The following is a 144,179-nucleotide window of genomic DNA, read 5'->3' as shown; positions in this document are numbered from 1 at the left end:
CAGTAAAGTACTTTGGTGTTGAAAGGCGGCTCTCTTGGGCGCAATATAAATTCATTAATAGGTTGAAAAGAATAGCGGCGATAATACGTAATACTTATCTCTTTTTTCTTTTAATAGGCAGTGTTATTGTAGATCAGATATTTACAGTATTATTGAGCACCAACATGTTTGTGGCAGGTTTATTGGCATTTTTCTTAGATAACACAATTCCAGGTTAATACATTGAACCTTTTTTTTTCTCGTTCGGGATTGAGGGTACCCTCTAATTGCACACCCACTTCATTTTCAAAAATAAAATAAAATATAAAATAAAAATTGTAAACGTGTTTTTTCCCAAATATGTGCCCAAATCCACCGAATCAATTCTATTTTTCAAAACTTTTCTTAAAGAGACTGCGCGAAGCTTGCACCAAAGATGCTTTCGCAGAACTGACGAATTTCCTCACCCCAATTTAGTCAGTCTGCCCTTGTACCTCCAGTTTCGGAAGGCTGGTGACGCCACTGCTTACTGGAATCTTCCCCCTGAATTTAAATAACATGGTTATATAGTTGACAGGTCGTGACCTAAGCGTACTTCTCGTAAATTTGAATGACCCAACACAAATACCGACTCGCAATGCAATCATTATCGATATTATTTCTTTTTCCAGGGTCAGAAGAAGAAAGAGGAATAAAAGCTTGGCGGGAAAAAGACAAAAATGCATCTGACGACGGAAGTTCATCACATGTTTATGATATACCATTTATACAAAAATATCTAGACAAATTAGCATGCTCAAAATATGTTCCTATCTTACCCAATTTCAAGGGAGATAAATCTGAATCGACCGGAACCGGGTGTTGTAAGAAAAGTCGATCAGCAAGCATTACACAACCGGAAGTGTACGTTAATCCAACAATAAAGGACATAGAAAATGATACCATGGAGAAAAATCACAAAGATTCACCTCTTTGATACTAATTCTGTTAGGGCTTAACATAGAGCTGCTCTTGGTGGATTTCTCGTGCTGTGACTAAGGTCAAGTTTAACACAACGATTTACTAATTGGATTTTAACTGCCAGGCCTCTGTAAACTTGGTGCTAATTTTTAATGAATAGGCCTGTCGTTAAACGTAAACTTTGTCATTGTGGGTATCAACCTACATGCCTAGAGTAGGTGCGGAAAAATTGCTATGCCCCATGAACTTGTTAAATACATTTTTACTGTTTTTAAATTATACAGAAATGGCTTTTTACTAATTCTATTTTTAATATTTATTATGCTTATCTTTTTTTAGTAAATTTAATATTTTATTTTTACACTCTGCAATAATTTTTAATGAAAAAATTTGAATTGGTAGTGAGGCTCACTATAATAAGGTGCTGGGTTAAATCTCTGTGAAGGTCGAGATATACTTCAGAATTTTTCAAACCGGTTTTACCTCTGCCATCTGATACAGGTTTGAGGGACTGAGAAGGAAAAAAGCGTCTAGCCATTCGGAATCATACTTAATTTCAAGGGAAATAAATCTGAATCGACAGTTGTCTGTGTTAAAGATTCCCCGACAGATGGATTAAAAGTGTAAACGAGTAAAGATGTGTTCCTGATTACATTCAGCATGGCGATGCCTGTCTTCATTAACATTAATTCCGAACGAAGCATGTAATTCTGTATTTTTTGAAGTTGCATTTACATGGGACTCCTTTGTCGTGTTTTGATCCGAGCTCGTTCTCCACAGCAGGTTAGCACAACAAGATTTTATCGAAGTCATAAAACAATGCACAGGCATCCTTAATGACAAGTTTATTCTTCTATGCCGTTTACACGATTCTCTTCACGGAAACAGCAATGAAAAGTATTTACACCATCAGGTGACTGCGATTGAAAGGGATTGCAGGAACCGAAAACTCTTTATGTGAGACTGCAAAAAAGCTTATCATTACATGGGACGTACTTTGCAGAACTGTGGGAGATAACTCATGTCTGAACCAATACAAAGGCAGGTAAAAAGCCCGACAATCTCTTGTGGCAAATTAATAAATAATACCCAGGAGAGTCTCAACTTGATGAGTGTGGGTCCGTATTCTGCATTCTGAGACCCCTTTGTAAGTCAATTCAATACCTATTAATGGTAGATTTTCAGTCTATTTATATATTGCTGGTTGCCTAATTAGATTATGGAATAATTTGGTACATTTTCTTTAATGTTGATGGGCTCCTCACCATGGATTTGGTGGAAGTTGAGTCAGTGGTACTCAGTTCGTGTTGATCAAAAACAGTGAACTAGATGAATGGGTTTCCTCCCCAAGGAATTTTAGGTTCACATATATGCTCTCCTACATTCTGCAAGTCAATTTAATGCCAGTTAATGGAAGATTCCAAGATTTTCAATCTGTAGTTCATGATATTTCTGTGGTGTGGACCCGCCGTGAATTTTAGTGGTAGTTGAGCCACCGATAAAGGATTCTCCCAGATGGCACCAATGATGATTGCAGCAGTTTAATACAGTTGCCGTGGCAATGGCCGTCACAAGGTTGAACATTCGCCTCTACTCCAAAGCCTGGTGGTGCAATCATCGGCGATAGAAAAAACCTTTAGTAATCCAACATACATATAGTCCCAGTCTACTTCGGATTATAGAGAGTACACTGTAGATTGAAGTATTGAGGGTTTTTCGAATGCCCGAATAAAATTCTCCTCTGTTGTGAAGAAGGTATTTTCGTGGAGGTCGAACTATTTTTGTTGAAAATTTGTGACCCCGATACTAATGTGATCTGTATCGACCTGCATTGTCATTTTGACAGGCGGATGTTAAAGCGTGTAGTGAAAGGTAACGAGACAGATTAACTTTCTTAACATTAATGGTCAGGGCAGTTGGTGGTAAACAAAAACAATATCAACTGGAGACAAGACTGTAACTTTGAGACCGAATGTAAATTACATATGCAAATGTTCTTCCCTTTTACTTTCTTCGCTAATTTTCCTTTAATTTGTTCTGTATCAGTCTCAATTAAAAGACTACATCCCGGATTCCCCTTTAAATCGCCTATGATATACACTATGATAACAGAAGAAAACCCATCTTGAAAGTACCTTTAGGAGCTATTCCGAGATGTTTGGTCTTGGAACAATTAGAAAACAAACAAAAATATCAAACTATCATATTTCAAATACAAATGATAACAATAAACGTCAACTTATTGTGTAAGTTTCTGTTAAAAATGCAGCTAATAAGTAAATATATATTCTTATCTTTAGGTTTTATTTCGGTCAAACAACTGTTAAGGGGGGCATTGAACGCTCAAAAATATTTACATGTATAGGGATTTGGGTTTGGGCTCTTCAATCCATTTTATATCGTATTTCGTCCATTGTAATATCGAATTGTTTTTGAAAAAGTTAAAACCAATTAACGACCACCTTAAGGACTCTCGTTGATTAACCTTTCACCTTCCTTACGTTCATAGTCTTTTACATCAAGACACCATTTTTCTTAATTGGTCCTTTATTGATTGCCCTTTTCTTCGCTGCTACGAGAAGGTTCCCGAGAACTTGATTACAATTTCGTAATTTTTTTCAAATATTCAGTTACTATGAATGTTTGCGTATTTCTAAAACAAAATGCCCCCCACGAGCAAAATGCAAATGAGAAGACATTTGTAAAAATAAAAAGACCAACAGGACATTTTTTTATTGAATATTGCATAAAGGACAACGCGTTGGCGAGTGTAAAAACAACAATTTGAAGTGTAGTGTTTGAATATGACAAAATGATCATAAAGAAAACAAACCAGTAAAATGGATTAAGAAATTACGCTACGACGACTTGATTTGAGTGAGTGCACACCTTAAAAAATGCTCTATTTCAAGTAGCCCTCCCAATTAGATTTGATGTCGGTAGTATTCGGTCATAGACATAAGCTTTATATATTTCTATTAAACAATCTCTCAGAAAAATTCCTGTGTGATACACATGTATTACAGCGCATCTAATAAGTGATTTTTCGTGATGAGTTTTTACTATATTATGTGATGTCAACTTCAATACAACAATGTTGTTATTCTTGATTTAAAAAAGAAAAACATTTGTACCTATTTACGTTTACCTCTCAAATTGCAAACAAGTCAAGGCCAAATTTCTTATCTTATGACGATTAAACGTATCTGAAAGATTTAACAAATAACCATCAGTACAACGTTCATTTAGTGAAAAAAAAGTGCGAAATGGATTGTCCATTTGGTAAAAGGGATTGTGAAGAGGTTTTTCTAAATTTTGTATGGGTATCGGGGTCAATGATTGCCCCAATTTGCGCAATTCCAATTTTCAATCAGACGTCTGTGGTTCTAGCAATTCTAATGAAGCTAAGTGTTTTATGACGTCACCCGACAGAGGTTTTATGTGACACAAGCAAATTTTGCGGGGGTGACGTGATCAAACACTTAGTTATAGTGGAAATGCAGGAACCACAGACGTCTGATTGAAATTTGGAATGGTACAAATTGATGCTATTAGTGTCTCCGATAAGCATAACAAATTTACAAATCCTCTTTATAATCCTTTTAAGACTTCTGTGTACTTTCATACTGATCTGATATTATCAAACCATTAATTTAGCTGACACCTTTCCTTTAAAAACATGGTCTTGTCCTTCCAGCGATTTGAATAATAGGTAGGATTGTCTCTTCACACCTAGTTTGACTCCAACCTGCATTCTTGATGCAATTCTTTACATTCATAAAACAGTAAAACATGTTCAGTGGCAAACATATAGCTATTAAGCACACTTCAAAGTGTGCGGTTAGGGGGTTAAATGTTTGCTATTGTTGATGTACGTGAGTCACATAGGGTTAACAGTAATTTGTTAACTTAGTGTACAACAGTAATGCTATTTTGGGGAGCAAATATAATATGTTTCAATTTTTAAACTCCATGTAGAGATCGACCTTCGTTTTGATACAGTATCTTATCCGATTTGGATTTGAGAATTTTAAGACTTTCTTTGATATTTTTTGTGATAAAAACCAGTAATTGTCTTTTGTTTAAAGGTTACAAGTTGAGAAAGTTGAAATAACTAACGGGTTTCTTTTATTCAAATGTATTTGATTTTCTTGACACGGCATAATGTGTTTTTATTTACGGAAACAACAGTTAAAATATTTAAGTTGATGCAGTAAAAAATGCATATTTGTAGAGGTATTTACCATGGTTCTCTTAGTACAGTGACATGATACAATTTTAATTACCGTTAAGAATGATAATAACATAGAGATTTATTATAATGAAGGTTGTTTAAGTGGGGTGCATTTTAGTCTGGTTTTGTTTTCGTTTTATGTCTTTTCTTTATTTTTTGCATTAACGACCGAAAACAATATTCCGAGTTTACGCTTGATATTGTCTGATTTTGTCCACTTATTGGGCATGCTGTACAACCTCTAGACCAAGTCCAGACCATTCTTTCCAGGGTTTGGGATTCAACTTATGTGATAAGTAAAAGCACACGAAATGAAATAATAATTAAACTTGGACTAGAAGGGGATCGTGACACCATAAAGGTGTCCTTACTGCGTTGTTGTCGCAACCAACAACTGGCTCAGAGAGTCCTCTTTAGAACAGAGATGCACTCATTTAGACTCTTTCTGCCCCTACGACCAAACAACGCACGAGGAACCGTCTCCACCGTGTCTTTTTCATGTACTTGCGGGTACTTAACGTCCCTGACTTCCAACCCTTCGCCATGCTGCATTGGTTGGGATTCAATAGGGCCAAAAAAGGACTGGCAGAGATTCAGGCGAGATGCGGGCCGATCCTAAAAGTTCCTCCCATGGTTACAGAAGTATGAGAATATAGTGTAATATAAGAGCTAACTCATCACGTCGTGTGCACTACACGGCGTTCTATTATGGACAACTTTTCTGATAAAAATCTTAAGATTTAATATATGATAAGTTATCTTAATTTATGACTCTTTTTTCATTGCATACATTTCTTTTATTTTAGGATATTATCAAATTCTAATCTTTGAACCCCGTATACACCGCCTCTTACATTATAATTTATAATGTTTTTGATGTGTTCATACAAAAACTCGGAATAAAAGACTTTTTCACTCATTGATATATGAAGAAGTGAAGTGTACGTTGAAATATCTCTTTGATTTGATTACTGTTTTGATGAATTATGTAGCCCAAGATTTTAAATCAATATCGTCATTTAGTGAACAAATAAACCATAAAAAATTAAGAATGGACCAAGTAATTGGGAAAGTTAAACCAACCTTATGTTATAAGAACGCAGGAATATTATGTTTACTAAATTAAACGTCTTCTACGATTGGTTAAAAGTTATGTTTAAAGAGTTAGTTTAAAGTTCTAAAAGTCATTATTGTAAGACGTCCGAGGCAAATATATGTGCTTAGAAGTTTGACAATTCGATTGGACAATTTTATGAAAGACATTGTGTATGTGTTCACTTGCTCTAAGATTTAAAAGACAATATAGATGCCTATGGTGAAAACTAAATGTTACTTCAGGATTTTTAGTTTTCGTTGATATTCTCCACAATGGTAAGTAAATTTTCAAAATTGCGAAACTGCAATACATATATGAGATCTAAACGTATAAATCAATAACCCGCAGCTTGAAACTGACTTCACTAACCAACACATTCGGAGTATGTGTCCAGTCAACTAGAATGGAATTTCTACCATGCACAACAAATTAACGTAAATTTTAGTTTTTGCACAGAAATCTGGAACTGAAAGCAATCGGTTGATCAAACCAACTTACAATGACAGAGTCGAGAGTGACCGTATGTCCACTTGATCGAGATGCACTGCGTAATAGAGGAAGAGATCTGGCTGTTTGTTTTAATGTATTAGATTACCAAAGTTATCTCAGAAATCTACTTGATTATCACACCATAATCCACTTGGTTTGCTTACTATAATTGTATTCAGTTAAGTTCAACCAGTATAAATCAGGATTTATCGGTACCTGATATTTTACAGATAATATTAAGATGTGGCATTAGGTTTCGCCATTGTTGAAACAAACAACAAATTCATTTTCTAGTCTTCAGTGAACTACGAGGTATTCGATGGCATCTCTTTACACCATTTCGAATTTCTGTGCGACTTTTTTGGTTGCTGCAAATTCCAACAAACTTGATCAGATAATAAAGTCATTATAGAATAGGTCTCAGTAAAACAGAAACAGAATGATTGTAGACTAGGTCTCAGTTAAATAGAAACAGAGTGATTGTAGAATAGGTCTCAGTTAAATAGAAACAGAATGATTGTAGAATAGGTCTCAGTTAAATAGAAACAGAATGATTGTAGAATAGGTCTCAGTTAAATAGAAACAGAGTGATTGTAGAATAGGTATCAATTAAATAGAAACAGAATGATTGTAGAATAGGTCTCAGTTAAATAGAAACAGAATGATTGTAGAATATGTCTCAGTTAAATAGAAACAGAATGGTTGTAGAATAGGTATCAGTTAAATAGAAACAGAATGATTGTAGAATAGGTCTCAGTTAAACAGAAACAGAATGGTTGTAGAATAGGTCTCAGTTAAATAGAAACAGAGTGATTGTAGAATAGGTATCAATTAAATAGAAACAGAATGATTGTAGAATAGGTCTCAGTTACATAGAAACAGAATGATTGTAGAATAGGTCTCAGTAAAATAGAAACAAAATGATTGTGGAATAGGTCTCAGTTAAAAAGAAACAGAATGATCGTAGAATATGTCTCAGTTAAATAGAAACAGAGTGATTGTAGAATAGGTCTCAGTTAAATAGAAACAGAGTGATTGTAGAATAGGTATCAATTAAATAGAAACAGAATGATTGTAGAATATGTCTCAGTTAAATAGAAACAGAATGATTGTAGAATAGGTCTCAGTTAAATAGAAACAGAGTGATTGTAGAATAGGTATCAATTAAATAGAAACAGAATGATTGTAGAATAGGTCTCAGTTAAATAGAAAGAGAATGATTGTAGAATAGGTCTCAGTAAAATAGAAAAAAATGATTGTAGAATAGGTCTCAGTTAAAAAGAAACAGAATGATCGTAGAATAGGTCTCAGTTAAATAGAAACAGAATGATTGTAGAATAGGTCTCAGTAAATTAGAAACAGAATGATTGTAGAATAGGTCTCAGTTAAAAAGAAACAGAATGATCGTAGAATATGTCTCAGTTAAATAGAAACAGTGATTGTAGAATAGGCCTCAGTTAAAAAGAAACAATAATTGTAGAATAGGTCTCAGTTAAATAGAAACAAATGATTGTAGAATAGGTCTCAGTTAAATAGAAACAGAATGATTGTAGAATAAGTCTCAGTTAAATAAAAACATAATGATTGCAGAATAGGTCCCAGTTAAATAGAAACAGAATAATTGTAGAATAGGTATGAATTAAATAGAAACAGAATGATTGTAGAATAGGCCTTAGTTAAATAAGGGAAGAATGATTGTAGAATAGGTATCAGTTAAATAGAAACAGAATAATTGTATAATAGGCCTCAGTTATATAAGGGAAGAATGATTGTAGAATAGGTCTCAGTTAAATAGAAACAGAATGGTTGTAGATAAGGTCCCAGATTTAAAGGGGAAGAATGGTTGCATAATTTGTCTCAATTAAGTAGAAACATAATGGTTGTAGAATAGGTCTCAGTTAAATAGAGACAGAATAGTCGATGCAATGCGGGAAGTATTGCCAGAACAGTGGCATTAGCCTGCCTTAAATAGAAACAGAATGATTGTAGAATAGGTCTCAGTAAATTAGAAACAGAATGATTGTAGAATAGGTCTCAGTTAAAAAGAAACAGAATGATCGTAGAATATGTCTCAGTAAAATAGAAACAGTGATTGTAGAATAGGCCTCAGTTAAAAAGAAACAATAATTGTAGAATAGGTCTCAGTTAAATAGAAACAAATGATTGTAGAATAGGTATCAATTAAATAGAAACAGAATGATTGTAGAATAGGCCTCAGTTATATAAGGGAAGAATGATTGTAGAATAGGTATCAGTTAAATAGAAACAGAATAATTGTATAATAGGCCTCAGTTATATAAGGGAAGAATGATTGTAGAATAGGTATCAGTTAAATAGAAACAGAATAATTGTATAATAGGCCTCAGTTATATAAGGGAAGAATGATTGTAGAATAGGTCTCAGTTAAATAGAAACAGAATGGTTGTAGATAAGGTCCCAGATTTAAAGGGGAAGAATGGTTGCATAATTTGTCTCAATTAAGTAGAAACATAATGGTTGTGGAATAGGTCTCAGTTAAATAGAGACAGAATAGTCGATGCAATGCGGGAAGTATTGCCAGAACAGTGGCATTAGCCTGCCTTTTTTCGATTTCCAACTATCGAGGGATCTTTAACGTGCACAGATTGTAGCACATGGGGCCTCGGTTTATTGTCCCATCCGAACGACTAGACGCTTTTACCATGTCAGCACGTCTCACCTGCATCACTGACAACCGGGTTGAAAAATTCGAAGGTAGACTTGTAGTATAGATTTAGTTCAATAGAGAGACATATTACTTGTAGAGTAGATATAATGATTGTAGAATAGCTGCTCTCGGTTCAAAAACGAGACATAAGGAAAAAGGGAAGGAAAAAGGTAGGCCAATAGTATGCAACATATTTTCTCTCCCACGTAAAAATAGAACTTGGTTTAAAAATATACATTATACAATTAAATATATATTATTTTTTCGATTTCTGTATCTTTACCTCATTTTAATTACGGAAGTTTAAATTGGATCCCCATTATTAACCAATTATTTGCTACGTAGGAGATATTTGCAAAATACTCTAGGCATGAGGACATTTACACTATTATCTTTGTCGACAGTGTAAAATTATATTTAATGCTTCTAGTGGTTTCACATATCTGCATAATTATCCCAGTAAAATACAGTAATGTAAGTAGGCTACCTCAGGATGTAAACATTATCAAACTCTTTGGTGTAATGAAACTTAAAGCTATTCGATCAATGATTTAAAGGCCCGTTTCATATACATTATACCATTTCAACAGAGATTTTAACAGAGTATGTCTTAGATATTGCACCAATTGTATGGACAATGACAACATCTTTCTTCTGAGTTTCCAACCACCCAGAAATCCTACAATAGGCGCTTTTTCACATAAACCTCCTGAATCATTTACAGAGAAAACTGAGTTTGAAAAAAATCTAGATACTTTGCGTATTTCGACCAGTGCCAAGATATAACCCAAAATCAAGGTTACTGAGCGATACAATATCGATACTTAAAATTTTACATTTGATAGGCTTATTCGAACCATTTTTTTCAAAACGTGAGATGGAATCAAAATTCTTATTTCACTTAGACCTACTATGAGAAATGTCACCGACTTTTTTTCAATTTGTTGCAATGAGTGTGAAAATTTACCAAAGTAAATATTACTATCTGAAAACTGATAAAGAATGAAAAATTATCTTATGATCGTCCACATTTGATTAGTGTTTATTAGATAATGTCTCTTTTTGATGTCTACATCTCAAATGATTTAGGCTGTAAAGAGATCTAACATATCCTTGCCCGCTTTACAGTTCCAATATAAGTGCAGCTCTTACAGGATCGTGCCAACTGCAACCAAATTATCAAATTGTTTAAACAATTTACTAATTCTAGTTTTCTAATAGGACGATGAGACAACCACTTTTCATATTTTTCTGCAATTATGGTGACAATAAAGTCACAATTGTTCAGGATAGCTTCCTTGATGCTGGAGTTCAGTGGTAACGGTATGATTGTAGGCAGTCTCTCTTTAACCGAATGGTATACGTATTACGGAAAATCAGAAATGTTTCTAGAATGCTTTTAGTTTCGTTTTTGATTTTGATTTTGACTATTCGCTCACATAAACGTTTATGAAAATCAGACCATTTGAACCGGGAAGTTACAAAAAATAGTGTATGGGCAAAGAACAATATCTAATGGGTCACAATCACATGCACTTAAGTCTCAGAAAGAAAATTATTAAGCAGTAATACTGATTATAGCTTACCATCGAAGTTTTAGGCTTCTTATTCATGTCCATATCAATTATTATCCGCGTTACATTGACGACTCGCCTTATTAAGACCTCACCAAGTACAATTACTGTACAGTTCATCACTTTAAGTTGTAAGATCATTTTATTTAGAGAAAGTGAACACCATAATGCCCGTTAACTGGTCGATACAGTATTCGGACAGGTAAGAAACCAGTGAAGATAGAAATGGAAAGTCAAATTTCTAGTTTGAGATATTTTTGAAGGGATAAGAAGATTTTCGTACAATAGTTCTGGAAACCATTCAAAATTATTGTATATATCCTGAATATTGTGAGTGCCCCTTGGCCGAATTTCGGTTAATATATTTTCTAAATGGAAGAGCCCATTTAGTTATTTAATCACCGACTTAAATCTGAACAACTGTTAGAAATAAACAACAAAATCAACCTTGAATACCTGGATCAAAATACATCGTTTTGTTTGAACGTAATATAATATAATTCCTCGTGTTAGGTAATTTAAAGAGGTGCAAAGTGAGTTCGCCCAAGCCTTTTACTATTAAATGCAATAAAAATTAGACTACAGAATTAGTTCTATTAATAAAGATCAGATACGGTACTTGATGTTTCGGAAGAAATTGCCGTTTAGCAGATGTTTTCTTTATCCAGTTATTTGCTGATCTTTTTGTATTCATTGCATTTACGGATTAATTTCAGTTGATCTGTCCCTTTAATTAAATTGCACCTCTCAATGAAAAAAACCTGACAAAAGAAACAATTTTATATGCATAAAGTCCTTAAAAAAGTGCATCGTTTGCATTTTATAAATATACATGAGTCAGCTAAAAAAAATTGAAACTCGAAATATTGCTTAACGACTGAATTTTCAGTTGGAGGCTATTTATATACGAGAGTTGAATAGATACTTATATAATAAATTTGTAATCATCATGGAAGATAGCTAGGGGGTTAACAGGGACGACTTTTGGAAGAACATACCGTGGCAGAATTTTCGTACTTAGTGTGTAGGATTGAATCCCATGGCACCTAATCGCCTTGCAAAAGACAATCCAACTAGTTACCGATTGAGCCATTCCTCTGCTGTTGGATGGTGTTTTTTTTTTTTTTTACCTTTCTTCTTTTCTTTGATTCTGTAAGTTTAAATAAAATTAATCCAACCCGATGTGATTTGTGACACACACTTTTTGCACTCCCCTATTGTTTGAAAAATGGCGCGAAAAATCCCATGGCATAAAATGCCCGAGCGCAAAAGCATAAACATACTGTTTGACCTTTACATAGCCTTGCACGTTATAATATTAAAACCACGAATGCTAAGATTCAACTATTTACAATAGTATCACGTCTGCCATTGACTAATTTATAAGCATTGTTAATGCACAATACCACTTTCATATTCTCGCTGGTGGCCTTCTTAATGGCTTCTGTAAAACCACAGGGGACCTTTAATGCATGGTTAAGAGAATATAAAAATGCATTGGTACTGCGATGCATGGACCCACAGTGTGTTGAACTTGACCTCGAATTACTCACTGCTAAAAATATATTTACGTTTTACTAACCGAGTTTTGTTATTAAACGATTGGTCGAATTTGAAGCATTATAAAAGGGGAAGAAACGCCTTTGATTAGACATTACAGACAATTTTAGTAGAATTGACCTGGAGCACTATGACACTGAGATACTGCACTTTGGCAGTTTTTTTGTGGATTTAGTCGCTACACATGATTAAAATCATACACATCATTGCCAAAATCGGGCTTTGAAGTAAATTAATGTCCAGTTGCAGGTTAATTTAAAGTTGTTCCACTACGTTGATACTGCCTCATTGGGTTGCCGATAAATTGAAACGTAAAATTACATTTAAGACTGATTTGTTCCCTTTTCTTACTCACGGGGACTGTACAAACCGCGCAACAACGTTCAGACAGCAGTTCTAGGTGATGACGTCAATTCCAGTGTAATGCAAAAAATATTTTCCGGATTAGAAATTAACGAGTGTCAATCTCTACTTATCTTTAATTACAACTGTTAATGTTAACGATGTTTTTTGCTGATAAAACTAGATCAGCAAGTGACACTACAACATTTAAAAACTATTCTAACTACTTGATAAATGAAATGAACCTATATGGTAAAGGTACGGGAATGACATCACCATCTCATCTCGTGGTGTTTGAGAACCGATACGTTTGTTGTACCACTCTGCCACCACTGGTTGGATGACATTCGACGGTACTCGGTGGAATTTACAAGGCGGATGTTCGTCAAGATGACTTTTCTATCGTTCTGAGAGCCTCCTTATCTTTGTTTACACCAAGATGATCTGTTGAAGTTTCACAAGCCGTTAATAAAATGTGAATCATCTGTGTGTTGGTGGATGTTTGACCTAGTTTGAAAAATTCAAAACCAATAATAAACAACTGTGTTTTGTTCTTTGTTCCAACAAATGAAATGGTGTTTTACGTCTTGCACCTATGCTTATGAAGACGGGGGATGCCAGATAGTGTACAATGAGGGAGAACCTTTTTAGGGCAGCAACATTAGCCTACTCTTTTTGTTATTTCAAATTGTCACGGGGTATATAACGTTCTTTCAAGAAAATTCTCAAATGTAGTTGAGACTGTCATCTCTTATTATCTTTGGTGCCATACCGATGTAATGATGTTATATGCCTCAAGTTGGCAAACCTTTACGTTACGTTTGCTGTTATCTTAAAGATAAATTAAAGAAGAGTAGAAATAACCCCACTTGACATGGGCGAATTCGTATTTTAGCAGGTGGCAGAATATCAATAGGTCACTCTTTGTCCAAATGATTCCTTTGCCACAAAGAAATACTCAGAACAGATATCATCTGGTCAAAGGTTAAAACACTGCCATTGATTATGGCTCATGCTCCACATGTGCACATATGTGCACACAAGCATATGGCTATAATGATAGAAGGTAGGTTTTCAACCACAGGGACATGTCCCAAGGTGGGGACATTTGCACTTTTCTTTGGGGACATTTGATGTGTCACAGCCAGTCACATGCTGTGAAAAATAAAAACCTTCTAACTACAATATATACAACATATGATGACTGCACTATAACATTGTCTAGGAGTTCTCTGAAAATATTACTATCACTTTATTTTATTTGAATGCTGATTTGATTTGGAGACAAATAAAAAACAGGTTGAAAACCACTGTATTAGAACAATAGATGAAACACGAATCATGTCAGAATTGATTTATTTTAATGTTGCTATTTCAAAAATCTAGAATGAGCAAAGATATGTTTTGACCCATTTTAGATCAAATGTACACTGTCTCTGAAATATTCCCATGTGTTATATTTCTTTTGGTTCAATGGGTTAAGGAATTGAGGTCTAACTGCACTCGTGATGCATATCATATCGTACTAAAATAAAACAAAACACTGGTCATAATTATCATATCTTATATCACCATCTGACATCAGCTTTGTCCGATTTTTACGCGTCACTTCCTCATTTTTGCAATTTATTAACCGTGATAAGTGAATATTTATGATATACATGTTGTTTTCGTCACATGGACGATTTATATTTGGTGATGCATGTTCTGAAGACGTTTAAGGCGTTGCGTACTATACTAGAATTAGAGTTTTTGTGAAACAATGGCCGTAAAGGGATCTATCGTTGAAATGGTAAGACATAATGCTATTTTGTGGTTTCGATTAATTGAGAGGTAGGGACAAGGCATTCATAATAATATCTTATTTCCTCTAAGTATTTTTCCATCAATTTCGCATTCTGAACACCAGTGTGCTTTGTACATCTTGGAATTGGAATTTCAATTGTATTTTTTTTAGCCATGATGTCCGAGTAATCATGTTGTTTTTCATGAACTTATTTAAACGATTTAGAAATATTCAATTATGATTATTCAACATGTACCAACATATTCTCATACTTGACCGCAGAATTATTTTCCATTGCAGAAGTTTTTCCTCTATACCAATTCTCTGGGCAAGTTTCCATTCCATTTCTATTATTAATATGCGCAATATTATTTTAATATTTTTCTTTATTTCAAAATCTCGTGGGATGAAGAAATCTTTGTTTAAAATGTGGGTTTCAAATTTGTGAGTGTATCTTTAGTCCGTTAAGGTCTTAAAAGTATTGTAGAAACAATTTGTTTGAAAGTGTATTATAGTTAACTACTGTCCTTCAGTACAAACAATAAACAAGAAAGATAAATAATAAACATCACTAAATAACTGTGATAATAAACATTCTAAATAGATTACTAAAATTGACTTAAACTGAATGAAGACTTTAAGCTAAGATTTGGTAGTCGGTACTCAATGGTCACTAAGACATACGTCTACCTATATCCACATCTTCAAAAGAAATATCCACGTAATGACACGAGCTGCTTAATTAAAGTACATTATTAAACGAGTTCTTTGTTGATCTTTGTAGAGTTTTTAGGAGATGTTTTAAAGTGATCGTAAAGAGATCTTCTAAAAAAAAGGTATCTGTATCGGAAACACTGATAGCATCAATCGTCTGATTACGACAGATTGTCAGACCCCGATACATATGAAAATTTTATTAAACCTCTTTGCAGAAATCACATAAATTCAGGTTGGTTTTACAATTTCAACAGGTCAGCAAAATGATATTGTAGTTAGATACAGAGTTGTTATAGGTCTACTTCAAATTTGATTAATCTCGATTTTTAAATTATTATTTCTATTATTACTAAGTAAAAATCTTATTCACTACATTGTTATCTGCTAATGACTTGTTATCTACAAGAAGTGATTCGTTATCTGTAAAATTTTCCCCGAATTTTCCCAAATGTACGTCTACTGGATTCCGAGATTAGATACTGTTGTTCTGCAACTCTGTTATCTGAAAGATGTGATGATAACAGATAGTGAAAGTGATAAAGGAACATCAAATACCAGTAAATATCGTTAATATATCGTAACAAGTCCATATTGGTGTTCTTGGCATATCACATGACCTACACCCACTCGTAAATTTAAAATGTTTACACACAAAAAAACATTATCTGTTTTCTAATTTATACATGTAACAATGATATTGCAGTGATTTTTTTGAATGCTAATAATTTATGTAGCATATAGGTTTATATGTTATCAGATCTCTGAATACAGACAGATGTCATAGCATAAACCCCGTCTCATTGACTCAGAAGGCTTTGACCTTAAGAACATCTCCTCACTTAGCAGTTAATATCCTTACAAAATGTTCAGAAATAAATACACTAAATGAATGAACCTTGTAGATGTGTTACGAATGTTAGAAATGGTCGACATTTTGACAAAGACACTCCTATCATTTCTGAAAGTATGTTTTGTTATTATGAGAAATTCTTGACGTTGACAGCATTCTATCATTCAACCCGATGTTTGATCTGGTACAAAATGATTACTACATTTAAACTTTTAATTCCTTTATTTACAAAACTAATTAAACGAATTTCACACCTTCTGTACTACTTGTTTTACACTTGTATTGTGTATGAATGAGTCTAAATTCAGGAAAATATTATTTCCAATGTCTAAAAACATTAAATTTTAAGAAAGCTCTGCGTGAATTTTTATGTTTGTTATTTAACTAGAGGTTAACCGTAGTTTGTGAAATTACACAAAAACTAATGACCTCACTATCGCAAATACGTCATAATGTGGTCAAGTTTGTGTGCAATAATTAGTCTATAAGGACTGTAATCGGACGGAACATCAGAATGGTTCAAATGAAAGATTCAAGTGTCCCCGATACACATTCGAAGGCAAGATCTTTAATTTCTGAAAAAAGCTAACTTAATTTAGGAAAATCAGAATTTTTCAAATTACAGCTAAACGATCCTCGAAACTAACTCGCTGTCTTCTCAGTGTCTAGAAAGCTTCACTATTGAATATCTAATCTATACGAAGTCATTATTTTCTCACTTCAGAAAAATATAAAGAACGGTACGAATGGTCACAGTTATTACTTCGACCAACAGATACAGGAAGTCCACCCAACAGAAGATACCAATTGTTGTGGTAAAGTAAAGAAAATCGCTAAAGATCATTGTACAGTTACTACCTTAAAGAACAGATTACCAATTTTAAAATGGCTCCCAACGTACGGGTGAGTGTCAAGTTTGATATTGCACCTCATTGTGCTAAGATGATATACAATGACGCCTGACTGGAAATTGAGACTATATCCCTTACACATTTGACTCAATTTGTTTGAAACATCTCTTGTTTCTCTTACAGAATTACAGATATTCAGAGTGATGTTATAGCTGGATTAACAGTAGGGCTGACTGTTATACCTCAAGGTTTAGCTTATGCTAAAGTTGCTGGTCTGCCGCCGCAGGTAAGAATACTTATTTGATATCCCCATATTAGTGGTTTAGATTCTAATATCTAAAGATTCCCTAAATGTTGCCAGCGATTTGCATCGACTTAACATGTTTGAAACAAAATCAAAACTCCTTTCTGCTTCAACAATTGGCTGTTTGCATTGGTATGTATGCAATTACCAAACGAACAGTATTAGCCTTTTGGACTCCCTGAAAGGAAAGTTCGTTTGACAAACCAGCAGTCTGTACCTCTTCGGATCTCTTTAGCATCGCCTGCTCACTAATTGGTTCCAGATTGACCTTTATTAGCATACTGTTTTCCCTTGGCCGAGACATTATCCTTACCTATTCAGTGAAAATGATTACTTCATCTGTGCTTTTGAGACTGTATGGTATATGTATATTTCAGTATGGGTTATATTCGGCGTTTATGGGATGTTTTGTGTACTGTTTTCTGGGAACCAGTAAAGATATAACACTAGGACCAACAGCTATTATGTCTTTAATGACTGGAACATTTGCACATTCTCAAGTAGAAGGAGATGCAACGTATGCTATTATACTGACTTTAATGTGTGGTGTTGTTCAATTAGTTATGGGAATGTTGAATTTAGGTAAGATAAATGAAAAAGACATCTCTCTCGACATGCTTATCAGTGAATTGAGTTCGGCTGCATATAATAAAAGAAACCTCATATTGCTTTAAAATGACGAAACATTAGGTTTTGGAGCACCTTTGAACTGTTTGGACATCCGTCTACACTTAGATGTGCTTGGTTCCCTTCACCAACCATATATGAGATGCTAGTCATCAAAAGGTCTTGAATTGTTCGCTAGGTTGACAGTGTTCTGAATCCAACACAGATATCATGATACACAAGTTTGCTGATACTCCGAAGCTGTTCTTCTCGGATGATCCTGTTTAGCCTCTAGTCCTTATCCTCTTGTGTGAAGTTGATGCGAGCAATTAGCTACTTCATTATAGCTGTTCTAAGAAGCCTGAAATTGTTTTTCTGGAGATCTGATTTGACATCCTCTCTGTATTTTATTCTAGGTATAATCGTTAATTTTATTTCTTATCCCGTCATCAACGCCTTCACATCCGCAGCTGCCATCACCATTGCATTTAGCCAAGTCAAGGTATGCTTCAATGATTCATTTACATTTTAAAACAGTTTGGGTGGATGCTCACGCGAATTACATTCCAAGTGGCTTTATTTTACCATTTCTAATGAGCCGATTCCTAACATGGAAAATATAAATTTTGTGATCTCTATATATTAGCATAAATTGAGGCCTGACACAAAAGAAGATCTCCCTGTTTTGTCGAATACATTGACGTGAACATGAAAATTAAACATTCATTAGTATTATTTGATTTTTCAGCATGTTCTCGGCTTACGGCATATTCCTCGAGAATTTCTAGAAATGGTTTATGAAATATTTGCCAAAATAGAAGAAACAAGGTAACTGTCGTCTTATTTTATTAACAGAAAGCAGATATCTTTCACTGGCTATTTAAAGGATGCATGGAAAGATTAGAAAGTACTTGCCAAGTTAACTTCCGCTTCCGGTTTCTGCATTTCCACAATGTCAAGCTTTTACGAACTTTATTGCAATATCTGCAATATCCACTTCTCGTGTGGAATGAAACGATTTGACAGGATTGTACGCCAGCGAATACAGCCAATCAAAGCCCCCAACAGAAACGCTGTTGTGACTTTTTGCTCACAGACTTTCTTTCGAGGCCTCTGATGTGATGTATTCGCTAGCTTCATTTACAAACATTTACGATACAAGGAGGTAACATTTTCAGTCAATGTCTAAGTAAATTCTCAATAGCTTGACTTTGTGAAAATAGGTTAACTGATATACCTATATGTAGTTGTTGGTAGTCGTGGTGGTTGGTAGTAGAATCTGGACCAATTTGTTAGTGCTCACTAAGTTCTTCCATTTTAAACTAAAATCAATTATTTCAGGCTCTGGGATATGACTTTAGGATTAACCTGCATCGTTCTTCTTTTTCTTATTAAAGTAAGTGATTGTATTTTTCACCTTTACCGTACGTTTATCAGCAGTGGGGGTCGATATTAATTTTAGATCGTCGTTTATGAAGTTGTTGACGTCGAAATGTCCCTATCTACATAGCCAAAGATGTTTCAGAAAAATATCACCCCATTATTGGCTGATTGTAACCTTTGACCATAATATTCTTAAAGATTGTAAGTTTTCTTTTCTGAAACTTTAATATTTATGTTTAAGAGTTTTACAATGTATTAATTTGTAGAAATTACGGACTATCAAATGGAAAGAATTGCGACCAGAAGAATTAAAGTTATATATTAAAATATGGCGAAAGTTTATTTGGCTTTTTGCAACAGGTACGTTATAAATAAAATTACCTATATGTCAACGGTACATCAAAGATTCTAAGCGCCCATATCTTTAATTGAACACAACTTTATTTAATTTCTTCAATCATTATCATTATCAGTCCACTTCCTGATAACAATGATGATGATGATGATTGTGATTCTACTGATTTAAGTACTGTATGTTGGAACAATACCATAATCATGTAAGTCTGTTAAAAGATGAACAAAATAATCAAGAACAGGTTTTATATAAGATTGGTAGTGATTCTTACCAAAGTTTTCGGGAGCATAGATAAGGGAACGGGATACATTTCTTCGTAACAAAAATGTGATAGATGGTTACGTTTTTTTCCAGGAGCGAATGCAGTAATAGTGATATCATCAGCTGGAGTAGCAGCAATTTTAATTCATTTTGGTGTCAAAGATAAACTCACATTAACAGGAGAATTAAAAGCTGGGTTACCTCCCTTTAGAGTTCCAGATTTTACTCTGAACGTTGGTAATGTTACCGAATCTACTTCCACAATATTTGCAGTAAGTTTTCTTGATATTTTGCCTTAGATGTCTTTCACCAAACAACATTTAGTGTCGACTGTCTCCCTTATACGATGTATTTCGACAAAGCAGATAATGAAGTTTGATTTGGTGTAACCTTATTGCAAATGTCTCATAACGCATTGTTTTTTTTTTTATTGATAGAATATAGGAGCTGGTTTTGGTATCGTACCATTATTAGGTTTAATAGAAACAATTGCAATTGGTAAAGCATTCGGTGAGTTGCCCCCCTTTACTTGTTATTAATTACTAATGATTACTGTAATGCAAGAAAGAGGCTGTTTTTAGAAATTCATGTAATAACGTGAACTTAATTGCGCTTGAAAATACAAATACATTCATATTTCACTCATAACAATTTTACCTGTAAAATGAATTTCTGTGCAACAATTATGAATTTAAAATTGAAAAACCGAAGTTGTGAATAGACAAAGTTAACTCAGTCAAAGGAAAACGTAAATGTTATTTATTGTTACATTTTATTCCTCTTTAAGCTCGCCAGAATAACTACAGAATCAACCCAACACAAGAACTTATTGCAATCGGTATGTACAATTACATCAAAACGAAATAAATAATAGTAACATTATGGAATATTTGACATGTTTGAATTGCGTTAAATAAAGAAATATAACAATAAGAAGTAAAACCTATCGTTTTAACCTATATGTATTATTACGACCATTATTTCAGGAGTTGCCAATATTATAAGTTGTTTCTGTTCCTCATATCCAGTTACTGGCAGTTTCTCCAGGTAATTATCAATCAATTAAAGCATTCTTCTAAGTTTCACCAATATTAGATAATATTTCAGCTATGCAAATTTTAAAAATGAAAGAAACCTTTCGAAATTGGACATCACCAAAGCTGTCTTTGGGAAATGAATTGGCATGTATCCATGTGCAGAAAAACATATATCGGGCTTTACTTAATATGCTGAATAACACCAAAACTTTCCACTTTTTCAGAACTGCGGTAAATTCACAAAGTGGTGTTCGTACTCCAGCCTCAGGGATTGTTACAGGTATGCTGTTTTAATAGCAGTCTGGAATAAAGAGTTTCAATGGAACTTCCCCCATAATGTATTCAAGAACACTTTGACAGTGTCTCGAACTAAAATGTCTTATCCGCCTGAATGGCTTATCTTAAGTGATGGCGACACTAAATTTCTATCTTGTTTAAATGTGTTTTTCAGGTGGTTTGGTATTGTTATCTCTGTATGTCTTAACCCCATTATTTTACTATATACCAAACGCTGCATTGGCAGCTGTTATCATATCAGCTGTCTTACAGATGATAGATTATAAAATAATACTTATATTGTGGAGGGCCAATAGTAAGTGTTAATCTTATCAAATGAATTCTTAATACTCGAATATTCTACATGTACATACATATACAATAAAATATATACCTTATATTAGATTTGTGTAAAACTATATACTGTTTTGTATCAATGAATTAGATATCGCGATATTTCATAGAGCTCCATTTTATTAAAATCGTCAACTTTCAAACTACTGATATACTTGTTTTATCACAGACCGTGTTTTGTTCTATTTCAGAATTAGATTTAGCTATTCTCATAATCACATTTTTGTCATCACTGGGAATTGGCATAGAGGTAAATGAAGTATTAATTATTTTGATATTTCAGAAGTAGTTTATTTCGTAGTTGTTATATTTTTCTGTAATAAATTTGTTCCAAATTAGATATGTTTCTAAATTCATAAGGGAAATTCGTTTTTAATTAGATTTTTCTTTTTTCAGTATGGTATATTAGTTGGCGTTGGTATTTCAGTATTATCTGTTTTATATCCATTGGCCAGACCACGGGTTGCTGTAAGTTTTAAACTTAATCTTACTCTGTAGTGTGAAAAGTGAATTTGCCCCAAATGGAGCTAAATATAATTTTATCCATATACCGTAATAACAAGTTTTATATATTTGCATACATAAAAGCTTCTTGATTTAATCGCCTTTTCATCTGTTGGAAATGTACGTTAACTTGTCAGCTACCATTTCCACCGACTTTTTACAGAAAGTAAATTTACCCAGAAGGTCAATACATCAGTACATTATTATGACTTATTATCTAATTGTTTTTCAGTTTACATCCCAGGATGGTTTCATCATTTGTACACCAGATCAAGGCATGAAATTTCCCTCAGCAGAATATATCAGTGAAAAAATTGTAGACAGGGCACATTCTGGTGTGTATTAAGTTATTTGAAACTAATGGTATATTTTAAGTCATACCTAAAAATACTACATAAAAATATTTACAACTGATAACTTTGCTTAGGCTCCATCAAAAATCTCTATTTCTACAGACCAAGTAAAAAGCTGTATCGCAAAGAACTAGAAAAGTGGGTCTTTTCGATTTATTGTGATTTTAAAGGTTGCGGTGGTAGTTTGTTTTCTTTAAAGACATGAAGATATATTCATAAAGATAAAATGTTTTTGTTTCAGGCACCAACAACAGATCTGTTATATTTGATTTTCGTCATATATCTAGTATAGATTATAGTGCTGTTATGGTGAGTTCCTTTTCTAATCGTGGGATACCGTTTATTCGTTTATTCTAAATAAGCCTTACAAGCTATAAGGGCTACTTGAATAAGATGTTGATTTGCCAAACCCAGTTATAGGGTAAGTTTACAATCCGTGTCGCAGAATGAAATTCGTTTTGAACAGTGTTCCAACAAAAACTTGTTTTTTTCATTTCAGAGTTTAAGAGAGTTAATCAGCGATTTAAAAAGATTTAACTTGAAAGTAGCCATTAGTAATGTCCAGGTAAGTTAACTGTATGTTTATTTAGAAAATGACTACTTGTCTCATATTCCATAGATTTCATTTTTACTATCATATGTTTCTGAATTTAAATTAAGTTGAGTTTTTCTCTCTACTGTTTTATACCTAAACCTTTTTGGGGTTATTGCAGACGCCAATCATTGCTTGTAATAGCGAGTTCAACTGTATGATGTGCTTTAAGTCACATGTTGAATCATAATCTGTGACCTAAGTGGGGGCATCCCTTTAATTTAGTGTTATGTTTGGTTTGAATGTACCATGTACTATCTGCAGTATGAAGCTCAACAACAACTATTGTTCTCGGTATAGACTAACTTGTTTACTTTTGCCCTTGGCAATCTCAATTACTTAATATAAAAGAAATACTTAAATTAGCTTTTTTAATTAAAAATGAGACTTAATTGATTCCATACACTGAAAAATTAATTACGACTTTTTTATGAAATGGTCAAGGATATTTTTCAAGTATATGTCAACAATAAATAAAGATATTAAAAAAAAACATATTGTTTAAATCTAAATATTAAACCAATTTTCGCAGCCTATTCAAATATATTTCATATTGGCATTATCGAGTTATTCTGTTGAAACAATGATGATATGAGAATAACTGTTGGAATTGATTAGAAATATCTGTCTTAAAATTATATAACGATCACTCGGTGTAATTGCTAATACAGTAATTCTCAACTGGTGGCGCGCACTATTTGTGGCGCATCAGTGCATGCAAAATGGCTGCACGCGCGCTATTTGTGGCGCATGAGCGCATGCAAAATGGAGAGCAACAGAATTAAAAAAAAAAACAATTTTCGCCACATTGATATTCCTGTACGGAGAGTTAAGAATCAGGAGTTTCAGGGAACGCCAACCATAACAAGGACTTTTCACGGTCAACATTGTATGAGCACGAGCATAGCTTCCAGCTTTTTTCCGCAAGTTTTCCTTTTCCTAACGAGCATGTTGCATCACATTTATTAATAAGGTTCGGCGCCAATACTTTTGTATGTTTTTAATTAGTGGTCCAAGTTTCTGTATTTATGTATTTTCTGTAGTAAAAATAAACTAAAAACTGTTCAACTTGAATCTAGAGTTATTCAAAACCAAAACCATTTAGCTTGTGGGGATGAGGTTGGGCGCTTTAGCAATCCCAAACAATGAAAGTGGCACTTCAGCTTATTTACTTGAGGAACCTTGTGCTAATATATTTTAAACTGGTCTCCACAAAATCAAGACGCCCCTGCTTTACTGTCATACCATGATAGCTCTGATCACAAAACATATCAACAGTGCTCAAAAAATCGAACGTAGATGTTAAAATAGTGCTCAATACATGAAAGAGCGATATAGATTTCTACCTCGCAACCAAACCATAAATACATATTAAAGGTATTCATGTACTAAGTATGTCTATAAAGCTGATCAATTTCGTTCCTTTTGTTCATACAATTTCATATCATCTTCTATCGCAGTCCTGTTCTATTATTGGCGTGTCAAGAAAGACTCGTAGGACTCGTTTCTTGATAACGTTGACGAGATGTGGTTATAGCGAAATCCAATAGAGCCTCTTTGTGTTTCGCTCTCTCGTCATCGTTATAAATTCTTATTATTATTCTCCTCTTACACTTTTCAGCCTAAGGTTTCCCGTGACTTTGATAAAGCAGCAATAGAAGAATTCCAGATTTTTTCAAATATTGATATAGCTTCACAAAAATTGAGTTTTAAAGAAAAAGGTAAGACGTCATACATCTGGTATAATACAATTTACCAAAATTTGACAAATCTAAGAAATCCGATGATTATCTATGACCATTGTGACCAATGACCATATCGGTATAAGGTCTAAAGGTAATGGTATCAAAATTCAAATACCTACCTTCAAAATCATTTGCAAGACGACTTTAAATGTATTTTTAGCAATCACATTTTATTTCAGAAAAGGAAACAGAATTAGAATTAAAAGATATATCAGTTATTCATCTGTGAGTTTTTATAAACGACTTAATTAATAATGGTTACCAAAAATATTTGGAGGTGACTCCACAAAACCATGTGTTAAGTTGAACAACATAGTGAAAGAAGATTGTTCATGATTATCACTATATAAATGATCTGAAATACGCGCCTTTTGATTTGATCGGTATTTATAAAACGTGTTCCAAGATTAATTTGTAGAGCAAGTATTATTAGAGTACTAAAAGTCCTATTGGATATGATTATATTATGATACTGTTACTAAGTAACAATATCCTGATTATGCAAGGGATTAAAAGGAGACGATCACAATTTTGATATAATATGTTATCAGTTTGTTTAACATACGATGTATATCGATAAGTTATATTCTTATTCTGTAGTTAGTTTAGAGTCATATATATTAAAAACCTAATCTATAAGGTAACATAAATCAAAAACGAATGTCACTCGCAAAGACAACAAGGCCAAAAAAAGAGGATAAAACGACACATCCGAATTCGAAGGGGATGCTACTTATGCCTCGTTGATTTGATATCCACAAAGAAGTTCTGTTTAATGTCAAACACGGAATTCACACAAGTTAAAAAGTCAATTTAGAATTTAAAATCATAAAATTTGATGTCAAGCCAAGTTAATTGTTGGTCTCATTGGATTTAGTGGAATTTGCGCACAATTCATTTTCCATTAGCGACTCTTTTAATATAGTTAGATTTATAAGCCAAACCATGAAATGCTTTTCTTTCTTGAAGTATTGAATAACATATTCAACGACTAATTATCAAAAACCATAGAATGATACACTATTGTATTGCAAAGTAGTTTATATCTATGCATTATGCCAAGCTGAGAGCCTTGAGCCCGATATAATTAACTCTATGAAAGGAGATATTCAAATGTATTTCATTACAAAGTCATTGCCGAGTGCACTAGACACAACCTTAATAACAAAGTAATTATATCAGACACAACCCAATTCCAATGGGGATTTAGTAGTATTTTTTTCATGAACAATAACAAAGTCATTACATTACTTTTGGACTTGTAAATTTCCCCCAAAGTGGTTTCAACAGCTATGCTGATGTATTTTGCTAGTTTATGGCCTCTTAAGACCTTGTCGAGATGGTTGATCTACCATTACATTTTCGGTTTATTACGACCTTAAAGGTTCAAGATTGTTGTTTGCCTCTGAGAAAGAGTCGTTCTTAAATTCCAACCAACAAATCGAAAGTAAACGATGGCACGAAATTTACATTACAATATTGCTATTTTTAGCTCCATATTGACGTTATTTTCAGTTGCTCGGTTAGTAAGATGTGATGAGACAATTTAAGGATTCTTGTGGGGCAATCTAGTAATGTTCTGCTTCTGACAGGAAGTGTGATTTGGCGCGAAAATTTACATTACTAATATTAGTAGAACCAATTGAATGAGTATGAATATATTTTTCAATATATGATTAAACTGAAAGTGATCGACCAGTAGATGGTAATCACATACATTTGAAAATAAGATTTAGTTATAGTTTAAAATTGACCACTAACAGAAGTAATGGGAAAAGAAATATTTAGAGCTGTATTATGATATTTTGTTTAAATCTAAAATTCAGCATAATGAATGATTTTTTGTACATTAGATTTGTATGATATTTTTTTTGTATTATATTGTATGTTATTACTTATTAGTAATATCATAATTTTTGTAACAAATAAATATTTTAATTCAAAGAGTTTTACACATTTCTTTATTAGATCAATGAGATAGAAAGTAATTTGACGTTAAACTTATCTTAGTGTTATCTATGTATAAATGTCATGCAGGTGATAGAAGCCAGCAGTACTTAATCATCTTGCTCAGGCTAGATTCTATAGAGACTGAGCTAGAAAGCGGAACCAGGTTTACTTCCGACGGGGGCGAAATACCTCAGGTTGGCCGAATTTGTAACCTAGTTTTGATATTTTTGCCCGAAAAACATGCCTTCGGGGCTGCGAGGGGGGCGGGTAGCCCCTCTGCCACCCCCCTTTTGTGTCTTCTCAATCATCAGTGTGCTTAGCTACATCAATTAACTCCAGTAATAAGATTGCTAGCAATTGTTTAATATCCAGTTGCCCACAGACTATGCCATTCGGTAGGTGAGCTATAAGCAGGTAAACAGTAAATTATCTCAGATAAGAATCATCCCACGTTTTTTCTACAGAGGCTTTACTGACATCACAAAACAACGGCCGACCACACAATTTCGAATTATCATCCTATTATTCAATTATTATTGACAAAACCCTACAATATTTGTTCATTCTACATTGTGGTTTCGTAAACATCACACGCCCATAACTCACAATACAAGGAAGTTATAAATACTAATTTTGGAGTCCATTACTGTTAAATTAATTGTCTTGCACTCTATCATTAATAACAATAATAACAAGCTTTTAGTAATATTAGTTTGATATATGTACTGTATGATATATAGATCCTAAAACCCTTAATGCATACGTGATACGTCATTAATCACGAGTGAATGTATAACAGACTAATGGGTCTTTAGAATTGTCTGACAATGCATGTACTGATGATCTAGGTAATGAAAGGTTTGACACCAATTGATATTAGATAACCAGTTTATTGAATGAGTTTTAAAATGTTATTTGTTAAGCAACGAAGTATATCATATAGATATTAAAAAGAGTAATGGCTCAATAATGTAAAGCAATGGTATGAATCACAACTCAATTACTATCAGGGCAACTTAATGAGTAAATTTGATTAATGCATAGCATTTGATTTTTGTTCGCTAGATTTCAATACAGGATGCTAAAACGTTTCGGATCTTCGTCACTAGCATCTCGAATAACATAATTAAAGTTAAAAAAAAGGATGCCAAATTACGCCACGAAACGCCATAAAAAACATAAGCTTTGTAGAAATTAATAGAAGAAAAACTCATGTGTCAATCAAGATCGCAGATTGGTACCAGGTGTTTGAAAAAGCACCTGTGGATGGTTGCAGTGCATTGCATTGCATTGTAGTTTTTCAGGCACTTCAGTCCCTCTCGGACAAACGTCGTCGAACTGATATCGCAGCACATACACAAGGTATATCTGAATGTTTTTACACAACGCTTTGTTCTAATTACAGCTTACATTTAAACTCTGTGAAAAAAAAATCGATATGCCAATATAGCTTTTGGTTTTACGACCAATTATGACAATATATTAAGTAAATAAAATCTTAATGTTGTGTTTTGGTTAGATTGTGTGTTATTCAAGTGAATTGAAAACATTACCGATAATGTGTTTTATTTTTTAATATCAGTAATGATACCAATGGTGCTCATTGGTTAATTTCTGTTATTTAATACTGATTTGGATGTGAGAACAATTGAATTGTATCATGCCATGAAAAGCTACAAGGAATAAAGCAGTTGTTCCATGTTCAGGACTATCTGTCTGAAGATCCTGCTTCCCACATTCTGCCTTGGACACTGTGTGTGTTGCTCTCGTTTGTCATGTTTTTCCAGGAACTATAAGCCAAAAGCGCCTATTTTATACAGTTTTGGATGTGACGAGTAATGATTTCTTTTAACTTGGTGCGTTTCACAATGTATTCTTATTTGCTTATATTGTTTTGGTTGCTGATACCGTATTGCTCGGCTGCAAGTTCTAAAGAAGTTGAAAAACTTTACGAAGACAAGATCTTCCCGATAAATCCAATGATATTGCCAGTGAAAAATCAGTCTCATGTTGTGGAAGTGAAATTTAAGGTCCATATCGGGGCTATCATTGACTTTGATGAGCTGATTCAGAAGATCTCGGTAACGATGTGGTTGGAGGTGTATTGGCATGATGAGCAAATTTCCTGGAATGAAACTGATTATGGTGGAGTCACGAAGATTTATCCACACCCTGATGATGTATGGAGACCCAATTTGGCATACAGTAACAGCTTTTCCGGGACTCGAACGATAGGCAATGAATTTGTGATGCTGATAGCAGAGAGTAGTGGAAAGGTTATTTGGTCCCCTAGTTCTAAGATGGAAACATTTTGCAAAGTGGATATTGAATTGTACCCGTTCGATACTCAATATTGTGAGTTTGATTTCTTCAACTGGGGAACAGTTTATGGCGAGCTGGCCCTCTCAACCTTTGATGAAGGAATGGTACTGGATTCCTACACAGCAAATGGCGAATGGGATCTGATTGGCTTTAGCGTTCGAGATTACGTTCGGTCTTACAGTAATGGATCGATCTTAAAACCTCATGCGGCAATCACCATCAGCATAAAGAGACGTGCCTCTGTTGTCGTATTGACAGTGCTGCTTCCAGTACTTCTACTAGCTTTCCTGAACATCTTCACTTTCGTGATCCCAGCAGAGAGTGGGGAGAAGTTGTCTTTTGGTGTCACCATCTTGTTGTCCTTAGCTGTGTTCCTGAGTTACATCAATTCTATGATGCCGCAGACGTCTGAGAGTATTTCCTATCTCTCAGTGTATATCTCGGTTCAGTTGATTATCAGCTCTTTAATTGTCGTCTTCTCTTGCATCAGCCTGTCTATTTACCACCGAGTTGAACCAGACGACAGAATGGGCAGATTCTACAGATGTTTGGCGCCAAAGGAGGAGGGGAAGGTTAACGTTTATCAATACATCAGTCGTCGATTTGATAAGATCTGCTTCAATGTATGTGTTATGATGACAATTCTATCTGCTATCATCTTCGCTGTTGGAATATCAGGAATATTTTAAAACTACAGGTAGATTAGCGGAACTTGCAGATTAGAAGGGAACACAGGATTGCTTCATTCTCAAAGAAACGCTGCAAAAACTTGACATTTTCCTGTAAAACAGAAAAGATGTATCGTATGAATTGAAAATAAAATTTGTATTCTTGAATTCAACCGTTCTACACCAATACAGTGTCTTCATTCCATATATCTCGTAAACATTGTATGGTTGAAAGTTTTTAATCGATGTTTGCATGTGTATATGATACTAAAATGGAGGTTGAAGTCAAAATGTACTGCTTTAAAAATAAGAAAGGATTATCGCCCTTGATCTCCAATATAGAAAGTGCTAAAGTTCTATAAATTCACAAATCTTTGAATTAAAAGAAAAATTAAATTTAGTAATGCTTACAGGTGTTGGTTGCTCAATGGTATATATACCCCTACATCACATCATTTTATTTTCATCATTATCAAGAAGTATAATTATACGCTACCCAATCCTTCTGTGATCCTACTTTTATCACAAATTATTTTTCTTAATCATACAAAGAATTGAAAATTTATAAATTACGACATGGGGTAGGTTAACGTAAAGAATAGAGTACACCCCTCACCCGGTCCATTATTTTCAGTTAAATGATATCCCATCGAAAGTAACTTAAATGTGGTCAAAACAAGTCATTGAGTGATTATATGAGTTTAAAATAAGACAACTGAAAATTCAAAAATGACTAATAATAAAATAAAAAAACGCTTACTATCCCTGGCAATACTAAATATTTATATCTAATCATGCGTTAAATATGGTATTTCAAGTGGAGTTATTTTCACATATTTTATTGGATGTTATGTACTCACTTTTATTTTTATTTTTTTTATAATATCTCTATCCGTGAAGAAGGTCTACGCTTTCTGGACATAGAAATTCTTGCTCTCTGGTAGCCAGCTCAATTGACAAAATGTGTAGGTACGAGTTGCACCCCTTTGCCAGAAATCCAATTTTCTTTCGAAAGTTTTGGGGGCATGATCGTTAGTCCGGTCACTTCCACCTGCAAATTGCGTTTTGTTTTACCTTTTGTATCTTCAGGACCAACGCCATGAGTTTTCTGGGCCTCTGTTGTATTCGCTTATCGCTACACTAACAGTGTGAAGCTTAAAATGGAATGAGGGACAAGTTGAAAGAAACAACAAAATAAATCGAGAATGCCGAAGTTCAACATAGTAAGTAGAAAGTCGAGCTCACTGATCTTCGCAGCACGAGTTGCACCCCTTATTTCGATTTTTGTATTGTTTTTCAAAACACAGTTAATAGAATTAATCCGCAGATTAACTGAAAGATGAGTTGCAATGACCTTTAAAAATTAAGATAAACCCAACTCCAACGATTGACTAAATTCTCCCAGATACCGCCAGTATATATATAACAACAATATCATCTTAAACACTTTAATAGAACAACATTAATATGGTTTAATTTAATTGCGTGAATTTGGGTCCTTGGGGGATGTCTTCTTCGGCATGGGCCTAAAAAATTATGAGGTGGGGTTATTCTTCCCTGAGAAAAGTTCAATCAGTATTATATTATTGTACAATGATAAGATTTTGATAAGTGATTGGTACAGTGGTGTGCTAAACTCGCTAATTACATTATGAGCATTTCGTTTAAAGAGGCATTTTGATTTGTTAAAATTCGTCGCATAATACGATGTCATATGGATAGATCGAAACATCCTGTCTTTCAATGCCGTCGGCAGAGAGTCAGAAGATCATCCATGAATAAATCTTGAAATATCGCAACCAATTTGAGCCCCAGAAACAACTTTCTTGAGGTCAACTCCATACCATCTTATTTTTTTCGACAGAATAAAGCACTAATTGTTTTCTCTAATCTAAATTAAAATATTCAAGCGTGGAGCTATTTAGAAGATGGTCGCCATATATGACTTACTGCATTGAAAATTTGAGCCAATCAAAAGTCATGAATTTCATTGTGTCAACAAATTTTATAAAGACGGCGTCGAAGTTTGAAAATTCGGCTAATGGACAGTTATCTAATTTGTAAATAATGTCAGGTCGTGGTGAGCTACATCATATACCATTATTATCTCATACTTTACAAAATAAACTGTTTTCAAAGGTCTAAATCAAGTATTACAAAAATGCATGATATTTATCTACTTGGTGGTCTGTCACTAAAATTTAGAGTCGATTAGTCGGTCTAGGGTTGCATTAGGAAGGTGTATCTGAAATTTTGTGATGTTCATCACAACGAACTCTGTTCACTGACAAAGGCCTCTCGATTGAAAAACAAATTCTACATACAGAGACTGTTGAAAATGAAGGTTGTTGTCATGAATGTCACGATCAGAAAAAACACCAAGAAGCATACTCGGTCGACTCTATGACTGACTTCATTACCACTAGCAGTCCAGTCATTGAACGCATTCTTTTTGTCAGCCCCATCTGTAAAGGGTTGGACGGAATTGTTCGTATTTAAGCAAATTGCTTTCAGGAACCAAGACGGAAGTGGCCTTCGTTTAGTATCGCGGTGATACAGACGGAGAATCCAGCAAGTAAGAAGAACATAAAGGGTGCTCAAAACCAGCTGTGTTGCGATGTAAATTGACAATCCGGAGATGGAGTCGGATGTTTGGGGCATCATTGAAGAAATGAAGCTGAGAAACACGGCTTGGGAAAGCAGAACCGTTACGGCAAAGGAGAGTTTTTCACCTGATTCGGTAGGCAGAAGGAACACAAAGACGTTCAAGAATGCAAGTAAGATCACGGGTAGCAAGATGCTGAGTACCAAACTGGTGGATTTTCTTTTCATCGTCAGGTGAACTCTAACCTTATCGTGATTAGTCTTGTCATCTTTATTCTCATACCACCTATCTGAAATTAAATGAAATTAAATACGTTTTACGTCTTTTTTTTAATTATATATTTTTTGTATCTTGTATGGCTGAAAAAGACTGACGTACAATGCAATTCAGTCTGTAGTGATTGAAGACATTGTAATTACTTCTGTTATAATTTATTGATTTAATTGTTGACCATCGACAAGGCGAATTCATATTCGGAATAGTGTTAAAGGATGCAATCAAGAGAGTAACTCACCAATAATCTCCCACTCAGAATTAGGATGTAAGGCTTTCACAGAGGTCATCTGTGGTACTGAAGAGTGATACAGAGTAGACTCCTCAAGAGTGCCACCCCAATTAAAGAATTCAATAAAACAGTGTTGGGTATCAAACGGAAACTTGCTGACGTCAATACTACACAGGAACTCGATCTTCTGGCCTGGCATCCAGATGGTGGAGCCATCATGGAATACCTTCATTATAACAAAGTCGATACCAATTGGATTGAGCTCATCGTAGCCGTTAGAGATAGCCAGGTCTGGTCGCCACATGGTATCGGGATTAGGGTAGACAACTTCTAAATCCCCATAATCTGTTTTGTTCCACATTATCAATTCATTCTGCCATTGTACCTAAAATCACGAAAATTATAAAGCTATTGGTAAATACCAAATTAAAAGTTTTGTGTTTTACCAGCTTACAACGTGACTCTCGGTAGTCATTATCTTTTAAGGAGTGCAAAGGATATGTGCCCAATCTTGTTCTTTCATATTGTCCGAAAATTATCAGTGCCTCTTAATCATGTTGTCGTTTGCTGTCCGAGAACCAACTAATTTACAAATTTACAGGCCAAACCATTTCATCAAAATTCTACTTTGGGCCAGAAGCCTCATTCTGTGAAATCATTGACTTTAATTCTAAGATACATTTTCTTATGAATATTAATATGTTTTCCAAACGATGCCTCGGTAAGACATTGATTAACTCTGGTAGATATACACCTATTTTTAATAACGTGGAAGCATCCATGAATATGTATGCTCTTCTGTTCCCAGTTTCCCATAGGACACGATGGGGCCCTGGGCTGAAGAGGCTAAAATAATTGTATTAGACATCTAAATTATCTTTCGGTCGGGGTTGGCACCAGAATATGTGTATAAGTAGCCCAAGCCTTTCCTCTTCCAAAGTTGAAACCTACTTGTGCTTCGAAAATATACTAGTAATTCAGATTGTATGCTCACATGATGCCCTTTGGGAATTGCTAGTGGAAAGCTTTAATGTTTTATTTTTGATATTGTTAGGTTTTAATCGTGACTACATATTGGGAATAATAGATTTAGATAAGGTTCACAATAATAGAATAATACAACTATTACTAAGGTCCATTAACTAGAAACCAAAATCAAACATGAATTCTCGATTGAATTTGTATATTATATTATAACAATATCATTGTAAAAATAATGCTCAATGCATCGATTGTAGAGCGCTTTAGAGATAAATTTCAGGTTATATTTTAATATTTCTACTTTAATTTATGAAATATTTGCACAATATAATGGTGATATAGGCGTGGTAGCATACACCCACGACGGTTCTTGAATTTTAACGCCAGGGGATATTATATTATTTTAAGCAATGGACGTTTTCGGCACACTGAAATTGATTCAACTGACAAAAATTAATTTTAGATCGACATTAGTAAGCACACTTCCTTCCAAAATCGGCAATTAATAAGACGACTTTGCCGTACAGAATGTTTTGTCATATCTTATGTCTACAATACTCGTCATGGCTTTCATACTTATCCTTACTTCGACTATGTTAAAACATTTTTTTTAATTTTTATCTTCAACTTTGGACAGATTGTGATAAGCATTAGAAGTTACGTAAAGCGATATCGACAGACGATGTTAAGAAGGTTTCGGAATAGTTTACTTACCGACAGCCAAACAGTTGCTTCAACTTTCTGCTGTATTTCATTCAAATCTGTCATAGCCACAATATATATTTCAAATGAAATGTTCACAGCTCTACTTTGATTCCAGACTGGACGAATTTTAGGATTACTTTTACTGAGTTTATCTTGAAACAGACGTTCAACATCTTCAGCTGTAGCACTTTCAGAATACTTGATACAAATAAACAGGACCAATATCAATAGCAATGCTCCTTTCATCTCGTTCTCAATTTTAGTAACTTTTTTTCCGATGTTATTGTAATCCAATAATTGTGTTCAGTTGTTTTTTTTTAACTCTTGCCTCCTCCGAAACGGCACATTTCCATTAGAAATAAGATTTCTATAAAAACTTCAATTTTTAGAACAAAATTAAGTAACAGGTTGTTGTTTTAGATTTTGAACTTTGACTTCCTTCAAAACGGCGCATATAAAATTGGTATGAACTTGTCTTTTACAATACAAATTTCATCTATCAGTCAAAACTTTCGTTTTTCAACTCTGGATTCCTTCCAAACGGTTTATATTGAATTGTTATGAGCTTGTCTTGATCGTCGTGCGTTTTTGTCTTTTATGTCCGCTCGTCTACTTCACTTTTAATTTATATTAGACTGGCTCCCGAAGCCTTTATGGTGCCTTTATCATGAAAAGTCGAACATTTTTTCCACTTAATATGTTTGTGTGGAATGGTTAACAGGACGCCTGTTAACAGAAAAAAACATTAATGTTCTGATAAAGAACCACTTTGGCTACTAGAAGTGAAAAATAAACATCTATTACACACGAATTAAATTTTGTTTTCTGTTATAAATAACCGTATAATTATATTATGTTTATTTTTCTTTTCTCCTCCTGAAATTGATTTTTACTTGGAGTATCAGAGTGATCAATACAATAATTACTGATAAATATTTGCTGTTGTTTAAATATTTTATGTATCATTGAGTCATGATTGCTTTTATAAGTGATATGGCGTATGTATCAATTATAAGCTTACCCCAACATCATATCCATCGATCATGATAGCAGAGCGCGTAGCTGGACAGAACGTCATCATTATTAAGAAAGGGCAAATAATTTTAAAACGGAATCGTTTCCGTAGAGGCTAAACATATTTTAACATCATAAAATACAGTTCTTTACTGTACAATATTTTTTAAAATAATAACCAGAGCCATGCCTTGTACTACTGTTCAAAACTGCTTTAGATCCAGTAAAATAAAGCGGATTTAAGAAGTGCGCGCGAAATAAAGGAATGGGTTACATTTGCCTCCTGGTGCTCTTCGCACTACTATATACAAACACATGTAGTGCATGGAATCACCAGTCATGTCACGATACGATACATAAGCAAATGGGGATAAGGTTTTTTTTTATAATTTTTTACAACTTTATTTGATCTTAGTCTTATGATCGCCCTGGCTTAAAATCACCTAGCAAAGATTTACTATAAAACAAATTGCAAGTTAAAACATCAAAAAATAGATGTGTTAATTATTAATGATCATTTCTATGGCATCATCACTGAAATAAAGGAAAATCACACTGCGTCATTGTAAGCTTATGATCCAAATTAACGTTAAAGAACCATTGAATAATTCTAATGCATGTAGTTCCCATAGAAATATGACCACAATCAATACCATCTTTACAATGTCAAGATATTAAGGACTTTTACTCATACTTTAACTGCTATAATATACACTATTCTTGTATCACGAAATGCAGCGATTTGATTGGATTGTACGTCAGCGAATACAGCCAATCATAGCTCTAAACAGAATCGCTGAAAACATTATGACTTTCTGTCGAACCTCTGCAATGCCACATCGACTAGTTGAACCATGCCCATAGGTCCCCTCCCCTTGATACCAGAAAGGCGTCTATTGTAGTCAAGATATAAGTAGCCTACCAAGTTCATAATAGCTCGACATTATGAAGATGAATCAGTACATGCATACTCTTTAAGATGTAATGGGTATAATTTTATCATTCTCTTTAATATTCCATTTTGTTTTGGGGAAAAACAGATATATTTTTTTTACTTTCTATTATAAAGTTTTACAAATTTAATAAATGAGAGCTGAAGCTGACCTGAGCAGATCTGCTCACACGATTTTGTGACGTTAACATGCTGGAAATAATAAAATGTTTGCCTCAAGTTGGCATTGTTGTTTTTGTTACACAGAGCACCAAATAAATTGAACCATCACATTGAATAGTTCAATCGGCATGGCCACACAAGAACCCTTATTGAAATGATCATCGTGTTTACACTTGTGTTTACACGATCTGACTGTTAGCATTCATGGACAGTCCCGTTAAATTTCATGAGATCAAACACCACAAGTACTATGTTTTATCTTGACATCCGGTGTTGATTATGTATGGTATTGCCAAGTATGTAAGGAATCTATACGAGACCACGTAATATGAATTGAGTGAATCGGGAGCCCAATCCCGCATTTAGTTTCTAAAATGCCTTCACTCATATTTACCATTGGACTTGTCATTACCCTTGGACCAAATTCTGTCTACAATTTTTTTTTATTCTCAAAATTAAAAACAAGACTTAACATTTCGAAGTTATAATGAGATATCGTTTTCCGTTTATAAAACATTTTTTGAATAATAAATCTATAAAGTCTGGTTTTGAGTCGCCCAGGCCGATAAGTTTGATATAAAGTTCTTATCAACTATCAATAAATCGCATATATGTAGCTGAATCAAAGTAAAAAATCTTTCAAATTAAATGCATAGGACTTGGGCCTGTACTGTTCTTTCGCAGACAAGTAAGTTCAATGAAAACGTAACATGGACAAGTAAGTTCAAAGAAAACGTAACGCATTCGGCAAAAGAACAGCTCTTGTATAACAGAAAAAGGGGCAGCAAGATTGAACATGCACTTAATTTAGGCAAAAGTCCTTTGTATATTGAATGTGTCGTTTTCTTCTCCCTAATATGACATCTGCGAGTCAATAATGTTTTTTTTTTCATTTTTAAGTGAGTGTTTAAATTAGAAACTGGGAGTGAGTTTGTGTATTGGTAATGGTAGTCTAGGCTACTATTAGAGTTTAGTTCACACTTTCAACCCTTCGAATACATACAAGGCTGTCATAAACGCCACCACCACAAAGAAAAGCCAGAAGCAAACCTTATCAATTCTCTGACTGACTTCACGACCAGTAGCGACACAGTCAACGAACGCTTCCGTCGTTTTCTCATCCTGATCACCGAAGGGTTTGACGACATTTCTCATGTTAAAACATACCACCTTCAAGAACCAAGACGGAAGTGGTCTCCGTTTAGTATCGCGATGATACAGGCGGAGAATCCAACAAGATATAAGAACGTAAAGGGTGCTCAAAACCAGTTGCGCTGCGATGTAAATTGACAAGCCGGAGATGGAGTCGGAGGTTTGGGGCATCATTGAAGAAATGAAGCTGAGAAACACGGCTTGGGAAAGCAGAACCGTTACGGCAAAGGACAGTTTTTCGCCTGATTCGGTGGGCAGAAGGAACACAAAGACGTTGAGAAATGCAAGTAAGAAGACAGGTAACAGGACTGTAAGTATTAGACTAATAGACTTTCTCTGCATGGTGAAGCGAACTCGAACTGTGTCGTGACCAACTTGGTGTATTTTCTCGTATTTCCTTTCTGAAATGAAAATAAGGATGATGGTTAATATTTTTAATATAACCACAGAGGTTACAATCAAGGTTGAATAACTGTTCTGATTTTGAAACACAAATATGATAATCAATTGAGATATTGAGGTGTAATATTGGATAAAACATACGCAGAAAATCAACTATTATCTGCATTGTGGTTATCTGGAAAACTTTCATCAAGTTTCTTCTGGTCAAAATCAATGTGAGATGATTAGAATTAGTCAGTGTTGGTGGTAGATAATGTTATAGCTAAATGAGTCAGATTTCAAAACCAAATTTTTATCTCATTTGGCTCCCATATCGTGAACCTTGGTCGGAGCTTATCAATGCGAAAATATTGTAAAATATGTTCCATCTTCTTCAAAATTGGAATGTCTTGAAAACGTAAATATAAGCTATAAACTGTTACCCTATGGCGGTTATGGTCGTATATCTAGACAATACAAAACAAAGAAAAGACAAAGGTTGGCTGGAGAATTGAATAAATGCGCGTTAGCGCAGCGTTGTATTGATATATCCGCCACAGGGTAACAGCTTATTACTTAAGTATACTGGACAATAGTGGAAATTAGAAAACTGACATGGGAGAAGATAAAACTATCAAAATTTTCGACCTTATGAAAAGGATTCGGGAACAGGCTGGGCCTATATTAGCCCTCTCCGATCGTTTATATGTAACTTATATATAAATTATATGTTAAATTTGAAAAAGATAGAAACTTATAATACAAACATATTTACATTATGTACAACTTGCTACACGGGATTTATGCTTGTAATGATAATAAATTTTCTTTTCAAAAAGGTGATATATTGAGAAAGAACTTGGAAAGAATTTGCACGAAATTTGGAAGGCTCATCAGAATCTTTTTGAAAGTTCCAAGAAGGTTTGGACTGTACGGAAAATATCAGTAGAAAGACGACGGAAGGAGAGAAATAGGGCGGTTTCGTGCATCTAAATGTAGTGGGCAATAGATCAAATAATGCTCTGAATCTTCAAATCGATGACCACAAATGCAAGCAGCATTCGACCTTGATTACTAAGCACAACGTTACTTTTCTGTGGTGAGAATGGAAGTAGCTCACCAGTTATTTCCCATTCAGAATTGGCATGGTGGACATCAGTGTCATAAGCATGGTTTACGGACGGTGTCAAAGTTGAACTTTCACTTATTGCTCTCCAGTCAATAAAATCCATGAAACAATTTTGCTTGTCAAACGGAAACTTGGTGACATCAATTTTACACAGGAACTCAACTTTCTGACCAGGTATCCAGACACTGGTGCCATCGTGGTATAAACTCAACAGTACAAAATCCAGGCCAATTGGATTCAATTCATTATAACCATTGGAGAGGGCAATATTGGGTCGCCATGTTGTTTCTGGAGCGGGTTCAACAACTTCTAAATCTCCATATTCAGTTGCATTCCATGTTAACAGCTCATTTTTCCATTTGACCTGAAATGAAAAATGTCATCTAAGCGTTTCTGGGAGAAAAAAAGTTTTGTGATAGGTACATTTGTAGTTAAATACAGTTTGCCTCACATGTCCATAATTAATCTGCAAAGGTAACTGTTATGTTTGATTTACATGAAATAATCGAAATTAACGATTATCACAACAAAGTATTCAGGCATTGAATATATAAATGTGTCACTATATATCACAATCGTTTTAGTGAAGTCATTAAGACAAACAGTATCTATCATAGAAAATTCCATTAATTGTACACAGACGTAAACAAAAAGCTAATATTAGACATAAAATAGTACCCAGTAATAAGAAAACGTGATGGAAGTATATTTGCTATTAATTATTGTATATTGACTGAAAATAAAACCACTCAATATTAATTGATCGGTTTGATTGATATTCAAGGGGATGTAGTATTTTGAATTCTGATAAATTCGAATAACATGGTGAAAGACTGTGTCAGAAAGAGTTTTAGCCACATCCTTGTCTCTACTAAACAAATTGAAATAAAGGGGCAATCTGATTGTTCAAATGAGTTGGGAAAGTGCTTATTATTTAATAAAATAAATAGTAATAAAAATATAGATATCGGGGAAGGGAGGGTTTGAATCTCCCAAATGTACGGGCCTAGGGTGGAGCAGACACTTTATTTAGAAATTATAGGATTAAGGGTTTTGATATTGGGTTTTCTTCTGTTCTAATTCTGATCTGAAATCAGAAAGAATAACTCGCCCAATGGGCGAGAAGTATAGTATCTGTTATGTATACTGATTGTTTTTAGTTTACTATGAACAATATTATCATTTAAGTTCTTATTTTTTGAATATGCAATTATCATTTTCTGCTTATAGACATGGGGGAATTTCTCTTGAAGGCTTTTATAGTGGGCATTAACTATCTTGCTTGCTCGATTGCTGGTTGTATTGAACGGGATAACAAAGGGTGCTATGCCTACATTATGGTGAATATTTAGTCCTATAGGTCTTGCTGTATTCAACGTCTCAATCCAATGGGCTTCCCTAGATTGACGGAATTTGGTAGTTTCATCTTCGGGCAAGTCAATTTCTATGCGCTCAATTGGGATTAGGTTGAGATCGTCTATTAAATGGTTGTCGAGGTTGAAATGATTAGAAACAGACTTGTCTTTCTTTAATTTGATATCCGACCTATGAGCATTAAAACGAGTTCGTAAATTATTCTTAGTTTCACCTACATATTGTTTGGGGCATTTCTTGCATGAAATTAAATATGTTACATTCGAATGTTCACATGTTAGATGTTCCTGGATCGGGTACCTTTTATTCGTAGAGTTGCAAAATAATGAGTTTCTGAAAAAAATATGTGCAGCTAAGATTTCGTTGAAGATAATTTAAGTTGGCTATCTTCTGTGTCGGAATAAACTTAAGTCCACGGTCTAAGATTGAATGCTGAAGGGGTGAGAGAATTTTGCGGCTCAAGTTAACTACAGTTTGGCCCAGCGGTGGCCTCTCAGTATTTTTATCCCCAGTAATTAGTTTAAAGACTTACTCGATGCTTGAAGCTGGTGTATCCAAAACAAATAAATACTGTTTGCTGTTTCTGGAGACAAATGAGGATTATCAACTGGTTCGAATTCTTCTTCGTAGGGTGTTAAGATTATTGCGCTGTTGATATTGGACTCCATCATTATGTTGTTGAAAGTGCTGAGGTTCTGTTGTGCTTTCTTCGAGATTTTATTTGAGATGGGTAAACATGTGAAGAGGATCTTGGAGTTTGGGAAGGTTTTGTTGGCTGTAGCGATTTATTTCTGGGCTTGGTTAAAGGAGGTCTTTGGTTGCTGATCACGGTTGTTGTGGCCTACATGAAGAATAACGGTTGTAGGTTTGGGATCATGGTCGTATGATTCCAGGATTGACTGTATGTGATGGATTTGGGCACCAGGGTAAGAATTGTCTGAACTGGTTTGGTAATTCGTTTCAGGTTAGATGATCCAATAATTAAGGTAGATTTCTTCACAGCAGGTAGATTCCACAATGAGTTGTCCTTGGTTTGGTAGCGGATATAATGGTTGTCGACGTAGTGATTGGTACTGGTTTGGTAGCTGTTATAATTGTAGCATTGGGTACGGACTTGGATCTGGTTCGATTTGGATGGAGACTGAGGGGTCGTTTGCTGGTCCAAAAACGCACAGATGGAATAAAGGTTGGCGGATCCTGGATCACGCGATGAAGATTCAGATGGCGTGGAAGTACTATCTTTAACATATCAAGCCTTATATAAATCTGCGCCGTCATACCTACAGAACCTCGTATCAGCTTATGTACCACCAAGATGTTTGCGATCTCAAGATCAATGCCGACTCGATGTTCCAATTTTTAATTTGAAAACCATCGGTGGTCGATCCTTTCAATACTTATCTGCTATATTATGGAATCGTCTCCCTTACGAACTTAAAATATCACCATCATTACAAACTTTCAAATCTAGATTAAAGACTCATCTATTTCAACTTGTTGTATAACTCATAATAATTGTACATGCTGATCCTAAGCGCTTTGAGCATGTCCCAGGCGCTCTACAAATGTTTATTTATTATATTATTATTATTATTATTATTATGAAGGGGAAGACGAGTCTGAAAGTGAGAAGAGAAGGGGAGTGCCCTCTCTATGAGAGCGTTTACCTATGTCTGCTGGACTAGGAGTAGGTGAACTTCGGGCTCGTTTAGGGGTTTGGTTAGGTAACGTGGTGACTCGTGGTGCAGGTGTAGAGTCGATTTCAGTTGATAGAGATATGGTTACTCTGGTTTTGGTTTCGTTGATTGTCTGGTAGAATTTGGTGATAACAGCTTGAGTGAGACGTTTCCCATAGGAGCGACGGGCCCAGGATAGGCATGAGAAACGCTGCGGTCGATGGCAGGTGATGATAAAGACTTGGTACGAATGGTGGTCAGCTTCTCTTGAAGTGTGGTTTGGTAATGGTCGATCAGGAACTGCGTAACCTTAGAGAGCCATGTCCGAAGGAAAACGCTGGTTGACCTTGCTGTTGAAGGGCAAGGATTGTCAAATGATGGAGGCAGTGCAAAACTTGGAAGAGCATCTTCACAAAGGGTTCTTCCTCCTTATGAGTGGGGACTGGTTGGCGTTAGTGGGCTGGAAGTCGTTTCTGTTGTTGGTCAGGTCGGTGGTTACCTCTGGATTGGTAGGCTGTGTTGTAGGTAGGTCGGCGATGGGTTGGGATGTAACTGGATGGGTTGGTTGGTGGTCGGTGATTGGTAGGTGGTAGAGGGTGATGGAAGACAGGGCCATTGTAGGGTACGTGATGTTGGTTTGGTTGACGATTAGTGTTTCTATGTCTGGCTTCTTGCCAGTGGTTGGGGAGTTGGGGAGCATAATGAAAATAACTTGAGGTTAGAAAGGGAATGTACAGCAGATGTAACAGGAGGAAACTGTATATGCTAGCGTGAAAATGTGGGGATCAAATTATGCAAATAAGTCAAACTGGGTTTGGGGATATATAAAGAAAGATGAAAGTTATGATGAAAAATGCAAAAATATATATTTAGGTGATAAATAACGATAAAAATGATGTGAAAAATTATAACAAGTAAAACAAAAACTTACGCAATTGAAACGAACCGGTTTTCGAAGTATTATCCTTTTTTAAGTGTCAAAGAATGGTTATGTTACGAAAATCTTTAAAAATAGCTATGTTTTTGGTACGGATTTAAGCAAAGTAAACACAAAATGTATTGTAGAGAAATTTGTCTCTACTTATTCTGAAAGTTTCAAAACCAACACCAAATCTTAAACCAGTTTAAACTGCTTTATTGACAAATCACACACTTTCTTTTACAAATTTGAATTCAGGTTGATCAAGTAGATACATATAAATAGATTGATTTTTGAACAGGGATCTCCAATTAAGTTTCAAGTCAAGGGGTTCAACTGCCTCGTGGCGCCCGTAACCGCACCTTGCTGCTGGTGCCCCTTTCTATCTTTGTGTTTAATGGTGCTGGTGACGAATGCAGAAATTTGAACAGATTATCATTAAAATAACTTGACTTACCAACAGCCAAACAGTTGCCTCAACTTTCTGTTGAATTTCATTCAAATCCGTCATAGCCACAATATACACTTCTATTGTGATATCCACTGGTTTACTTTGATTTAAAACTGGACGAATGTTAGGATTACTTTTACTGAGTTTATCTTGAAACAGACGTTCAACATCTTCAGCTGTAGCACTTTCAGAATACTTGATACAAATACAGAATACAAATACTACTAGAATCTTCGTTACTTTCATATTGGTACTTATTTAAATAACAAATATGTTACTAATAAACCGACAGTGGAAAAATATGTACAGACTGACTGAGAGCTATAAAGTAATTATTTACACGACGTAATGACTTGCATTGTTTTCGAGTTTGTTTAGTTGAGGGCCGTCTATTGTTGTATCTAATCTCTATTGGCCAGTAAACGTATTAAAATGTATCAATCAATACGATAGTTTACTATGATTAATATTTTATTTCATTTCTATGAGATTCAAATTATTTGACATTCAATAGGGATTTGTATTGTATTAAGGGCGTAGGTGTTTGGTGGGACTGTGGGGAATAATAGCCGCAAAAAAGACGATCGTCTTCTAGGATTGTTTCTTCAACGCGTCCGGAACACCTGACACATTTCTACTGTGCTTCACTGTAACAGGTAAAGCCCCGTATTAATGACCTAGGCCTATTTTGACCTTCTTGTTCTTGACCTAGGTAATAAAAATTCACGATGTCACGTGATTTACAAACCGACCAATCAACAGTAAATATGAACATGCACGAATTGAATAAATTTCACAGCCTTATATGAAGCTATTTGGATTAACCATGGTCTCTAAAGGTTGTGGTTTAAACAATGGTCACATCCACATTCTCTCCCCATCGTGATAACCAACATTCCGTGAGCTCAAGATGTCCTTACTTGCAATCTTGAATTAAACGAAAAGTTCTAAGCGCATGCCACTCACCAATATAAGACTACATGATATCTTCCAAGGTTGCGAGTGGAAATTGGAAATGGCCCACGATGGTTTACCGATTCCATTTTGTACTGTACCCTATTTATAAGTGGTTGTCATACTTAAATGTAACCGCCAATCTTTGGCGGATGATCATTACCATTAACTATGCAATTAGCGAATATTCATAACAGACTTGCAAATTGATCACCACCATAAAAATAGGTATCAGCCCTTCATTATCACCGAGATTCTATAGTTTATTATCATCAGAATACATTCTATTGTATATCTATAAAAAGCTTAGGCTACTATTATCATAAAATATCGGAATTATTTGTTACTTGTTGTTTGTTGTTTTTATCATAAGTCAATGTTTTGCATGGATGACTTTCTCTCTCAGGTCAGATTTGATAATATGAAGACTTGTTCATGGGAGGTAATCCCTGTAACATTATGTGATATTGCAGACAGCAGTAAGTTAGTCCCAACGCGTTTTCATTACTCTTGAATAATATAGCCTATTTATTCTTGTCTTTGTATAATGTTGACTAAAATATATGATATATATATTGACATCAGAATTGCGATATATTGATAACAAAGACCAATTGGCCTAGACATAGCAATTGAATGATCCATTTCTGGCGTTTGTGATAAGGCTTTCATCCTTGGCTTGAACCTTGTAAATGATTCTTGAGTGAAATAAAACAGTTGATTTAAGCATGGCTAAACTAAACAGTGGAAGCATTGGAAATAAATCTAGGCATAGCCTGTCTTGTCTCATTTCAGACCATTTCAAAGAGGTACTCAGTTGCTATTAGAAAGTTGTATTTTTGAAATTTGATGCCACCATTTTTGATCATTAGCTAGCTGCCAGATGATATTTTCAAAGATTTTTTTTTATGAAGTTGAAATTGTGTTTAAGATATCAAAATTCTTGATAAAAATACATTTTTTCGGGCGAAATTGCCTCAATAACCGCTCCCTTGTTAACTACGTCATCAAACTTTGCCAAGATGGCTGACTTTTATTTTGCTGAAGGCGAAGAAGACTGTCAAATGTGATTATAATCGTTTTACTATAACGTGGTAAGTAGTAGGAAGTTATTGTTAAGTGTGAGATCAAGAGGGAGTATTAGTCTGTCCATAAATTAATAGCAGTGATAACTTCAAGACGTAAATATTATAATTTACGACAATTTGTGGAGGAAGTAATCGAAATATTGGAAGGCTTTGTAAAAAAAAAGACAGTCTCAGTTCAGTGCTCTTACCTGGCCAACCAGTCATGCTTTACTTTTATAACTGAAACTTGTTATAAAATTTCTTATATCTATACATCTATAAGCTTCTCTCTGACCACAAATTTGTTGTCTAAACTAGGCCTATTACCTGTAGGCCTACAGCTTTATAGTGTAGAGTGGCTATGTCCCAGGCTTCCTTACATTGTCTTATACATTTTGATATTCAGTCCAGAATTAGGGTCATTATCATGCAATTCCGTAGAATATAGTGTGAGGACATTTTAGGACAAATGGCTTAGTACATTTTTTTTATGTTTTATTCATTTTAGAATTGGAGAAATGAGAAAGTTCTTATCTTAATAATCACTGTTACTGTTTTCATTTCCTTTTTATGATAGAAATTGTGAATTATCATATAAAGTTCAATTATGAAATTTGTCTGACATCAAGAGAGCTCCAAAGGCTTAAATTCTCAATTTGTGTTTATTCCAGAAATTGAATTCAACACGTGCAAGGATTAATTCTTATCTGTGATAAAATATTTTCTTAAAGTTGGCCTATTGGTATTAAAAATCTGATGCACAATGGAAGATCTGGGTAAGTGGGCTTAGCTTAAGTAGTAAAACAATACTGTATTTTTATTGCAAAATTATGTTACCAGGTATAGCATTTTAGGCTGAATTCCAGCAAATTAGATAAGCGTGATAAATTAACTAGGATCATCTTAGATCATTGGATTCATCTTAAAGCACATGTCATCAGAACTAAATTCCAGAAATCAATACCAGCCCTGTAAAAGTGTGTCTTTTATTGGAATATTGAGAACCAAATGATAAGATAAACTTATTGAAATTCGTCGTAACAATCTTTGTATAAGCTTGAGAAAATTTCTCTTGTCTGTGAATTGTCTGTTAAGTCTATTATAAGATATCCCTCTACAGTTTCTCTTACTCAACATCATGAATGGCTTATTCCATGCTAATGTCATGTTAATTTTCACAAAATTGAAATGATTGAGATATTATTTGAAGGTTTTGGTTTATTTATATTTCATAGCTGAAGCTGACCAGTAACTGGCCACGCTGACCATGTAATATGTTAATTTCATTCACTAACAAAGATTGAGGTTCAAAAGGGGATTTAGATATACTATTTCATGGCAAATTAAATAGAGTTCAGGCATAAGTGCATAGATGTTAATAAATTTGCATCTCCTTTTCAACGGTTTTATTCAAGGGACAAAATCTATCTCATATCAAAATTAAACTAACTTGTTAAAATGATGCCAAGTTTACTAATATTTCTACAATATCTTGGGGTTATTTAGGTAAATATGTACTTTCATGGGCTAGTTTATGTGTGACAGAATGGAATGGCATCCAATGATGGCATTTTTGTGAAATCCAAACTCAGTAAAGTAAGTTATTCAATGAACTTAGCTTTTGTCTACAGAGACGTTATTTATCTGTCTGTGTTAAACAACCATTAAAGAGTAATTAAGATGTGCTATCTTGGCAGACGCAATGCACAAAACTTATACATACTAGTACTAGAAAGGATTAGTAGATCTATGAACTGTTATCAGTATCAAATAATAAAGTGATTTCCCTAGCATATTTTCAATAATTAATATATAATGGTAGTCTTAAATTATATTATGTATAATAGTGTTTACTCAGTCATATATTTCTGCTCCTTGTTGGGCTCATAATGAATGTCATGCTATGTGTAATAACAGATTTTCAAGAAAGCAGCACTAGACTACCAATACTCCTTTTGTCTACTTGTTGAGGGGTTCTTTACTTATACAGCCTACAGTACAGTGCAGATCTTCAGTGACATGTGACAAATTATATGAAAAATTAGACTCTAATTACTCCTATTAGATTACCAACTTTTGATATTACTCCTATTAGATTTCCACTTTTGAGGGCTTCTTAACATGTATGTAAAGGATGTAATACTACTAATGCAATATATATAATGAAATGTGATCAATTTGTTGAAACAAAGAAGGAGCAAAATGATATTAAAATTCCTGGCAAAGAAAATAACTATCGTGAATAATTCATGGTGTTATATTACCCTTTAATGCTTATATATAAGAGTCTATCAGGTCTAAAAAATGAATTTAAGAATGAATACTGGGAGTGTTGACTTGCAAGTCATAAATATTTCACATTTTTTATACTGATCATGCACAGCTGTGTATTTGATATTTTTTTTCGGTGGCAGATTCAATTCTGATTTTCTTTCTTTTTCTTTCTTACTTTTCCTACTTGGTGTAAAAATATAACAGTATGACCTTATTTAACATTTCTGGTATTTACTCAGCATCTTTTCCTAATAAGGACAGGTCATTGAGGTCAAAGGCCTTGAGGTCATTCTAAAAATGTTAGGTGGTTGTTTATTTTGAAGGTAAGAACTGTTATATTACTCAATATCAACTTTTATGTGGTATAACAAAATTCAAGTGCGCATTATATAATAAAAGAGGGGGATATTGGCTGATATTAATTGTGAGTTATTGTTGATATACCATGGTTGAGTTAGTCAGGTATACAGTATATAAGAAGTGTAAGGTAAGGTCAGATTCACACTAGATTCTGATAGTGTTAGCATCAAATTACCTTCGTCTGTAGTTAAAGATAAGAGCTGCACAGCTAGAACTTGTCAGTCAATTGACTCACTGATAGCATAAAAAATAATTTCTCAATTTTCTGAAGATGTTTTAAAGAATTCCTTAAATGCTGACTAATCAGATTTGTTCAGTGGAGTCTTTCAGCTTGAGTTTGAATAATGGAAGAATTCAAAGGCTGACACATCACTACCCTTGGATATTCCTCTGGGGAATGGCCTAATTGGGTTCAAAATCAATCAGAAGTGCAAGTAAACTGTTATAGTGAAATTGTTTATTACCCCTATGTTTGGTAAGTGGGTAAATAACAGGTAAATATAAAACACTATCTGTCAACAAATTGTTTAGATAAATAAGTTCTTCAAGTAATCCTTCAACATTATACTGGTCTGTATACTTCTCAAACTGACCTACTCTTATTGACCAATCACTTTTACTATTCTTGCATTCAAAACTGAAAAAAACTTACTAAGAATTTGTACTTTGTTAAAGAGATATTGTCTTTTAGATATTTGCATTATCAGCTGTATAGACTTGTTAAAATGTTATCTCAATGATATAAATGATGATTTTTGGTCATAGTTCCAACTTATAAGATCTGGAATTGTACAAGAAGTTACCACAAACCCTATGGCATATATGGTCATATTTCAGGACATAATATGGCTGAAACATTGAATATGACTGGCAAATGTAGTTCTCATTATAAGGTTTTGTAACTGAAATGACCTGCGAGAATTATAAGGGAAGGTCATTTCCTGACATTTCAATCATATCCTCTTCCTTTCACTCAAACTAATTACCTTGTTAGAGTCATGTTTAAAGTTCTGGTACACTGTTCATATTTGTGGGTGTGGAAAAATTAGGCTCTAGCATTACCGGTACTTCACACTTCATGCCTTGTCATCCCTTGTCATCCATAGTGAATAAAAATGTCCACAGTGGTCAAGATAGATTCATTTGTTGTAGGCTACATAAAGATAAAAAAAAAAACACCAAATTTGAATTCATGCTTACATGATTAAATTTCTGCAACAAGCATAATTTGCACTATAACATACTGACAATTTCTCCTGAACACAAATTTTGCTTTGAAATACAGGATTCTTGATGTCATGAGAAAATTAACTGACCAACAATAGGAAGATGAATATCACATGTTATGTATCACAGATGAAAACTAATGACAACAATTATTTCTGATCACTTCTTGATAAGACTACAATTAATATAGGGTGAAAAATAGTTTTTGGAGCTAAATTCAGACAGTATATATTCAGCTCCCAGAGCAGTTAAGTTATGTATCTTTAAACAATAGAGACCACATAGAAAGAAAGTAAAAAAAAGTGTGCCAGTACTTGAAATACAATGACTAAACATTTGATTAATTAGGATCAACGTCTATAGGATATGATGTAAATTACTTAAGGTTCATAAGAATCATACTGTATTATTTATTACAATACCAGTTTCATTATTCAACATGGACGAATCATGGGGAATTTTAGGTGAGAAACTTTTTGCTGTTCTTATTAGATTTTTTGATGATTCTGATTTTTTTAAAAGATAAATAAGCTCTTTAAAGTCATGATTTAAATTAGAACTATGATAGTTAATATGGAGCAACGAGCTTACAAATTCTAATCTCATGATGACTTTGTTTAATGATGGTTTTAATTAATCTCTGATATATAAGATAGAGCTTTGAACATACAGATTCTAATCTCACGATTTTGATTGAGCTCTGATATTTGATATTTAGCAATGAGCTTACAAATTCTTATATCATGATGATTTTAATTAAGGTCTGATATGTAATACGGAGCTTTGAGCATAGAAATACTGCTCTTATCATTTTGATTAAGCTCCGGTATTTGATATTTAGTTATGAGCTTACAAATATTTATATCATGATGATTTGACTCCTCTTTGATAGCTGTTTAAAATTCAGTGTCTACAAAGCTATTTAGATAAAGTGAACCACTGTTCAATATTTTTATTGATAAGGATGTATGGTAGTCTGAAGAAGGATGTGTCTTATATGAACAATATTTATCTGATGATCTCATTGTTTAATAAGACTTGGTGATAAGGTTGAAATATTTAATAGAACAGTTATAAATGTTTATAAATTGTATGAATATCAACATAAGTTACATAATGATCTATTTGTTAGAACTGGACCTCCAACCATTAAAACATAGTTTACATACTAGACCTCTATCTCAATAGATATAATATAAGAATGAAACTTTATACCATGTTGAAGTATTAACATAAAACAGTTAGCTTTCCATCTGATAGATCTTCTATTTTTGATCTGTACAATATACCGATTCTATAGCCAAGATTAGGGCAGTACCGCACCATACACCATACGTCAAACAGATGGAGATGTATGGTTTAACATTTATACCTAATAATATAGTGAAGAACATTCTATAACCTGGATTATAATATAACATTTAGATGATTGATTTAAATATGTCAACTATTTGCTGGGAAAAGGAAACAAAAGGTACAGAATTTTCATTTCCATCTCATTACCCAAGTTTTAAACAAGTCTAAGATAATTAAGCTGGTGATAATTTATGGCAATCTCCAGACTCTGGCTGTCAGAATGTTCTATTTTTAGTAACATCCCGTAGTTAAGTTAGATGAAGGATTGGTTTATAGTTCTGATCTAAGTTTATGATATTATAGAAGAGGTGAAAAGGGTCTATATACACTGAAATCTGATTGAAATGATGAAAATAAATTACGTGCTTAATAGCATATTGGTTGTTTCCTATTAATAATGACAGACACATGACCATGTTTGTGAAGTTCTTTAAGATATTGGATATCTATACTTGGCTAGATTGAAGAGCAATTTCCTAGCTTAGATTTCTTTGTTACATATTCAGTTCCATTATTCAAAGGGTATTGTTTTGAATTAAGCATATACATATAAGCACATTTTCCTAGACCTAGATGTGATAGTGATCTATCAGCATGTTTGATATAAAAACAGAATAAGAGTGTCATTTCCTTTTTATCATGGTAACATTACTAAGACTAGCTGTGTTACCATAGTCAGCTTTAAGCTAGCTTTTGTGTGTTTCCACTGGGCAAATTGTTTAACTGAAAACCTCTTTTCACGTTCGACAATTTATCGAGGGCCAAATGAAAGCTCTACTCGTTGGAAACACAAAAGCTAGCTAAACCTTGTTCGGCAATAGGGGGCGAATTTACTGGTAACTAAAAGTTAACACCTGATTAAGGTCATCTTGTAGTAGTCAAGTAGTCAATAATGAGTGACTTTGTAATCAAGGCTAAAGTCGTTCGGGACCCAGTTAAACACAGCACTTAGACTTACAGCCAGATTTATAAAAATATTCTCAGTTGGAATGTGATCATACATATTTCATACATCCATTGGAGACAACTCCTATTCCTCTCTCAAGAAGATCGAATATTAGATACCTTCAACATTACCATTGCTATCTCTGCCACTTGCTCTACAGATGGCCACTGAATTGGTTTTATAATGTATGATAACTATGATAGAAGAATCTGGTATTTGACCATATTTTACCAGCTAGATTAACAATATTGTACCAGTACCATAGAACCATATGGTATATTGGTAAATTAGTTAATTAAGTAATTAGGTAATAATTAATAATAACTCATGGCATATGGTATGTTCATCTATTGTCTGTTATATGGTATAGGTAATTAGAATACCTGAACTTTACATGAGAATACTATATATAAACTCAGTCAATGAAAATTTTTAAATTGTATTAAGACTTCAAGGGAAGTTATATGTAGTTAATAGCTATACAGTGGATTATTCTAATAGTAAACTCTCATAAGGTTAGCATTTTGTATTTGAATTGTAAGATCTGAATTTGGTTTAAATGTCCAGTTCATATTTGATACCTGAGTATTCCATTTGAAAGCCAAATGTCCAATTTGAGGTCCTACCATTGTGAAATTTTTTGAAAACCCAAATCTGTATGGACCCAAACTTTGAAGATCAATGTTCACTGTAAAAGGTCACTTTTTTAAGTAAATTAAGTGCATTTGATTTGTATTCAATTTATGAGATAAAAACATTTTTTAAAAAACATGCAAAAGGGTGGTTTATTTATAGAATTTCCAAACATTGCTTGAAATTTAGATAGAATAAGGTGAAGGTTTGATAAACAGAGTTCTAGCGTTTTGTTGGCACCAAGAGTTCTGAAAGTTTGCAGGTGATGAATATATTAACTTGATGCCAAGTTCCAATGTTATATCAGACATCCTACTGATGTTCTATCAGCTTATTTACTAGTTGTAGATTATTTGGTACAGTCATTCTTTAGTCATCTTCTATCAACACTTAAATACACTGGAGATAGCAGATATTATTAGCATAATACCTCTTTTATATTTCAATATGTTATAGTTTGGAATTAGCTGACAGTGTTTGGAATTCTATTTATTGGTAATATGTTATATGTTATATGTTATTCCATATATTATCTAGTGAATTTTATTATTTTCAAAATCAAAAATTGATTGACTTCTAAGTGATAAACATTCAGTACTTACAGTGGTCGTCTTACAGAAGTTTTTCAATGTTTGGTTGCATCCATTTACCAGTAGCATGGTGTTCTGAATTTTGTGAATTCTTCACTTTTTATTCTGAAAAAGAGAAAATGGCTTGTGCATGATGATTATTGATTGAATTTTAGGTTTCATTTCTTTATGTCTGAGGCACTTGGCAACTCCAAGCATTAGCTTAAACAAATTGTTGTGTCTTCTAGGATGAAATTCTTTATGTTAACATTAATGTTTGACCAGTGTTTTGTCTTGTAATTGAAATATTGCTATTTTGATATAGCCCATAATTTAAGAGTGAAATTCTGTCTTCTGACAAAAACATAATATATTACTTTTATTCCAAATCCCAAGATGGGTTCTTTTTTATTCTTGGGACGCATTTCATTATATTCTCTATGTATATATATAAACATTCATATTCATAGTTTTTCCTCCATTCTTTCTTACTTTTTTCCCATACTAAAATTCTATGACCTAAAAGGTTTTCTTGACATGTCAAAATTGTTTCAAATACCAAGATAGCTACTATTATAATAATTATTATCAGATTTTCTCATCATAACAAGTTGACTAAACTTACAATTAAACTTAGTCAAGTAGAAAATATTTACCACTATTTAAATCAGGTATAAGTATGTTGGTTTTCAGGTATATATGGGTCAATTATTTACTTATTATCTAGAGAGGTACTTGATACAAACATTTCAAAAAGGGACCAGTCAGTTTATTTTCTATGTATTCCAAATTTAATATAAGAAATTAGTTAATTATGCTAAATGGGTTTAAGGGTGCTTTTCTAGTTTTTATAAAGGGCAATTACAGATATTTTTTCATTTTTTGGCATCTGTGTATTAAAGGTTTTCTGGAATTACAAGAACTTTTAGTTGTTCATGCAGTTACTGTCATTGGTAACTATGATTTATAAGTCATCATCAGTAATAGTAAACTTACTATGTTAGCTAGGGTTCCAGCTCTGTACTTAATATGGCACTGACAAACTGACCGATCAGGTGGAAAAGCCTGTAGAAATTTCTGTCACAGAATGAAAAGGATCTTGAATATAATTTTATACACAAAGACTCATCCTAGAAGTGTTACTTACGGCTGTTGCTGAATCTAAACAATACAGTTATTGATGCAAACAGATTGCATGCAGGATACACAAACTTCCTGTTTACAGACAAATCAAACCTAAACAATCTGTCAAAGTAATGATTGCTATTTAACAACATGTTTCCTTTCGTTAAACACCTGATCTGTAGTTAGATAATCTGGCAACACCCTATATTTAGCGTTAATGTCACTGCAATCATGATAATATCAACTGTAAACACACAAAAAAAAACACATTGATAATTACACAATGTATTTATATTTTTACATCATTATTATTATAAAATGTGCAGTAAATATTATTGTTATATGTTTATGAGGTCCAAATGTCTCTTAGCTGAAATAAGTTATGTTTATCCATGTGCTTGTATTTACTAAAAATTGCTAATTGCAACCTTATATATAACAAAGTTGGAAATCTATGAAGTTTTCCAAGGATCACAAATATATACTTATATGTAATGTGAAGTCTAAGGATCTTGTTGAATGCAACCATTGTGGTAATAAGTTAATGGAGGATAAGTTTGGCAATTTTGAATCTTCAGTACAGGTTATAATGTTGAATGTACAATTGCTCAAAGTGTCTGTAGGCAAGTTTGAATTGGAAGTTCAAGAATTGTCCAGTTCAAGTTTTAATATAAAGTCTTGACTTCACATTTACACATAATTTTGTTGTTGTATATTTTCAGATGCCTTATTAGCAGATTTACAATCAACTACAGCTCATCTCTCACAACCTCAACAGAGTCAACCTGTTACTGTTATAAACTCTAGAGCTAGCTCATCTTCTCAAGATTCTCGTAGTTCTACCCCACCCTTACCACCCCCTCCCCCACAAGAGGTCTTAGATTCTATACCACCTAGATCTAATGAGGTAAGAAAATTTATTAGTAACAGATTTCCCAAAGCTATGTGTACATTCTAAATGACAAACTGAAACATCAAACACACTTTCCAAGTGGCATCAAGTTTCCATTAGGTTTGATTAGGGCTGTAATGTTGAATTGGGAATCAACAAGATATGGTATATGCTGTATATCCAATCAGCTTCATTTGAAACGTAATTGGTTAAAAAATAAATTTGAATGATGTCATTAACACTTTTCATCTTAACTTGCTGGGAGATGAATTTTGAATTCATAACTTAATTATTTAAGAGAAAACTCAATTCTGTTGTCGATCTTGAAATGTAAAGATAATGCAGTTATCTATAATCATCATTGATTATAATTATATGTCTGTTTAAAAAGAACTCATTTCTGTCATTCATACTTCTGGTATGTCCACTTGAATGAAATTAAAATATTTATCTGTATAACATTAGACCAGAGTTTATAGTAACCTAAACTTTAAACTGTACCAAATATTATACTCTAGGTAGTACAGTACTGATATAAGCACTACTACAGATATTATATATAGTATAACTAATACACTAAGATAAACAGGAAGCTATGATAGGATGGTATTTACTAGTACTCTGGTTTCCGTTTTACTATCCTCACTGCATTTTGAGGTCTTATTTGAGACTGTAGGTTGATTCATTATGATTAAGGATTATTTTTGTGGAAATGGGAAAAGGGGGACTCTGTAGGATATGTAGGATATAAGTTTTGGAATTTAGGAATAAAGTGTGAGATTTTATTTATGTTACAATTGTTTAGAAGGTAATGGCTGTGTGTCATTGTGTGTTTAAAACTTTCAACTATTAAATCACAGATAAATATGGGAGAATAGACTATGCTATAATATGCATATAGTTGCATGTTTTATGAATATACAGTATTGATTAACCAATATATCATGCCAGCAGAATGCTACGAACAGATTTCAATTACACGGCCAATCTCTCCTTTTCATTTTAGTATGATCTTACAGTGGCCACAACGGCTAGTATTTTACAATGAGAAATATTGTGAAAAGTGGAATTTAGTTAATTGCCAGACCATTTGATTATGAAATTATCTGTATTTTTCAGCCTATTTATGAGACACAACATTTTCGCGGAAAGGGAAGTAACCCAGCAGTAAATTCAGTTCAAGAACAAAGCAAGATGTCGGGAGGTGATGGATTAAGCAGTAATCTATCAGAATTAGATCAATTATTACAAGATTTAAACTCAGCACAGTTTATGAATGAAGTAGACAAGAAAAATGCTGGTAAGTTCAATTGATTGATAAAAGGACTAAGAGACTAGTTATTGAACCAATACAATTTTATAACTGTTATTATCTTGATTGATATAGTGCCTGGTCTCAACTCTATCCATTAGTTTAGTCTGAGGCAGTGGATTTTAACCAATTAAAGCAACCTATTCCTAAAAGAGGGGTTGTCTTCACACATTTATTATTCACTAGTTTTTAACTCGTGTTCATATTTTAAAAAATAAAACGTAAAATGTCACAAACAAGTGCGTTGATTGGCCTATGAACTTTTATAATCTTGGTTTCTCATACAAAGTTTAAGGCAAAAGAAAAAACTTCTATTTATTTTTTTTTGATTATTACATTTGAATAGTTTATTATAAAGTGACTAATTACATTGATATATTAATTAACACATTTCGTGTCAAATTTAACATGAAGGAAATAGACTACTACATAGTCAAGTAGGTTAGGAAGTAGGAATGCCTACTTATTTACAATAACTTTAATTGTACTGTTAATTGTTGCTAACCACTTTATATAGGACATACATACAAAAAAAAGTATGTAGTTTTTGGTATTACATGTTTATTCTAATACCAATAAAGTGGAATTTCCAAAAAGAGAAATGCACATAGTGGACCACAAACATTGAAATATTGAAATGTATTTTAGTGTCTAAACAATATATAGAGATATTCTTTCACCAAAATGACAGGTTAAAGGGATTGTGAAGAGGTTTCCTAAATTCCCTATGTGCATATGCCACTAAACGAAATATATGCTTTATCACAAAAGGCCCTTCGCATCAAATGATTAGTTTTAGTGGAATTGTAGGAACCACAGACATCTAACTTAAAATGGAATGGTGCAAAATGATGGTATGAGTGATCTTGATACACATACAAAATTTAGAAAACCTCTTTACTATCCCTTTTAGTTAAATGTCTAAAATTGTCGTATGTGATGTATCTATAGATAAGCTATTCCTATCTCACTAAGTGACTAAGGTAATAACCATTTGCAAAGAAAAAAAACCTTGCCATAAAATAATCGTTTTTTATGTATGGCACATTGATTAATGTGTGTTTTGAAATAGAATGGAAATTAAATAGATTAAAGAGAGGGTATAGTATCTGTAGTAAGATATTAGTTTAATTAGATACAGATGGTAGACTGGCATCTACAGCTTTGTATATCTGTACACCTGTTCTATAACCCACCTTTAATTTCAAAATGGACTTTGTACCCATATTCCAGATGCCAATTAAAAACTTCTAGTTAAAATCAATTTTCTTATGATCGTTGGAGATTATTATAAGAATTCTCTCTGACATGATTTGATACACTTTCACAATGTCAAACTATAAGAACTCTGTATTATACCTTGACATCATTAGGCACTTTTTTTATCATGGGAGTTTATATATACAGAGATTTTATTGGATTGTATGCTATTGTAAATAGATAGACTGTATACCATGTGGCTTATTTGTTTAGTCTTTATGTCAAGGCCCCTTATCATGTCATCTATAGTCATCTTTGTACATATAAGATTTTTTTCAGAACATCTGCTTTAAGGCAGGTTAAATTTCAACTAATTTTTGAAAAATAACATAATATGTGCATAGTACTCATTGAACAGGTTTTAGAATTCCAAATCAGTAATATTCCATATAAAACTATCAAACTATGAATAGACAAGCATTTATGGGTATAGTAGCGTCATAGCCAATATTGTGTTGTTTATTACAGTGAATGGTCCAGTTATTAATGGTATAAACAAAGCCCCACCCCCATCAGTTGCCCCTAAACCAGTACGAGCTAATGAAAGAGCTACAGTTGAAAGTTTATTAAATGAATTAGATACATCAGTTCCTCATCAACATCATGGGTAAGCTTTATATTATACTTTAACATGATATCACCACTAGTTTCAGATTTATAATCCTTGTCACCACCCCTTCTTCTCAAAATATCTTATGACAAGAATTTGTCGTATGTTGGAATATTACAATGAGAAATATATAATTAGTTGTAACATTGTTTTGAGAAATAGGACTGAGGACATCAAACATTATTTCTAGTTGGTTTCAGCAACGCATGAGTTCATGCTGAAATAATTGTGCATCTGTTTGAGATATGTTCTTCTGTACCATTGTCAACTGGGGAATGTGTGAACAAGGATTGTACGCATAAAAGGGCTGGAAGTGGCATCAGAATTTCACTTATTTGAAAGGAGATTCAAACCATGGTTATAGCATTTATGACAATGTAACAAATTAGGCTACACCAAGCAATTATTTCTATGTTATATTCTGCATAATAAACTTTAGTACACATCAGAAAATTACATTATATCTATTAATAGAACATTATATCTGTTAGAATGATGTTTAATATAAGAATTAGTGCACCGAAAGACACCAAATTACATAAAACAAAAATAAACTTAATGTATAAACATGTAATCCAAAGTTACGCAAAGCTTTCATTCAGAAAGAATGTAAAACTCACATGAAAGTTTGAAAGCTGTACTGTAAAAGGGTTCATCTTGACAGAATTAATACTCTGTACACCTGTTTAAAAGTTAATAATAGACAATAGAATATAGTTTACTTGTGAATCAATTTACAAACAATGTGAACTAGTTTATTTGTGTCTGAAACTTGAATTGAGTTAACTTTACAAATGTTTGGTGAGCTTAAAGACAAGATATATGACCAAAATATTAATACATCGGATGGTCCAAACAAAATTCAAGGAACAATAACTCTTAGAATGAACATGAATTGTAATATTTCAAACTTGGCAGACTTTCTTGGCTCATTTCAAATAGTTTGGCTTAAAACATCTAGAATTCAATATGGAGCAATTTTTTTTTTAAAGAAACCTACCATACTATAGATGGTTTAAACAAATTTCAGAACCATTTTTTGATTCCTGGAAATGACGTTTAGCAAGACTATCATTGTCTGTTTTGGTCAAATCCTGATAGCCTACTAATACTAGTAGTATTTAGCATGGGGAAGTTGATATTAAGAAAGATGTCTATATGTTTGTAAGGAGGTTTGTGAAGTGAGTGTTATATTTGTCAATGACTCATCTTAAAACCTTTCAACATCAGGTTCTTCTCTATTCTCAGATATCTAGGTCAACTTAGACTAAATATAGAATTATAGTATACCTGTATATTACCTGATTCTGTCAGTTTGGCTACATATGTTGTGGCATCTTAAAAAAACTTCCATAGTTCAACAAAGAAGAAACCTTTAAAATTTGTTTATTACCTAATTTCATGGCATCTGAAAAGAAAACAACAGAGAAAAGATAAATTTTTATAAAATTACTTCAATAGTTGAAAGTATAGGGTTCTTTACAAATACTCTTTAGTTTCTGTCTAGTTTCTAATTAGTTTTTTTTTAAGATAGCTCAATCGTTTTTTGTTAGGCCACTAGGTCGTATAGGTTCGAATATCTCCTTCGATGTAAGAACAAATTCGGAAGCCAAAGTAAGTCCTTTCTTCTTACATATAACATAATAGTATACAGTTTCTGTACAAATGTTTTTTGATACTAGTATTCAATAAAATAAATCAATGAAAATTGAGCCCCCACAAATATAAAAATTATCTGTATGTAAATTTTCTAGTGTCAAATATCATTCATAATTTAATTGATTTAAATGATTAATTAACTTTTGATTTCATGAAATTAGGAGAGTTTAAATTATTTAGATCTGAAATGAAAATAAGCGTAATTAATCATTGATGTCATCAGCTGGTATGATTGATAACTTTTAATGACATTGCACATAATTAACTGACTTTATTTTGATGTAAAGTTGTTCAGAGAAAATAACTTGTCACAGTAACTAAATATATAAGATATTTTCTTGAGTTATATTTTTGGATCGATTGAAATCAGAATAAACTACACAATTATTGATCACCTACAAAATGATTGATTTAGATATTTTGGTCCCTAAACATGGCATGTAAGATTCTTGATAGTCAGTTATGAAATTGATCTTAGAAAACCTAAAAGTAGCTGAGAAATATATGCTATAATGCCCACCCTGAAGCTTTTGATTTCAAGTCTTGGTTCAAGCGTAAAACTAAGATAATCACAAACAAAACCATTGAAAAACGCAGAAAAAAACACTTCGAGATTCTACATACTTACTCTGAGTATGACCATCACAAGATGTCACTGTTTTTGTCAACTCTGCATACAGCTAATAATATGGTATTTTTGTGAGCAGAAGATAATTGTCTGTTTCTGTTTCAGAAATAATATGAGGGGAGATAACTACACTGAAGTATCACAGACTACAGTACAGCAATATAAACAATATAATGAACCTCAATCACCAGTTAGACCATATCAAGGTGCTTCCACAGCTACTAAAGAACTTGATGACTTAATGTCTTCACTCTCAGAATTTAAGGTAAGGATCACTTGAAATTGGGCATTGATAAAAAGTTACAAGCTTTACATTGGCATTGATTTTAAGCAAGTCCACATCCTCTCACATAGCTGCATCTAACAAGATGTCCAAATATAAAAGAGTTATTATTATGATATTTCAACCTGGAACAATATTCTTGAAAACTCAACTAAAGATGATTTTAGAGTTCCAGTCATCTGATTGGCCAATCACCAAATTGATTTTAGATTTAGTTTAGTTATCCAATCAGATTACTGTATTTCTTAAAATTTGGATTTTAATTAAGCTAAATTTTGGAGAATAAAGTCCCTATTTATTAGCTGTTATTTTTTCATATGATTTTTAATGAAATGATCCTTTGAGTATCAATTGTTACTGTAAGATAGTTGGATGATAGTTAAAAAAGGGAAAACGGGCTTGATAATAAATTAACATTGTGGGTGAGCAGTCATCAAAGCTGTACTAGGATCTAATGTGAGTATCTATATTTGTGGCAGTCCCCTAATTGATTTATATAATAATTATTTTTTGGCAGAGTTCCCATCAACCTCAACAGATCCAGTCAGAACCTGCTTATGCCAAACCTCAAAAAAGTCGAAATTATTCATCAAATGGACCATCAAGTCCCCCTGGACAACAGAGTCCTCATGGTCATTATAGTCCTGTAGGTCCTAGAAGTCCTAGCAGTCCTGTACCAAGAAGTCCCGGTGGTCAGCCAAATCAACTAGAAACTATGTTAGGTGATCTACAGACTGATATGAATAAACAAGGTGCTAGTGTTAAAACTAAAGGAGTTTGTGCTGCTTGTAATAAATCTGTAGTAGGACAGGTAAGATTCTCTTGATTATATCTCAGACCTTTTTATCATTTAACCTGACCCTTTGTTATCATATCATATAAAGTAGACCTTTGTCATAGAACTTATATATCATATTATAACCTAGAATTTATTTATCGTATAATCTAGACCTTTATTCTTATATAATTTGGACATCTATTATGATATAGCCCAGATCATTATGACTTAATAGTCTACACCTTTAATATCAAATAACCAAGAACATTGACCTTTATTTTCACATAACTTAGACCTTTATTAACATATAACCTAGACCTTTATTATCATATAACCTAGACCTTTATTATAACCTAGACCTGTATCAGGTTAATGAAACTTTCTCTATATTACAGGTTATAACAGCTCTAGGTAAAATCTGGCATATTGAACATTTTACATGTGCCCATTGTAACAATGAATTAGGAACACAGAATTTCTATGAAAGAGATAGTGCAGCCTATTGTGAAACAGATTATCATAATTTATTCGCACCAAGATGTGGATATTGTAATGGACCTATTGTAGATGTAAGTTGCGAAAATTTCTTGATATTTTTTTTATTTTTATTGAAGATACCATTTGGAAGAAAAGACTCACTAAGTCTTGTTGCCTGTTGTTTAAAACTTATGAGATGATTTTCCTATGGATGATTGAACAGAGGTCTTCAAATGCCATTTGAACATCTTTTGCTATTGCTCAAGTTCTTTTGTATGTTGCTCAAATGGTCAATGGTCTTGGTATTGATGTAAATGGACACTACATCAAGTATTAAGCTGTGATCTTTGTCTAAAGAATCAATGCCATTTATATGTTCTGACATCAATAGAAGATTTGCATTAGCTAGAATTTGAAATTGAATTGAATGTGTAACTATATTTATAGTTTTTTTTCATTACAGAAATGTGTAACGGCCTTAAATTCTACCTGGCATCCAGAACATTTCTTCTGTGCCCAGTGTGGACAACCATTAGGTGATGAAGGTTTCCATGAAAAAGACGGCAAAGCTTATTGTCGGTAAGTTGACAAATTTTCTTTTCTTTAGTGCATGATCTTTTTAAATAATCAGATTCTTTTAAATTGTTTTCGTAATTGAGTATTGGACAATACAGAACTTTTAGATCTTGGATGTAAAACTCAATGTCATTCTATTTACAGTGATGATTATTATTCAATGTTTGCCCCGAAATGTGGTGGATGTGGCCGACCTATCATGGATAACTATATTTCAGCTTTAAATAGACATTGGCATCCTGAATGTTTTGTTTGCTGGGTGAGTACAATTTGGATATTTTGTGAAAAGAAAAACCTAGAAAGAGTACATTATCAATACAATACAAATTTAAGCGCTTGTTAGCTTAATAATGGTTCTATTTTGTTTGAGGGGAAATAACTCTCATTATAGTGTGGCTTGTGTAACTTAACAGAGAAAAAGTTTGTTGTTTTTTTGGGGTGAGAAATATTGTGAAGCCACAGCCATGCCTTACACTAGTTACACTTATGTGATTGTCACATTTCATCTAAACTTGAAGGTGTCCATCGCTACTCTACTACTTTACTCTACTACTTTACTTTCCTCTAATATTTTACTCTACTCCAATACTTATTTTACTCCAATACTTTACTCTACTCCAATACTTTACTTTACTCCAATACTTTACTCTACTCCAATACTTTACTCTACTACTTTACTATACTCTAATACTTTACTATACTCTAATACTTTACTATACTCTAATACTTTACTCTAATACTTTACTTTACTCCAATACTTTACTCTACTCCAATACTTTACTCCAAGACTTTACTCTACTACTTCACTTTACTTTACTCCAATACTTTACTCTACTCCAATACTTTACTCTACTACTTTACTTTACTTTACTCCAATACTTTACTCCACTACTTTACTCTACTCCAATATATTACTCTACTACAATACTTCACTCTACCCTACTATGCTACTATTCTAAGCTTTTTTTTACTTTTTTATCCTCTGCTTTATTCTATTTTATTCTCTACTTTACTCTACTCTTTTTTTCAGGATTGTCACTGTCCGTTTGGAGGTGGAAGTTTCTTTGATCATGAAGGTTTACCCTATTGTGAGACTCACTACCATGCCAAGAAAGGTTCACTGTGTGCTACATGCCAAAAACCTATTACAGGTCGCTGTATAACTGCTATGTTTAAAAAATTTCACCCAGAACATTTTGTTTGTGCCTTCTGCTTAAAACAACTTAATAAAGGCACATTCAAAGATCAAAACGATAAGCCCTATTGCCACCCATGTTTTGTTAAGTTGTTTAGTTAGATCATATTTTGGAATAATTTCTGTTATTTTTGATATATAACATGTATTATAGTTTTACAACTTAAATCATTTTCTCAATCTGATTAAATATAATCACTATGTTTCATTTTTCTACTGTGTTATCTTTGTATATCAGAATCTTAAAGACATTTTTAATGTTGTTAAGTTCAGCATTATGATATGATACAACCAATCAAATGCTTTGTTATTCAAACATTTTCTACATTCAATTGTAACAGAGAATTTGATAAGTTGAACTCAAATTGCATGATCATCAAAATGTTCTAAGATCTATCATGAGTGAGGTATTCCACACACACAAAAAAAGAAACGAAATATGCTGCGTTTTAATCAGATTGTATTTTTGTTGTTGATTTGAGAATTATCTCCTAGGTTAGGCTTCCTGTATATATTTATATTGACTTATTATGTACAGCTTATGACAATATATACATAGCTTTTAATTAAACAGCTTATAATTCAAGTTAATGAAGGGATTGTAGAAAGGTTAATTCCAAATCCATATTCTGTTTTGTTTGAAATACAAACATTTCAAGATCCAAATGGGTCTGAAAAGATTAGAAAACCCTGTTGCAAACATGATGCCAGTCACTGAAAACCATTCACAAAACCAACAATCTATGTTCTGCATAATTTCCAATGTTTGAACTTATGGTTACTTGAGCTTTTAAGCTTTGTAAGAATGTGGTGAAAATTATTAGATTTCAGATTAGAGAATGAGAATTACTTTTGCCACCTGAACAAATATATTCAATTCACAGTGAACCATCATTTATTGCTGTAATAAACACAGAACTTTTAAAAGTTTCATTGATAATAAAATTATGAAGGCTACCATTTTAATTGATTTGGTTCATGCCACATTGATTCCCTATTGTTAAGCAAAATAGTCAAATGTAATTATAATTTATACATTCACACATTAATCAGATATGTTACTTTAATACCATTATACCATATTTTATGTATAACTTCAGTTTATACTATAACTTATATTAATTTAATATATCACTCCCAGTAGAGTATAATAATGTTAGGTTACTTAGCTCTTACCATTTGATACAATTACTATTCCTGGTTATATATTAATGTAATGAGTAATTGTGAGTTAAGTAATGCATGTCCATTTTCATTATATACATATATATACATTTGGCACCAGAATAAAAAAAAAGTTAACATCATTAGCTCTATGAATCTCATATACTAAAACCCAAAAGTTGGATGGCATTTCTGTAAAAATAAAGTAGCATTATTAGGTATGTGGACACTTGGTGTGCTTTGTTGATAAACCTAGTTACCAAATGACATCCCAAGTATCTGTGAAACATGTAAAATACCAAATGGTTATAATAAATAGACCAAATTTAATCAAGAAATTGCATTTTTGTCACATTTATTGCAAGGTTTTTTTTATTTATCAATTCTTTTTCTGAAGATCGCATAGCGTAAAAACTCTGAATAACAACATGTTTTTTCAGTTTCTGTTTTAATATTTCTATTAATTCTTTAAAATAAATAGAATCTTTATACTGGTAAATGGAATAAAAGTATAATTGATTTCTGTTTTATGTTATAATAATAATTTAATAATGAATTGTTAGATTAGATAGAACTATGAGGTTTATTATCTGTAATGAAACAGTTATATCTGTTTACAATAACCATGTCTCTTGTATTATTCAAGCTTTAATCTATAACTGATAACATGCCTGACACTAGAACCAAATGTGTGTTTTATTTGTATTGCAGAAAATTGAACTGGTAAAACATGTATTTTCCTTTAAATATTTCTTAATGCATTGAACACTGTTTCACATTGTACTTATTGGTGGTCCATATTGCTAAATGGGGAATGGTGTGTTTGTCAAAAATTTCAGATATTTTATACTTTATAAGATATATAGATATAAGTGTACTGGTTAAAATAATGGTAATCTTATGATTCCTTAAAGGCAATTTATGCTCTGGTGATCACGAAGAGACCATGTGCTGCAGTTGACAGTAGGTTTATAACTGTTAACCAACCATATAGTGTATGAAAAGAATATGTCTGGTGTGAAAGGAATTTCAGATTTCATTGAAGACTGACTATAAAATGTGATAGATAGTTTTTGTTAAAATCAATGTGTTTATTATGTTTCTACTTGTTATGTTTATCCTTAATGACTAAGTGCTATTTTCTGCATTAATTATAAACTTAACAATAACAAAAAATAAACAAAATGGAATATTGTTCAGATAACTACAATACAGTCATGGAAATTTTAACAAATTCATGCATATTTTGAAGGTTAACAATTTACTGTTATTTATCCAACTAATACAGCCAAAATATGTATAATCTGTGCAATTATCAACTGATTTGATGTCTATTTTGGACTAATTATCATTTCAAATATACTGAAATTGTTAATAATTTAAGTGCCTTTCTTTGTTATACAAAGCTTGATGCCAGAAGCCATTCATTATTGGATTCTGCTGTAATTGGCTAATCCAAAATGGTCAAATCATCATTGATGCATTGTTGTTATGAATAACAAAAAAAAAAAAATAGGTCACAAATTTTACTTTTAATTTTTAATTTTTACTGATGACTTTAAAGAGAACATCTCTCAACCTTTAAATTCTTTATACCCCTTCCTAAATAACCCCACATGATTATCTTATTAAGTTATTTATCAAAGATGTAATAAATTTGAAATATCATTTTATTTAATTTTTGCTTTCTATTTAACCTGTGCTTTATTTATTGTGTTGTATAACCAAATTAGCTGTTAGATGTCAAATATTTTGAATTTTGTAGGAAAATTACTTATTTTTGCATGTTTATTCTTTCTCTTCTTATAATTATATCAATATAATGAAATGATGGGCCTTAATCTTGTATATAAATTTAATTAAGCAACATTAGCTTTGAAACAGAATAGCTTAATATTAAAATAGATAGTAACAACTTTGAAGAATAAAATTTAATATTTTCCATTATTTTTTTGTAAACAACTGAATTTCCAGAAATTTGATTGGATTATAGCAGAAAAATTGTATCTAGTCAGAGTTCTGTTGAGGAAAAATGTCTTAAAGTGTTTGTAAAGAGGTGTTCTTGATTTCTGTCTGATTATTAGAATGGTGGAAAGAGATGCTATCCGTTTTCCTAATGCAAATAAAACAATTTAATAAAGCTTTCCCTATAACTATCCCTTTATGCAGAAAAGTAGGACATAAAACTCCATTTGCATTTCAACAATTCCTGTAATGAAAAGGGGAAATAATATAAATCAGTGCTTCCAGAATATATTTCAGTTTTCAACACCATTAGAATAGAAACATACTTCCTGTTAGATATTGGTAATGATAAAATCAATGTAAATATGTTTTATTCTAAACCAATCTAAGGATACTCTAATATTGCTGTGATTGTATATAATTTTATATTCTTTCAAGATAATGCAATAAAATTATTAGAAGCTAACTTATATTTGTTTATCTACTTGTGAAGTGCCAATATGGTCGTTCAGATAGGATTGGACAGTCGATCAAGCTGTGCACGTATTGGATATCTGAAAAATAAATGTAGTGGTGTTGTTATCCTTTTAATTTTTGAGAGGCCCTTCATTAATCTGACAGACAAACCATTTTATTTATTAAGTATCTCATTTTATACTTTTAAAGGATTACGGGTAATTTTACGTAGTAAATATTCCGTTCCCAGTTAAAAAAAAAAGCGTGTGGATATCGGGGTTTCCGGATTATCGGCAACCGGATAAACGCGACTCCACTGTATTTCGTAATTTGAATTTCTTACCCAATAGAAAAATCAATTGTCAAGACTGAGATTCAATAGTGTCATATGCTTCCAAGCTTGCAAGGCTCTCAAATTCTACATAATATATTTTAGGTTAAAAACGTATAAAAATCATATCTTATGTATAGACTATATTTGTTGGAAAAGAAGTGGAGGTAACATACAATTTTTCCAGGTTTGCATTTTGCGTGTGTTTCAGTAAATTGTACTTTTAAATGTACAAATAAATATTGTAACCATTAATAACAGCTCATACAGGAGTTCAAGAAGACTTTTCACATCATTTTATTTTTTCAGTGGTCCCATTTAGTTAAACTGATTTTGAAGCACCATAGTTAACTGACTTATTATTAGATCATTATAGAAGAATAAATATGTCAGATATGATTTTATTTCTGATGTTATCAGCACTACAGGACATCGTTAATACCATCTGCTTCTTAAACTATTACACAGTTGCCTAGAAATGCCGAAAATGGCTGAGAATGAAGATATAACTGCTAATATGTTCTTGGATAATAGTGCCAGAATTGAGAGAAGAAGATAAGGCTTCTTCCTGTTTTGATGTCTAAGTTGGCCACTTTCGTAACTTAATATTGAGAGATATCATTGCCGTTGAACCCACTCCCTGATAAGACAGTGGTCCAATATTCCTATGTTTCTTTATTAAGGCAAATAGAAAGTCTACCTCACTGGTCGCCGGCTGAATTGAATAGGTTTGTTTCATGAGTTGCACCCCTTAGCCGGAAAACGCCTCTTCCATTGAATACACACCAGCGGTGTTTTATTCTATATATAAAAATCGTGTTGTCAAAGCTGTCGTTGTTCAGTTTTTTTTTTTGTTTTTTTTGTTGTCATTTCAGCATTATTTGATACAAATTGTCATTTCAGCTGTCTTTATTTAATCATTGTAATGTCAGCGTTTTATTCTCATCACCAGTAAAATCGGGCAATCATACGCACATGGATAAAGCATGACATTCTCTAGCAACGACCATAGATAATAATGAATATTTTTGGTTAAGGCCAGTTAGCTGTTTGCAACATCCTAAATAAATATGAACGCTTCACCGTCGTTTTCTCGGTTGGACACATACAACCAACCGTTAAACGACAATATTATGGTAGCAATGATAATGGTAAACGGTTAATGAACGGATCTTTTGACATTAAGTATCCGTTAGTTGTTATCATAGTAGATTATAATGATGCTTATTAAAACTATAAAAAACTATTAGTTAACCATTAACACTGTTATAAATCTACACAATAAAAGATGTCGCTAACTTTTTATTGTAGGCTACTAATGATGCTTTACCCTTCTCGGCAATTGTTTCTAAAAGACTGACTAAGGGGCCTCATGTAGAAATGCCACCCGGCTTTCTATAGGCTGTCCAGACTAAGAGTCCCTTGGCAATTGGATAAAAAAAAAATAAAAAATTCCCTCAGTGCACCGTGCTTTGCATTGCCCATCTTCTTTAGACCACTCTGGAGCAGAAACGTAGGAGGTAAAAACTATGCTAATTGATTTATTGAAACCTGGGGGATCAACAAGCTTCTTTGATAACTCTTCTGTGTGGTAATTGTAGCTAGCAATTAAGATCATTATCATCGTTCAGTAACATATGATCACACTGATCTGATGCCTTTTTAGTACTCAATGTTCAATCTTTTAAATTCCACAACGACAAAAACCAAAACTCTTTAAATTTAAGCCATACATTGTTAAAAGGGTTGTTAAAAATAACCTCCCTTCAGACCTTCAGAGAATGTGGCCTTTTTTTTGAAAATGTTGGCAAATCTAACACCAGAGTGTTCTGGCTCTATAGGACCATGGTGTATCATGTACAGTATAGTTTTTATCTTATCTTATCGTATTGAAGTGGCCTTGCTAATCTAAGTCCACTTAAGTCAAGCTAATGGTCTTTAATAACAATAAACTGACAATTCGTACGTTATTTTTAACCTAGTTCAACCCTAGGCTACAGGTGTGCTAAGATTGATTAGTTTTTACAAGTAGATTATTTAGTACAATACATTAAGATTATTTCATAAAGTAACACTTATTTCAACTTTAAGAATTTTTTATTAACATAGTATTATATTTCAACACATTGAAATTGAAAACACCAGAAACAATTAATCAGCATTGACAATAACGGGGGACTATGTAGTCATAGAAGATTTTTTATCCAGCCAGATTTAACCATACGAAACCGTGTAAAGATGCTACGACCGTTTTGTAATACCATAGCGCAAGGTATGGACTTGGTTGTGGATCGCAGAAGTAGGTAAAGGGAGTACAATAGGAGTACAAAGTATTCTCTCACCCCTCGACTCACAATGGCACCACCACTTGCGACATCTCCATGCTCACCCGACCTTGCACTTGTTTCAAAAGGTTTATAAACCCGAGCCAACTTAATGTAATGTCGTCATAGTCTGTACGCTATCAGAATATGTTAAAAATGTTAATGGCGGGTAAAAATAATTAGTTAATGAGAGATTAACTGCAGGCTGCTTGTTGGTTTATTAGAAAATAAAGTAAGGTAGACCTATTATTTGGAACCTGCTGGTACACTTGATCTACGCAGATAAACTGTTTGTTACTTCATTGGAAGAATCTGATTATGTCCTAAAGCTTATTAATTGAAATGAAATGAAAGAGGCGTCGTGCTGAATACGCAAAGTGAAGGCCTTCTATGTCTTAACGAACATGTTAAAAAGGATTATGCAGAATTCCTTATCATTCCGTTATTTGGTCCGTATGTAATAAAAGCTTAAGGGATCTGTCCTAGTAAAATTAAATCCTCTGTTTACAGTATCCTTTAAACAACAACAATAACACCGGCCCATGGTTTATTGTCACAGCCAAACGGCTTTTCCATGTCAGTCCCTCCAATCTCAATTAGTCGTTAAATGAAAATTTTGCATTACAAGTTAGATTGAATAAAAAGGTATACTATCAATTAGAATAGAGATGGAATACATAATTAATATTGTTATTACAACCTATATAGTCTGAAACTAACTTCACTAAAAGAATATAGTTTGATTCAGCTTCTTGGGCAATTTTTGGCATGGCCAAAACGACAAAAATGATGTGACAGGTTCTTCGATAGTTTGACATTTAACAAAAACAAGACCTATTAGTTTATCCGAGTGTACACCGCATGATGTTACTCGTCTTTATTTGCTCAATTGGGAATAAACGTGAGTATGCTAAGGGACTCATCTCTATTTCAGAGATAGATGATTAAATAATAGCTTGGCACACACTTTACACGCCTAGAGACATCAACAGTACCTTTTGGTCGATTTGTTGGATAACACTGAATGTCGGATTTGATTTCTGATAAATGAATACATACATTCTGTATATTTTATTTGCTGTTGTAGGGAACATTTACATATATAGTGAGACTTATTTTAGCGCGAGGTATTAGAGCGTTTACTAACCGTGGTTGGTGTTTCGGGCTAATTACGGTCTTGCCTCTTTAACTGACATACAAGATAACATAACAAATCATCGCTACAATTTCATATTAATATTTCACGGTAAAAGGTGGTATCAAATATATATTGATTGAACAATAAGTGTAGTGGTGTATTAAACGGAGTACAATGTTGTGATTTACTCATTGTGAAGTTTTCTTTTACATCAGTGTCATTGTCAAAGAGTACTAAATCAGGAAGCGCTTTTGGGTAAGTTGTTCTTGTATTATACATCAAGTTCTTGAGATCATATGTTATCGTGGCTTGGCATATTGGTCCTCCAAGAATATCTGGTACCATCTTGCAACTGAATTTGTGATTTTTGGAAAAGTTCACAATATATTGTTGATTTGTATATGTATAAAGAACAACATCCAAAAACATCCATAAAAGAAATGCTAAGTGATTTGTCATTCACACTATATACTCGATCACATTTTTCGTTACGCCATTATAAGAATAGTTTCTTTGATAAAAAATACATTCATTTGAATGTTTGTAGCACAGCAGGAAAGATTCTGTGAAATGTCTGAGACTTATAAAAACTTTAATATATTATATAACTTGTAAAAGCAAAGTACATTATTGCTAAGGTTCTGTGTTTCTACTGAGACGTATACAAAAGTATGGGTTAGGTGGATTGGCGATCCAAAGAATCCAGCAACGGATCCATAGCAACACTTTCATAGCACAAAATTACACCTGGATGTTTCACGGATTGCCAAATACAAGATTCCAATATTTGCTTGACAATATAACATGAGAAACTGAAGCCACCTGCGATGTTTCAGTCGCCAGATAAATCCAGCGATTGATCACCTTTTCCTAGATGCCTACATCTGCTAGCTGTCCAAAATCTATCAGATTCCTTTCGGTGCCAAAAGAGACATGAAGCAATTTTTTCAATCGACGTTTTGACTCTTAGAACTGTAACCTGTTTGATTCTTCCAAGGGTGCCAGAATTTGTATCGATGAATTGATCGTTAGAACTGTAATCCGTTGAAGCTTTTAATTTGTTGTTCTGGTGGGTAGAGCACCAGGAGAAAGCTATCATGTTAAGAGGGTATGTGGAGAACAAGATTTTAGATTGACAACCTGCAACTAAGCACTATCCACCATTGCCCCTTCAGATAAATAACTTGCCCCTCCGAACAATTACGTCTGGCTGCGGGCCTGTGCCATTTTCTTTTCAATTATATAATTATATTATTATGTTATATCGAGATTTTCGTATAGTTGTTCCTGATTCATGACCTATTGTTAATACTTTTTAGTCTTAATATTGAAACCTAATTCCATTTTCAAACCAACTGTTCTGGCGGATTTTAAAACTGAAATACGCCTTTATAGCACTTGATGAGATATTTGAAAACAGTAGGTAAATATCAAAAATGCTCTATAAGCCAAGTATAACAGCTGAATGTATATAGTTATATCAGGTTTTTATTAGTCTATTTAGCTAGACGATACCGAGATGTATCTGAACCACATCAAACGTTCATTAAGACTGGAATTCAAATCAAAGTAATCACTTGTTATTTATAGAACTACCATTTCTCTGATTCCTGCAGTCAAAATCTCAGTCCGAAACTTATATTGAGATTGTTTTAGAGCGTATGATAGAAGTTAATGGCGGATGACAACAGTTTGACCGCACCAAATTTCTATGAAACTTTCTGGAATTGCTGGTGACTACCAATCTAACATCACTGAGGACTATTAAAGTTGCACTGCACGGTTTCGCGGATGACATCATTCGTGGTAGCATAGAACAAATCAAATGGATATAATTTTCGGAAATCTTTTTTTCTGGAAAACGTTCGTTGAAAGTTCAACATCAGTAGTGTTTTGGTTTACAAGAGTGACAAATAAACAAAATACGGCTGCAGTGGTAGGTAGGAAGTTGTTAATTAGGTTTATGTTCTTCTCGAAAATAATTGAAATTCTGGCTCTAGCTATCCCATACCAGATGTTTTTGAGCATAATATACGATGTTGATACTTTGGTTGGAAACAACATTTAAATGTCTTGTTTTTTCGGTCAGAGAAGATGAATGATATGTAAATATACGATAGTAATAGTGTTAAAGGTATATAACCTTATAAATACAGTATACACCTATCCAGATAGTAAACCTTCAGATCCAGGGCAAAATCTCTCACAACACAGCCAGAGGAACGGCCAGTTATGAACTTCCGGTAAATTTGTCGATATGAGCTCATCTGTTCTGTCGTCACATACGTACGTCAAATCTCATCTTGAGAAATTAAATTGGGACTGTTTGTCACAGCCTGTAAATTGTACCATTTGGATCACAAAACTTTGTCGATGTCAGCCTTTCAGATCTGCATCACTGAAAGGGGATATATCTCGACCCAGATAACACAGAAATTATAAAAGAATGTTGCTAGATAATATTCAAAAAATATTACAAGTACCATATCCCTTTGATTTCTGAAGAAACATCATCTGTATGATGCTTAAATAAACAGCTGGTCAAAGGGAAAACATACATGTGCATTATTCAGGTTAATACCTAAATCCGTTTGACCTCCCGAATGTCTTTACGCTGTTTTTGTGATTGTAGCTATCTAAAACATGTCAGTAATATAGTTGTGGGAGGTTAACAAGAACTAGTATACGATGTTGATACATTGGTTAAAATAACATTTCTTTCATTATTTTGTTTTTACGGTAAGACAACTACAATCATATACATAAACCATAGTAATAGAGTTAAAGGATAAACATGTATTCATTTATTCGCACCGGACAGATCCACAGCATGGGAGTGCATGGAACCATAATTAAATTGGAAGCCCATAAGATTTACAGGAGACCAACCGGAGTCATACGATTGATTGAAACAATGTTATTGTTGGTGCAGATGTTAATGGTAAAAGAAATAAAAACTGATACTAAAATCGATATGAAAATTTTCCTTATCACTACACGAAAGGCAGATACATCACTCTAGATGTCAAATTCGCTCTATCCAGTCTATATTGAACTCTTCATAACTACCGATAATACATTATTCTCATTCTTCATGTCTCACTATTAATAAATTTCCATAAACTCAAAGACAATGTGATAATCAGATTTTCTAACGTCTGTATGTCTAATAGTGACACAGATTGTTTTTGCGGTATTCACATTCTCAAATTGTTTTCCATGTGTCCAATTATTCCAGGAATGTTTTACCAGATTATGCCGTCATGATAACATCCAAGCCAATTGGTTTAAGAGATAGGACGTCATCATCTGGTCAATCTATTACGTTCCTTGAATTACAGAAACCACTCTGGTCAAATAGGAATGAAAATGGTTTCATTAGACACTCTTTACAGCAGGGGTAATACTAAACAAATTTGTATGGTCATATTTCAGTTTTAGATAATCAAAATTGCTAAGTAAATAGACATGATTGCGAATGCCAAGCAACCGCGACATCTGTCGCCGACTTAATGGACTTGCACGTTTAAGAATTGGTATCATGTTTTGATAAAACAAGGTCTGGTGACCTTGAATAGATACTCCGGGAAAGATCAATGTCAAGAGATGTAGTCAAGGTAAAGCGGACAGGAAGGTTTCTTGTGAACATAAGTTGTTATCCTTGTAAAAAAAATATTTTGTATTTATTACCGGTTGGCAATAAACCACAATGTAATAGCATTGTAAATCGATGCTTAATTATTTTATGTAACTTACGTAACGTTTCAACCATACTAAATAGCACACGTTAGTCTACTATGCTGCTGTGATATATAGCTACCCAGGGTTCAAGCGTTCAAATTAGTGAGTCTCCGCGACTCCTACAAAATCAGTAATTCCATGTATAATACATGTATATCGATTATTATTAGTTTTAAGGCAAAGTAAATTAACTATATTATAAGTGATAAATTATGAATTTTGGTAGGTGTTTCGGATTGTAGCATACATTATTACATGTATTATTTAATGAGTATATTGTCATTGACATTTTTTTGGTCACATTCTATCATAATAACATTTAATATTAGTAGGGCATTTCATTTCCGGTTAATGTACTGCAGCCACCCAGTTCAGAGATCAACAAGCGACCATAGATGACTACGTGCTTGTTTAACCAACCACATGGCCTTCAGCTTCAGATGATCTAACCAATTTGAACTATTGAAAAACGTAACGGGTACATGGAATGTCATTCTTTCAAAGGGTATCTTCAGGGTCTAAATTCCTAGTTTAATAACGTTTATATTACGTATTGCGTTTCTTTCATGGTAATTGTCCTAGTTTTCTCCTGTGTAACTAAATGCTGATTGAGGTTTCAGAAAAAGACTAGAAAATACTTCATTTTGTTATACTCATTGTTGAAGTCACCAAGAGAAATGCTGTGATAAGACCATTAGTCTCGGTAATTAAAGATGGAACAAAGCAATTAACATTTCTGAAATTACCTTTTATCATTGTGTTAAGTCACGTCAAAAAAGTCTTTTAGTACTAAGAAGTAATCTCGGTCTAGAAATACGATTTACTTCTGTTTCTGTCAAATCGACATCTTTTATATAGTTAATTACGATTGTACGGTAATGTTACAACATTCATTAGAATAGGTTAATACAAATTGCTCGAAATCAGAAACATTTCTGAAATTACCTATTATCATTGTGTAAGTCATGTCAAAGAATTTTTCAATACCAATTTTCATGAGAAATAAACCTTACTTCCATAAGTTAAACCAGTGCTGGTATTCAATGAACATAAATAGCATATTCTAGAAATATTTTCACGTATGATTTTAATAATGAAAATTTTGCGTATCGCTCCTTTAAAATAGGCCTAATACTCGTTATTGTCTGTAAATTAGTTTTTTGTTTATATATAATATGATTTAAAAAACGGGTAACACAGACAGGTGATTATTCAAAGAAACATATATTATGTCTTATAATAATAATTTGACAGTGACAGATACTGACGCTTGTTTTATAGAAGCTGCAGAGTATCACAGTAGCCTTGTAGGCTGTAAGGAAAATGTAGTGATTATTTAAAACTCAACAAGATCTCCATTATACAAGAGCACCTATCTTATACCTATACGACATTATTAGGCACTTTTCTTGTATATATTTATCTATAAATGAAGTCCATTTACTTTATTCGAAACGAAAGCAGTCATAGTGTTAAAGCTTTTCTCTCGAGGACTCTGATTGGATGTATTCGCAATCCAATCGAATCGCAAACTTCTATAATACATGAAAAGTGCCTATTGATGTTCAAGTATTAGACCTTGACATTGTGAAGATGTAACAACAGAGACCATCTTACAAAGCCTAAATAATACCGGTCAGCAGTTAATTTCCGGCGAGTTAAACCATAACTGTTCCAGACTCCAATTTATTCTAAAACCTTGCCAATTCCAGCCACGTCATTATCTCCATTTTGATTTATAAATAACTCGTTATGATGATGACATTAGGAGAGAACTAAACTAGCAATTTACCATCCGACAATAAATACTTGCGAGGTTTATATCTGATGTATTGAACTCTATACAGAATACATTTTGTTCAAAGTAGTAATATGATATACTATACTAATCAACAGATTTTTACGACTTGATTTTATTGATACCCCGATTCCTCAAATCAACATTTCTAATATCGGAAAGCTGTCTTCAATCCTGAATAAATTCATTGTGAGATTTTTCTATAAGTCATAATCTTAAGGAAATGTTGACCGATTTTTAAATATCTAGATTCTTATTTTGACAAACATTTTAATGATTGATATATATAGATTGTTTGTTGGTTCAATAATTGACAGTGTGTATATTTTGACTTCGACAGAGAATAGCGAACAAAGATTTTCACGCTATATTATTATAATGCTGATCAAAAGTACGTTATAAATTTGATGCAGTAAAGCTTGCTCGACAAGGTATGTGACCACATAAAAATTTCCAATGACAAGCGGTTCTTGTGCTTGCAACAATAAATTCGAGCTCGTTTCAGTTGAAAAAGAAAGATGAGAGTACATGTTTTGTGTATCTCTATTGTAAATCGTTTTTATTTCAGGTATATTATTTTAGTGTGGATGTAACCATGAACTTAACAGATCCTTACAACCAACTGTTAAATACTACTTTAGAAGAGTACGAAAACGTTACCGATACGTCTGCGAACCAACATTATGTCGGATTCTGGATTACAAGAGTCATCATCAATGGAATATTTGGAATCATTCTGGAACTGTTTGGAATTATAGGAAATATCTTGTCAATAGTGGTATTAGTTCATTACAAACAAAAATCATCAACACCATTGTTACTTATGTTCTTGGCTGTGTTCGATTCCATTTACCTATTTTCAGAAATGTTTCTGGAACAATGGACGTTGTTAAGTAAAGCGCTGTTGATCAGTCCTGGTTACAGAACATTTATAGCACCCATATACATTGTGTCATTCCCTATATCCAAAATAGCCTTCACTGGAACAACGGTCATGACCTTGCTGATAACATTGGAGCGATTCATTGCAGTAGTTCATCCTCTCAGAGCTTCCAGGTTGTGTAACAAATCCGTTGCTTGGAAAGCAATATGTGTTGTGTTCCTTTGGGCCATCTTTTTCAATCTTCCAAGATGTCTGTCGTATACGTCAGATTATCAATGGAAAAATGAAACGAACACGACCAAATTAGCTATGGTTCGAACTGAATTGGGAAATAGTTGGTTTTACAATGACGTTTATCACGCGTGGATTATAGTGATTTTTGAATTTATACTTCCGTTTGTGGTGATAGCCATTTTAAATGTACAGGTATTGGCTTCTGTTCGAAAAAGTCGGGAATTAGCTACACAGCAGAATAAGAGTTCGAAAAAGCGCGAAGGTCGTCTGACTGCAATGGTGTTTACTGTAACAACTCTGTTTTTCGTTTGTGGTCTTTTCTATTCTACTGCCCAGATCTTAGTGAGACGAGTTGATAAATATAACGAAATTTCCGCAGCTCTAAATAATTATGTAGCAATCGCCGATACCTTAATGATTCTCAACTGTTCCATAAATTTTATACTCTATTGTGTTGTGGGACGAAAATTTCGCAGTATATTTGTAAGTTTGTTTTGTCGTCGGCACAGGAAAGAGAATTGCTACACCATTAAAACCACTAACCATACCAAAAGCACCTCCTATACAGACAGTGACGATAGAGAGCTACACGCTTTTAAGAAAAGGGCATACGAATGAAAAGTGAACCAGAAACCGAAACCAGATTGTTGTTCCATTAATATATTAGATTATGTCAATTTGTTACAATATTGTTATTATTAATTCAGTATTCATGGTCATTAATAACATGGTACTAGACTTTCATGTTGTACCTACCATACATTCTTTACAAATAGTTAGAGTTGCAAATGATCCAATCATCAAGCTTCGAGAACTATGACCCAATTTTAGTTAAAGCCAGTCAGTTAAAAGGCAATAAATCTTTTAATTTCTGAGAAAAATGTACAATTACATTCTTATTATTACTTTGTTTGTCATTCTAAATACCACAATCAACATGAGCTTTATGGTTTCCAATTACTCCTCTTACAGTAGCAGATTTGTTTCTGATCTTGAGGGCAAGAAAGGATGCGCATTATATTCCAAATTATACGGTAGACGTGAAACTAACAGAAATGGTTAATTGTCTATCTGATATTCAGATATTTGGGGATAAAGTTATCGAATTGACATCGAACCAGCGTTTCCTACACTGTAGACTACTTAGAAACAAGACAATAGTTTGTAAATCAACCATTTTTATTATTCAGAAAAACTGTGTGTTGTGTGAAGAGGAACACAAATGAATTACAATGACTTGACAGTATATAGTATATTATATATATAGTACATTATGGATATACAATGCTTCAACTTTCATTCTCCAATTCAAAATATAATACAAAATATAACAGATCTCAAAATTAACAGAAAATAACAATATGAAAAGGTATAAGTAGGTTTTTATGTCATTTGTTATTCAGGTTTTGTAATTCTATGGCGGTTCAACTTGTTATTTTATGACATAATAAAAGGTTTTATGGTTCGATTATTGAAGATTTAAATACAGAATAAACAATTCTACCTAAAGTACATAACAAAAAAAAATCCATCTCAATAAGTTTGTCTTTATGTTCTTAAAATTACCAATAAAATTTGTATAAGGTCATGAACAAACCTTCAGTGATGTATCACAGTTAACTGGTTACTGTTGGGGAAAGGTTAATAATGATTTGAAATAATAAGAATAATATGTGAAAAGAAATAAGAATAATAAAAAAAATAATAATTACTGAAAAAAAAAATGTTTTCACTACAAATTTTTACATTTCTATTGCTATGACTACCAAATATTGCTAAATTTACACTTTACATTTTGTCCACTATATTTCAAATTAAGATTTTAAAATGAAGAAAGCATAGCTCTATAGCTCTAACAACAAATGATGTCTTGCTACAAATTTCACAATGCAGAAACTAAAGCTTCAACTAATTTGAAATATAGTGAACATTATATTATTAACAGTAAGTCGTTTTGTCCTTTGGCACATGTGTTGAGTGAACTCTTTATTTTGCTTCACAGGCACATGAAAATTTGGAATTTACAGAATAAATTCCAAGCTACAAATGCCTGTGATTTTACCCTTATTTGGCTAGAATGAGCCGATTATTATTAATGTGTTGCTAAGCAACAGTTTCTACAACTAATGTGACCATTAACATAACAATTTGGCAGGAAAAATACACAACTGCATAAAAATCAGACTCATTCCAACCAAGTTTTAAATATAGACTACAAACTACAATTAAATATTTTGGGTTCTGGCACTTTTCACTTGGCCTTGGTTTCTGATATGCATTTTAATTTTTTCAATCATTCAAGTCAGATCATGCAACAAATTACAAAAAGAGAGTTGATTGGTTAAAAATTAACCAATCAGATATATACTTAAAATAACCAATCAAAAGATATCTTTGATCAATGGTTGATTTAATTCAATTTCTTCATTTAATAGAATTGAAAAATTTGAATTTAAAATAGAAAATAAAAGACCAATAAAGACACATAAAGAATTTAAAACAAAAAAAGTTGAAAAAGTGGTCATAAAATAATGAGATCATGAACAGTTTTCGTTAGTTTGAACTATAGATTAATTTTTTCTACTCTTATAATTTATTGCTTATAAAATACATCATTTTCACATTTCATGCATCATTTTAATTGGAATTTGTCTAATAACTACTTGTTATAAAATATGTATAAAATTAAAAATAGATTTAATTCCATGATGTTAATTGATATTTCACAACAATAATCATTTTGAATCTAGACCAAAATTTCTAAACTACTTCAAAGATGTCTCTAATTTAAAATTCAAGATTTTCATAATTCCAGCTGAAATCAAATCATGCCTAAAATTTACTAATTTTCTGAAACTGTTTGAATTTTTCATTGTAAAATTGGTTTTTCTTATCTGTAAGAAGGTAAATATTTAAATATTGTTCATCTGTTTCTATTTTTCCATCAATCTAACATTAAGCATATATTTTGATAAATTTTACTCGAAATATTTCATCAAAAACAAAAATCAAAACAATATAAATTAAATCAATATAATTCTATTTGACTTGTTTAGTTTGAAATTATGAAAATCTAACTCTTAACTTTTTCACTGAGCCAATGAGGGAAATTTATTTAAGGATAAATTTAGCATTTTCAACTTCTACAACAGGGAAAAATCTAATTCAACTACATAATTCAAATTTCCTGAGGGAATGAAATAAAACATGAGGTGCCACTTTCATTTAATACCTAGTTATGCTTAACACATGTTCAAATAATTACTTTTTTAGCGTAATTTGTTCGTTTAGTAGGCAAGACAGAAAATATGTCATGTTTTCAAATAATTCATTAACAACCATATCTTGATATGCGTAAGCTTTGAAATTATGGAAAATGTCAGGAACTGAAGTTGGCACCGTCTCAAAGAAAACTGAAGGTATATCACAAAAGGTTGAAGAGTAAAATTGTGTTTTGTTATTTTTTAGACTAAATGGGTAAGTGTATATACAGAAACTGTGCAAATATTAACCACTAATATAGAAGAACACCAGAAAGGGGTGGGGCCATTTTTAAAGGGAGACAAATGTACAATATATATAAAATTTGTATGTATTATATAAGTATATATATATATAAAACGAAGAATAACAGTCACCAAAATGTGGTTAACAATGTAACATACAATAATATAAGGTATATAATGAATATACAAAGATGTGAACATTTGTAGAATATAAGTAGATATAATGTATATTTGTAAAATGTCATGTAACTCTTGTATACTGAATATTACAATGTAATATAGCAGTCTGAGACATACACTACAGTAAACTTTCCCCATAATGAATTCAAAATCAACTTTGTCACCAACCTACAGTCTATGTTAATGTTAGCATTTAATGAGATTCTTTAATTCTACCCTTCATTTCAAATGACATTCTAACGCTGGAAGATAATTACAGAATGAAAACTAACCGATTCATTTTCTAAAGCAGCAATCTACCAAATTACAAAATCAAATTTATAAATTTTTGGCTTTGGTGAAGAATACACATTAATGTAACAATATTATAATATATTTACTTAAAAGAGGTATCATTTTTGTCAATTTTCAGAAGATACATATTATATAGAAATACAACCATATATATATATATATATATATATATATATAGAAATATTAACATTATTATTTACAGTATAATATATTGCTTTTAATTTGTTAAAAATGTTGAATTTTGTTCTCTTGCTGCGATTTAAAAATTATTTCTGAATTTAAATGGACAATTATTGCAAATTTCACAAGAACACTTCATTGTAAAATTCGGTTTTATATTTTCTTCAAATGTCATGGAAAGGTTGTAGGTTTACCTCTTATTATTGCTATGATTATTTTTCTTTAAAAATTGCTGATCAAACAAATGTTAATAAAAATGAAAATTCTGAAATATTTAAGATAAATTCATTAAGAATTGTAAAATTGTAAATGTAAGCAAATGGTTTCTTTAAGCAAAACAAAACAAAACAAATAAGTTTCAAAACAATAGTCATGAACACAAAGAGAAACAGCAATTAAAAAAGTTGTAAAATTATGTACAAAAACAATGTGGTTAAAACAAATAGTTTGGAATAAAAATGTAACAATGGACAAAAAATATTTGTTCATTCGTCATAAAATTTCAAGACAAAAACAACACAAAAATTTGGACGTATAGCTCCATATAGAACATGGACAGTAAAGAAAAATTAAACTTAAGCAACAAAGAAAACATGTCAAATTTCACAACATTAAAAAGACATATTCATGTATAATATGTAGAATTTCTATGTACAAAAAATGGGTCACAAGACACAGCACAATATAACAAGGGGAATAGCCCCAAACAGCACATCAAATGGGAGGTAACTCCAGACGATTATTTTGCATGTTGAACTGGGTTATCTTCCTTGAGACAAAATGGATCCCCCATAATAATAATATTTGCAGCGACCAACAGCAGCTTTAAATTCCCTGTCTCTTTTAAAAATTTCTCCCAGTTAAAATAGATCCACTTAATTGCTGAAATGAGAAAAAAAACAAATAGATAAATAATTAAGAATAAGAAGTACTAAACTCTAATTTTTGTTAAAGTGATCCTTAAATTTTGTTCAAAAAATTACCAGTAATAATGAGTTCAATTTGCGATACATTTAGCACATGAGAAAGCAATGTTAAGACTATTCCTTGTAGGCCTAATCAGGCATCAAATATCAATACAAGTTAACATAAATATATATAATTGTACTGTATCAAGCTGAAAAAAAGAAGTTGAAAGAAACATCTAAAGAATAAGGACAGATCATGCAGAAAAAAGAGAGGTTTATGATAAGTTTAACCATATCATTAGTATCAGAATATTATATCTAGACCTATACAGGTACATTTACTTGAAGTTATGAAACATACTACCTTAGAGAGTACATCTACAGACATAATCATTCTTTTCTATTTTGTATTACTACATTGCATGTGCAAATGTCAAATGTTCATTTTGCTTTTAAGGATAATAGCAAAATGTAGCAAACAACTTGTTGCCACTTTATAACAAAGAATATCAAAAATTTTTGAAATAAAAATTCAGAGCATAATTTGAACATTTGACAAAATTGCCATACTGTAAATCAAGAAGAGCAACATCTATACAGTTTCATAATGTATCTTTATAACAATAGTAAATCACAGAGTATCTTAATGCACATATATTCTGGACACACATGGATTTGGAGGCTCAAAATTGACAGTGAGTTGTGAACACTATTACTGATATGCTCAGCTAAATAATTCCAGTTACTGAGACTAAAGTAGGATTGGTTAAAACACTACCGGTCCCTTTATAATGAATCAGTGTCCTGTGCTAGTTTCTTGATTTATAGTAAATTTATCATGCTGTACTAGTGTTTTATCTAGTGTTCTAGTGTTTATGTAGTGTTAATCTACAGCTGATTAGTCTAATCTGGTTAGTGAATTGACTAGAACTACTTAATACCTTTAAATCCTCTATCTAAGTCTCTTTCAATCAATGATATCCATTCTGAAAACTTGTAGCTATCAATGGGGCCTGTTGGGGAAAATAGTTTAAAAATTACCACATTGAAATTGATATAAATAGTAAAACTCAGAATCTCTATCCTTCATACCAGCCCCTGCTTTTCTAGGGAAGCATGTGATGACTAGAAAAAGATTCCTTTCCCAAAATATAAAAAAAAATCACCAACAAACACCAGGTGTCACCAAACCAAGACAAAATACAACAAATTATAGAAAAATTTGATACTGAATTGGGTTATTTTGTTAAAAAAGCTTTAGTATATCAATAATTTTGCCCAATTCAATATCTTAAGTCTTTAAAGCATAAAAGGGAAAAACTGTTTACCACCAAAAATGTTTTATAAAAAAGCAAAAGTGTCAAAATTAACATACAAGACCTACCCTGCCGAGAAGGTTTGGAGCAAAGCCTGCAGGTTGAGGACTTGTAGCCTGAACATATCCATATCCTTCCTGTGCTGCTGCATAGAGATCTAAAGGACCAGGACTACCAGCTCCTGGATAGCCTCGTGGTGATGTAGCTGTAGTAAATGTTGGCTGACCAGCAAAATTACTCATCATAGCTGCTGCAGCTGCTGCTAAAGTGAAAAGTTCTTTTCTTACTTTGGTCAAATAAATATCAACAGAACGGTCACCTTTATCCTCAATTTAATGAAAACAAGTTTTAGCTGTATGAAGCCAGGCACTCAAATGACTAGAAAATGTATGGTGTATACTAAGAGTCAGCTCTCCTCCAGTTTTTTAGGTTTGGACTTCAACAGAATTCATTCAAATATACAAAGTGAGAATTCTGATTGGTTCTGATTTGGGGTCAAATAGTTTGAAACTTACCGAATCCAGCATTCCTCTGAAGAGACTCTCGTTGTAACGGAGAAGTACTTATTGGTAATGGAGATGTTTCACTTCTTTGAATTTGTGCAGCGGCTAATGCAGCTTGATTAGCAGAATTGATATCAGCATATATAGCAGGGGAAGTAGTTCTATCAGCAGCTCCTCCAGGAACTGACAGGTAACTTATACCAGGGAAGCCTAGACAAAGATACAAGAAGCTCAAAATTAATTTCAAAATTTCAAATATCTTATTTTTGCAATAACACATTTCATTCATAAATATCTCGGAAAATATTTGTTCAAATTACAGAACAGTGACGTAATTCTCCATATCATATCATTTTAGAAATAAATTCAACATATAACACATTATTCAATATACGCTATGCCATGATCTGCCACTATGAAAATGATTTATTTTTAAAAATTTGAGCATAGATTATTACTTAACAGAGCTTCAATTATCATTAAAATGTGGCTTCCCTGGTCATGAATGTTCCCTTGTCCACACACATTGACTACTCTATGTACTACACTGGTACTAACTAATATATATATATATATATACATCAACGGTCCAAGAGGACACTTACACAAATTGTGCTCAAATTTAACAGCACAGCAAGTAAAAACATGCAGAAAAACCAAAAATCTCATTGAATTTTCAAAAATAGGAAAATCTACAAAATGGATCATTTCCAAAATGCTGTGTGCTACCACTACATTACGACCAAGATCTATTTATAGTATCATACGGAGAAAATAATAACTACGATTCAATAGAAGGGTTGAAAGTTTGGGGAATAAAGCAGTAGTAACAGTTATAACTAAGGCAGTTTCTGGAACATGCAGTTCTAATTCTAGACTACAATAAGCTGTATATATATAATATTGTGAGAGTCTTAGTGTGCGTGGGCAATGGCAACATGCATCAAACCAGGGCGCCATTTTGTATCACATGATCACAATTCAACCAATGAGTTAAAAGCTACAAAAGTTATGACTTTAAGCATTGGATATGTTAATAAATGAATGATGAAAATTAAAATACGGCTTCACATGAAATTTGTCCAAAATACACTGAATGTATGTTGTAGAAGCCATATTTGAAATAATGTTCTTTAAAATGCATCATTAATTAACATCCATAACAAATGGCAAAAAAAAAATAATAAACATAGTCAAACATTAAACATCTTTCAACATTCATTTTTCACTCTAAAAGAATAATAAAGAGGCCTAAATGAAATAGATGGACTAATTGGAAAGATTACATTTTGATAAAAAGCAGCAATGTTTCACCCATACAGGTTTATCAAATCATGCTGCAGTTTAAAAGAGGGAAACAGTTTACTAGCTTTATCAACTTTTAATATATATATCATTCTATAAAACAGAGCTGTTTTAGCATGACATTTCACCACTATTTTTATACTAGTAGTTCTTATCTAGGATGTACGTAAATACTAGTAGTTCTTATCTAGGATGTATGTAAATACTAGTAGTTCTAGGATGTACGTAAATACTAGTAGTTCTAGGATGTACGTAAATACTAGTAGTTCTAGGATGTATGTAAAAACTAGTAGTTCTAGGATGTACGAATATCATGCACATGATGATTAATTTGGTAAAATTGTTTTATTTTTTGCTGAATGACATATATTTTTGATATATTTTTAAATTAACCACTTAGTAAAAAAATGTTTGAATTCTAAATTATCTTTTTAAAATTTCTTTTAAGGCACAAGAAATACAGGGATAAAGCCATCACAAAGGGTCCCCTGCTCAATTTTAGTCCTAGCTAGACAAGTGTGGTAAACAATGTCAAACAACAGCCCTGTTCTAATCATGATACTACTGTATTAGTAGACATAAAATATATTGCTGATATACATACATTACATTTATATATAATGACACAGCGACACAAAGTTAGTTACAACCTTGACGTCTGAGTTAAAACATTGCTACTTTTTGAAACCTGACAAAATAAATGCTTAAATTGAATAGAAATGCCAAGAGTGATTCTATACCATTGTAGCTAGAGACTAAATTTCATAGATGATAGAACAATTACATAACAAACATGAAATCGGTAAGACAAATTAAGAATTAAAATCGCATCACTCAAAATTACTATCCTTTCTGAAGGTATAATTGTCCAGGTAAATGAATAGAATTTATAAATGGCATTGTCTTTTAATTGCAGGCAGATTATTTTGTCATTTTTCTGGCATTAAATGTAATTTGGCACTACTTTAAATATGTACAGCCCACCAAGTGTCAAATTAAGTTAAAGGACAAGACCACAATGAAGTATTCTGTACTGAAATTCTATTTTTAAGACTTAAGTTAATTTGACCTTCAAAGGGTCACTTCAAATACCTTAACACTTGAATATTTCATTGTGGTCTGGAATATCAATATATATGTGCACAACCTAAATTGGTCAAAAAATGTAAAAGACAAACTAAGCATAACAAATGTTATAAATAGATACACTTCAATACCAACAAGCAGCACACAATCTCAAAATCATAGTCACACATACTGCAGCATTCAGGTTGATCTCCAGCTTCATCATCACCATCTTCGGCTTCTTTACTGCTGAACACTTATAAACAGTTCAAGCTGTTCATCTTGCATATAAGACATTTCATGGCTGATATTCACATTTTCATTGCATCCAATCAGCTTAAAATTCCTTTATTGAAATTCCACACAAAAGCTTAAACTATGAGCTTAGTTAGATTCTTTGGTGTAGAAAGAGATAGAAAAAGACAGAGATAGCCAATGAAAATGTTTTATTCAAAAGTCATTCAGTCCAGCATAGTGAATAAGCAAAATAGGTTCATAATGAGAACCTATGAACCAATGAAATATGGTAATTTTCTCAAGGACATGACCAATATCATTCAATCAGAGATGAACACAAATTTGATTCCTGGCAGTGAAGAAATCTTTGGGAACAAAATATTGCAGAACTGGAGTTATGGAATAAACAGACAACATGACCAGCATGTACAGGAATATCTACTGGTACTACAGACTTGCTTCCAGAGTAATGGTGCTAATGTTTTTGAAAGGAATTTTTATTCCTATAGTATTTGACTAGAATACTATACCATTTCAGGTTTAAAAGAAAATTTGTCAAATAATATTGGTCCTATCCTTATAAATTGTCACATGACTACAAAATTTCATACAGTTTTTGATGATATTTTTGACTATATTTTGACTACATTTAATGCTATGGGGGAATAGAAAAATTAAGAAATTGACAAGTTTTGGAAAATATTTTGTGTTATGATTTCAAAATTTGGTATCATTGTAGTGTATCTTTACATATTATTTAGCCTGCTTGATTTTTCTGTATTTGTAGATTTCCATCTGCAAATTCATTTTCCTTGCTTTGCATTCATAGTGTTTACTTAGCAAATTCATTCCTGATTCCACTTTCAAAACAGAATATTTTTCATTTTCAGACTTGTCAAAACTTAATTTCTCTTCGTAAAGTCTAAATTTACAACATAATATTTAAATAGGGAATAATTTAAAATGACTGAAAAACAAATAGCACTTTTAAAGAATTTTCAAATATCACTTGAAAAGACACAGTATATTGCTTAAATACACTTATAAATATTAAAGTCTAGCTTCTATTGTGGAGGTATCTAAATCTAAGGAAATTGCACTTACACTTCTAGAATTGTACCAGTAAGTGTAATTCACTTTGTCATTGATCAATTTAAGTGCCAATTCAAGCTTGTTGCTTTGAAGCATGCCACAATTTGTTTTGAATCTAAAGCAAAGATTGAAAATATTTTGTAATCACTTCTTCCTTCTGAACACTTTCATAAAATTTTCTGCAAATTTTTTTTTTCAATTCTAAACATATCATTAATTGAATCAAAATTTTTTCATTTCAATGGCAGAGTGAATTGCACTTTAACCTAAAGATCATTTGAGGCATGACAAATCTAGTTTGACATATTTTAGCAATGATCTAAATCTATTTTTCAAATTAACTCTATGTTTCACATCATTGACTATCATTGTCCTAAATAAACTGATGATTTCCATATCTTTCAAATCACATCAAGGGAATGTTTGGGAAAATGTTTTGTTCAAAATGTGAGAAGAAATTGAAATGAGTTGTTTTTAAAAATAGTAATTTCTTAAAAGTGACGTAAAAAAGGTATATATTTGATTTTGCATCATTTTGATTTTTAAGCAAGACTTTAATATTATACAGAATTTTTTTTTATAAATAATTTATTTCCAGAATTAAATCCTAATTTCATGAATTTCAACATAAGAAAAAAAATTTTTTTTTTCAAATTTCATGAATTTATGATATAATTTTCATTCAATTTTGGGGAATTTTTTTTGTCAGATTTTTATAAACACAACAAGACAACAATTATAATGTGATTTTAAAAACACATCTTATATACAAACAAGGAATAAATATTACAATTTCAAAACCAAGGGGTCCTGTTTATAGTTACATAGAAATCCTTACTGTCATAATATCATAGCTTTACGATAATTTTACCCAGACAATCAAGAATTACGATTTGTTGATCTCATTTCTGTTTTTATATCATACAATCAGATTTTATTTGATACACAGGTGACAAGATATCAAATTATTTATTAAGAAGCCGCAGACGCCTTCATTTTGAACTTGTAATTAGGGTAGATAGAAATAATTTTTTTAAAAATCGCGATAATTTTTCTCGACAAAGGTTAAATAATTAAAGTACAATTTTAAAAATAATTCTCCTGCTAGTAATATTTAGAATTGAGGAACCCTGAAAGACTGGCACAGGCAGAAAACAGAGGTATGGTGGTGACTCAACAATCATGATAGAAAATCAAAACAGAGTTATCTCCTCTTGCAATCAAGAGGGAATAACTCTCAATAATTTCATGAAAAATACTGAGTTTGGCCATTGGATAATACCAATGACTTAATTATGGCTTTAACAATTACATACTAAGCTATGACACTTGAAGCTAGCTAGCATGACAATTTAACTAAGCAAAGAATCTTTAGATATAAACTTTAAGGAGAAAATAGAAGACAAAAATATCCCTTTTAAGTCCCTTTGAAAAGGATGCATAGCTGGTTGTAAGGAAAATACAAATAATATTGAATCAATGACTTTGGCTATGCGTTGCAGCACCAATAACGCTTATTGCTATGGCGGTAAGTGGACATACAAAATTGAAAATATAACAAAGTGACCCGTTTTATGGTCAACTGTACCATACAATGATGATAAAAACATATTTAGAATATCAAACAGGCTTATATAACAGATATATATGGAAGTGAAAACACAAAAAAGAAAACTTGAACACGCAGGGAATGCCATATGTAAACTTCCAGTTGAAACTCAATTGCCCTTTACCACCCACGACTGAAAGTGGACTCAACTGCACAATAAAATGCAAACATTATTCGGAGAGTCCACTTAAAATCAAGGGTGTATAAGTAGCAAATCTGGGTTATGTCTTGGTCACAGCATACCATTATAAATACACACACACTATTTCAAACCCTAAACTGATTGACTAACCAGAAAACTTCCTTGCTCTAGCCCCTATAATGATATAGTGGTAAAAAATAGGGGCTCATGAAATTTCGATGTTTATTAATCCTGCCTTCTCACTACTGACTACCACAACTAAGAAACATTACAATAAGCATTTCAGTTATTTTGGAGCTCCATTTTTAGCGATTCCTGTGTTGAAGTTCTGACATGGTTTGTAGGCCTAAGACATGTCTTGAACCTTATCAGTCATGTTACTACATTCAAACTGTAACTGAACCTTTTCAGCTTTAAATTAAATGTTTCACCCAATCAATTTATTTGCTTAAAACATTAAATGCATGTTCTGATAAGTATTGCACTATGTAAAATCATGAAATGTTTCTATCATTATAACTAAGAAATGGTCGAGAGCCTAAGATGAGCCATAAATCAGGGCTTGAGCAAGAAAGACCTTAAGAAAGAAGATACTAAAAGCAGAAAGTCTAAATATAATAGCGTTCTATGGCACAACATATTCACATTATGGTGATAATAATATAATAATTAATAATTAATAATAATATTATATTTATATATAATATATGTACAGAGTATTTGACAAAAATTTTTTAAAATGAATGTAAAAACACTGGATTTTGGTAGCAATTGATTAAAAATATCATAAAATATGATAAAATAAAATTCACAAAATAGCAATTCAAATCCCAAAATATTCATGCATACATCAGTTATCTATAAAATGGGAGATAACTGTGCTTAAAATGATGAAAGGTAAAGAGTTATCTTTCTTGATGTATTGCAATGAAATAAAAAAAAATTCAGGTAAACACAACCAAATTAAAAAATCTTCAATTACGTCATAAAACCCAATCAAAAGCTACCAAAATATCCAAATAATGACACAAAAATACAAATTTGACAAAAAATCTGAAAAAAGGTGTTTTGGCACGAATTGAAAGACACATATCTGTGCCACATAAAACAGCTTGCCCAACATGTTCAAAACATAAGGTGCACATTTCAAAAAATAAAACCACTTAGTCTGGTATTTGGTGGGAATTTCATGTCAGCTGCTATCAACATGCTTTTATTATTTGCCATTTGATTTAAAATATATTTACAAATGCCATCATTATTAACAGATCAAAACAAGATTTTGAAAATACCTGCAAATGTATTTTGAAAATTTTCAAAAACCTCAGAATTCAAATAAAGTCATGAAATTTTCTCATAAAAAAACATTCAAATTTCAATGCAGAAAATTTTTTGCAAGTCTTCGATTTGAATAAATTTGATTGAAATGTTGACCAAACTGACGTATGAAGAAATCCCCAGAACCCAGAATCTCGTTGCCTTGTCGTCATGTAGTACATTGTTAAAAACACTGATATGTCAGTTCAAGTTGCATATGAAATGAATCATAACGCCACCTTCTCCGAATAAAAAAGAAACTATCCTAGAACCCAAGTGGTGTATCAGGATACCATGAGGCTAAATGAAGTAACTCCATACCTGGATAATAGTAGCCAGCTGGGCTGAAGGCTGGGATCCCTCGGCCATACGCAGCAAAACCAGGAATGCTGGGTAAATAGCCTGAAATATACCATCCCAAAAACATAAAAATCTGAAAGACTACAGAATTATTAAGCTAAATGATTTCTACAAACAATTTATCTTATATCACCTATATAAGCAACAAAATTGTTTTCTTTAAATTTAGTTTCTTGTATGTATAATATGCAAATAGTTTCAAAATAGCTGATGTACTTTTCATCGTAAAAAAAAAAAGGAGCGAAGTTAAAAAATATAGCAAATGTCAAAATAATTCTCATTTTAAAAAAACTCTATCTACAAGTTAAAGATGTCGAAAACAAATACTCATTATATATATTAAGGTAAATTTGAAACATTTAATGGTAAGATGTTGAACATTGATGGAATAAAGGGAAATTATTGATAAGGGTCAAAAACACAAAAATAATAATTTGAAATCGAGAGGATGAATTTTTTCACAAAAAACAACATGTTTGACAAGGACATGCAAGGAAAAAATAAAATTATGAATTAATGAATAAATTAATTAATTAACTTCGTGCAATTCTTTGAAATTAAGACCTCAATTACCAGTTTTCATGCTTTAATTAAAACTATAATAATCAAGAGATTATTAATTAGATCATGCATGGATTAACGATGAAATGATAGAAAAAAAAATGTTTCATCATTTTCTTCTTTCCATACCTACCTGTGAATAAAATATATTCGAAATAGTAGAAACTTAGTTTCCATGGCAACTGAACATAATTTAAGGAATCAGGATTCAAAAACAAATTTGGAATAAAAACTAAACAACATAATAGCAAAGCTGTAAACAAAACAAATCAACATGCATATATTTACAAGCAAAAACACATAAAATCTATGAATATTTTTGCTCCATTATTGAGTCATTTTGTAATGAGTTCAATTTTGTAATCATATGAATTTTTTAAAATCAAACTTTCAGTTCATTTTCATACTTAAAAAGTTACATTGAATCATTTACAGAATATATCATAAAAAAATCATTACATATCTTATAAACTCAAAAGTCAACTTAGATATCAATATATTTCCCACATATCTGCCAAAAAGTTTGATGCCTAATTTTTCTGATATACCGGGTAATGGCATATTTCCTTAAGGAAAAAAATTGTTGAAAATTTGTCTCATTCATAAATACATACTATGAATTTCCAGTTAAACATGACTGGCTAATTGAGATAAAATTTTAAGAGCAAACATTCATAGATTTGACAGTTTTGAATTAAATTAACAAAGTGAAGTTGGTTAGAGTTAGTATTGCAGAATAAAGCAGTTAGTATGGGGTAGGTAATAAAACATGCAAATAATTCTTTGTTTCATCCAATAGATACATAAACCTTTTTCAAATTTTTGTAAGTGACTTTTGCCCAAAATCCAGAAAGACAGTCTTCCCAATAGCTTTTGAGGTGTTGATGAAACAAAATATTTCCATGCATTCATTTAGATTAATCTCCATTTTGATCAGTGAAATACAGTTTTTGTATCAAAAACCATATTTCAGCAAATCCCAACAACTCATTGCCTGGTCACAGCCGACTAAATTATCTTTTAAACTCTTCAAATTGTACGTGAAAATAACATCATTTCATTCTAAAAATTCTAAATTTTCAATTCAATCAAAGTCATATTTGTGGCCAACGACATGGCAACGAGAGTTTTCAGTAATGGAGATCATTTCAGTGTCCATTCATGCAACTTACACATATCCTGTAGATTGACCATATCATTCGGAACTTCCCACACCACCTCACCATCTTCCGTAACTATGGATACGATTAGAAAAAGGGACAATCAGATGTCACAGCAGAATAAAAAGCACACACAATGATGACAACGTACACTAAATAGTAGGCAGCCGTCACATTTGAAAAATTCACACTAAATTAAGTGGTGCAATTCTAAATATTTATATATATAACTGTATATTATATATATATATTACAGATATGGGGTGCATTCGCTCAGAAAATTATTGGCCAACGACATTGACCACGCCATTCTTTTGCTTCCTAGTTACAAGATAGCAGATACCACACGGTGAAATACTAATCAACTCCTGCAGACCACCGCGACCACCAAATATAGTAAGTCTGTTAATTTACAATTCTCAAACCAATACCAAATCATGATTTAGTAAAGCAATGTAATTAAAAACACATATGAAATGTAAAAAATCAGCTATTTTGTATTCCTTGGTCTGTAGAAGTTATATGATAATATGATATATTTTTTTATATGGTGGAGATATAGATATAATATATATATAAATACATACTAAATTCATTTACAGCGTGAAATTGGTGTCAATTAAAGCAGGTAAAAAAATCAAAAACTCTTTCTGATTGGTTCAAAGTTTTTTGAATTTTTGAAAATTTAAATTGTATCCAATCAAAAATAGTTAATGGTGATTGGACAATCCAAGCCTCGGCCTCATGCTCCAGGTACCCAGTGTATTAGTGACATCAGTTTCTACAACTTGCTGTGGTCTAACCCCATTAAAACATTGAATCTATGTCATGCAGTTTGTCAAAACCGGGACCGATCTAACTAATGTTACTTGCGCTCTAAACTGTACACTACTGTGATAGACTCGCTCATCCAGCCAACAGACACTAACTGTCACCAAGATGTCTGGTTGAGGGAGGCTATCATAAAGTAATAACCATTATTACTACTTTGGATTTAGTTTTTCAAGTATAACTATTCACTATACAGAATATATAAAACCACTACTTAGCATGCAAGTTTGAACTGGTTGCCATGGAAAACAAGAGGCCAAAGGTTACGAGATGACTGAATAGGGGTTGTCCAAGTGCACTCTGAATAAAATATACTAACCGAAAGCCCCTCTCGCTAAGCCTCGTCCACGTGCTAATTGTGTAGGTAACATAACTTCTTTTGGCTGAGCTTTCTTACATTCAACCTGTAAGGACAAAAGAACACAGCCATGCCAATACAAGTCAAATATAAAAATAGAGTTAACTCCCTTGTATTGAACATTGAATATTTTCTGTATGCCAGAGGACCTAGCAATGGAGATAAATGCACTTTTATGTTAGTTTTTTTTTCAGACAAGCTCAATTTAAAATGGGCTTTCAATTCTTCAGGTTGTGATTAATTTTGAGATGAACTTACCATTTTACCCATTATTTCGTGGAAATGTATTTCACAAACTTTTTCTACTGCATCTTCCGTTTCAAAAGTAACAAACCCGAAACCTGCAAGAATAAAAACAGTGACTATTAAACATTTTGAAAACTATTCTAGAAAGATGAAGAAAATCTACCAATCTGACTCATTCTAAAAATAACGCAAATAAAAATTGTACTTTTGTACACAAATTAACCTAATTTTTCGACTGCCATTTATTAACAGTAAAGTGGGCAGTACCTAATTAGTTTAGAATTGTATTCATCGCATGTAAAAATAATCTGCGGGTGTTTGAATAAGTTAAATTTAGAATGAGTAGGATGGTAGGTATTGAGACTGTATTAATCTAGTCTATGATGGTATGCGGATATCAGACACTGCTACATTGTACGTCGCCCTACGGACAATGAAGCCGTCTGTTTACGAAGGGAGGTAATATCAAATAATTGACATTAATGTTTACACTTGTAGCATATCATTGAGGTGTGGTGAGACTTTATAGTTCACAGAATATTTTACTCTTAAAAAAACACAGGGACGTGATATGAAAAATATGTTAGAAGTCAGGACATGAAAGGAATACCATTAATGGTGTTTTCGGTATTTCGGCCATTTCCTGGTCAGGTCATATTTAGATAGAGCTCATTGACGTCTGAGTATTAAGTCAATGGTAATGTTTGAACTCGCGTACTCGGTATACAGTGTAAGTTTAATCCATGTTGGTCATACCAATACCAAATGTTAATCAACCCACATCCAATTATCACTGTACTTTTAGGGGTAGATATTTTGATATTACAGTAGATTCTCTCACCAAAGATGGATATCAAATGAGTAGAAGTCACAATTGGGGTTATTGAAACATCAGAACCATAGCCTTGGAAGATTATCATCAGCACCTGATGGCCTAGCAGATGGAAATCCAATTCGCTGCCTATAAAGCTACAGAGCAAATCAATTTTGTACACATTGATTGGCAAGTTTTTATCAATAAGCATGAATATATTAAACATGATTTTGTCATCATTTGTGGATAAAAATACCAATTAGTGAGACAATCAATATATTCTTTACCAGAAATATGCATAAATTAAAAATATTGTGACAGATAATGACCCAATAGACCTTGAAAATGTAGTTTAATTGCGATATCTTTAGCATAAGGTCCCTGAGTAGACTATAATAGAACTTTATATCATGAAAGATGTTTGTCTGTCAAATACACTTTATACTTTTCACCACAAAGTCTGTTACATGTGAAGGGGTCTTGTAGTTGGTTAGTGGAAAAAAGTTACCTTTGTGTAGTAAATAACTTTGGGTAATGATATGTATGTCTGATACTACTAGTAATGCCACAATTACTTTGTAGCACTATCATGCACATCAAATTAAACTTATCAATGCTTGGAAAATTCAAATATACAAAAACTGAGCTACCAGTAGATATAAATTGAAAATGGAATCATTTAATCATATATTAGATGTTAAATAACCAAGTAATTCTTGAATCAGGATATATTTTGATCTTTTTACTGCCCTATACTTCAGATGATTTTTATTTGAAGATTTTTTCTCGACCTCCTGGTAGAAATATTATTTCAGAATACTATACATTATAATCTAAACACCATGCTTTGTTTTCACTCTTAGGTTCAAAACAAACTACATTGATGGCAGTATATAATTGATGGTATGGTAGAAAGAATTAATAGTTTTAACACTTGCTTGTCAATCACTCTCACCTGTCAATAATACTCACTAACCTTCCTCACTAATCACTTGCTTTGCCAATATATTATTTATCAACTACCAGGAGTCATTTGCAACCAAGTTGCTAGCAGATGTTGGTAGACATTTTTTGCCAAAATGTCAAACATACACTATTATCTCTATAGATTCAAAGTTAATTCTTTAAAAATCTTTCTGGATTCCCTCCAAATACCTTGATGAGTTGATCAGAAAGTCAAATTAATATGAGACAATAGTGTATTAGATTTCTGGTGACTTGAAAAAAGCGTTAATCTTTTGGTAAGCTGCAACATCTTATTTAAAACAGCTGAATAAGTTCTCCCTCTCTAATAGATCCTTATTATTTTGTAAAGGTGCTCTTGTTCAACACTTATCTGAATTTCCACCCAAATCACCAGAAGATAAGAAGAGTTAAGGTTAGGAGAATGTCTACCTTAGAGAAGCTACACATATGGACCCAAAATGTCCACAATTTGACTCTTAAGCTTGACATCTATATTTTCACTTGTCAGTATCATGACAATGTCAAACTTATTATTATAGTTTTGATCTATATTCTAGAATTCCCTTCCAGCAAAACATCTCTTTATTGTTCTAAACAATACATTGATTAATAAAAACAAAACAATCTAAAACAAACAGAAAAATAGCTTTTATATGTGTTAACTATTAGTGGGCAATCAATAATACAGGATACAGTAGATTATATATCTATATTCTGTGTTAAAGAGATAGCAAAAGGTCTTTCTGGTAGGTCTAGGAGCTGAGAGACTTTATGCTATCCCATATGGCAGTGTCAAGTAAATCTGATATGACCTTGGTAAGTGTTGACAGGAATCAAATGATCCATCATACTGACATATTTATTCCCATAATGCATCATTCAGATCCAGATTGAAAAGTAGCATAAGTCGGATATTCTGGAATGGTAATGGTCTGAATGTCAATGGATAAATGGATATGCCAGGAATCTTTTACAATTCTTTAAAACAAGATCAAATAGGCCTATTAATGTTTAGTCCACATTGACATTTTGTTGGAGACACTATTAGATTCAATTAAGATGTAGTTTTTATTAGAGATCACATCAAAGGAGGTAAAAATAGTCAACTTATGAATAATAAAGGGAGATAAAGACATTCTCTTTGAAATCATTGTCACTTTTTTATCTTCATCAACAGAAGAATGTATTAAAATCAATATTACATTAAATACCCATGATTTCACTGAGTTCTAGCAAGAAAACTTGCTAATTATCATTAAATCGTAAGAGTAAGTGAGGCGAGAAAACACCATGATTAACTTATAGAAAAAAGGTCTCCAGAATGAGAAAACAATGAAGATGTAAGTAATGGAACTGTCATAAAGTCATGATAGCATGATCTAATCTGGCAACATATATAAACATTTGTCTCTGTATCACACTTGTATCATAAATATCATTGTACTGATAATAAACAAACATTTGTGTTATGGTGATAAACAAAACTAAAAACAATGCCAGACGTGAATCATAGGCATCATAAATTTAATACTTTTTCATCTAAGCACATTTTTTATCTGTATCTTCCTTGAAAAAAAGTAACCACTTTGAATCAAATAATCATTTCTATTAAATTGGCCAAACGTGCAAAGCCCTCATTTTATTCCATTTAATGTGTGACCTTGAACATTTTAAAAACAATCTAGTCAAGTCGGTCAGGAAATAAATGAAGACTAGAAAAATCCTAAGATGTATAGGAGATAGAAGAAAAAATCTATTGTAAATGAGATCTCAATTTTCTCTGGAATTCAATTCCATCAGACCATAAATAAAGATTTTTCTAAATCTTGGCAATCAAGAAGAAAATAGATCAAAACCAATCGCTTTGCTTTTTCATGAAAAGTGATTTCCATTCGAGGAAGCATGAAAACTCTGTAAGAAATGATGATTGTTGGTATTGGGTTGTAGTGAAATTCAATACTGCCAATTTCTCTCTCATATTGACCAATCAATAGAAGAACGATAAGAAAACATGTAAAATGAAGTCACTGAGAGCTGTATTTTGTTTGCTCAAACCCAATGTTCATAAGTCAGGAGACGAAATGACTTATTCTCAGAGTAATGAGCTTCTTCGCACCGTTATAAGATTGGATTTTACGATAAGTTCTAACTTACTATATATAATGTTTCTCTATATAGACAAATACTGTGATATTGGATTACAACAACTAGATTTCCTTTACAATACCTTTAACATTTGTCCCAAAGTCTGGCATTTATGATAGATATATGTATTCAGAAAAAATCTAATATCTGTTTTACAACAAGTTATTTTGAGTTTTTTTACTCCTCAGAATTACTTCTTGTAATAGCCATCCTGTCATATAAATTAAAATTTTTTAGGCCAATCAGAATTCCAAGACAAACTCTTAGTACAGGAGTGCTGAGACAATAATTAAAGATATCCACAAGATTTACGAAAAAAAGATAATTTGAGGTTGTCATTTAGAATTGAAAGAAGAGAAATGACAGTGGAATCAGACGTAAATATCCCACAATAAATAGATAATGGCAGCCATGTCTTGTTAGTATATGATCTATCACGCTACATCTTAAAGTAGGACTGCCGGCAAAGTTTTTTCATCACATTACTTGGTCAATCCTTTACCGAAGGGTACAAGAAATCAAATTCCTTAGAAAAAGTTTGACTTCAGTGCTATCATTTTTACAAAAATAAAATTAGCTTTGAAGAGATATTTTGCAAATTAGGTGGTTTTAGGTTTATTAAGTTTGAATATTCTTGTATTAAATGAAAATAATCAAATTTATGAACTTTGACCCTTTACTACAACAAGTTTAAAAGTGTTTCATTACATACTTTCATTGATTGATGTTTCAAGCGGCTTCTTTGGTATAATACAATGTAATGTCCTAATGTTTCTATACTAAAATTTCTAGGCCGTGGACCTTTAAGTATTAGAGTCAATAACTACCAAATATGTCTTAACAGTATATATGACTAGATTTCATGTCATACAGCACTTCACCCTGCTCTCTTAATTATTGCTTATAATGTTTGAGTGCTTTTCTTTTATCTATAACCACTCAATAAGCCAAGGAAATCTATTTCAATCAGATTATAGTCTGACGAAAGTGGATGGCGGATTGTATTCAATCTTTCATGACTCGCTTACTTTATGTGATTGCCAGACTATCTGAGTCAGGATATTGAATGAAATCTTGCAGATAGTGGACATGTCCTTCGCGTTCTATTACAGCCCATATCATTAATTGATTTACCTATATATACCAATACTTTCTGAAATGTAAAGAGATTTCTCATTTCTAGCCGACTAATGACGCGTCTTTTTCGATTTTCTACGCTGGTAATGTGAGACTGTGATTGATTTGAATGTCTACAGACCAAGGGAAGATTTATTGAGGTATGTTAGCTTTGTAAGAATGCTGGTAATGTAGAATTCTAGATTTAGTCTCACTCCAAACAGCCATGTATTGATCTTGTGATTAATCTTTAGAAGAAAATTTCAATTCATTAAGATTGTTTCAGATAACAGGCCAGATTGAATCTTGTGGTAAGTTTGTGATTGGGAATGTAGACACTCCTGGATTTTCCTGAGCTGATGTAAAGAAGCATGGGATCTATATAAAGACACTCATGAATCTGTCCAAAAAAGATCAAAGCCTCAAAACAAGTACTTACTTGTCGGTTATATGATCTAAATAAGTATGAAAGTGATAGCAAAGATTAAATGTTTTCCCTTTGCAAAGAACAATAACAAAACTCTTTTTAGCTTTTTCAGAAAATTGAATGTAAATAGTTTAAATGGTTCATATCACCCATAGAAAGAACTCAAGACTGTGATTTGGACTATGCAAATAAAACTAGGATATATTGGGAAAACTAATCATTTGAAAGGACAAAATCTAATAACTTTGTAATAAATAGAAGTAATATAATAATATCACATTCTCAATCATCAGACAGTACAATATTACCTCAATACATATACATTAACTCTTCAATTTCTTTACTCACAAAAACCACAAAAGGTCATTGTGCAGAAATCTCTGATATTTTATTGGTTTTCAATAAACAAGGTCACCTCCAACTCATTGATTTCTGTTCCGTGCCCTTCTTCATTAAGTATTCCCTAAATATTTAAAACATGCTCAGCCATCACTCAACAACTCTTAACAAGGACAATAACTCTATAAAAAAGTGCAATAATCAATATGTTTATTAGTCTACTTTTTAAAAATCTTGTGCAGATTTCCTTTTTTGTAAAGTTCAAAGGATCTTGGTATTTGGAGTTGAATATAATCTCCAAGGTATAATTCCGTGAAAAAAAAAAATGTTTCAGAGATAGAAATATAGCCAATTAGCAGGTGTGCTCTTCATCGAAATAAAAACTAGTTTAAAACAAACTTAAGGGTTTTCGATTTCAGGAAAGTCTTTATTACAACAAGTTCTAGTTATAAACCTTGTAAATACAGAACTTTTATTTACGCCCTACCAGTACATGAGTACTGAATATTAGACTTCTGGTATCATGTTTTCTTTTCAAATTGACTTTTCACCCTACAATACTCAATTATCATTGGTCCATTATGATATATATGATGATGACCCATGGTCAATTGAAGAGTTATGTTAAAATGGTGAAATAAAATCAGGAACATGTGTAAGGCATGTGGTAATGGACTAGATAAAATGCCAATAAATTCCTACAGCCCTCTAACATACACTTTGTTTATGTTCTGGTAAGATTGCCAGGAATGCTTTTCACTTGCAGGTTTAAGCTGATTCTTAAAGATTTTCAAAGACAGAGTACTTAGTCTCTTTCACTGGGTTACTTTCATAAAAATCAACAAAAATTTGTAGAATTGTCAGATGCAGGGATGCTGATTTGGAATCATCAGCCAGTATATTTAGGACTATAACAATTAATATTAAGATTAAGGAAATCTGATTTTGCACTTGATGGTTAGATAGGAAGTATTCTAGTAAAAGCCAAGTATTATCAAATATTTTTAATTAATTATGGCATGTCAAATCATTGGTACAAATTTTTTAAGTGCAGTTTCAAAGATCTTGCAGTCAATATTAATATCACCTTCACCAAGATTAAGAAATGAAACAGTCATGGTTACAGTATATATTAATAAAGATTTGAGTTATATATGTCAGTTTTGACGTCAATAAGACCTGTAGGCGTATCAGGATTAAAGCTTTCTTTTTTATCTACATGAGAAATTGTGTAAATTCATAATAAACATTGACAAAGTTGTATTAATATGAAGATTTAAACAGTGAAAGTGAGAGCTGTTCAGGCTACAAAATATAAATTGTTCTTTTTCTGATTTTTAATACAGGTTACAGAATTCATAATCTTTACAAATGTTATCACTGATGAAAATATCTCAAACCTAGGCCTAGTCCCATGTGTTGAATGTATCAAGCACTTTAAAATAGGCTACAGAGTTTGGATTGAAATGAGAGATGCACTTAGAAATGAAATGAATCTAGGTGTTTCTGAAACTTTCATTAGATTCTTAGATCAAGAGAAAACATCTTTATATCAGATACAAGTAAAATTTACACAATATATTTGCTAGATCCAACAAAGATCTCTTCAATTAAGAATGACTGTTAAATGTTTCACTAGAAAAAGAAATCAATGAATGACATTCCTGGCATACTCTTGCCAAGTCCTACATACAATTCAGTTTAATTAAAAAACTTAACATCTCTTGAAATTGTCTTTTTACAATGTACAGACATTGGAATATATACTCAAGTAGTTCTATAGTTGACATGCGTCTGAGATTCAATCAGACAAAAGTGGAACCTTGGCAGGAATCTTAATACCATTATCAGTAGAAACACATTCACATCAAAAATTACAGCCTAAATCTGCCTCATCTAGACTTGATTACCCATTTCATTGAGACAGAGTAGGGAACTTCTGATATTTAGACGGTAATATTCGTTAAAATTAGCTCCCACATCAATTAGGCTTCCGATACAATTAGCCAATCAAGGATGTAACTATTGTGAAAAAATATGACCGAAGTAGGGGGTAGAGACGGTACATAGTAACGATCTGATGAAGTGGACAGAGATTTTCAAAGAAAGTTCTGAGTGAAATGATTTGAAATGTCCAGTAATTACCATCAATAGAGTAGTATTAGAGTATAATGTATGATATTAACTGATAGCTGTTAAATGAAAATGAATTCCCACTAATTAAGGATATTAAGAATAACGAGTTCAGACCTAGTAGTTATTAAAAATGGCCGCTATATCAGACGCTGATTTTCTACTCAAGTATTTCTAACAATGCTCACATCTGATAAATTTCTCTGTGATTCACAGACTGGTTCCTGACAGTAGTAGCTAGTTACTGACATGTGGGGTCTGTGGCTTTTAGATTTTTTGATGTCAGACCTATTTGTCATGAATCAGAGAAAGAGATATTTCAAACCAGAGCGCTAGAGTTATCATGTTTGTTGTTTCCTTTCGTAAACATACCTCCAGAAAAAATTTGTCCAAATCAAACTATAACTATATCATTATCAAAGAGGTACAGATCTGTCTTTTGAAAAGAGTAAACTTATGTAACAAAATTTTCCAGTAATCAATCTCATAAACAAAACTGACACAAAAGTCAAAAAGATTAGGTTGTCTAAAGTTTTCATGATTATAACGAAAATTGATCTAATCCAAAATGGTAGTCTGCAGCTAGACATAACATACTTCAATTACTCAAATTCTAGTAATTTTCTCATTTGATTCCAATTATGAGTAAGTGTGAGCTGGAATTCCCAAGATATTTCCTGGTTATAATGGCTGCTTCCTGTGTCTGATGGTGTCTGATGCACCACAAGTCTGATGTGCCACAATAAAGAGAAGAGAAAGGTAATTAATATTTGGAAGGTATGAGATTGATGATAATTAGTTACCTATTAACACAGAAAGTGATGAAATTTTGACAGGTAAACCAATGATGAAGATAAATCATGTCAAAGTTGAAAGAACTGGCAAAATCGTTAACTTTCAATAAATCGTTTTAGGTTAAAATCAGATACAAGCTGTAGAGACCCTCTACCAGAAACAGAAACATCAATATAATATAATTTTATGGGGAATGGTAACAAGGAATGGTAACAGGGTGAATTTGCAGCAAAATAATTTCTTATTTCTCATTATTCCAATCAAATTAGCTGATACGCATAGATAGTTTTAGTAAGATTTCTTCAAAGCAAAGAAAGCCAGATTGTTATCCTTGTAAGCATGGACCTTCTCTATGGTGGAGATGACGTAAATATGTATGTTAAATAAATGACATTGGTTTCAACCATTGCCAGACAACAACAACAGGCAAATAGAGTTAAAGGTGAAAGTTCATTTTCATACATAAATTGTCACTAGAAACCAATCAAAACTTCAGCAGTAAGTAGGATGCAGACAAGACAAGTCTTTTTCTAATAATACATCAACGTTTAAATTGCATGACAGTAAATGACCATTTTAAATGTCAATTTTGATGTAAAGGTCTCCATTATCCGGGAGGGTGAGAAATTAATATGGAGAGAAGGCAATCAAGTTGTGGGCTGGTTCAAAAAAAGCCGAACTATTAAACAAGTTGTACTGGTGAATGTGGAATCAAATGTTGACGAAATTGAACCAGATATGAGCAGACAACTCTTTAGCCATTTAAAAGCATGTAGGTATACTTGTTTGTCTAGGACTCAGGCCACAACTAATGAATGTTTACTTTGTGATTTAAAGCGAACCTTTTTATAACCATGAACATATTCTCTAGCACTTTGACATATGACTGCTTAGCACTATTGTATATTCATCATAATTTCCAGCTCTTACAGCTGACAACTGATCTGAAATTCCATTAAAATTCAGACTAAAAATTTGGTGGTAAATTATGTGTAAATGATTTACACCATTAGAAAAAACATGTAATATTATAATGGTAACCAACTCTCACAGCATTCAATTCTCACAGATAAACAGACGTATAAAATGAAAGGCGTTGGTTTGTATTATTACATTTAAATATCACATTGATCACCTTTCACCCGTTCTCCTCTGCCAGATGTTTGATGGCCTTCTAAGAATGGTGAGTGTTCTTGAAATATAGGCTACTGGCACCCTGGTCTGACATTTCCAAGAGTCTCAATTCCTTTCCTCAGATATTGTAAACAGATGGAATTTGAGGAAGCCAGAGTACCCTCTAAAAATTGCTATTTTAAATGCTAACTTTTAAAGAAGCTATTAAAAATATATTACTGCATGTCATTGGAATATATATACTTTCTGGTTAACTATTCTTACAGACTTACATGTGTTACCATGCCAAAATAATATATGTAATAATTATAAGAAGAATGCTGGTGGTAAGCATCATGAGATGGCTTAAGATTATAGAGGAACTGCAGTTAAAGTTTTTTTCCAGATATTATAGCATAAAGCTGACAGCTTCAATAAATCTAATAACAAACAGCTGACAACACCACAGAAGATGAGAGGAAATTTGTGAAATTGGAAATAAACCATAAGTCAAACTGTAGACAGATTTTAATCAAGTTAAACCTGTAGAAAAACTTACTAGTGCCAAGCTTTGACAACTAATTGGCACAATTCTAATATAAAGTTTTAATTTTAGAAGAAACAGACCAAGGTTCCGAATCAAATTACCAATTACACTAGATATAACATAACAATTATAAACCATACATCAAATTTGGCTGCCATATTGGCCAGGCAGTGACATCATGCTGGCAGTAAAATGCATTCTGGGAATTTTCTGACACCTTCAAGGCAGTCTTATCAACACGTCATCTAAAATTAGGATTTGGAAACAAAAATAGAACGTAGAGTTGGAACTTGATATACTAATTAAAGAAACTGACAAATATAATTTAATGTAGGAATAGCTTAGAGATTTGCTTTGCTCCTTTCTAGAGACTATTCGCTAAGTGAACTCTTCAAATATAGACACCAAGTTGACAATTCTTGTTGCAGAGTGATCAAGATTCAACACAGAATTTATTAGGTTGTTTCATATCTTGGCACAATATTTACAGTACTAGCCAAGATAGACAGCTATTTGTAATGAGACAGTTTCAGCTATCTTAGAAAACAATGAAAATGTTAAAAGTTCATTAGAAGTCTATGAACCATGTATCAAAGTTAAGAGGAGTCTATATTTACAACACAGTCTGTCAAAACATTGCCGAAATTATGTGCAACAGTTGTTCGTGAAATATCTTTTCCATGCTACAAAACAGCCATTTAACATTTCTAGAAACTGGTTTCTTGATGATTACCCTGTATCTACTTTTGACAAGAAGAAAAAAAAATATGGTGAGTTACGAAGATGAGTAAAAACAGACGTGACCTTGACCTATATTATTCAGTTAAGATAGAAAACAAATGACCTCCAACCTTTATCTTTATGTACGTCAAGTATTCAAATCATCCACCCCCTACGTTAATAGAGGTGTGTTCTATTCACAATACACAGTTCCTAACATAAAGAGAGTCAGTAAATTAGAATTTAAGGATATTTTTCTTCCCTAACAGTTGTAGTTTCACCCTTCATTTATACTGGTATGTATGGCTTGATTTAGAAGAATGTGGAAAGGTAATAAGGCATGACGTATCGTTAACTATCTAAGCATTTTCACTATTAGACTTATTATTCTTTTCTTATATCATAAACAATACAATTATACTGGATAATCATTCTACCATTTCACAATAAATCTGGATAATTGATCTACAATAGATCGATGAATTCATTTAAAAATCATATAGAGGACACTTTCCACATTTTATTGGCCTTTGAATTTTCTTTGCTTATACAAGAATATCAAAGAGAAATATAAAAGCAAGTTCAAATTTATGTAAAAATATGCGTAAGAAGTTGCTTTAAACAAGATTATCAAGTGACTTGCAAAAGTATTGCGTCTACTGTAGGCCTACAAGCCAGAATATCTTATCATCCTTCGTTAATTTAACCTAGCATAAAACGTCACATCAGTATGAATTATAAGATTCAACTGTAATTTCAAAGATGACTTCATAGAAAAAAATAAAATTTTATCAACAGTAATTTTGGAGTCTCTCCAGGATTTGACAAGTAAAACGAAAAATGCGAAAATATTGACATTTCCAGAATACACGTAGCTCTGCATCAAATCTATTTTGACTCGTAAAAAAAGACGGCAGAATAATAATCTAAGATATAAAATGGTCTAAATTACATCAACTGTTGTATTTGTGCAGTAAATATGACTTGCACGAAGAAAATAAAATCATCTTATAATATTTTGACAGCTGTTGATTTCTCTGTTATTTTAAATCCTGAATTTAGATTGTAACAGATGGCAGCGATACCTTCCGATGTCTCTTGTTTCATTTTTTATTCCTGCTCTTTTAACATTAAATAGATCACAATGCTTATCCATGAGAATTTCTAAAATACCTTTTTGGCATCCACAACACTTATTGTCACTTTGCATCTGTGTTTGTCAACTTTTCATCCCTGTTGAAGAGTCAATATGGCTAGCAATGTTTCTTTGTATTTCTATCGACTTCTTCTTTTTTGAAGATTCAAATGTATAATTTTAGAAGCTCTTTTATCTGACTTAATCTCCTTTGCCAAAACTATTCCTAAAACGTGGAAGAGAAAATGGTAAGAGAAATCCCATGTGTGGAAGTAATTGGGACAAATGGTACATCCTGTACATTGTGGAAGCAGAAATCATCAAATTACAAAATCTGGTCTGGAATCAAACAGAAAAGTTCAGACAGGAAAGTTATTACAAATGTGGATGACACCTAATACATCTTACACACCCACTGGAAGGAATTCTCACAGAATTTTAATCGTAATTCAATGAAAATACCTACTTCAGGTCAATAATATGTGGCTCAAAGAAAAAAGGCGGCCGACAGATGCTGCTGAATCAATAAACGAGAGCTTTAACTTTGTTGATTTTTTGGGGTATCGACTGCGAGACTACGCCACCATGTGATTTCTGTTCAACAGCTGGTACCTCCAATTCTTATCAACTATCTCTTGACATTTAAAGGCTGAGAATGACCTCCCTTGATTACAGTAAACCAGCTAATCAGTGTGGACTACAACCAGGTTTCAATGTGTTCTGATGGATAGCTTCGTTGTTATAAACACATGGCCCTGTGATTGATGGTCTTGATTTCTGTCAGCTAATTGCTGATTTCAGTGTTTATATCTTACACCAGAAAAACCCTGCAGACCAATAAACAAATTTTCAACAGATTTTACAAACTTTTTTTGTGGTTTGTTAAATTCAACCATATTTTAATTGGCAAGTTGCAACTGAGCAGTTCCTTGAGAGCATGCTGTTTCAAGCCTTCAGAGTAACCCAATACAACATTATATCACTGCACAATTACCCATCAATAGTAAAAATGAGCACAGACATTGATTGGTAACTATAAGAATCCAAGTTGTCAACCATTACAAAAATGAAACCATCATAAAATGCAATGTCGGCAAATCTCAAATGAGGTTGAACTTTATTTTTGTAAAAAACATGATTCTGATATAACCCTAGTTACTTCTACAGTAATCTTTATGTATAGCTAGCTAATAGATATCAGATTGAAATGTAAGCCTATGTTATCTAGATGTCTTTAGATTTGACTTAGAGGTAGCTCCAGTCTAAATATATTTTCCATTTATAAATAAGTCATATCTGTTGGTTACAAGGATTGGCATCAATTTTTCTAGTTTGCCCACCTACACTACAAATTTTCTGATCAGAAATCTTCAAATGAGTTGAGATGTTTTACCAAGCCGTGAATCAGTTAAAACCACCAATATATTCAACTTAAATAGACTAAATCATGTATCACATCACCAACCCAGATGAGATCTTCTGCTGAGTCATGAAAGGTTGCATCAACCAATATTTGTACAATCCCTTTAACTTCAACTGTTGAATGGAGATTTACGGCCAATCCATGAATAGTTACTAACCACCAGTATATTAAACGGTAATTCAGATTATCTCAATCATGTATCACATCACCAAACCAGACAAAAATTGAGACAATTACAGGGTGATTGTATTTACCAGATAACCAGGTAATTAAGATGGGTTTACAAACAATATTCCTAGCTGTTCTCACTATTCTTACTGGTTAATCATGTATTATTGTTACCATACAGTTGTTCTATAATAACTAAGCGTCTGGAAAATCAAAATTGTCCAAATTTCTCTTTGTCAGACAAATTGTTGAAATTATACCAAACAACCATTTCAAAATAGTTATCCCTTTTAAGTGCTGATTTTAATGACATGGATTTCAACTTGAGAATGAATGGTATACAAGACATTTTTGGTAACAAAGCAGCAGGCTGTATATGGTATTATTGGTAAGAGCAATTATGAATTTATGACTTTGGTAAGTGCTGAACTTCAAACTTATCATTAAGGCAGAAATCACTTTTGCATAAGAATCAGGATGGTTTTAAGGTAATTAATATCAAGACCAGATTAGCAAGAGTTATAATTACTGATTTTGTTCAGACCAATAACCAGGAATTTGACCTAATTTTGACCATCTTACCAGCCAGATGTATAAAAAAGATATTTATAAACATGAATAGTAAACTTGGCTGAATTGTGGTCTATAATTTGAAAATATGAGGAAAATCAAAGCCAGACATTTTATACTAAGGTAAATATTTAACTTTTCACCAACAATTTCTGTAAATAAATTTCAAACTTGTTCTAGATGTTAAGTAAGTCTAAGATAAGCCACATCTTACATTTGGCTGGAATCTTTTAAATCTTGTTCTTTGATTGCCGCCAACACAGCGTGCTGTATCAGAAAGACTGATTGTTTATCAACCAGGATCCTGGCAGTGGTGGCGCCAGTAGAGGTATAACAGGAGCATTTGTCCCCCAAGAAAAATAGTTTGTACACCCAATTATACCCCCACATCATTTATGAGAAATTTCACCTTTCTCATTTGAAATCTCAATCCTTACTGTTTTCTCCTAAAAAAGTCAAGTCTTCTCTCTATTTGTACCCCCACTTCCAGGAGGCTAGCGTCACCACTAGATAGTGGTAAGATCAGACAGGAAATCAACAAGTCAGTCTAAGATCAAGAACTGATACCTAGTCTACTTTATAAATGTTTAATTATACAATACAGACTTGTGGGAGGATCTTTAAACTATTTTCAATCCTTATCAAATTAGTTTTTGTTTTCATTTCAGTGAAGGGTACAAAGATATTAATTTGAAACTTGAAGTTATTTGATGCTTGTATCATAAACAAACCAAATAACCAGTATCAGTTTAGTGTACTCTTTATAAGAGAGGTATCAATGTACAGCTTCAATGACCAATCCTAGTTTGAAAGATTTTGAAAATATTTAGAATATAATATTTCTGCAAGGAAAAAGGAAGCAACATAAATATTAACAGAGTTGCAATGTTGCAGTAAGACGTTTCACAGAAATTTAATCAGACGTCTTAGAACAACCATGCCAAACCAGACCATTCGACTTAACTCTCTAGAAACAATGAAGTTATAAAAGATATTTATGACCTTGACAGTGTCTAGTGACCAATCAAACAGAAAGAAAGAAATAAAATATCAAAGAATTGATTTGCCTCTCTTCTGATTTCATGTCTGCTCTTTTCACATCATCAAACAATTCCAAAGTGAAATGGTCCAACAATCATACTCTGAGTGTTTTGGTAGACAAATTGTTAATATTATGGTAAATCCTTTAAATGGTAACATAATTTACTTCATATCAACGAGGTTTACGCGTCCAGACATGAACCTAGGTCATATTCTAATATATTTACTGTTTTACAAATTACAGGAAATCACTTTCACTTTCCTTTTTTCCATCGATTTTTTTTTACAGGCTGACATTTTGGCAAATACGTTTTGATGATGATTTTCCCAAGTAGATCGTATCTTTTTGAGTGTTTTTTTTTTGTTTTTGCGTGGGTTTATAATAAATCAGATAAAACAAGAAATTACCTCATCAACAGTAGTTAAAGTTATTTTACACGTCATAGACCTCACTGAAAAACTACCTTTTTGATATACTAGTAAAATAATGTCCCAAAACATTTTGTTTTAAGTTTTTAGATTGGTACTTTTTATATCCCCAGACAGATGATTACCCGCAGGCTGAGATTTCTTCCTCTAATTACCGAAGAGTGAACCATGTTGACCTTTTTAAAAATAAACCGCCAATTTATTGGAATTCATTTTTCAAACTTGACAGATAAACATCCCTGAAGATTTGTGTCAAATATAGCAGTGTTGAAACAGTCCTTAACCAAGCTAATTCTGTCATTTTGAAACTATTCTCATCACCCTGCCTGTCAGCTCGTATCATGAATGTATGAATAATTTAGGATGGGTAATAATAAGATCGCGATGTGATCATTGATTGTATCGTCTTGTCAAGATACACATTCCACATCTCCCGAGGATACCTAGACATTTCTTGTTGAATTAACTCGTTATCAATGCAACCTAATCAATCCTGATTAATTAATACACCTCATTTATTTTCATCTGATTTTAAAGCGACTAATTAACCAAGGCTAAGGCGTAATTCATATATTATGTATGATGGCTACGTCTGTATTAAGAATATATTGGTCAATTCAGTATATAGTTATCAGATCAAAATTGTCTTATACCTAATACATGTATATTGTTTATTTTTTCATGAATACCAAATTTGACAAGGTAAACCAATTAAGAAATAATTACCATCATTTTATTAAATGTCAAACCAAAATATCAATCTTTTTTTTACTAAAACTAGGTAATGTGGTTACTATGACTACTATCCAATATTTTGATCAAGACTTTTTGGAATTGAAGAACTATTCCAGAAATCCATTATGCCATCTCTTTTCAAATTGTTTCAAGTAAGCATGCACCAAAACTTATACATTTTCTTTCATCAATCAAATTAATATAGTTATAAAAAAAATTGCCAACTCTGCATCTTTAACCAATGTTTAACAATTAAATTAAAGCTACGTTGATAAATAAAGTGAAACCTTAAAAATAAAAATGAAACCTGTAAATATGAGTAAAACTAGTAAATCTTGTAAGTGAGAGTTATAATGAGTTATATTATAGACTAGATCTCATTAAGGCTATAATGAATCTGAAGCATCTCTCCAATCAGACAATGTATTAAACTGATTTGACCCAGATTCTCACTTCTAATTACTTGCTCTAATGAACAATGGAAAGTAAAAAACCACTAATAGTTTTAAACTGAATGACCTATTAATTTACCTGTGAGTTAATTATACTAACGATTCCGGTATTAACCTGTCAATAACATGAAAGAATAACATCTTTTAATTACCGTACTTATATAGATTAATGCTGAGCAAAGTAAAATTTATTCCACAAAAACGTCTGACAATGTCTAAGGAAAGCTTTGCGAAAAGGCAAAAATGGTATTAATACATCTTCAAATAGGGCTCAATTTTGAGCAGCATACAAGCACACGAATGTTTCCAATTGGGCATTAAATTGTGATCAAACTTTAATATTAAAATTGGAAATAACAGACAGATCTTCCAGCTTAAAATAGCCCTTTTCCAATCAATAGATTTAATGCAAAAGAAAAGAAGTAATTTCAAAATATAAGATAATTCCTAAGAATCTCTAAGAAGATGATGATCAAGTATAAAAGTAAATATTGATACAGAGAATAAAAATCCTCAATTTTCTGATCTTTCTTGTCAAAGGATTAAAATATCTGTACTTGACATCATTGACACATTCAAATGTCAATTTTACTGTCAGTTATAATGTCAAGAACATTTTTCAGAGAGATCAATGTTAACCCAAATTTTATGCTGGGACAAGGTTCATGAGCTAGAGCCACATTGACAAATTCACATAGCACTTTTCTTGTGGACACTCAAACATACCACCTTTAAGCATTTGATTTGATTTTTCCTTTAGCTTCAAGTCAATCATTACCCAGATTCTGGTGCCAAGGTAATGCCAAGTAAATTATCATAACGGATGTCAAACTGAGATGACATTAAATCTCAGACAAGGTTCATATGCTCAATCAAATGTTAAAATTAAAATTTTAAGTTAAATGCCATCTTTAAGCACATTTTCTTACATCTTATAACTACATTTATAAGTCAATCATTCTGCCGATTCTGGTGCCAATGTAATGCCAAGAAAACTATCATATAATAATGGAATAAATGCTGGAATTAAACATTGATGACGTGAGTATTCTATAATCAATAATCAGACAAAACCTCAGTAAAATTATTAACCACATTAATCATGCCAATGAAAGAAAGGTAATTAAAATGGCTACCAAGTCCTGCTGTGTAGAAAATGATTAAATGTGCATTGCCTTGTATGGATAATAACTTAATTGTGGGAGAAAATAATGTTTTTTTAAGACACTAACCTAACAATATTTTATAGGTAGATTAGAGAGAGGTGGAATGTTCAATGTACAAATTTGTCTTTTAAGTTAATTTCTTGTTCTTTGCATTGTCAAATGTTGGATTCCTTTTCTGGAGTCAAAATCCTTAAATCAAACACATCAATTATAGAGCCAAGCACTATCAAACTTTTCTTAACCATGGCAATTGGTTTTAGTCAATTCAAGAGAATCATAGATAGTTCAGGTATATATTTAAACTTTTGTCAAGCACAAATGACAGTGCTAACAATCTATTAAAAAAACTATCATGATATTAATACATTTGTCCAAGATTCTGAAACAATTCCTGATAATACTTCCTGATAGTGAAAACTCTTCCAATTCTACAAGGGAAATATCTGTCAGTATTCAATTTAAACTTGCTGATATTAAACTGCAAGTGAATTGCAATGTTTTTTTGTTGCATATAATGTAACATTTCCTGAGGATAATAGCTTGTATTGAGTTTTCTATGTTTTGTAATAGCTTGTATCAAAATAAATTCATCACTGTTAACCCATCGAGATATCCTTTTCCATTTATCATTGCCAGGCTATTCAAATCTGAAAGTATTTTTTGTCATGAATAGAACAAAATTGTCAATTACACTTCTTCTTTCAAAGTTTCATAGAAATTCATCTTTATCAGTAAATTAGTCCATGTTTTGTTGATATTTCAAAAAGATTCAAGTTATCATTGAGATTAATTTTTTATATTTGAAATGTCTTATTAGATTCATTGATCAAATCTAAATTCTGAAGGGTGTTGCTCACAAGTCAGGGCATTATCACTCTTTTGAATTACTTTATGTCACTCCACACCTAGGTTTGTCAACATGGTATCCCTTTAGAGAATTTAAATAGGTACTGTCGTTTTTTAAGTTCATTGTTATACAATTTTAGCATCAAGTATGGAATACTAAGAATTTTAGGATGTAACAATGAGGTTAAGTAATACTACAAGCACAGGCATGTAGGTGTATTTTTAGGAATATCATAACCTTCTTTTAGCCTATAAAAGATATAAAAGGTACACATGATTTAATCTTCTTGTATTCAAGTTTATATTAAATCATTGTCCTTGGACACACTTTCTAGAGCAATCAATGAAAACCTTTAGTGCACGTTATATTGCAGTTTTAATATCAATATGGTTGATAACAAATTCACTGAAGTATAATAGTTCTTTTATATTCATAATGAATACTTTTATAGAAAATTTCTTATTAAATTTATTCAACTCCACTATAACCCAGATGGTACAGTTATATAACTTAGTTTTCATTGGCCACATTGCTATGGCTATAGTTATGTGAAATGTCATTGAAAACCTTGAATTTAATGCCTTGTAATACTTGATGTCTTTTGAGATACAGATATTCTGACCCATTTGGAACACATGATGCCACTTTTGTTTGAAAGTCTGCCCTTAAAATTCTTAAGATCAACCAACGCTTTAACCTGTACTCTCTGGTTCTTTTCAGGATCATAAATGCCAATACTTTAAGCATGACAGAAGCTTAATTTCCTGCACTCATTAAGCTTTAAACCCAGTTGAATATGTCAATATACAAATTAATATGGTACTAAAAAATCTTCAGAATTATGACTTGTGTATGGACAATCATTATACATAGGATAACACAGCTACAAAAACCTGTTGGGATTGACTTTTTGACATATAAAAATAAGTATTTATCGAGACAAAGATTCAATTCTTAAAGTACAACTGATGAAAGTCTTTTGAAACATCTCACATCATATTTAGACAATAATCAGTCAGAACTCTTCACAAAGGAAACTAGGAAAATTCTAAATATTAGAGTTTGTAATCTTCAATAAGAAAGACTTATAATCTTGGATTGTAATGAAAAGAAAATGTTCATATTAACTGTCTGAAACAGCCTTGTAATAACTTGAAGAGCAGATTATGATTTCATTGAAATGAAATAAACATAGTTGTCAACCCTCTCTTGTGGAATATGATCATTGCCTTCAGGGACAAGTTTTCTCTGCTGAACTAGTCTCTGATCCAGACATTGAAAAAAAACTCTTATAAGACAGTGTCTGCTTATCCCTTTCTCAAACATCAGACATCAAAACACTTGATGTCACTGAATGTGTCCACAGTACTGTTGTTTTCTTTTGAGAAAGGTATTTGAAATCTGTTACATAATGATCAGATTCTGAATTCTGTAGAGAAAAAGCAATAATGATGAAAATAGACATATTGTACAATAATATATTAGAAAACTGGTCAATAATTTGTAATGAAATACGTAGACAGACCAAATATAAATTGTTGTAATTGAGAAAGTTTTTATTATGCATGTCACGCAGTGTTTCGCTTGTCAATCTACTTTCGCTTTCTTGTACCAGTGATGAAACCACATAGGAACCAGCCTCGCAGGCACTACATCCTTTATATAGTCATGTCTATTAGATGCTGGAATATTGCTGCTTAATCCAATCATGTGAAAGGGCTGGAAGGGACATTCTGACAATAACCTAGTTTTGGACAACTGATCACACATAACATGTCTGCAGAATTGGAATTTAAACTTTCTTCAGACATGGATAAAAACACAGATTCATGTGGATCCTGTCTACCAGTTGGTCCTGGGCAGAACCTCTATACAGTTATCCAGACTCATTTACAACTGGGTCGACCAGGAAAATGAAGGAGGAAGTTATTAAACGTCAAATGTTTTTACGCCTACTGAGACTAGAACCCATGACTTCAATTATATAACCAAGCAAAAGATGTATATATTCCTAGGTTCTAACCAACTGTGCTACAGTCCATCCAGATAACACATTTATCTGCATGGCCTCATGTATCAAGAGCCTACAGAAGATGTAAATATGTTTTCATAAACCAAGAGTTGCACTAACTAACTTTAGATCTTAAGCAAACATGATTGACCAAACGTAAATAAAAGTACAGAGTTTCTGCCTCATTATAGCATTATCGACCCACCAAATCTTATAATAAGAAAAATCACAACAGCAATGCTATCCACCAATCAAATCTAAATGAGATATTATATCAGCCAATGAAATGACAGTAAATTGCAGTGATTAGGGTGTATTATCGTTGGGGTTTATCTTATTAACGGTGGATAATAAACATTATTTTGATTAATGACAAACTTGGTTAATTAACAGTTTAAATATAAACGACTTCTTAATGACACCATTCTTATCTGCAATAGTCAATAAAACTTATTTCATTCCAATACAGTTCTACTTTATTATCTTTAGTAATTACCTGGATGTTCTTTCTATTTTAGTCACATTTTCCAGGCCAGTAACCATCTTTTAATGCTACAATTTTGCTCAACGCCAGCTGTTTTGAGTTTTGACTAAACAAAAAAAGAAGTTCTGAAATTTCAGATTGGCTTTGGCATTTGAATCATGTATGTTTGCTATCTGTTTTGAAATAGTTAGGATTATTTTTGAGTACAATCTCCGGGCCGATCACTTTCAGACATGTGTGATTAACAACACACTGGTCAAACCACTTAGTATACATCTTTATCTTATCTTTTGAGGTACAATTCTGATCATTTTAATTGCTAAAGACAATTGCAGGCTAATTTGGAATCAAGAGAGACCGATTTCAAAGTGTACCTGAATACCTTCACTAATTTATAGTAAACATCCTTATCAATTTCTGTCATGTTTTTCATCCAGAACATGGTATCTTATCTAAAATACCCCAAAATAAAAGATAAGAGAATTTTCTACATCATTCTATCAGCATCTTTATCCATGAAGCTTCCACGTTTTCAAATATCAGAACCAAGTTTTTATAAATATAAAAATATAATTTTATTTCTTGTAGTCATGGTAACTGATATCATAAAAGTTGTAACATTAAATAAGATTCGACTAAATTTTAAGAGTTTTTTGTGACAAGAAATTTATAAGAAAACACACCAATTCAATTTGATCATGTAAAAAGTTTTATTATCTAACAAGTTCGTTCGATTATTGCCCACATGGGAGACGATTGCTTACAACAATTGCCTTCTAGCTTTATTTCCAGTTACAAACCTCAGAGTTAATCCTCTTACGATCTATTCAGGGATGCATCTGTTTAGATTTAACCTTTACATTTATTAGGATTTTTAGTCTATTTCCTTATGCAATTAGGCTTACAATTTCAGTATTTTTAATGAATATATAAAGAGCTTGTCATAAGGGAATAAAGTGATTCTAAAGAATTGTCTGCAGCTTGTAAATTCTTTCAGACTTCTGCAAATCTTTGGATTGGTTGAATTACAACTACATTCTTTAAGAAAATATTAATTTGGAGACATGAATTATTGAGCTATAAGATGCCACAGTACATTTGTGAATGTGGTACATTTTGATGATTACATGCAATAGCCTTCATATGTTTAAACGAAGATAACTGACTAATTATGTAATAGACTTCTAAAATGCTTTAATTCCAAAACTGGTGCTAACCCAAGTGTGTTAGGGAAGGATTCCAATGAGGCATATTGTATCAATAGTTACGTGAATTAATACATTTAGAAAAAAGGCTTAACAAGTTTAAAATTTCATTCTTTGTGAACAACAAGTTAATTCCAAAAAATGGCACTAGCCGAAGTATGTCAGAATTTCAGGGTTCCAATGAATCGAATGATATAACTTGTTATATGAGGATTTAGAATGATGATATACCTTGAAAAGATGTTGTAAAAATCAGTGAATATCAAAATATCGTTTATCAAACTAATGTATTTGTTAATGTATTTAAAAGATCCACAGTAACAGTATATGAGATATAGAATATAACTCTATTGCAACTGTTGACTGATTTTAAAATACTTAGACAACTTGTTCCTCTTTTTAAAGTCATCATTATTAAGTTTTCTTCTTACCATGTATTCTTAAAAACTGCTGTTTTGTTTCATTCTAATGTTTGTTTGAGCAGAATTTCTGTAGCGGTTTTATGAGTTGTATAGATTGCATTAAACTTGATTTCAGTTGGACCTTTTGCACTCTCATATTTTTTGACTATTGTTTTGTTATATAAACCAAATCTAATAATTCTTATTTCATATGTAAGTTTAATCAAAATTAGAAAGTTTCTTATTCTACTCTGTATCTTTTTCTAATTTTAAGTACATTTATTTATTACCAAAACAATAATTGGAATCCTGGAAATATGTCTGCAAGAATTTCAAGACTTTATAAAAATTTAGAAATTCATAAATAGGAATTTTTCGATGGCACTTAAATTATCAAAATACTGCACTTTTAGAAGAATTAGAATAAAGAAATCTTGGCTTTGTGTTAGGTTCTATTGCTTTAACAAAGTTAAGAAAATCATTTGTTGGCTGCGATTGACACCATCCCCAAAATGTTTTTCACTTACAATGATTTTTATTTTTTCTGGCAGACGACACCAAAGTATCTCATCCAAAATAAATTTAGAATCTTTATTGGTTTGTAGCTTTAACACATTTTTGTATTTTTTCCACATTTTCAGCTACTAATAATGATAGAATTGTTAGTCATGGTATGTTTATCAGTCAACAGCTTCATTTTCTATCATAAATTCTATTTCTCTATCTTAATGTCTTAATTCTGATGGTTGATATTGAATCAGTTATGATATTCTTTGTGTGTGTTGTTTAACTTAGTGTGTAACAGTTGGTGTCTGAACTTTTTGCAGAAAGGAAAAACTGATTATCAAATATCTATTAACATGTGGATAATGTTTATTCCAACTTGGTAGAGTTTTGAAAGTTTCTTCATCCTTTGGTTACCCCTTAATCCATGCTTTAAAAGTTTAATTTTACAATGATTTGTAATACCCTATATCTATTGAACTATTTGTAATAACAAGCATTATGAGCAGACAACTTAAAATATATTTTTAATGTACTTTTCCTGGTTAAACTCATACCGATCACAGGAAATAAATGAAGCAATAAAACACAAAAATGACAGACTGATTTAATTAGAAGGATAAATTGTAATTTTTCCCATAATCCAATATTTTTATGTCGGCCATTTTAAAGTTCGAACATTAGCCTTTTAACCTACAAGATCTATTTTAACTGAAAGATCAATGATCTTGTCTAATTCTATAGACTAATAAACGACTAAGTACCAAAGGTTTTTTCCAGAGACAAGCCAATTTATTTATATTTTGGAATCAATGTCTGGAAATTACCAGTGTCAGGTGGAATTATAACTACCTGATAATATAGCACTACTTACTATTTTTATAATGTGATTCTAGCCTTGTTTTATTGGAGTCTATCATTAATTCACAAGCTATCAATTATCAGAGAGACAAGACAGCAGCCTACACGACTTTCTTAGTTTCTTATAACATTATATCTAATTAAACAACATTGACCTGAAACTTAATTACGTTACAATCCTAACACACTATCGAAGGCAGCACGAAAAAGGTAGAAGATTTCTGTAGGTTAAAATAAATAGGCTATGTGATCAACTGTCGGTACACAAGAGTTAATTGCAGCAATTTTCTAAAATGAAAATAAGTCAATCCTATTTTCATTTTTTAGGAATATTAGATTTAGATTGAATGAAAAGGTGCCACAGACACTGGGTCCTGAAATCCTTACATTCTAGCCCCAAACTATCATAACTTCTGAACAGGCAATTTTTATAAACTAATACCTCAAATTTAATAAACTAAGGCCCACAGAATAATATATGGCTATGATGAATACATGATTATTTTAGTAATAAGCTTTACGAGGAACCTCGAAACAAGCCTTGTCAAAATGTTTGTTTAAGATTTTTTATATTTGTTTAAAATATTTTGTTCAGACATCTATACAAATTTTCTTGAACAAATCTTATTGAAGCACACAGGCTTCTCAATATTTGAAATGAAGAGAAAAAATTAATTTCAGAAAGAGAAATTTCCATTAAAAATTGCCAGTATGATGACATGTTTGGTCAATAGAAGACCGTCTACGATCCATACCTATATATAACATATATACCCTAGACATATTTCAAACAATCTTAGAAAACATTGGTCATAATCTATACAATTCTATAAATTCTGCTGTTACCATAGAAACAGATTCCTTAATAAGAATTTGGTTCAATTGAAGTGGTGAGGAGATTTACTTTAGTGGTACTTGAAAAAGAAGTTATTTGCCTTGTTATTTAATTACTCTATCATCCAGTAGTATTGTATTTAAATAGATTGTAAGAAGGAACCAGTAGTCAAGTTTATCAATTAAAAGATTATTTCTAACAAGCTCCTACTTTATTTCTGACAGATTTCACGCAAAGTTTTATTGGCAATCTTCAGTTGAATTGATTGCTCACTTTTACACGGGATTACAGAGTTGAAAGTTATGACGGCAGAAAAGGAAATAGATGATGTCATGACGTCATAAAAATAATGTTAACTTTTATTAATGGTACTCTTCTGACACCTATCGCGTCTGCCATCAAGAGAAAATCTAAGATGGCTGATAGATTCATGGAGGAAACCACTCTACAAATCATGCTCTCTTGTTTGGTGCACAAATAACAACATTCATAATAGCATAATTCTTTTGTGCCCTTTTCTTAGGAGTCTTGGACATTATGGACTGTTCTGGTTGTAAAAAACTAATACGCAGTTTATTCATGCTCATTCTATTTAGCTTTTTTTCTGAAAATTGTTTGATGCACCAATAAATAGCACAAATTCTATATTTCATTATGGTTTTTTTTTTTGTGGTAGCCTCAGATTTTCTAATTCTCTACAAAAAATCCAACCAACGCGTTTCTATATAACACTAAGTAATTCAGTTTAATTAAAATAAATGGAATATTGTACAAGTACATTACTTGCGGAGGATATAACTTTAACAAGATCACCAGTCATGTGTGAACACCCTTAATTAACTATTATATTGTTTTCTATCAAAAATACATTCTCTTTGTTTTCTTATTGATCCTTGAGACTCATTCTGATATTTTTTACTCAAAATCTCTAATGGGATGAATGTCACTGGTCTCTGGCTAATGCTTTTTTATAGGATTACTATTTGTCTTAATTGTACAAATAAAAAAATTGAAGATCGATGTCGACAAATCCAAAGTTTTTTTATTTGATAAATAATATAATTATCGAGAAGTTCGTTGCCTTGCACTCTCTATCTCCCCAGATGACGTCAAAAGTCCAATTTAGCTATTTGCGTTGTTAGTTGTTTTTGTAATTTGGTCGATTGGAATCAATAATGAATGATAACATCTTTTTTTCAATTTGAATAAAGGTTGACAAGTTTGTATAATCAACATTTTTTTTCATCAGCTCAAACCATTCTTGCTGAAAATTCCAATTCCATACATAGAAAAATATGATTGGTAACCTAATGTTGTTTCTTCAGAAATATTCCATTGCAATCAATTAGAAAAAGAACATTATTTACATCTACTACTTGGTCAAGTCATCCAGTAACAAGTTGAATGATCCATGGTCAATATGCCTTGTTATCTTATAACAATTTGAATGATCCAAAAAAAATGACTAAAATGGAGACCTTTATGGACATATTGCCTTGTTATTGTATGATCCAAGATGACTCATGTTTCTATTTTGCCAATATACTACGGTTTTCTTTTCTCATTTAACAATTTTGTCATGTTATCTTTTTCATTCAAGCATCTTTCATGCATATTCAGAAAGGATTATTAAATCATTTCACATCATTCAATCCAGCTAAAGAAAATGGCCGTTGAAAAAAGATTTATTTTGCAATAGAGAGAGAGATGGCACAAGATTAGATTTTTCTCCGATTTTAAACTATTAGAATACAACTCATAGATGAAATAGATGAAAAACTAGTCTCATGGGAAACATATTAGAGGCAATCAGATCAAAATCATTTAGCCAATCACAAACAGCGAATAATCGGCTAAGTATATAAAATACCGAGCGTGTAATATGACTTTTACATTAGAGTTGAGCTCACCGAGGAATTGCTACATGCAAGTTTTTAGTTAATCAAATTAAATTCGGTATTCTGAGTGAATTCTAAACAGTTGGTCATTCAATCAAATTACCACAGCAGATCACTGGGTACAGATGTGATAGCTTAACGTAAATTGATCAATTCCACAGCCATTTTGAAAATGAAAAACCAGACCATGTTTTATTTCAAAATTTGAGTAGAGTGTATGTGAATTGATTGTAGCATGGTTTATATATGTCTAATCTACTGATATTGTACACTTTTGCATTTGGTCTACCAACCTAACAACATGATGTCCAATTCTACCCATTTCTGTTATTTTGCGTAACCATAATTTCGAAATGACTGCAAGTTTCTAAATGGTTATCACATAAATTTTGCTTATTGCACACTACATAGCATTGCTCACCAGTAAAATATAGAGTTCCACTTAGATTATCATAACGGATTTCGATGACTGTACACAGGCACTCAACAAGAGCCATCAAACCACTATGCATCAATATTAAAACTCAATCCATACTAAAAGTTCTTAGAAAAAAAAACGAAAACAGAGAAATGTAAACAACAATTTTTTCAACAGGTTTATTTGACATTTTAAAAATTGATTACCCATCAACTTGAGATTTTTATTTTTATAAATATGGCCTAACATCTCAAACTCATCTCATACTGACAGCGAATATCAACAAAAACACAATGGCCTCCTGAAGAGTGCAACATTTTCATCAAATTTCCCCTACTCAAGTATTAAACTAGCTTTAAATATGACCCGCAGTTCTACTCAAGTTTTATTATCAAGGGATGCAATAGAAGAATACAAATAATATTCACGGCTATTCCTCAGTGAGAACTAAGTGCCGCGATTTCATAAATACACTTAACCAATCAATATAGGTTAAACACCGTTATAACGTGCCAACCTAAATATGGATTTGGATGTCCCCTGAGGGTTGAAGGAAGTCTGCGAACTGTTTTTAGACTGATATGATAGATTAGCAGTTTGATATTTATTGATAGTTATGTAATTTTGTATTTTACAATTTTCTGACCGAATTCTACATTGATCGTTTACAGCGACGCATGTCTAATTTCTCTTCCAGCATTTAATAAAGTGACAGCAATCAGGCAAGAGGGAACTTCAATAATTAAATAAATTCACATTTGGCTAACGAGGTAGTTTTTACTGCTGGTGTGGTTTTTTAGACCTATTTTTTATCTTATTTTGTTGGAAAGACATGCATTTCTGCTTCCCTGTAATCAAGACTTCTGCAATCAAGCAAAATGTAATCCTTAAAATCAAATAGAATGTATTACCATACCAATCTTTTCTTGAACAGAATGGACACTTGTAACCTGATGAATAGGTTTCTTCAAGACAATACAAGGCAATTTTCCAGCATTTGTACCCAATGCTTTTATATAATGGCCATTTCATTAAATATAAAAGGAATTAAGATGGAAGATGAAGGCTAACAAAGGTGAAGAATCTTGATGGCATTCGATCAATCCCACAATTCCATTTTACACATCAGAGTACTAAAAGAAACACATGGCAGTTCGTAGAGTAATCTAAGACTACACAGTTCAATCTAAATTATAAACAGGCACCAAGTTATTATTCCAAAATCTACGCACTATTTACTCAATCGATTTTCTAACTTTAATCCTAGAGATCTAAGAACCACTAAATCTATCTTTATATTGAGGAGAGCTCCAATTTAATTAAACAAATGGAAGGAGTCTGGTTGACTTTAATAAAGATTCTTTTTAGCACGCGTTTACCAAAATCATATTGACAGTCGATGTTAATTTAGACAGGATATTGTATTTAACCTTTCAAGGTCACTAATGGTTGAGTTGTAGTCAGAATCAGTAGGCTTTAAACCAGACAAATTGGACATTAAGGGGGACTTAAACAATTCTCAATATTAAATCACCTAGAATTTACAATAACTGAACGATATTGTCAGTAAACTCAAACTCTGATGAATTAATTTTCCCCATCTAATCTTCCATCATCAAATCTAGCCACGTAAAAAAAATCACTTAAGTCATTAAGATAGATCTGATGGCATTTCGTGAAATATTTAATCATTTCAATAGTCTCACAAAGTAAATAAGAATTGGAGAAATCTATCATTTTGATTGAACTGAAATCCAAGCTTCAGACTACTGACTATTTCAATTTTCTTTTCAAGTATTTACATCACATGTTTAGCTCAAATTACTGTCTTCAACAAGAAAAATTGAGATTTGAGAACGTCTGAATGTTTCACTGAATGACAGAAATTGTTTCATTGTGATTTTTTTGTTAACTATTTCAAGTCTTGTTTTCATTTTAATTACAAGTTTAAATAAACACTTTGTCAAATAGAATTACTTTTCTTGAAATATTGTATTAGCCAAGTGTACTTGCATCTCTTACAAGGCTATTTACTGCTATTGATTTTGAGGGTTATATCACCTTTTCTTTGGCTGTCTATTTAATCTTAATTTATTAACTCCTTACTATTTTCTTCAAAAAGCATAAATTTTTCTATGTTCTAAGTGGATTTAAACAGCTTACCTAGTTTCAAAACCTGGATATCAGACAAAACAATAAATCACTGTTTTGCAAGAGAAATTACTGAGAAAAAAATAGGAATGTTTTGTTGCAGAGAATGTACATATGTCTAATATTAAACTAAACACTAATTGAGGATCTGGGTGGATAGATTTGACAGGAAATATATAAATATATAATCATCTCAAATGTCAACAAATATAAACTAATAAATCAATGTAAATAACTAGCTTTGTGAATCTTAGATTCTACTTCAACACCCTTGAACAAAGCTCTCTAATTTGAAGATAAAAAGAGTACCAAAACAGAAGATTTTGCAATAACTGGTACATAATTGCTAATTAAACTTTGGTTCTCTTATACCTTATTCAATAGTTAGCAGCTTCTTTGGCTACAAAATAATCATTTGCCATTGCCATCGAATCCTTCAAGAAAAAATTCACAAGAGAATCCACTCAGTCATACCCTACTTTGAATGACATTTATGCAGTTTTTTCTTAAACAGCAGACAGAGAACAACATGCAGTAATATAAAATGAAAGAGGAAGTCAGAAGATGTATAATTTATAATGAAAATAATCCACGTTGAGTTTGAAGAAGTAGAAAATGTGTTTTTAGAGGTATTTAAAAGATAACTATCAATTACTTCTGAACAAATTGATTTGAAGTTGAACGAGAACTACACCTGACAAACAAATCCTGCCTGATTCACTCTGTCATAAAATAACAATCAAAATAAATTATACCATCTTCTTTGACTTTAATTCAATTTACAGGAAGTCTTTGAAGACTAATCTGCCATCAGGCTGTTTAATTGTTTTGTTTTTATGACAAGATGGAATCAGAAGGGATCATTTTAAGAAATTTCAAATCATTAAAACAATGACAGTCGTGAGAAAAAAAGAAAAGTGATGTATTGCTATTTAAAGCAGAATTCATCCCAGAAATCTCTTACTTTTCCTCAATACTTTTGAAACTGTGTATTTGCTTTCAGTTGTGGCTTTGTCAATTTTACTCAAGAATTTCAAAGGTCCTTTACAAGTAGCTGTCTATAAGTGGTTGTATAATGGCACGGCTATGGATCATTAGGTTAAGGGCAGAGAAGGGGCCCCAAAACTGTCAAGAATATGGACCACAAATAGAGGGGGTCAAAACCAGACCAGCCTATCTTCTGTGTAAGATTATGGCAGTATAGAACAACACCAGAATGATTCATGAAGTTTTTCAGCCTGAAACTCATTGAAAACAGGATGTGTTTCATGTTTAGGCAGTATTGACATATCTACCTTAATAATTTAATTACACCGCCATGTTACTACATGAAATATAATGAATTCAAATTCTTACACTTAATTACTGTCAAACATCTACAAAAACAAACAGCAAACCCAACATGTAACTTAATACTCCCTCGTCAACTAATTATATTAACCAATCAAATTTGAGTAATGAGGTCAGGTGGTGCATTAGACAGGAAGTGGCATATAGAATTCAAACAGCTGATCGGAAAAGAAAGTTCCTATAAAGATTGATTTGCTTCAAATAAAGGAATCTTACTTTCTTCAAGCTGAATTTAGACCCTGAATTATGAGTAACCAGGCTATTAAATGGTTATAAAGAAGATTTTATCATTTATGTTTTCAGAATTTCATTTTAAAATGACTACCAACATCTTCTTTTATTTCGATCATAAACTACAGTTACATATTGTTCAGTCAACTCAAAAAAAAAAGCCTTAAGTTCAAGATGGAAATTTTTGCACCTGAAACAATCCTCCACATAAATAATTACCGCAGCAAATTCCATCAGAAATATCAACTAATTACCAGAGTATTTTTTATCCAACCTTTATATTATTATGATACCTGGTATTATAAAAACATCAATTATTCACCATTTTTTCTTTTCTTTTTATAAACCAATAGATTTCATCATAGTTAACTCAAATTAGATTGAATCTAGATCACAGCAAGTTCATACCTACCGTATTTAGGATAAAGAATTTATTTCAAAGCAATGTATAATTGATTATACACCATGCGGCATGTTTAGGATATAGACTCTCCAAAGCAAATCAAAATAGATCTGAGTGGGATCAGGTGTTCAAGACGAATCATGTTTTGTAAACTTTGCAGAAATGTCGATTTAGAAATTTGTGTTAGGTACTCATTATCTTTTGAAAGCTTCATTACTCCATTTGCAAAAAAATGGCTACACCTACAAGTTACAACAAAGAGTTTCTCCACGAATGACAATAATTATAACTGTGATGCTGTTATAACCAAGGTCTAGTGTTCCTACTAGTGAACATGCCAACCTAAAACCTACTAAGGTCTATAGTACTAGAGACTGACACCTGATTTGAAAAACATTCTGAACAAAAATGTTTTACATCAAGCTAAACAGCTGACTACAGTAAAAATAAATGACTTCAAAAAACACAACTTCTAAAAGAAAAGTTTTAATGAAGTCAACAAAGACACATATATATTTTACAAGTATTATTTATTCTATTTGCTTCCACCAATATATCTTTAGTAGTTTAATCAACATGGCTGCAATGACATCAATTTTTTACACGTTACAAACTTAATTAGTTTTAATTAATTTTAATTAGACCAACTATATGTTGTTAGGACACAAATTTTAGTTCTTACAAGATACAAAATTTCTAAGTTATTGATAAAGATTTACTAAAAATGTTCAACTTTTGATCAAAGAGGATCTTGGACCAAGATTCCTGGTGATAATTTGCCAGACAAGGTCACAAGCATGTAATATCAACCCTCTGAATTTCGACCATTCAATTTCGACCATTCAATTCTGATCACACATGTGTATCCTTTGTAGTTTGTTGGAACATTTTTAAAGGAAATCACATGTCATCTTTGGAATTTGTTTGAATAATTTTAAGATAACTCAAAGAAACTGCGTGTTATTTTGGGATTATAAAATATTTCTTCAAAACTCTTCTGTACTGAAGTCCAACTATGAGAAGAAATATTTTTGATAGCTCTAAGATTGTTGACAGAACTATTTAAACTATCATTACTTGTGAATAGTCTATATTAGGAGAGTGGATGTTCAAAGAAAAAGTTTACGAAGCCTTCAGATAATTTCAATATTGATGTTTGTCATGAATTATTTCCAGAAAGAGGGTATACAATCAACATTGACTTTGAGACTAGGAAAATATGAAAATATACATATATGTATTGATCAGACCCTCAAAACTATTTGATCATAGATAGCATAGTTCACATATCTTAATACTCAAACACTTGTTTAGATTACATAGTTTGAATAATGCTATAGTTGAGACATTTGCTTGATTGCATAGTTTGAATATCCTCAAAGTTGAGACACTGCACAGGTTTTGATTGCATTGTAAAAATATGTTCTTAGTGAGAAAATAAATTGAATACAAGTGTCATATTTCACTGGACTGGTCTAGAAAGTCCATTTGATTTGATTATTTGTCTGATAATGATTTCCAATAAAGACTATCTGAGTTAATATTGATGGTCCACCTGTTTAGACAATGTTGTTACCCTGTGAAATATCAACTAGACTACAGATTTAATCAATCTCCAAATTGTTCCACTTTCCCACACTTTCAAGGTTTTAAACTGAGAGAATCTTTTTGGTTTTTTATAACAGAACTTTGGTTGCTGAAAGCTTTAAGTTCAGAAAATACAATTCATTATAGAGTTTTGTCTATGTCTTTGTGATACTTTTAGTACTGTTTCAAGCCTCATATAAATGAAATGTTTGACTTGTATGTGATTTATTTTTACAAAAGATGTCAACTTTTATGTTTTTCTGTAATGTCTCTGGTCTACTGAAAACTAGGGTACATGCTATTTTGATTGTATCTATGAGCTAAAAAAAAGTATTGTGTGTTTAAGGGTATGAGAATGTAATATTTAGGTGGTGTTGTTCAATCTGAAAATAAGATCTACAACTACAGTTCCTTCTCTAGTTTGTCCGTTCTAGTTCACTAACTTACTGTATCCATGAATCACATTTAACACAATTTTCCCAAGTTAAGATGTTCACAGAAGGAATAATCACATATTTAAGACATTTTCATTCATTATCACATAAGTCACATCCAAAGATTATTTAATCACATATCACATAATATTCCAAATTAATCCAAATTCGACCTTGACACCAAATAGGACAGGAATTCTTCTATCTTGACCTTAGTTGACCTGTAACCTGAAGAGAAACTCTCTGGGCTACCTACAACTACTAGGCCTACTTTATTAGTTGCCTACAACCTACTAAGCCTACCTAGGACTACAGAATTATTAGCCTAAGATACTACAATCTAGCACTACTCAATTCAGAACACTACAGCCTTAGCCAATATCCTGAAATCCAGACTACAAAGATTCTACTCAAGAGCTCAAAAATACCAACTTTATTTCTAACAAAAAAGCCCTAAACCAAGCCTTTTCAGTATGAAATTATAATATCTAAAGCAAATTTCTAAAAATTAAAGTTTAAGGCAACTACATTGAACTAAGGGACACTACTCTTAGATACTAAAATTTTCCAACTACATTAATGCAATTAACTGTGGCCAACCCTAATGAGATTCTAGAGCAACACTATTGCTTGTTTACGTAAAATAGAGTCATTATGTCTAATGATAACTACAGTATTGTTAAATTTGCATGCTGAGTCTAAATATACCTATAACATGCCTGATTAAAAATAAATTCTATTACAGTATGATGTTATCTTTCTTGCATAACTCTTTAATTTAGGAGATAAAAATGTTACACAAGCCAGGTCTTGGCATTTCTTCCCACACCCTCGCAAATATTTTTACCATTTTTCTGTCAGTTTTAAGTTGTTGAGTTTTTTGTTTGTTAATGACTTCAGTAATAATACATGATAGGTGAATTCAAGGTTGTTGATGGATGTTGAAAGCCGACACCAGACTGTCTCTCGAAAGCACTGGCCATGAAAGAATTCTATTCGAACTTGAGTCTGTATTGCAATAGATAGCTGTACAAAATCTTGGGTGTCTCATTGTAAATAGAATGATTCTCTATCACCTGGTGATTCCTGACATTTGAAAGAATATGGCACTGTGAAAAAATGCCTTTATTGCATAAATATTCAGAAAGCATATAGGAATAATTTGGCATCTCACAGCGTGGTAAATGTAAACAGAGATTTTGGAGTAAAGATTTCAATAGCAGATGATTCATCAGTATATTTAGAGATATAAAACATGTTTATCAAATATCATATTTCCCTAATTTCTATTTCTAACATGCGCCTATTTCCATCTAAAGATCACAGGCAGCAGACGCGAGATTTCTACTAAATTTCTAAATGTGTGTTCAATCTTCAGGACATGACCCTTGCTACAGATTCACATTACTGCTTTTCTCATCAAACGTTTTTTTACACCATAGAATATTCATTAATTCAAAATGGCTGCCATTGACGTCTTATACCAAAAACAGCTGTTTAATGCCAGACAAGCATGTAACACGCATCTTCCTGTAGGTCAATCATTTCTGCAATTCTAATTAACTATCTCCTCTTTTTTTAGCTTTTGTAATATAATATGCTTCTTAAAGCCAATTGCCAAAATTTGTTTTTGTGGGTAGGGTACTAGATGTAGAATCTGTGTTAATATGATAACAGATCGATTAATTGAATTGAATTTAGAAAACATGGACCAAAGTTGTGCACTTTTTTAAAATTGTTTTTAATCACCTTAATATTCAATATATCCCATCTGTTTGGCACAGTAAAGGTTAATATTGTAATTGCTTCATTCCTATAAGCCTATAATCAAGAAAACATTAGCAGATGAACAAATTGATATACATTAGTCAAATGTTTTGGCATCGTCTAATGAAATCCAATTACTTGTGTTACAAATTAAAACATTAATTGTAGTTGAATTCCTTTTCAAAATTTCCTGCCATCTCTTTTCGCTCTATTCTCTTTTTTTCGCGTTACTATGACAGTTAAAAGCTTTAAAAGGTCAAGAGTTGGATGGCATTTTGATCAGAGAATGGATTTTTAAATCATTCCATTTACAATGTAGACAAACCCTTAGTGTTTTCACAATAAATCCTGGCAATTTACAGGGTATCGTTAGCGCTATTCTGTTAGATGACATGACTGGTTCACATCAAGTATCTTAGTTGTGTTATTTATGTCTATGTAGGGACGTCTAATACGAGAAATTAATTTATATCTGTCTAATTTCAGACCTCGGGATCTTTTAAACCAAGTAGTGGTCTGATCTCTACTCAAACTGGAATAGCCTGATGTGTTGAAAGCAGACGTAAAAAAAGGGTATTGATTCTGTGAACTATTTAGCTTACCACACCTCAAAATGATAGTACTTTTGCATCAAATCAGCCAATCAGGGGGGTTTTAAGATTATATTTTATCTTACCTCGATGTCTATTGGTTGATTTATCAAACATAAGCATGGCATCTTCAATCTGAAAAAAGAAAAGAATTCCATTCATAAACCAAAGAGTTATTAAATCTCTACTTGACCTAATTCTTTAACAAGATAAAAAAGAAACAATTGAAAGATGATTTACGAGCTACTTTATTCTTTATCAACTTGCATGAATATTTTCTTTACAACACATGAATCTGACTTCATTGTGTTTTTGCTATCTCGTGATGTAATTGAAAATATCAATATTTCCTCTGAGATGTATGCAAGTCAATTTCATTATATTTGTAAATTTCGTTTAAATATGAATAAAACTCTAGAATTGTTATAACAAGTTAAGCTCAATTCTATACTTTAAAGCTGATATTCTTTTAATTCAGCTTCTAAAAACAAATTTTAATCTGTCTTAAGTGTCAGAATTGATGCTTGACATTGTCTTTGAATACTAAGTGAATGTATTTTAAAAAAATGCTTCAAGTGCATTTATCTTTGTTGTCAGCGATATTCAGTTTTGTGCTTTGATAAGAATAGTGATAACTAATATGACACTAAGATCAATCAAAGCTGAGTCTGTGACTAAAAAAACTGTGCAACAAATCTGTCCCAAGTCCCAGAACAGCCCATTGAAGTTAGTACAAATGGAGGTGTGTAAAAAAGTATTGTGTTTTAAAAAAAATTGTGTGTTTAAAACTTCCATGTGCACTCTTATTTGAGAGTTTGAAATTCATGAAAGGCAGGGTGTGAAATTTGGCAAGTTTGTCCTGGAAAAATCTGTTTTATTTTGAGTTATAAAAGCAAGTCATCATGTCATCTGGGAGGTTGGCGAGAACTTGTGAAGAGTGGATTAGGCCTCTGATTACTCTTAATAACCAAACACTGATAATGTAAAGCCAAACTTTATTGACAATGAAAACAAATCCCAACTTCACTGGCCTCAAATCAAACACTATGACCTGACATTTCTGCGTTTACTGCAGAAGCTGCCATCTTGAGCTTCTTAAAGATCTGACGAAACATACCACAAGGGGGGTCAGGATATTTCACTGGAAGTTTTCGCATCGTTCTGCTAGATTCCATTATGGGAATTACGTAGGACAATAGAATATCTCAAGAGACTACGCCAATATTCTGACATTTCAGAAAGAGGTTTAGGAATGTCGTCCAGGTGCATTTTATCTAAGATAAATACAACCGGCTATGTTTGGTTGAGAAAGATGTAGAACATGATTCTAGTACTACACTATTTGAAGGATTTGACTTGCTTGTAAAAGATGGCTAATCTAACTTTGATTTAAATGGACTGAACAGATTTTTTGAGGGCGTTAGAATTTCAACTGGTTTCAATTTAATCCAACCTATTCAATTTCTTGAATCTTTGAAACAGCAGCTATGAAAACAGGAAGTTGAAAACGTGTATGATTACATCTTTATATAACTTTATCTTTCCGTTACCCTGACAAACAGTCATATTGATAAAAGCCAGAGATTCCTATCTTTCTCAGATCATTTCCTAACCAAACAACACCCGTTTGGATACAGATGTACTTAATGTTTGTACTTCTGGCTATCTACACGCCTACAATGTGTTCGATAAAGAAATTCTATTAATATGTTTCCAGGTTTTTTTAACCAAACCAGACCTGATCAGAATTGCCAAACGAGAATCTAAAAGAGAAATCGTATGTTGGCTGTTTTCTTTATAGATTTTGCATACCAGGATCTGGCCAGTAGATGAAATGCAGTTACATAAACTAATCACAATGCAATAATAATCTTCAGCCTTTTTATCTGCTTTGAAAATCACTTAAAACCTAGCTCTTCCATTGAATACTTGGTACCTTGTTACTTTTTTTGTGTCTTTCTCAATGTAAATATCCACACTTACAACAAATTATAATATATAGACTTTTTTGAGGAAGGGGACAATGGTGTCAAAGTTAATATTTTGAGTATAAAGAAAAACTCAGACCATACACTTCTGGTCAGTTAACTCGTTAACTAAGGTCAATAATTTCCTATTCCAATACTGGTAGACCCAAGTCTCCAAACAAAGTGTTCTGATCATAAATTTGATAATCAAAGCATGAAAAGTTTTTGTCCATTAAAGTTGTATTGTTATTTCAAGACAAACATGGCAGACATTTTTCTTCTCTCATAATTTCTTTCTTGGCACCTTCAGATGATGTCTGTCTTTAACAAGAAATCATTGCAAATATCAAAAACCCAATAATTCACCAAGTAATGTTGATAAAATAGCAGGAAAAGATCGGAGATGAAATTGTAAATATTTCGACAACGCAATGGTGATACATCATTGTGACAACAATTTATAATGTGACAATTTAAAAGATTACATTTCCTAACAAGAATAATCAATGACAAGAGAATGACTGGAAACTTTAATAAATGGTTTGAATGACAATACATTTACAATCACAAATCACAAGAAAAAAATCGCTTCACAGTAAAATTGCATAAGAGATTAGCGATCAAAACAATAGCTTGAAAATACAATGCCAGATGATAAAATATTCTGAACTAAAGCAAATACAATACTTGATAGGAAAAACTTTCTAATTAAGATTATATGATAGAATTAAAACAATGGTCTATAGAAAAACAAATAAATGAAATCTCAGTTGTAAGGAATTCGCTAAGGATTGTAATGTGTTGCAGTAGAAAATGCAGATTGTTTTCTGTTTTGATTGAAGACAAGAATAAACGCTGTAATTCTTTCAGTCAATTAATTACTTTAGAGAGAAAAATACTTTTCGATTGTTTCATGCGCTTGATTAGCTTTCTACAAGATTTCCTACTTTCGCTTTATTGTGATACGCCAATGGCTGACAATAATGATTATAGAATACAGGTAAATTGTAGATCTATCATCATTTACCACCGTCATTAATCACTTTACATTACCTGTCAATACACACATATCCTTTCACTACCATAATCGCAACAATGGCTACTCTAACGGAATTCCGTCATTTCTTAATAACAAAATTTCCACATTGTGTAAAAAGCCAGCAGTAGTCAATATATTATATATTAATTGATTATAAGTCAAAGTGACCAGAATAACTACTTAAAGCTTCATTATTCCTACAGTTAAATTGAAATCTTAATGAATATCTTTGTCACAGCATGTTTCAGCTTTGATATATGAAGGAGTGCTTACTACTAATAATATTGCTCAGTTACCTAGCTCAAAGCTTTATTGGCTGGAGCATGTCTCATTGAATATTAAAAAAAAAAAAGCTTAAAGTTACCTTTGTAATATTGAGCATAAGGTTATCAATATAAAGTCTGTATTTTAAATATACTAACTATTAACAAACACTTTGAAAATCATCATTATACACCCAAGCTCAAATTCAGTAAATTTAGAAAGCTAATTTATACTCATTTCAAATGTAACTTTGCAGAAGTATAAAATAAGCTTTCTAAATTCACTTTCTGAAAGTATCCTTCTGCTTTTAAATAGCAATTCAGTATTATTCAAATATTCAAAAGATTTATCTCAGAATTTTTAAAAAGCAACCTTGTATTTCATGTGAAGAAGGAAACAAGAGGCCATTGTATAAAAAGAGATGAAATCTGGTGGTGGAGAAGTAAATTTGATCAAGCTGACATTGACTGACATAATACCAGTATCCATTTATAATTTACAGCACAAACCTGTTATTGTACCAAAATACAAGTATAGTCTAATCACATTGCTTACAGATACGCTGTAATTACACACTTTTTATTCCATTTCAATACTTTTTAATCTGTCATGTGCGCATCGATCAAATCATTTTTAGGGTAATTTTCAATACATCTTGATTGACATTTGGAGAAAGTCAGCCATAAATTACAGCAGAAGAGAAAAACTTGCCGTCAATCAGCGTGAATGTAATTGTTAGAAACAACATTATCGGCAGCCATGATGTAACCTACTTTAATCAGGGAAATATCGTTAAATCTTCTCATTTTCTCCACCTTATTGTTAAGTAAGCAGAAATTGATCGAATTACCAAGGAGAATTGGCAAGGAATAATACCACCGCAAGAAATTAGATTTTCTGCTCTTATTCAACCTTCTTTTAACAATATTCCTTGAATTTAACCTTCTGTAAATCAGTTTTCATCCCATCAAATCATGAACAGACTATGTTTTTCCAAATGGAAACTTTACGTCCCTGAATTGCTTATATTTATGAGCATATTATATACTTCTGAATTGTTCATTTGCTTATACCAATATATTGCCAAACTGGAATTTTAGATCTTTGGTTTCCTTTTGATAAAAAAACAAAGATTAACAAAATAAGTCTTGTATGATTTGAAAATACAGCCATGTTAGGAATTACTAGTATTCAGGAGCTATATTAGGTAATATTAACTCTGTCATGCATAAAAAAGAAATTTGGCAAACAATGGAATCTAGATTAGATAGGAATGAAACATTAGATTTGTAATTGTAATGATCTCATAAATAAGCATGGTCAAGGAAAGAACAGAAAGCAGTAGTCTAATGAGAAGCTTAAATGTAAAGCTTAAATAAGGCTGGAGAAGATGGTTGATGACATTATGCAGATACCACTTTCATTATCTGGAAAGGTCATTCTGTTAACCTTATAACTGATCGTCTTAATAGCACAAAAGTGTTTCCTAGTTCGCTGTCAATTATCTAAAGTGGAGAATGACAGTCTAAACAAGGCATATTTTCTCTAGTAATATTATATTTATAACTACTCTAGAATGAGAGTGACAGTCTTCTACCAACATCCAGTCCACGGAGACTTGTCTAATGCGTGAAGCAACTACACGGATATCGTGAAAAACATTGCAATCCAGACCTATTGTTTAATATAATGTTACATTTGTCAACAGTTGTCAAGTCCCAGGAGATTTCTGGCGATATAACTATATAATCCAATCTATGGCAACTTAACGACAATGAGATTTTATTTTTCTCACTTCCAATTTATCGAGAGACGATGGAAATCTTGTTGATGATGATAAAAACCAGAGTCGTGTCAAAGCAATTATTGAAGGCATTAAAGGGTACAATAGGTAGGCTAGTGTGTGACATTTACAGTCAGGGTATATCTGGGACAGCTGCATTTAATTTGCAAGGATACGCGCTCTTTGGATACCTGATCCCACTGTGACTGAGGACCACAGAAACTGGAAACTATGTTATTGACTCTTTCATTTTTCTGCACTTCATTTACATAGATTTCTATCCTGGGTTAGAAGGACATGAGATTCTATTTTGGATACATTAAGCTCATTGTGACTTGGGACCTCAATTACTGGATGTTATTGTCATCACCAAAGACACCAAATTGAAGCTTCATCTTATTTTAAGGGAACATTCTTGATCAATTTCATCAATGGAATCAAAACCAAATGTGACATCCACATTAATATTCCATGCCAAGAAACTGTTATATATTAGTCAAAACTTTTTAAAATACTCAAAGTAATTAGCTATTTTTATTTTTGTGCTCAATTAAATTACGCCAATTCAGTAGACTAGAATAACAAGACACATATTACAACAGGAAGTTAAGAGATTGTGATAATTTCCAAGCAGGAGATTGACAATTTCCCACTTTATTTTATATTAGCTACATGTTGAACATGTCATATGGTGCAGTCGTCTATTGGAATGTCTGTCTCTAAAATATATATCAAACTTAAAGGGCGCGCTACTGAACAGCAATGTTAAATGCAACCCATGTGTTGAATTTAAATCTTTCAAGGACTACAAGATTACATTCAGTTTACAACTTTCAAATTTCATCTCATATCCCTCTGGTTTTAGATCTTAATGTTAGGCATAAATTTACACTACTTCAAATTGGATATATGGGCTATATGAACACTCTAAAAGATATCTCCTATCCAGAAAGTATATTGCGCAATATTGTTTTATTGACACCACTTAACAAATCCATTTATCAGAATATTTCAGAACGCGATAGTTCTTATTGCATAATCTAGATATAATGAACCAAGACAATCCAAACATCCCTTTTCCTCCTACATCCCTTTCCTCCTACATCCCCTTTCCTCCTACATCCCCTTTCCTCCTACATCCGCTTTCTTCCTACATCCCCTTTCTTCCTACATCCCCTTTCCTCCTACATCCCTTTCCTCCTACATCCCCTTTCCTCCTACATCCCTTTCCTCCTACATCCCCTTTCCTCCTACATCCCCTTTCCTCCTACATCCGCTTTCTTCCTACATCCCCTTTCCTCCTACATCCCTTTCCTCCTACATCCCCTTTCTTCCTACATCCCCTTTCTTCCTACATCCCCTTTCTTCCTACATCCCCTTTCTTCCTACATCCCCTTTCCTCCTACATCCCCTTTCCTCCTACATCCGCTTTCCTCCTACATCCGCTTTCCTCCTACATCCCCTTTCTTCCTACATCCCCTTTCTTCCTACATCCCCTTTCTTCCTACATCCCCTTTCTTCCTACATCCCCTTTCTTCCTACATCCCCTTTCCTCCTACATCCCTTTTCTTCCTACATCCCCTTTCCTCCTACATCCCCAACACTTCAATATTCCTTTAACCTTTTCCCCTGATATCATTATCCCAATATTACCCAAACTCTCACAAATTAATATGACATAAGATGTTATGATATTTGAATAGAATGTCACGTTAAGACAAATCCTATTAATAACTCGCGATGTTTTTCCTGAAATTGATCGCATCTACTTAAATCGTGATTGCCAAGCTGTGCACTGAAAACATGTAGTGTTTTATCCCTAGATCAATACTGGAGTAGAGCACGTCAATTCCAACACTACAACCATCTCTTTTATCTTTTACTCTAGACAAAAAACTAGTTTCAAGCCAGCTAAAGGAGCCATTTTCTTAACAAGCACAAATCAACATCCAATCATCTGGCAAACTTAATTTTTTTTAATCTAAACACAACTTAGTGGACTGAAAATATCTTCAAATTAAGACAGACTTCAAACCTTCTCCAGAATGATTTGTCATCAGGAATAATTCAGCCGAGCATGTCAAACACGGAAAGTACATTCTACATAAATATTTCAAATGACAATGCTTAAACCAGATGTCTAATTGAACTTAAAAACATCGCATTTTAAAAATAAATTTAAGTGTCAGAGTATATATAGCCTATATAACAGCTTCACATATCGTGCATGCATGCAACAAGCTCGTTATAGCAAAATTAAAACAGTAAATCTAAAACACTTGACCTAATTTCCATATAGTTCAACTAATTATTGACAGTTAATCAACACCAGAAAAATAAAGTGAAAGTAGAAAAAAACACTGAGTCATCAAATGCTGACAAAAGTGTATAATTATGTTAAAGGACAAAAAAATTATGAGCAGATTGATTTGAAGTTAGCCATTATTATTCTTCAATCTAAAATTGATTTTTCCTAACAAAACCACCACTATACACACTGACAAATGACTTTTTAATGAATTTTCTATCTTTTTAATCAAGGCATGATAATCTTTCTGATCATTGTCATGAAACAAAAATAATTTTTCATGATACAATCTTATGACAACTTAATCAAATATAATGAAACATGAAATTAATTATAATCTTTGTATGATAAATATCTTAAATTAAAAATCTATAAATAAATACAAGGTAAAATTTTTTTGTTTAAAATTAGATTTGTGCTGATGGAAATCATTTCTGAAATGCTTCAAGTTAACTGATTTTTGTGAATTTTTTTTTTCTCTTATTAATATTTTTGTATGCTTTGAGGTTAGTTTCATAATCTATATTTTTTGTATATTTTGAGTCTAAATTTTTGGTCTTATGGATTTTGATTATCTGTTAATTTTGATAATCTGTAATTTTTGTAGATTTTGCGTCTTATCTGATATTTCTATATATATTTAAATTAATTTCTAAGTTTTATACATAAAGAGCCTAATCTGAAGGTCCAATCTCTGTACATTTTAAGTAGATAATTTGGTCATTTTGTACATTTTAGTCTATAATCTGTCATTTTGTATGTTTTTTATTCCTTGTAGTAATCATACTAATCAAAAAGGTTTATTAAATATGACTGTAGTCTTCGTAATTGGGCAATTTGCACAATTGATTTCCATCCATAGCTACCAATGAACATTGACAGTCTAATTGCTTTCAATAAAAACCTAATAAACGTTCATTAAGCAGTTTAACTATTGTGGTCAGTAACCACTTTAACTAGTCACTTCTTTAATAACTTCTTATTAATAACAGTAGAAAACCCTACTATTTCCATTTCCATGGCAACCATTTGATTTCTAAAAGAACTTGCTTCATAGAGCAATTTCTATAATTGATAAATTATGGCCAAATAAGAGCAATTGATGATATTTTAAAATGTACACGCAGTTAAAACGTCATTGAAGAAGTTGACATGCAAACAGAATTGATATCAAAACATTTTGAGAAAAAATTTATCAAATGAAGCATATGCCAACCACTTTTTATCAGCAGTAATCTGGAAGGTGGATTTTACAAATGATAGATTTCAAATTGTCATCATAAGCACTCAAACAGAAATATGTGGAAAGTTTTTCATCAATTTGTATCTTCCTGAAAGAGATGTAACGTAGGCAGAAGATTTTATTAGTTTCCTTTTATCAAAGTTTCTAGTTATTATATTTCTTTATAATCCTTTGACATTCACAACTTTTTCTAATAAGACGCAAAGTTTTTCATATTTTTAATATCTTTTCTTATATTGAGAATTTTATGCTTAAACGCTTTCATATCAGTGATCTAATAATGGCGAGATACGCGTCTATATGACACTATATCATATTAATCTTCATATACAGAAGATTGACAATAACCTAATAATGAAATTGGCATACATTTTTAAATTGAAACATGGCAGCGTTTCAACCTGAGAGAAAGACCTACATGCATAACCTCTAGGACAATAGTTTGTAATTTAAACCAATATGGCAAATGAATACATGAGCAGCTTTGAGTGAATGAAAGGTTTGAATGAATAGAAGAGAAATTCTGCCGGCTATTGTTATTCCTAGAGTTCTATTGAAGGACACAATAACGCAGATAAAAGGATTAATTACGCACGATAGTGTTTGAATCGACACAAGAAGTAGGCCTTGTCATCCTCTCTTGCTGCCATAAAGACAAGTCTGAATAGAGACAAAATTGAAGAAAACAAGGAATAAATTGCTAGAGGAGAGCAGATTGGCATGAATCTCATTCAAAAACAACATGATTTATTGTCAAAAGAAAAATGGTTTGAATAATTGGCAAAGATATTCGGAAAGTGTGCGACCTAACAAACAATGTCATTGACATTAAGTAGCTAGAAAATAAAAGATAAAAGCATCTTCTTGGGAAAACATTAGCACAGGAACATCTGGTTTTATCCCAACTAGTTAGAAATTGTAAAGAAATATAGAAAAGGATCTCTTCAATCATCTATGAGGTCATTTAAACCATCTTGAAAATATGTTGAAATTGTAAAACATCATTACTATCAAGTACTTGGTAACTTAGTAAATTCTTATAATTCTTTACTAAGAGGAACAATTATTATTTCAATGTAATATACACTGTTTTTTGATTATTGAGTGAAGTAGAATCTTGGTCTTCTTGAAGTATGCAGTTTGAATTTCTTTATCTGTCATGTATTGCCTTCAATTTTAACAAGTCAGTTGTATGACAGTGGCAAGATCTTTCTTATAGGACTCCAAGTATTAATACTTTAAAACATGCAAGGAGTTGTTCATTCATTCATTTATTAATTCATTCACTGATTCATTCAATCACTTGATTCATTCATTCACTCGATTCATTCATCCACTGAATCACTCAATCATCCATTGAATCATTCACTGATTCATTCATTCCTTCATTCATTAATTCTGTGTCTTTGGAAGTTATTCCAAGTTATGTATACAAGCTATATATTATAGTGTATTTTAGTGAGTAATTGATAGAGGAAAATTGAGGGGTTGTGTGTAATATTTCTGGTTTCATGTAGTGTTAGGCTGACAGCCCGACTGACAAATGGCCTGAACAGATGAAAGTAACTTCTTGTGGATATCTGATATGACTGAAGTGAATGTCTGAGGCCAGGTTATAAATATTAGCTATAAATATTCCATACTTGAGTAACACTCTAGATGTGAACACTAGAGCACTCGGTGAACTTGTTCTTAACAAATGGTTTCTGATTCATTTCACTTCTTTGTTTCTGAATTTAGATTGTTTTGGATCTAAAGATAATTCCACGCACTGGATGAAAACTTTCTCAGAAAGTTCCATTTACAAATACATTAATCATCACACCCTAAAGAAGAAATCATGTCTTTATTCACTTTAATTGGTAAATAAAATTGAAATGGGGAGTTTTACATCCTTCTGCTTAACACTAAGCATAAACTAAACGTTTAGCAGAAATATTGAAAAAATATGATAACATTTTGAAACCTATTTTAAGATGCATTACCTTGCAAGAGAATAAGTGCACAGGATTGCTTTTAATTTAAATTGAAAACTAATGATAATGTTTTGATCATGTAGTTAACATGTGGTTCTATTTATCACACCACATATTAAAAACAACATGTTTTTATATACAAATGATGATGTCCTGCTACAGCTTTTAACATTTGTTTTTTAACAAAGTGTGATATCCAACTTTAATATTCTTGTGTGATAATATTGAAAAAACTTTTTTTTTGTCAAAATTTCAATTTAACCCTTTGAATGTAGAATTTCTTACAACCCTACCCCAATCAAACTAAACCAAATGATAGCAATGTAATACTTGAGTCAAACGGGTTAAGGAGAAAAACTAGACAGATTTTCAAAATCAACTTGTGGTTTTGATTTCAAAGCATCAATCTAACAGAGCCAGGAGCAGAAAAAAATGTCCTCTGCAACACTGATGTATTAATATTATTGTTGAATAAATAAAATCTCAGCAATTTGTGATTTTCATTAATTTTGAACAATCAGTAAATTTCATCCCAGAAGTAAATATTTACAGCTGTCAGTTTTAACTTGTTGGTAATAGGTGGAGATACATCTGACTTCACTTTGACTTCATTCCCTAATCCATCTTAAATTCAGATTTCATTAAGATAAAATTTAACTGTCCAGTTAGCAGTTCCATCATCCATGTCTCAAGGGAGAGGGTCAGAAATTGAAACTGTTGGTCAGTTGCCTGGCTGTCTTCAGTTGTTGATAAGAATCTATTGTGAGGGAATAGGTCATCAATCACCAAGGACTGCTGGTATACATTAATACACTAGTGATAAGATAGGACTTGTCAAGATCAGATGGAAGACTGTTCTCAGAACACCTGGTACCACTCTGTGATTTAAATGCCTTTGATATTTTTAGCATAATTCAAGTTGAAAATAAGCTAATAGATCTCAAGAATGTTGTTCCCTTTAGAGAAGTTGCACATCTACTGTCTATTTCAGTTACAATTTGACAGTCCTTTAAGAGAAATAGCACCCTCTATTGTTAATTTGGTAATTACCGATCGAAACCAGTTATATGTTAACATTATTACAGAAGAAATTAAGCTTACAAGCTTAAACAAAGCTTAACAGTTGGTTTAAAGAGAATCAAGACAAGCAAACTTTGAAACAGAAACTCTATACAAGAAAAATTCCAATGTGAAGCCCAATAAAGATCTCAATTAACAGATAATATTTCAATATTCTATATAGTTGTCAACATAATGTGACAAACTAGAGTAGGAAAATATAGTTGATAATTTCTAGTAAAGAGAGGGTGTCCCTATCTATCAAAATAATCTGTTAGGATTAAATGAGAAATCTGAGTATATCCAGTGTTAATGTCTTAATCTAACACATGTAAAGGCAGTAAATTAACTTCTGTCACAAATAAAGATATCATCTCCTAATAAATACCATTGTTTGTACCCTAGCTTTAATTCTAATCCCAATTGCCTTTCTTTATCCAATCTAACTTAAACCTTTCCATTCCAATAAATAGTCTAATATCAGCTGCTGATTGAACTTTGACATCTGACCCTTAACACCTGACCCAATGAATCTTGCCAACCATCAAAGACTGACATAGTGACAGCTGTAGGCAGCAGACCAGTGTGATAAGATTTGGAAACTCAGTTAAGGAGCAATTTGCCAGATTGACAAAATTTTGTGCAGTATCAATATCATGAGGGCCCTAACAGAACTAACATTGAAATATATATTATGATGTTATTTAGGTATGGGGATGGACATATGGCTCTATTGGATGTACATTTTATATGTTTAAGCCTTTAGTTGGAGCTCAGGGTTAAAACAGTTCATCCTCTAATGCTCAATGTTTAAAGAATTAACATTAAAAAAAGGTTGAATACTTCTTCATACAGTTCAAGTTAAAAGTACAAATTAAACAAATTTTCACTTGCACTTTCTACATGAACTTTAAGCAAAGCCCAGAATACAAGGAACCAACCAGCTTCTTGCTAACAGAAGATTAAAGTAAAACTTGTTTCATCCTTATTGATAGATCTTGTTTAGAAAGATGGCCAAACTCAACAAGAACTTGACATTTGAAGAACATGCTAAATCTAAAATTGAAGATCTAATGCATTCCAAAATTCAGCTTTAATTCAAAA

The 144,179-nt window shown here is 32.3% G+C and overlaps 9 protein-coding genes across 9 annotated transcripts in view; 5 read left to right on the top strand and 4 right to left on the bottom strand.

Annotated features, from left to right (window-relative positions):
- Positions 1–826, top strand: part of LOTGIDRAFT_56652 (hypothetical protein) — a gene marked incomplete at both ends in the record, with an annotated part of 1,087 nt that extends 261 nt beyond the window's left edge. Inside the window, 2 exons of the mRNA XM_009053578.1 lie at positions 118–213; positions 651–826. Of these exons, the coding sequence (XP_009051826.1) occupies positions 118–213; positions 651–826 (272 nt within the window). The remainder of the gene's footprint in view (positions 1–117; positions 214–650) is intronic.
- Positions 827–14,682: 13,856 nt separating this feature from the next.
- Positions 14,683–25,459, top strand: LOTGIDRAFT_231568 (hypothetical protein; the record flags this gene model as incomplete). Its single annotated transcript, XM_009053735.1, has 21 exons — positions 14,683–14,753; positions 15,491–15,542; positions 16,998–17,176; positions 17,308–17,410; positions 17,806–18,010; positions 18,451–18,536; positions 18,783–18,862; positions 19,376–19,430; positions 19,684–19,777; positions 20,127–20,305; positions 20,471–20,543; positions 21,020–21,080; positions 21,295–21,350; positions 21,522–21,662; positions 21,892–21,950; positions 22,097–22,168; positions 22,437–22,539; positions 22,799–22,866; positions 23,057–23,122; positions 24,771–24,870; positions 25,074–25,459. The coding sequence occupies 21 exons, from the start codon at positions 14,683–14,685 to the stop codon at positions 25,121–25,123; spliced, it is 1,953 nt and encodes a 650-aa protein (XP_009051983.1). The 3' UTR covers positions 25,124–25,459.
- A 3,271-nt stretch (positions 25,460–28,730) lies between these two features.
- On the top strand, positions 28,731–29,582 carry LOTGIDRAFT_96270 (hypothetical protein; the record flags this gene model as incomplete). Its single annotated transcript, XM_009053598.1, has 1 exon — positions 28,731–29,582. A coding segment is annotated over one exon (852 nt), but the record flags the coding sequence as incomplete, so codon positions are not given.
- Positions 29,583–32,351: 2,769 nt separating this feature from the next.
- LOTGIDRAFT_54380 (hypothetical protein) lies at positions 32,352–34,795 on the bottom strand (the record flags this gene model as incomplete). Its single annotated transcript, XM_009053577.1, has 3 exons — positions 32,352–32,724; positions 32,950–33,329; positions 34,640–34,795. Coding segments are annotated over 3 exons (909 nt in total), but the record flags the coding sequence as incomplete, so codon positions are not given.
- A 2,938-nt stretch (positions 34,796–37,733) lies between these two features.
- Positions 37,734–44,086, bottom strand: LOTGIDRAFT_114875 (hypothetical protein; the record flags this gene model as incomplete). The annotated part of the gene is made up of 3 exons (XM_009053734.1): positions 37,734–38,284; positions 39,367–39,784; positions 43,847–44,086. The coding sequence occupies 3 exons, from the start codon at positions 44,084–44,086 to the stop codon at positions 37,734–37,736; spliced, it is 1,209 nt and encodes a 402-aa protein (XP_009051982.1).
- An 11,158-nt stretch (positions 44,087–55,244) lies between these two features.
- On the top strand, positions 55,245–65,306 carry LOTGIDRAFT_187724 (hypothetical protein). The gene is made up of 10 exons (XM_009053733.1): positions 55,245–55,258; positions 56,363–56,543; positions 58,284–58,422; positions 60,818–60,977; positions 61,048–61,098; positions 61,513–61,806; positions 62,169–62,342; positions 62,714–62,829; positions 62,971–63,085; positions 63,857–65,306. Exons 2-10 carry the CDS (start codon positions 56,438–56,440, stop codon positions 64,121–64,123), a joined length of 1,422 nt encoding a protein of 473 aa, XP_009051981.1. The 5' UTR covers positions 55,245–55,258; positions 56,363–56,437; the 3' UTR covers positions 64,124–65,306.
- An 8,923-nt stretch (positions 65,307–74,229) lies between these two features.
- On the top strand, positions 74,230–78,673 carry LOTGIDRAFT_159415 (hypothetical protein; the record flags this gene model as incomplete). The annotated part of the gene is made up of 2 exons (XM_009053732.1): positions 74,230–74,340; positions 77,507–78,673. The coding sequence occupies 2 exons, from the start codon at positions 74,230–74,232 to the stop codon at positions 78,671–78,673; spliced, it is 1,278 nt and encodes a 425-aa protein (XP_009051980.1).
- A 4,387-nt stretch (positions 78,674–83,060) lies between these two features.
- Positions 83,061–95,280, bottom strand: LOTGIDRAFT_149981 (hypothetical protein). The gene is made up of 8 exons (XM_009053731.1): positions 95,238–95,280; positions 94,941–95,025; positions 93,803–93,865; positions 92,031–92,111; positions 84,955–85,152; positions 84,508–84,698; positions 84,062–84,136; positions 83,061–83,094 (listed from the first exon to the last, which is right to left on the bottom strand). The coding sequence occupies exons 1-7, from the start codon at positions 95,247–95,249 to the stop codon at positions 84,095–84,097; spliced, it is 672 nt and encodes a 223-aa protein (XP_009051979.1). The 5' UTR covers positions 95,250–95,280; the 3' UTR covers positions 83,061–83,094; positions 84,062–84,094.
- LOTGIDRAFT_73638 (hypothetical protein) lies at positions 94,963–131,574 on the bottom strand (the record flags this gene model as incomplete). Its single annotated transcript, XM_009053589.1, has 3 exons — positions 94,963–95,084; positions 95,234–95,320; positions 131,523–131,574. Coding segments are annotated over 3 exons (261 nt in total), but the record flags the coding sequence as incomplete, so codon positions are not given.
- Positions 131,575–144,179: the final 12,605 nt, after the last annotated feature.

The sequence above is a fragment of the Lottia gigantea genome (assembly GCF_000327385.1).
Source record: "Lottia gigantea unplaced genomic scaffold LOTGIsca_20, whole genome shotgun sequence".
In the NCBI taxonomy this organism is placed as follows: Eukaryota; Metazoa; Mollusca; class Gastropoda; family Lottiidae; genus Lottia; species Lottia gigantea.
This window is presented reverse-complemented; position numbering and strand designations above follow the sequence as displayed.

What these genes read in the sequence shown, in the direction of transcription:
- LOTGIDRAFT_149981 (XM_009053731.1), bottom strand. An exon ending in GGTCAATCTACAGGATATGT is followed by an intron (nt 92,112 to 93,802) that starts GTAAGTTGCATG and finishes GGTATATTTCAG; the next exon opens with GCTATTTACCCAGCATTCCT. An exon ending in CTCCAAACCTTCTCGGCAGG is followed by an intron (nt 84,137 to 84,507) that starts GTAGGTCTTGTA and finishes TTTCCCCAACAG; the next exon opens with GCCCCATTGATAGCTACAAG.
- LOTGIDRAFT_187724 (XM_009053733.1), top strand. Translation starts at nt 56,438, where the DNA reads ATGTCGGGAGGTGATGGATTAAGCAGTAATCTATCAGAATTAGATCAA. An exon ending in GTTCCTCATCAACATCATGG is followed by an intron (nt 58,423 to 60,817) that starts GTAAGCTTTATA and finishes TTTCTGTTTCAG; the next exon opens with AAATAATATGAGGGGAGATA. An exon ending in CTGAATGTTTTGTTTGCTGG is followed by an intron (nt 63,086 to 63,856) that starts GTGAGTACAATT and finishes TCTTTTTTTCAG; the next exon opens with GATTGTCACTGTCCGTTTGG.